Here is a 121,896-nt window from a genome sequence, read left to right on the forward strand (position 1 = left end):
GTGTGTGGACTAGGAGGAGAGGTCTCCAAATAAATTTTCTAGCCCTGTTTTTGCTCAGTGGTTAGAGAGTAGGCCTGTGAACCTAAGGGTCAAGGGTTTCATTCCCAGCCAATAGTATGTACCTCAGTTGCAGGTTTGTCCTCGGCCCCTGTCAGAGCATGTGCAGGAGGCAACCAATAGATGTGTCTCTCTCATGTTGATGTTTCTCTCTCCCCCTCCTCTTCCTCCCTTGCCAAAAAAAAAAAAAAAAAAAAACTATGGAAAAAATATCCTTGAGTGAGGATTTAAAAAAATTCCTAAATCTCCAATTCAAATGTTTTTCTCCTTTTCCATACATGGCCAACTTCCTCTAGTTTTGTACCTAAATAATCATTTTTCTGTGGCTGCAGGCTCCAAAGGATTTATTTCTTTGGTGAATGAATGAATCTGACTTAGCTTCATGAAGGTAGAAATTCATCTTAAATGTCTTCTTTGTATTTATCAAGAACTATGTAGTGCATTGGCCTTACTGGGTTTTTTTTGTTTGTTTGTTTGTCTGTTTCTTTTTCATCAGTTGATTCTGACTCCTCCATCCTGGCATAAGTTATTAGGAGGAAAGTTCACTATAACATAGCTTGTCTCCCACTGCCTCATTTTGCCCATCCATTCTTACTGGATGTTTTCCTTCTGCTTCATGGGATGGTGCTATGGTCTGAATGTTTGTGTCTCCTCCCTCCCCCAAATTCATGTTGAAATCCTAATCCCTCAGGGTGATAATATTAGGAAGTGGCAACTTGGCAGATGATTAGGTGATGAAGAAGGAGCACTCATGATTGGGATTCGTTTCCTTATTAAAGAGACTCCAGAGGGCTCCATTTCCCCTTCTCTATGTGACTACACAGCAAGAAGCTGGCCACCTCCAAACCAGAAGAAAGCCCTCATCAGACACTGAATCTCCCAGAACCTTGATCTTGGACTTCCCAGCCTCCAGACCTGTGAGAAGTAAATTTCTGTTATTTATAAGTCACCCAGTCTGTGGTATTTTGTTATGGCAGCCAGGATGAACTAAGGTGATTTTTTTTTTCTCTTTTCTCTAAGTTTTACACTTTACGTAAAGAGTTCAATATCTCCGGTTTATAAGACTTGGTTTCATGGAGACTCTAGAGTTTCTAGGCCCCATTCAGTAGTGAGAAGCCGGGCAGGGACTCTGACGACACAGCCACAAGGGGAAGGACTAACAACAGAGCTGGGAAATTCACCCCTTTTATTAGTCCTTTGCATCTGTCAAATGCCAATTCAGACTTCCATCAACAGGCGTATTTAAAAGGATACATGTTAGGGAAATTTGTTATCCATGCAATTTCAATAAGAGCCAATTCTATTAACTCCTCCAAAGCCCATGCATTATGGCTTGGCTTTCAGGAGTGAGCCTTGAATAAACTTTGCAGTGATTTCACAACACTCCCATTATGGCTGTTCCATTATGAAACAGATGAACATTTTCTTGAACAATTAGACAGGGTTGTGTAGAATAAAGAGTGAGGTTTGCCTGAGATCACGGAAACCTATCGGCTTAGGTGATTCATTTTCTTCCAACAAGGCAGCCCATAATACGCTTTTCTTCTGGAGCCTTGTCTTGCTTCCCATTTCAATTAGTGACAGTGGCTGGAGAATGGGAAGAATGTCTTCTTCATGTCCTTGTGCTGCAAACAGGACTGGCCAATGAAGAGCAGTGAGGGAGGGAAGAGGAAGCAGCTGCAAGGAAACCCAGTCTGCTTTCTCAGAGAGGCTCCAGCAGTGCAGGGATGGGGCCTGGGGGAACCACGTGGCAGAGCTAAGAGGGGGAAGAAAGACTTGGGTGCAATTCAGCAGGGAACTGGGTCACTGCAGGCTGAATGGCAGGCACCATGTGACACTAAGAAGCATCCACTGCTTCTCAAGACTGAGGCCAGCCAAAACCGGTTTGGCTCAGTGGATAGAGCGTCGGTCTGTGGACTGAAAGGTCCCAGGTTCGATTCCGGTCAAGGGCATGTACATTGGTTGCGGGCACGTCCCCAGTGGGGGATGTGCAGGAGGCAACTGGTCGATGTTTCTCTCTCATCGATGTTTCTAGCTTTCTATCCCTTTCCCTTCCTCTCTGTAAAAAATCAATAAAATATATTTAAAAAAAAAAAAAAAGACTGAGGCCAGTCTGATCCTCGGGCCTTGACCCCTGCTGGTTTGGGCATATTGAATTGTCACACTTTCTACAAGTCATTTGTACATGTATGTGTCTTGACATACTTCTGCCGTGTTGCTTTTTTTTTTTTAGACAGAGAGTGTCATTGTTTCCTGTCACCAGGTATATCAATTGCTCATTCTTTCAGATACAATGTGAAAATGAGAGAAATTCAATATCACCAGTTCGGTTGTTCATGTATTCATTCTCTCATTGAATTAGGACTTATTGGGCATACAGTGCATACATTGATTTCCAGGCATCCCAACTACTGGGCATGAGCTCTAGTTCAAGAGAGGCAAGCTTTTTATCTTTTGTGTCTGCCTTCTCCTCCATCAAATTACTCATCCTCTACATCCACATACAAGTCACCTTTGGCAAACATTAACAGACTGCCTCTCTATTCCAGACCCTGTTTTAGGCACTTGCAATCAACAGTGACCAGAATACAGGTCCTGTATTAGTTTCCTAGGTCCACCTCTAAGAAGTGCCACAAACTGAGTGACTTAAAACAACAGAAATGTATTCTCTCACAGGTCTGGAAGGTGAGAAGTCCAAATTCAAGGTGTCAGCAGAGCCATGCTCTTTCCAAAGGCCCTAGGCAAGGAAGGCAAGAAGGAAAGCAAGGCCTTCCTTGCAACTTACAGTCTAGAAGGGAAGAAATAAAAAGTAATTGTGGCCTTGAGTGATAGGTAATATGATAAAGTCTGCACGAAGCCCAAAGGAAGATGCAAATGAGACATCATCTGTGGCAATTGGTCTGGAAGTTGATATGCACTAAAGAAGAAAGGGATAGAGATGGCCAGATCCTAGTTCCCAATCGGCTGCCCATTAGCTCTATACACTATGAGGGTGCAATGCAGAAGACACAGTTGTTATTTTCATTTTATGGAACACCAAACCTGTGAGCTTGGGTCTTTGTGCCTCGGCCCCAGCTAGCCATATGGCCTGCCCCAGCGTCTCTCCCCGTGTACACTGCTAGGAATTTAACCCTCCACACTGGACCCCTTCACAATAAGGAGAATCCAAGCAAAGGAAGTACAAGGGAAAACAAGGGTTTCTAACCAAGGCCCATTCATTGCAGAGCTTCACAAAGAGGTAAACCAAAGCAAACACACCACACAATCATATGGGGGCTTAGCCTCTTCCTAATTCCCAGCCCCATTGTCTAGCAGTGCCCTTGGCCCCAGACTCCCCCAGTGTCCCTCTTCCTTCTCTGGGTTGCAAAGAAGATGATAGGAGCCATAGGGTTTTTTTCCTAAATATTAACAAAAATAATTTTTAAAGGAGCTGTTTGATGAGTTGTTTGAGTTCTTCTATGAAAATGAGAAGAGGATTGAGGGACAGGCTGGGAGAACCTAATAGGTAAAGGCTGAGTAGCAGCCTAAACACGACCATGATCACCAACATGTAAACATTCTGGTATTATAATTTTGGTTGGAAAACACTTCAGGCAGAAAGATGCCTTTGGACCTAAAGCCACCCCACTGTCTCTGGGACCCTATGCTACACAGACAGGAGCCTGGGTTCTTTAAAAGTCCTTTTGGCAACAATGTTTTATAACTGATGTGGGAACTGTTCTGATCTATCAAAAATGATATTAGAACCTGCACCTAAATGTTGAAAGGTCCCAGAACCATCCAGATGAATCATCAGGCATAAGCCTGATGAAGCATTTAATTAGTGCTAGTGTTGGTGAGCGGGATTCACCTAAGCAATCTGGATACATGGTGTTCAATCAAGTGCCACATGTCTCTCACTCACTGCAGGGCCATAGGTGTGTCTGCTCCCATTCCTTCCCCTCTGGGGCTATGGTCTAAACCAGTGGTCGGCAAACTCTTTAGTCAACAGAGCCAAATACCAACAGGACAACGATTGAAATTTCTTTTAAGAGCCGAAAACCGACTTCTGCGCATGGGCCACGAAGTTTCAATCGCACTGTACATGCGCGCCCGCACGTGGTATTTTGTGGAAGAGCCACACTCAAGGGACCAAAGAGCCGCATGTGGCTCGCGAGCCGTGGTTTGCCGACCACTGGTCTAAACCATATAAGATAGAAGAACATCACACCAAGGACTTGGGCAAGCCTGACCTGGGAGCAAAAGAAATGGACTGCAAGGTCTAGCCTGCGTGCACACCTCTGATAGACCGCTATCCAAAAGAGTATCTGACTTGATCCTCACCTTGAGTCGTGTTACAAAGGACCCCTTCCTATTACCTCACACTCCAGGAAAGGTGGGACACCTCAACGCCCCTTAGGAAACATATAATATCAATCTTCCCCCTGCCCAGGGGGAAAAGAGGACTGGGACATCCGAGATAACACTATTGTGTGTCACATACCAGCATCTTAGTCTCATGAGAGATGTCCTCCTCGGGCACACCCATTTAGAACATCCTGAGTTGATGAGCCAGTAGCTGTTTCTCAGTTCTGGAAACCCAGCTCTCCTCCCATCCTGAGCAAATCATCACCTCTTCCTCAGTGATACTGACTTTTCCCGATACAGATGCTCCATCCTGATCCCTGGGACTCAAATTCGTGGAGAGGGCTTGCTGCTTCTCCAAAATGAGGCAATAGATGTTCCACTTCTTTGCAAAGACAACTGTTCCACTCCACCCAAGAGGTAGCCATCTCTTCTCCTGTTCACCATCACCTCCCTCTTGCCAGGGGGGATGCTGGAACCCCTTCAGGTCCTTTTGGAGACCTGCCTGTTGCCCTTTGTCCTCTGAGTGAATGTCATGGTGCTGAGGGGGATCCCCCACCAAGTGGGGGTAGGCTGAGTGCTAATACAGCACTGAGACAGACCAACCCTGGTCTCCAAGAGCATTTCATAGCCTGGCAGGGGTCCCGAGTGCTGCACTTTAAATGCAGGTTCCCCAAATATTCTCAGCCCTCCCGTCTGGAAGGAGGCTCACCTCTGACCTGCATGTCCTAGAAGCACACATAGGGTCACAGGGAGTTTTGGGCCTCACCGGGTTATACTGAGGTGCCCCAATAACCTACCTAAAATACCCCTTGGAGGATATACCTCAGTTTAGCAATCTATTAGATGAGACTATACTTTCTGCCCCCTTGTCTGCAGCAAAACAGAAGACAGGCCCACGGTCAGCCTGGCTCTGGTCTGAAAGCAAGAATTGGGAGGAAGGGAGTGGTGTAATTCCTACATGTGGACCCACATATTGCCTTCATAGGATAATATATTTCTTTGGGATGATAGAGAATAATTGCAGACTGTTTGATCTTCATTAATTAAAACTCTTTTCATTATTATCAAGTCCCCAAGTCTCTCCTTTGATTGTAATGAATCTGGTCAGAGAATTTTCTCTTCGTATCTATGCAATGATAGAACTTTTCATCCCTGATAGGATGTGCCTAGGATTCATGACAAAAGTGGTTTGCTACTACAAAACCTAAGGTTTTGACTCTCATGTTGTGAGACAAAAAGTTGATGCATACTAGTTGTTATTCTTCACTGGTCTGAGTTTTCCTCTTCCTCCCTCTTCTCCTCCTTCTCCTCCTCCTTCTCCTCCCTCTCTTTCTCACTCTCCTATCTTGGAGAGTAGGTTTCTACTGCACATATGTTGAGTAGGGATATCATAATTCTTCCAAATGTTCCTTGGCCCACAGGAATGGACCCATATTTATAGCTTCTTCTGTTTCCCTTATGTCTGAGGTCACCATGCCCCACTCAGCACCATAAGGTGGCTTTTCCAGGATAGTAGAACCTAAATTTCAACCAACACCTGCACCCACCCCTGAGGATGAAAACCTGGGTATAATGTCCTTTTCTCAAGCATGAGCAGCTAAAACTCTTATCTTGGCCAGAAGTTGAAGGAGGACAAGTAGAAAGGAAGTGACAGCCCATGGTCATTTAAGACATTCCCTTTTCCATGAATATCCACTTGTGTACAGTACGTTATCTACCATCTTTACTTTTTGCTTTTCTGGCAATGTTGACTCACTGAAAAATACTGGTTTTTATTAAGCTCCCAATATTGTGTCTACTTGTGTTTTATAGGATTGAAAAATTAGAATCCACTTACTAAGTTACGGTGGAGTTTCTCTATAACAACTTTCATAGCCTATAGCTCTGTGATGCTGATATACCGCTCTACAAATTAGTCATCATTTAGACCATTTTGCAGTAGAGCTCATGAATTTTCCCCTTTCATGACTCTTACCTCTTAAAACTTTTCCATTGAACTTTCTCTAGAGCCTCAACCCCACCCTGCAGCTGTGAAGAGTGTTGTCCAGGCCCCATCTCAGACCAATCCTCAGGTTCTTTTTTTTTTTTTTAATTTAATAAATCTTTATTATTCAGATTATTACAGTTGTTCCTCTTTTTTCCCCTCATAGCTCCCCTCCACCTGGTTCCCATCCCACCCTCTTCCCTTACCTCCCCCCACTGTCCTCATCCATAGGTGTACGATTTTTGTCCAGTCTCTTCCCGCATCCCCCACACCCTTTTACCCCTGAGAGTTGTCAGTCCACTCCCTTTCTATGCCCCTGATTCTATTATATTCACCAGGTTATTCTGTACATCAGATTTTTAATTCACTTGATTTTTAGTTTCACTTGTTGATAGATATGTTTGTTGTTCATAATTTTTATCTTTACCTTTTTCTTCTTCTTCCTCTTCTTAGAGAATACCTTTCAGCATTTCATATAATACTGGTTTGGTGGTGATGAACTCCTTTAGCTTTTCCTTATCTGTGAAGCTCTTCCTTAACTCCTTCCACTGATAAAGAACGTGGAATTCATTGTCCACTAGACCTCCCATCCAACGCTGCCCTGCAGCATGCAATTCACTAATAATTCAATTCTGAATGTCAGCTTGGCTGGGTAGAGTAGTCTTGGTTGTAGGTTCTTGTTATTCATCACTTTGACTATTTCTTGCCACTCCTGTCTGGCCTGCATAGTTTCTGTTGAGAAATCAGCTGACAATCGTATGGGTGCTCCCTTGTAGGTAATTAACTGTTTTTCTCTTGCTGCTTTTAATATTCTCTCTTTGTCTTTTGCCCTTGGCATTTTAATTATGATGTGTCTTGGTGTGGTCCTCTTTGGATTCCTTTTGTTTGGGGTTCTCTGCACTTCCTGGACTTGTAAGTCTATTTCTTTCACCAGGTGGGGGAAGTTTTCAGTCATTATTTCTTCAAATAGGTTTTCAGTATCTTGCTCTCTCTCTTCTTCTGGCACCCCCATAATTCTGATGTTGGTACGCTTGAAGTTCTCCCAGAGGCTTCTTACACTATCTTCAAATTTTTGGACTCTTTTTCTTTTAGCTTTTCCAGTTGAGTGATTTTTGCTTCTTTGTATTTCAAATCTTTAACTTGATTCTTGCGTTCCTCTAGTTTGCTGTTGGGTGTCTGTATAATATTTTTTATTTCAGTCAGTGTATGTTTAATTTCTAGTTGGTCCTTTTCCATATCCTCGAGGGTCTCTCTCATATCTTCGAGGGTCTCACTAAATTTATTGGCCTTTTCTATGAAATTCTTGAAAAACCTTATAACCGTGGTTTTGAACTCTATCTCCAGTCGTTTGTTTTCCTCCATTTCTTTGGTTTGTGCTGTTTCTTTGTTTCCGCATTTTCGCTGCTTCCCTGAGTTGGTTAGGGTAGCTTGTGTGCTAGTTGTCCTATATGGGCCAGTGGCTTAGCCTCCCCAGTTACCTGAGGTGGACACTCTTGCTGAACCCCTTTGTGGACTGTGTGGACAGCCTTGTTGTAGTTAAGTCTTGATTGTTGTTGGTATCAGTGGGAGGAGTTGATCTCCAGGCCAATTGGCTGTGAAGATCAGCTGTGTCTACGCCGGGAGACTGCCTTATTTGACTAGACTTGCAAAATTGCAAAAGCCTCTGTGCTCAGCTTGGATGGGGCAGAGTTTCAGGGTGGAGCCTACAGCCTTGGCTTCTCGTCAGACCCGCCCTATGAGGTTCCTGGGTCTCAGTGTCCCTCGGTACTAGCTGCAAGCACCTCTGAGAGAAAGGCACCCTGGAGTTTCGCCGTTGCCAAACAGTCTAGTCTCTTCCCCAATGAATCTGGATTCCCAGATTCTCGCCTGGAACTGGGGTTCAGTGCAGTCGGAACTGGGGTTCAGCACAGTCCGGAGCTTTTGTCTCCTTCCCGCTAGGGCAATTCAGCAGCACAGTCAACAGTCCATACTCTGAGCGCATTCAAGTGAGCGCCTCCGGAGCTCTGCCTTTCGCCGCTCCCAAGTTTCCGCCTTACAGCCCAGATTCCCCCAGAATGAGCCTGGGTCCCCAGGGTCTCGCCCGGAACTGGGGTTCAGTGCAGTCGGAGCTGGGGTCCAGTGCAGTCTGGAGCTTTTATCTCCTTCCCGCTAGAGAACGCCAGCCAGGCACTCAGCCACCCCGTCCTCTCCAGCTCCGTCCTCTCCACACGCGCGCCCGTGTCTCTGTACCTCAGGCTTTTATGGCTCCTCTGATTTTCCTTGTGGTTTTCTCTTTCCTTCTAGTTGTAGGGTTTCCAGTCAGCCAGCTTTCCTGTGGTTCTGGATGATGTCCATTTTGTCTTTCAGTTGTATTTTTGAAATTGTTGTACGAGGCTGCAGTTTAGGTGTTTAACTATGCCGCCATCTTGGTTTCTCTCAATCCTCAGGTTCTTGACTTTCCTGAATCTCACTCCCTCTCTACAGCTAAGATGCCACTGATAAAGAACGTGGAATTCATTGTCCACTAGACCTCCCATCCAACGCTGCCCTGCAGCATGCAATTCACTAATAAGTGAGTAGCTGTTATCGGTCCACACTCAAACTGCTACTCCATATTTACTTCTTAAATGTATTCTTGACAGCCCACTTCAGCTTTAGAAACTGCAGATATGAATGGGGATGTGGAGAGGTATCAGGCCTTACTGTCAAAGAATGCAAGAGGTTTCTGCCATCTGCAGTTCTCTTGGTGCAACCTTCCACCCACAATCACCCACCAACCTTCCAAGCCAGCTGGTATATGATAAAAACGGCTACTGGGGTTAGCCAACAGTGGACAGGGGTTGGGTGGCCATTCCATTCAAGTTGGCATCCTGATCACCTCCCACCTAACAGCTCAGGGCCTGGGCCCAGCCCTCCTCTTTTGGTGCCCCTGGCTGCCTGATCCATCTGCCCTCTTGTCACCTTGCTTTACCTTCACTGTCCTAAGACACACTCCTTCTCTCTTACCCTTGCAACCTGTGCACTTGCTGGTCCCCTGCCTGGATATTTTTTAAGAGCTATCTGTTAGGTCACCGAAGGAGGAACGCAGGAGGCCAGAGTAGTGAGGGATTACGAATTTATTTGATCATCTGTACACCAGGTGGCTAAGCCCGGGGCAGGGGGGGTGAGGGAGGGCGGCTCCAACACCCAGTGACGGGAGTCAGCGGCTTTTAAAGGACTTTTGGCAGGCTTTTTTCTGGGCAGAGACTTTTTTATGCATAACCGGAGGGGAGATAATGGAATGTGGTCACCACAAGTGAAATGTGGTCTTCAGCAAAGGGACTGTCCATAGTGAAATGACCTGAAAAGCTATTTCCTGGGGTAGGGGTATCAATTCAATTGCTCAATCAAACCTAACATTATCTAAAGAAATTATATTTCTTTTAACACACTTTATTGTTTCCACCACTAAGTGTTACTTGGATATTAGTTCTATTATCAACTGATTTTTACTTTTCTTTATAGTGTTAGTTTTTGTCAGTTTGGTGACTCTTATCTTTATATTTGCAGAAACTGTCAGCCTGTCTGTGGATCCTGCATTCTACTTATAGCCACTTTCTTCTTTTGGAGGTTGGGTTGGGGGATGCTGGGAGTATTCTGGGAGGAATAGTCACAAGTTGCACTTGTGGGAAGCAGGCTCTGGGTTCTTCCTGGATGTATCCAGCCACCTCCAATGCCTGCCTGGCCCTCAGTCTGGAACTCTCTGCTCCTACCCAGGCATCACATCCTTCTATTCACTGCATGGCACCGGAAAGGAGGAGATGATGGAGGAGGGGCCAAACATCCCAGCTGCTCTTCCCCTAGACACTCCCTCCTATGACCTGGCAGTTGTTCCAAGACTCCCTTCTGCTCTTCTATCTGCTTCCTCTGAAGCCTCCCACCTCCTCTAATCATCCTTGTCTGAGTGTGTTTTGGGCTGTGATTTCTCAATAATTCCTTACAGTTTCTGGTCAATTTATATCATCTTTTATTGTTTTCCAGACCATTATGAATTTTAAAAAAAATTATTTTTTTTTCATTTCTAGGGCCTTAGGGTGAGAAAAGAAGGCTGAAACATGTGTTTAGTGTGTGATTTTCACCCACTCTCTTTTTTTTTTTTTTCATTTTACAGATGCAGCGAATGAGGTTTAGAGAGACTAAGTAGCTTTTCAAAGTCACACAGCCAGGAAGTGCAGTGGGACTGGTAGGTATCATGATGATAATAACTGTCTGTTGGGATTGGTGTAATAATGGTAGCACAGAGACAGAGAAGCCCTTGTTTTATGGACTTACTCTAGAGGCCTCCCTAACATCAAAATATTGGGTCTATTCAGATTTTCAGTCCAAAAATATTACATATGGCTTTAATCCTATATAATAAAGAGGTAATATGCAAATTGACCATCATGCCCTCACACGATGGCTGCCTATGACCAGGCCAGCAGGGGGGTTGATGAGGGATGACCAAACAACTAAACAAGCAGGCTGAATGGGGCAACCAGGCTGGCAGGGGGGTTAGTGAGGGATGACCAAATGACTAAACAGCAGGCTGCATGGGGCCACCCAGCCAGCAGGGGTGTTAGTGAGGGATGACCAAATGACTGAAGAGCAGGCTGCGTGGGGCAATCAGGCTGGTGGGGGGGGGGGGGGGGGCGGGGCGGGGGCAGTTAGGGGTGACCAAGCCAGTGGGGGAGGGTGCAGTTGGGGGCGACATGCCCAGCAGCATGGGGCAGTTAGGGGCAACCAGGCCAGCAGGGGGGGCAGTTAACCGGGACCATGCAGGCAGGCAGGTGAGTGATTAAGGAGCCACTGGGATCAGGACTAAACCAGCAGTCAGATATCCCCCAAGGGGTCCCAGATTGGAGAGGGTGCAGGCTGGGCTAAGGGGAATTTCATGCAGTGGGCCTCTAGTAGGTATATAAAAAGATTCACACCTCCAATATTTTTTTTACAGAATACTTAGCTATTTCATTAAAAATGGTGCCCCTAATGAGAATTAGTTTCTTATTTAAAGATCAGCTTTACACACATTGTGTGCTGTATGACAAGGCAGCACTGCTCATATTGTTGAATTCCAAAGGTAACTTACTGTAACTAAACATACCAATCTCTTCCCACCTCCCTGATCTTGGGTTTTGTAAAATGAGGATTCTAATTGCAGTTTTTTATGGTTATAAGTGGTATATGATAGACTGTCATTAATTAGTAGTTACTGTAAGCATTAAAGAGTGGTCTCTCAATAAAACAATACAATACACACTTTTAGTTTGAGCAAGATTTCTGACGATCCTCTATTTTATTTTGGAACTTTGATCTAAAAGACCTTTTTGCTTTCTTCATTTTTCCCACAAAACTTCTGCTTCAGTTAGCATTGCCCTTGGATCCACGCTCTGCTACTCTTAAAACTTTTTTTTTCTTAAAAATATTTTTATTGATTTCAGAGAGGAAGGGAAAAGGAGAGATAGAAACATCAATGATGAAAGAGAATCACCGATAGGCTGCCTCCTGCACGTCCCCCACTGGGGATCGAGCCTGCAACCCGGGCACGTGTCCTTGACCGGAATCAAACCTGGGACCCCTCAGTCCGCAGGCCAATGCTCTATCCATTGAGCCAAACCAGCTAGGGCTACCCTTAAAACTTTTATCTCTTGCTCCTGGAAAGCTGAGGACCCTATCCATGTAAGCGAGATGAGAACAGTTGGTTTCCAAAACCAGTTAATTAGTTTAATTCCTGCTGATTCTAAGGAGACAAGAAAAAAATATTTCCCCAAACAAAACCCACCATAAACAAGGCTTGCTTACATTCCAAACAGCAATGCATTAGGAGGAATTGAATACATGGGAGGTGCTGAAGAAAAGGAAGCTACGGAAATGTTTTCATGAGAAGAAATGGCAAAACTTATGGGGGATGTTGAGAATGTAAGTCCTTGAACTGAGACTGATTGGGAAAAAAATTTATGAAAAGATTGTCTGCCTGAATAATAGAGTAACTAGCGACCTTGAACACAGAGGAGTGTAGAATAGGAGTGAAACAATGAAATCTTTTTAGAACAGAGAATAATACTCATAAGAGGCAATTCTTAAATGAAAGACAGAATGTTCTATAATAGAAATATTGGGGGCCTGAACCACCTTGCAATTCATAGAGCAGGGAGCACCAGTGGCCTTGCCTACAAGCACATGACTAAGAGAAGGGAGAGCAGCTTGAAATAAGATTATTAATTTCTTTGGAATGAGGCCAGTATAACATCCCCTTGCAAAGCTTAGCCAGATTCTTAAGATCACTGTGAACAATGAAATCTAATGAATATGCAAAAACAAAAGCCAAGACACATCTGGTTACACCTACAAGATGTTGAGTTGTTTGCTCTTTGAAATAAAAACACCTTGTTTTCCTGCCTTCCAGAGACTTTGTAATATTTGCCCTGATTAATAAAGTAGTTTTCATCCAATTTCAGGCAAGAGCAATTGAACAGGAGATATTATAGGGCTTTGATGGTAAAAAAAAAAAAAAAAAAAAGATAAACATTAAGTGATATCAGAAAAATTGTGTAGGCCTTTATTCAAGTACAGCTTGGAAAACTATAGTAGACTTTCTTGTTACTGTCTACCCAGGATCCTGCCCCTCCTTTGGGGTACTGTATCCTTTTTCTGGGTACCCATTTCTCCCTTTGGGGAACTGTTCCTGCCCCTTTTCACAGGTGCTGGTGGGATTGCCAGGCAAAGATCCCGTGCTGTGGTTCGTTACTCTCCTCACGTTTCTGACTTGAAGGTGATGGGAATTTGTCTTTTTCTATTGGTACAGGCTTTAAGAAAGTGACTGCTAGTGGAAATTTTCAGTTTTTGTTGTCATTGTTGTTGAAAAATATTATTGGCAATTTTGCCTAATTAGTTTTCTAAAAATAAAAAAAAGAGCCTAATAAGTTTTTAAAAAGGAAACAAATGCATGCTTGAGTATTCATGTATGAATGACATGAAATTCAGAGGGATGATGAAAACATATAGCGAACAGGATTTTTAAAAGGTATCTTGGAAAACCCAAGAGAAGGAATACTGCTAACAAGATAAAATGAAATAGATTGTTCCTTCAAAAGAAGGGACTGGAGTTGTATGTCAAGAGGGAGATTATAATTCTTAGCTTCCAGTGTGTAAAGGGTGACCTTGTGGATTAGGTGCATCCCATGTTCCAGATGACTTTTAGGAGCAAACCTGTTATTGCATAAGTTAGCTCTCGGTAATTGTATCTACAGCCATTATCAGTGGCTGTTCTGGTTTTCAGTTGCTTTATAATAAACTATGCCAAATTCTATAATTTAAAACAACAACCGTTTTTATAGTTTCGTGGGTCAGGAATTCAAGCTGGACTTCGTTGGATCATTCTTATGCTGCACATGATGTTAGCATAACTCACATGCCTGGTGCCTTAGCGGGTATGACTTGAAGGCTAGGCTCAGCTGGATGCCTCTCACTCTCCATGTAGCACCAGAAATACAAAAATTTATCGATATGTAAATCATCTGGATTTTAAAGTTTTAGTTTAAACCTAGGTAATAATAAATCTGGTATAAGTCTATAATAGAGATATATTTTTTATTCCCTCTTCAGTTTCTTTTGTTTGTTTTCTGTCAGGATATTTTATATTTTATTAGGTAAACTTTGGTGATTTACATTTTTCTAAAATAGCATTTATATTATCCAATATGATATTCTATATTTATGAATTATTTATCTATATATATAAAAGCCTACGCGACCATTCGACCGTTCAACTGGTGGCTATGATGCGCACTGACCACCAAGGGGGCAGACGCTCAATGCACAGGCATGGAAACATGGAATAGACTGATGGATCTCAGAGGGAAGGGGGGAAGGGGGAGGGCAGGAAGAGATTAACCAAAGATCTTATATGCATACTAGAGGCCCAGTGCACAGATTCGTGCACCGGTGGGTTCCCTCAGCCTGGCCTGCAGGGATCAGGCTGAAACCACAAGTTCAGGCTTTGATGCAGTTCCCAAGGTCATTTCCTGTGTCCCCTTCTTGAAAATACCTCTAACTTTTTGCTGGGCATCTAAAACATGCCTGAGTCTTATTAAAGACCCATTGACAATAGATAGTTTTCTTAGCAACAGCCTTCAAACAATGCTCCTCTTGCAAGCTTTCTGGAACTCAGGGAAATTCATTGACTACTTTATTTGTGTTGATTTACAGACTTTGTAAGCATGGACTTTTCTGTTACTTTTGTACAATCTGTTTTCTAGTTTTCAGAATTTCTTCATGGTTTTTAGCCTATATATGGTACCCTGCATCTTCCTGCCACAGCATTTTTTTGTTTGTTTTGTTCTGTTTGTTTTTATACTTTAATATACTTAGGATTTTGATAGGAATGTGAGTTAACTGTAGTGATTCAATTTACCACCTTGAACCTGGAAGTTTGATATGAATACATTTCAAAACTAATCTAATAGGGCCCCCAAAACCAAATGCTCCATTAGGAGCAATTAGTTTAATATATTCAGACCTTTTCAGAAAATGCTTGGCTCTTGGTCCTTTTGAAGTAGGAAAAAGAATGAAATTGGATCTCATCTGATCAAAGTAGTTAACCAATTCTTAGAAAAAATATACTCCAAGAAATTTATCAATATTTCCCATACTTTGAAAATCTTTCAGAGCTCTCCAAAGGAAGGAGAGCTGGTTCAAACCTACATTTTCACCTCCAAAAACTCAACAAAGTAAGCAGTCTCTCACCTTGTATCAAGTTTCATGTTGTCCTTGATTTTCATACCACAAAAGATTAAAGATAATACCACTAATTATGATACTTAAAAAGAGCCCTTCCTGAGAATGATCTGCCACTGGTATTGTACTATATAAAGACTTTGAGAAATAGCTTTGATAATTTATACTCATTAACAGGAGAATGCAGGAGATTAAAGGTAGCAAGGGTGAATAGCCTCTCATTTTTGCAAAACTTGTGAAACCTTTTATTCACCTACTAAAGCCATTATTATGTAATAATAAAATAAGGAGGTGTGCTTCATCTATGAACTCAGAGAGGGAATAAAGACACAAGGAGCTATTTTCTCTCAAGAGAACTGTAGTGTTGTAGATTAAAGGTGGAAAGACAGCCATCATTTAAAGCAGCTCACATCTCCAAAGGATATTTATTCACAAACTGATTAGAGTTGGAAATGAAAATTATTCAGTTGGTGGGAACATTACAACTGCCCTTTAAAGTGTGATGGGAAAGATGAAAAGGAGGCTCACTTACCCTTTCCTTAGCATGCAGACCGAGATCAAAAAGACCCGTGTCCCATTGGTAGCCCTAATGAGCCTGTGCTTCTATTTAGCTCTTCAGCTATTTCCAGTGACTTGGAGGCATGTTGTCTGACAACCCTGACTCCCCCATTGCTGGAGACAGCATCACATTTTGTGTATCTTTTTTTTTTTTTTTTTTTGGGGGGGGGGGAGGGGGAGAAGTGGAGAAGAGGGGAGGAGTGTGATTTGATTGAGTTTTCCAAAATGGTAATGAAAATTAATGAAGCCACTCAACAGAACCCTTTATTTCTCCCCCAAAGACTTGCTTCTTTTCTATTGCTACTCATCCCAAAATCTTTAGTTATCTCCTACATCTTACTTCCTCTCTCATCTCCCATCAGATCTACTAGTAAATCCTGTTAGCTCTATTCCAAATCTGATCACTTCTCTCCCCTTCCACTTCTTCAACTCAAGTACAACTGATCTATTTCCATTGCTGTTAGACTTGGTGTCTGGCTCAGAACCCTGCTGCTGTCCAAGTCAAAGGGATAAAGCCAGTTAATGTGCTGGTCAACTGAGAGGCAAAGAGATTTTGGTTTTTGAAGATAATTAAAAGGAATAATAAATTCAGAAAAGTCAGTTCCAGAAAAAAAAAAAAAGTCAAAACTTCTTTAAAAATTGAAACGCTATTTCTCCTAAATCAAATTTGTTTCTTGTTATATTTCATCAAGAAAGGGAAAGACCGCCGAAACCGGTTTGGCTCAGTGGATAGAGCGTCGGCCTGCGGACTGAAGGGTCCCAGGTTCGATTCCGGTCAAGGGCATGTACCTTGGTTGTGGGTACATCCCCAGTGGGGGTTGTGCAGGAGGCAGCTGATCGATGTCTCTCTCTCATCGATGTTTCTAACTCTCTATCCCTCTCTCTTCCTCTCTGTAAAAAATCAATAAAATATAAAAAAAAAAAAAAAGAAAGGGAAAGACCAAACAACTCTTACTTTATTTATTTCAGACGCCAAGTTCATATTCAAAGTATCATGGAGCAAAAACCTCTGTACACAGGATGGCTCCTTAAAATCACTCTTTGAATCATTAAAATTACCTTTCATTAGAAAGACAGAATTAGTTGGTTCATTCTTATGAAAATTCCCACATTTATATCTGTGTCTTCTGTGGGCTCCACAGTTTCCAACACATACACCCTTGTTTTATGTACCATTACAAGAAGAAAAAAACACTAAGATGGTGTAAAAAATTGAGATATGAAAGGCCTATATGTTCCATGCAGGACTAAACAAGAAATACACTTGCATTTTTTAATCTTGGTCCAGAGTGAAGACAGAAAAAAAAAAAAATTTCTGGGAATCTGAACCCAAAAACTGCTCAAGCAAATTTGCATTCTAAATTCTCATTATCTATGCGGCCCCAACAATATCAAGCAGAGAATTTAAAATGATCTCAGTCTGGCGGTGCCCCCAGGTTCTCTCTGGAAGAGTTCTGCTTCCTTCTAGATTAAATGTCATCCTGATCTCAGAGACGTTAACTGTCTAAAGATGTGTATCTAAGACCAATGATTTTCAACCTTTTTCATCTCATGGCACACATAAACTAATTACTAAAATTCTGCAGCACGCCAAAAAATATTTTTTTGGTCAATTTGACAAAATATAGGTATAATTTGGATTCTTTCACACCAGATGGCTATTGTTGTGTTGATTGAAGTCATTTTTTTTTTTTAATTTGACAATTTAAGGGAAAAGAGGTCAGTGCCCTGACTAAAAAGTCAGGTATTGCCTATTTTCAAAATTCTTGTTGAAATGAAATCCTTCGCCATCTTGTTGATGTCTGGCCTAGCACAGCTTTTGAGTTCAGATCTGCTCCATCTTGTATCACTACAAAAATTTAGTGGTGTAGTACCTCAAAGACTGATCAATAAGAGGCATACAGCACACAAATGAATATTGAAATTTTTATAATAAAGAGCAAATTGGGCAGTGCCCTGGGTGGTCCCGGATCTGTCTCTTGCTTCAACAGTGTTTGGACGGAACAGACCCAGGGACGCCCCTTCTTCCAGCCTCCGGCCACTCTCCTGCATCTTATCCAGTCACCACCTTCAGAACCACCTTCAGGACCAGCCAACACACCGGGGTTTTTTCCTACCTTAACTCCTTATCGCCCAACAACCATGAGCTCCCACATTAGTCAGAATTATTCCACCGAGGTGGAGGCTGCGGCCAACCGCCTGGCCAGCCTGCATCTGCGGGCCTCCCACACCTACCTCTCTCTGGGCTTCCATTCCAACAGGGACGATGTGGCTCTCGAGGACGTGGGCCGCTTCTTCCTCGAGTTGGCGCAGAAGAAGAGCGAGGGCGCTGAGTGTCTCTTAAAGTTGCAAAACCAGCGTGGCGGCCACACTCTCTTCCAGGACGCACTGAAACTTTCCCCAGGTGAGTGGGCAAAACTCAGGACGCCATGGAGGCCGCCCTGGCCTTGGAGAGGAACCTGAACCAGGCCCTTTTGGAGCTGCAGGCCCTGGGTTCTACCCGCACAGACCCCACTCAGCTCTGTGACTTCCTGGAGAACCACTTCCTGGGTGAGGAGGTGAAGCTCATCAAGAAGATGGGCGACACCTGACTAACATCCACCCACAGACTGGCAGGTCCCAGGCTGGGCGGGGCGAGTATCTCTTCGAGAGGCTCACACTCAAGGACTTTGGAGCCCAGAGGCCTTTGAGGGGTCCCTCTGCATTTCCCTGGTGTCTGGCTTTTACCTGAGCCTCTCCCCGAAATTATTAGCCATTCGTTTAACCACCCTGGAGCCTTCTGCCATGCATTAGACCAAATGAAACAATAAAGCTTTTGCAGCAAAATAAAATAAAGAGCAAATTGAGCAAAAATTTCATCAGGACTTAACCTTCCTAAGTTCTCACTTCTCCTAGAGACCAAAAAGAGCAACAAGAAAAGTGGGGGAGAAAAACCTCACAAAACACATTTTTAGAGAAACCAAGAGACAGACGAATCCTGAAAATTCCCCTTGACATGTAAGTGGTATCAAAGGCAGAGTGAACTTGCACAAGCCTGTGCTGGAAGTTTCAGAGGTGTCACAAGGAAAAACAGAAGTATGGAGCCGGTAGGGGGGCTCATTGACCTTGGAAATCTCCTTCCAGAATGAGAGGCTCCCTCTAGAATAAACTCAAATGAACCAACGATTTGAATATGAAAAATGAGACTATACAAGCTCAGATAATAACATGAATTCCTTTATAAACCTGGGATACAGAAGATCTTTTAACTATGATGCGAAATTCAGAAGCCATTTAAAATTTTAGTAATTTGATTACATACAATAAAACAGTCTTTCATTAGATAAGTAAAAAGATCTCTGACACAGTAGAAGAAATAGTTGTAATTCATATTTCAGACAAAGAGTTAATTTCCCAAATACATAAAGAAGTTCTAGAAAAATTAGGATAAATGATAATCCAGAAGAAAAGTAAGCATAGAAATTATAGAGATTTTCCCTCATGCTCTAATTATCTGGATTTTATGTCCTGTTAATTTTTGGTTCTGGTTAATATCTCAAGGTCAATGTATGACATGGGTAAAGAGTTTCGTTCATGATAGTAGATATAATTCATATTTCTAATAGTCTTTAGAATTTGAAACCTGTGCTTCTCTTCCTTTTATACTTGATAAGATTTTCATTCTTTTTACCTCACATGGTGACTGATGAATCACTCATTCGAGGAAGCAGGAGAAGGGTCAGCTCAACCATTTTTGTGGATTTTTTTTTTTTTTCACTTGCAATAACATTTTCAACCAATATTTCTTATTTAATTAAAATCATATAGTATTATCTTTACATTACTTAACTGGGCACCCTTACACTGTAGTGTGTTGCAATAGCTTGAAAGTGAAGTAATGAGTGAGAGTTCATGCTCTAATTCCCACATTTCCCCCTCAAACCAGGCAGATTAAGGCATCAGGGCATCCCTAAGGCAGAGAGGACAGCCTGGCTTCATTGGAAACAAAACTAGAAACCAGAAAGCATCAGGATCTCAAGCCCTTTCTCTCTCTCTCTCTCTCTCTCTCTTTCGCTCTCTTCCTCCCTTTCCTCACCCAGTGTCTCTATTTCTCATTCCATGCCTTTTTCTCATCTTTAACTTTTATTCTGCTGATTTGTTTTTACTGCTCATGAGAAAATATGGTGACCTCAAGGCTAGTGACTTTTAGTAATTTCATGTCCTCAATATAAGGGGTCAGCTAAAACTATCTAAAATCACCATTCAAATTAGCAAGAGCCAAATTCCAAATAGCTGAACTTGGGTCAGCGGCCCTGTCCTGGTACAATCAACCCTGGCCAAGCCCGTGCTCATAGGTAGGTGAGATAGATTCTCAGAGAAGGAGATCTGGACATGGGAAGATTTTCTAAAAAGCAGCTTTCACAAATGGCCCTAGCCATGTATCCTGGTGTAGCCATCTCGCTGTAGGAATTGTCTCTTCCATCCTTTGGCTATATGATTTCTTCTCACATGGATGGGGCTGTGAATGGAAATGTGAACATTTGTTTCTGTGGTTTTCCTTTTTTTGCCATTCCTGTATCTGGCCGCCTAATTGACACATTTGCTCATCATTCATTGGTGAATACACTAAAACAGGTTGTAATTAATTCTGCTAGCCTCAGAGCCTTCTCCTTTTTATGGTTACCTTGTATATCTTTGTTCTTGTTCATCATGTGTTGACTTTACAATTTAATCTTCAAAAGGTAATATTATTCCCACACTTTCAAATTGACTGTGTACATAAATCCTCAAGAGGGGTCAGTGATATTGAAGTAAGAAAATGTCACAAAATGGTTAGGAAACAAATACAGTTAACCTGGGGAAAAAAAAACACACCATGTCATCTCTTGAGGGTACAAAACTAAGCAAAAGAAAAAAAAGGAAATGGAAAACTCACTTTAAATAATTATGATAACCCATATGCTATCTATACTCAATATTCAGGTATGTGATATATAGAACTAGATATGGAAATCACATTGGAGTTGGAGGTAGAACTGGACATAGGCATACAGCGTAAGCTCAGAAAGAGTAGGAGCCACTGTAGGCCAGTTCCCTTTACAGTGTCTAGACCACTCCACTCAGGATAACTTAACAACCACGAAAGCTAGATTTTGACCACGGCAGAGGCACTTGACAATCTAGAAAGAGCTAAAACCCACCAAAACTCCTGCTTTGGTTTTCTGTCTTGTATCAGAGCCAACAGACTCATGACCTTGTTCAAATGAAAGAGAAAGAAAGTGTTGTTTTTTCCCTCCTTGTCAGGGAATTAAATGGTAAATAAAAGTATTTAACTCTACTTAAAGCCTAAAACAGGGGAGCGGGGCGGGGGGGGGGGGGAGGGAGACAGAAAAACTATTTTGTCTGCAGACAAACAGGGAAGATGGGGAGAGACTTCAAGATTTTGGAGCATTAAAAGTGATGCAAAGCCCATTTAATGGGCACCCCCAGAGCTTTTTTTTCCATGCACCGCAATTGATTGCCATGAGATTATGATGCCATTAAAATTCACTCTGCCCATAAACTAATGCCGTAGAAAATGCTGACGTTTATAGCAGTTCCTACAAGGGACATATTTCAGTGTGAAAGTAAGTCCTAATGTAAGAACTTTATCTCAGTAAAGCAACATCTAGGAAGGGGGAGAGAAGGAGGAGGAAGAGAGGCCGTCCAAGAGTGCTGGGAGTTTTATTTCTCTCAATAATGGGTGTATGGATGCTAAATTTCAAAGACTTTTAAAAATAAATCTATTGGCCTTTGACAAAATCAATCCAAACCCCATAAACCAAGAAGTCATCCACTTGATATTAATGAGCCCACATTTGCATTTATTTGTCTCTTACACTAGACAAACCATTAATTTCGTGTTTATGCTTCCTTTGAAGTCTGAATGCTCATAGATAGATGGCCTCATCGAATCTCCTGCTGCTACATTAATATTTCGCTATAAATGATAAATTTTATCATTTTCCACAACACCCCTTTTTACTTTAAGAAAACTGTGAAAATACAGGCAATAAGTCTTAAGGCCTGAAAGCACAGCTTTTTTTATTTTTAATACTCTTCAGCAGGGATCATTAAAATAGTGATATCTTTAACATCAGGATACCTTTGATGGCCTCTAGAACTTAGAAGCCAAGATGATGTATATCATCAACGAATCAAGCTTTCTTGAGTAAAAGGTGGTTCAGCTGGCTAGAATTGACACACAGGCCCATTTTTGACCAACACTTGTGCCTAAAGTTTTTTCAGAATTTATCTGACAATAGATTCATTTCAAATATGAGCCTAATTCATTTGTTTTAAAAAGAAAAGTATTTTTGAAAGGTTTGAGGTGGAAATATTTACCTCCAGGAGCTGGTTCTTGCTTGGCAGGGCATAGGAATGGCAAAGTACGAGGTAAGAGGCAAGGAGTTCTACATTGAATAGATTGATGCTAAATGATATGCATTGTGTTATGTTATGGAGATGGTCACAATCAATTCAGTTATTCTATTAAATAATAATTGTGATGATGAAGATTGTGAAGATGATGATGATGACTACTTATTGGGCCCTTCTTACACATCAACAGCCTGAAAGGTAGTTACTACTGTTATTCTTAGCGTATAGATAAAGGAACTGAAGGGAGCAAAGAGGCAAATAGTCGGCAAAATGTTTAACCGCTGCATAGGATGATAGGTCTATTTGCCTCTTTGTCACTGGGCTCTTACAGTCAGATCCCCAAGGATCCCCCAAGAATGGTTGTATAAATGACTCAAACCTTTTATTTAGATCTATAAGACCCTCTTTTGCATCTGTAGTAGAGGTAAGAAGGATTTCATAGCCAGGAATTTCCAAGGGATTAACTTTGGTGACATCACCCTACAGTCACAGCCTGGATCGGGTGCATGGAAGAACTGGAACAGCTCTAAACCTTTGGTCCAGGTGTTTTCTTGGAACATTCTGTCCTTCAAGCAGCCTCTTTTTCCATGCTGACAGATTCACAAATTCAGTGGCCCCCACAGAAACTCACCACCTCTCTCAGATTCGTTCTATCGCTCTTTCTTACCTCCATCGCCTAAATCCGTGGTCGGCAAACTGCGGCTCGAGAGCCACATGCGGCTCTTTGGCCCCTTGAGTGTGGCTCTTCCACAAAATACCATGGCCTGGATGAGTCTATTTTGAAGAAGTGGCATTAGAAGAAGTTTAAGTTTTAAAAATTTGGCTCTCAAAAGAAATTTCAATCGTTGTACTGTAGGTATTTGGCTCTGTTGACTAATGAGTTTGCAAACCACTGGCCTAAATGTACTTGCCCTTTGCTTATATATAAAGTCTTTGCTACAATTCATGCTTTGCTTTGATGTTTCATTAAAATTAATGTTCATCTTTTTATATTTCTTATAAATATGTAATTATATCCAGTGTTGTTTTTTGTGTGTGTTTTTTTTTTTTTAGGTTAATGTTACACATTCCCTTTGGGGGGAGAATGGGCAAGAATTCTATCTTTGACCAGAATCCTCATGTTCAAATTGAGTCGATTAAAGAAACTATTCACAATAGCTAAAATACCATAATAAAAATGTTTGTAAATAATTATGGTGCCAGATATTTGATTTGACTTTTTTTAAAAACTTCTGAGCCAAATCTGTGTTTAAGGACTGCAGTCAAATGTTTCACATGCAATGTTTGTTATTGAAGTCATGTATTGACCAGGAATGAGAAAGGCAACTCATTAGAAAAGTGACCCAGAAATTCTCCTCTGTTTGGAAAAATGTGGTCATGCAAATAAGTAGTTCAGGTACTGGTGGATTAGACTGATCCACATGGAATGCAAAGCAAGAACATAAAAAGGTAGAGCCAGCCTTCCTGGCCAAAGGGTGGCTACAAGAGCAACTACATTGATTCTTTATGTAGTTAGCTAGTGATTGGTGATTAGGGTGAAGGAAGCCATCAACCGCAATAAGAAATACTTGAAAAACTCAGTTAGGGTCTTTGATGTCTAGCTAATCTGCATAGCAGCAGTTAGAGTGTATTGAGGCTTATTGGTGCAGGGCACTGCTTAAGTGCTTCACATTTGATACCACAACTACTCCTTACATGGACATTATCATTATCCCCATTTCACAAACAGGGGAAAAGATAACTGCCTGGGATAACTGCCTTGCCTGAGGTCACACAGCTACTAAGAGAGGGAACTGGGGTTAAAACCCAGATAGTCTGACTCCAGAAGTCTCCTCCTCGCTGCAACACTGATTTCTTTTTTTAATGGTCACAGAATAACCCAGAAAGGAAGCATGTTTTAATATACTACATAAAGTTGCTGTGATTACCTATTTTAATAAATTATATATTTTTTCCAGGTCTTTAATTAGATTAATTTATTTTTAAAAATAGCCTTCCTTGCCCTGGCTGCATGACTCAGTTGGTTGGAGCGTGGTCCCATACACTGTAAGATTGCAGGTTTGATTCCCAGTCAGGACACATGCCTGAGTTGTGGGTTAGATCCCCAATAAGGGTTTGTGCAGAAAGCAATTGGTTGATGTTTCTCACATCAATGTTTCTCTCTCTCTCTCTCTCTCTCTCTCTTGCTCACTCTCCCTTCCTCTCTCTCTAAAATTAATAAATATGTCCTCAGATGAGGATTTAAAAAATAATAATAACAAATAAAGTAAAATAAAAATAGCCTTCCTTGTCACCCTCTAATTTCTTTTTTTAATTAAATTTTGTGGTGACATTGGTTAATAAAATTATATGTTTCAGGTGTACAATTTCTAATACATCATCTGTATATTGTACTGTGTGTTTACCACCCCAGGTCAAGTCTCCTTTCATCACCATTTTTCCCTCTATATCCCCCCTTTCCCTCTGGTAATCATCATACTGTTGTCTGTGTCTATGGGGGTGTTTGTTTGTTTTTTTTGTTTTTGTTTTTTTTTGGGGGGGGTCTCTTAATCCAACTTTTCACCCAGTATTTTAGTTACTTATATTTTCTTTTTTAAGATAATTGAAGAGAAAATCAAGACAATCTCTTAGTTACTCGTGGCTACAGCTAAAGCCAGTCCTTTTATACCTATCACATAACTTCCCACTTCCCAGTAACACATCGAAGAGGAAATAACAGGCTTTTGAGTGCTGGACTTGCTCTCTCAAACTTGAGAATGGCACCCAAAATAACAAGACCTGGATGGAATTGGAGCAACTTAATCTTTAAAAATTGTTTAGTTATTTCCTTTCTGAGCAGTTACACTCAGACAAGGTGATCTGTCTGTGACCAGAATTAATCAGATGGGATCTAAGAGTTTTATCAATACAGATCTGAGGCTTTGGCAAAATCTCTTTGAGGCAATGAGGAGAATGAAGAATTCTGGTACTGACTAAACAGCTTTTACTTTAATTTCTTATTTTTATGACTCCTTCATATTTCTTCACTTTGGGGGATTAACAGTTTGCCATATTTTTATTACCTATGAGTAGAATCCTAAAGAAGATATCAGCACAACATAGGCTGAGGAAGTTAAGAAGTTTCCTTAAAACTTGGCCAGTGTGGCTTGGTGGATAAGTGTTGACCTATGAGCCAGGCAGTCATGCTTAGATTCCTAGTCAAGGCACATGCCCAGGTTTTAGTCTCGATCCCCAGTGGGGGGCATGCAGAAGGCAGCCAATCAATGATTCTTTCTCATCATTGATATTTCTATCTCCCTCTCTGAAATCAATAAAAATATATATTTTAAAAAGGTAAGATAGTAGCTTGAAAGATGGGGAGACCCACCAATTGAGCCAGTAATTGAAGAACCATAATGTTCGCTAGACTAGTTCCTAAGGTCTTGTTGCAATGCTTAGCTCCAGACATTGTTTTCTTGATGTTGGTTACATGGCCATAAATCAGTTGTGCCCAATAAACCAAAAACTACCCCAAATGATTCAACTTTCAGAAAGAAAAAAAAAATCTAGTTTCAAAGCATAGCAGGAGGTTTTGTACAGCTACCTGACTAAATACATCAGAAGTGAGACCATAATTTAAAATAAATGATTAAGGTTTGAAATAATAAATTTAATTAGGCACTAAGGCATTAAAATTTCCACAAATGCTGATACTTACACAGATTTGCCTTTGTCTCCACAGCAATGAATTATGAGAATTTAGGGGTTTAGATGCTGAATTAGGAGAGGAGCAATTCTTCTGGCGAGGGGCTGCCTTGAGCCGTTGACAATTCATTAGTGTTGATCTAGAAGCACAAGCTCTTCTTGGTCATCGCTCTTCATGGGATCCAAGCTTGAGACAGCACTTTGCCTACATTTCCCCCTCCCTTAGTAATAAGATGATGAAGGAGATACAGTAACTGAGAGCTTCTTTATTTTGCTACCTCCATCCACTCTCTTCTTTTCCTACCAACCATTTCAAGTTCTCCATTGGATGTCCTGATCCTGGCACCAAAGCTGACATTCACTTCAGCCCATTCACTTTGGAGAGAGGAATAAAGAAAAAAAGGGGGAAACAAAACTTAATTTATTTTTTTTTTAAGAAAGAAATGTTAACACGCAAGGCTCAGTGGATGCACAGGAGACAAAGTTCTTTCTGTTCAGTAACAATCACCTGGAGAAGAGAGTGCCATCATGTTGGGCAAGGTTACAGCGCAGGGCCCATTGTGTGGGATTGTGTGAATGTGTGTGTCAGCCCCTCCACTGCCAGAGCCTGTTCTGTGCTCAGAATGGTGTCCATTGTGCCTGTGCTGCTGGAAGGACTCAGGCGCACCAATGGAAAACGCTCCCTCTCACCTTCCCCCAATCTCTGCTTTGCTGTCCAAATCTACCATTATGGATATGATGTGGACCTCTGGCATCCGGGGCTGCTCTTGGCCTGTACTTCTGAAACAAAAGCTATTATACTGCACTATGAAAGCATGGACACAGAAATAAAACAGCCTGAAAGGCTAGACTGAGAGAGGGAGTGTGAGCTCCATTTAAAGTTAAAAACCCATGGAAAACAAAACACTTCCGATTAAAAATGGGCTTTCATGTCTTTGTGTGCACACACATGTGAGTGTTCGTCAGAACATTTCATCCAAATGCTCATGACAAAAGCGAGTGACCTGTCCTTGCTTTCAGAAGCCAAAGAGAAATGTCGCTGGAGAAGAGGCCGGAAAAGAAGGAATACTAAGCTTGCTAGATAAAGCTTGTTCTAATTAATGGGCTCCAGTACAGAGCGGGGATGGAGGAAAGGTGTGTTTTCACTGAGAAATGGCAGGCAGGGAATACAATGTGTATGATGTTCTGTACAAATGAAGGATGCAATCAAAGCATTTATGTACAGCCCGCCCCCGCCCTCCGCCCCCCACCCTTTTAGGAGAGAAGTAACAGAAAGCAGATGGAGTTTTTCTTTCATTGAGGGAAATTCGGTGTGCACCAAAGACGCTGAAGGCACTACCAAGTGGCTGATGTGTCTGTATATATCATTTAACTCCCTGAGAAGCCCAAGGTGCTTTGAAAATTTATGTGTTGGGGGGAGGGGGGAATGCTCCACATGCTTCTTGAGTCTGGAGCAACCTTGTGCAATTATCTGAGGCTTACCCGGACTTCAGACATCACCCATTCTACACACACATCTCAGGCATTTTAGATGTGGCTGTTCTTAAAGCTGTCCAGGGCAAACGACTCATGGCTTCCCCCAATTAACCATTTTGGTCCCAAACTCACCTCCATTGTTTCGCTCCTAGCTGCCCCCTCTGACTGCTATCCCTTGTTTCCTCTCTTCACTTATATAGCTCATGTCTTAATCTAGCTTCATACCTCAGTTTTAACCAACACTGTGCCCTCCAACTCCAAGGCTGAGTGAGGGGCCGCCTCTCCCTCAGGCCTCTGCCTTAGTCCTATTACAGAGCCTCCCAGGCTGTACTAAAAGTCTTCCCTCCTCCTTTGGGAGTTGCTGGCCTCGTTTCACCGCTGTAGGCCTAACAACATGCATAACACCTGACAAAAGCCCATGCTTAGCAAGCATTTTATGAGTGAACAACTGATGACCAAAAATTCTTTTTTATCCCAGTTCTAAATCTGTTTATGCTATCACTTAAAGTCAAGAAAATCTATTCAATGTCTCTTTTTCATTAGGACCGTAGAGTCCCCTTCCACAGAATGGAGAAGACTGAGGTCACCCTTTTGTAGCCACAAGCTAGGCATAGCTGTCATAAACAGGACCCAAATGCAGAGTCTATGAAGATGCCCAGGGAAGAGGGTGGGGAGAGATCCACTTTCTAATCACAAGAGCAAATCCAGAAGTCATTCACCCTGCTGGATTCATGTATGAATCAAAAAGAATCACTGAAACTATGGTTAATCCAGAGAAGTGAGTGCTGTAAACTGGATCCTTTGTGCATCGATGTTTCATTTTGTTCATTCCTAATCCTCAAAGCAACCACATATGATAATCTGAATTATAAACTGAAGCAGAGATGCAATATACTGGGGGTTAGCAGCATTATCTCCAACGCAGTATTCAAGAAACTGGGCCTATATCACAGCCATTCTCTTTTCCTTCTTGGATTTGGCACGCCACCAAAATCCTGCCCCTGAAGCTTCCTCACATGTGTACATGCGATGGCAAAGCACCAAATGAAAACACAAATAATTCAATCTAAAGCCAAAGCCAATTCTGAATTACTTGTCTCAGCAGAATTAACTGAATTTGCCAAATGCTCTGATGTTCTGTAACTATAATTACACTTCATAATTTGTTGCAATACAGTCACTTGGAGACAGGAGTGCTGAATTAATTGTACCATTTTTGTGACCTCTGGACTTTCTCCATTAAGACCAAGTTAATTTCTCAACATGGAAAGATTCATTTTTTTGTTCAGAATAATATCAGTAATAAAGCCAGAGCATAAGTGAGCAGTGTGCACAAATGACTGCTATCTAACAGCTATGTGATCACACCCCTGTTCCGCTTAAATGCAATTTATGTCAAATACATTAAGGGAGGATGTGATGAGTATTTGATTTGTTTTGGCTTTGTGGGCAAATAGCATAATTTCTCAAGGATTTGGATATGTGTTTGCGGCTAGGCAAAACTAACAAGTAGGAGCATGACTAGGAGGGTCGTTGATGGGGTCTTGAGGCATTTCTGGAAGGTAGGCTTCTCCAGGGAGACGCCGGAGGGCATCTTTCGTCAGAAGCACTCCAGATCATCAAGAAGCCATTGGGCATGTGCTGTTTTGGAGGAGATCTCTTTATCTCTCAGGCTTTCCCTGAATATGTGGATGGCAGTAGGACAATCCTGATATAGTCCAAGCCAACCCTTTAGGCCAATGCTTTGACTCCAGTGTGTCTGTGAAGCAGGCAGGACAGTGGCCCGGTGGTTTTCTCTGGAGAGTACGTTAGCTGAGAGTTTGAGCAAAAAGATTATTTCAGAGCATCATTCTATTGCAGACTGAGAAATGGCCCATGTCCTGGCCAGGTGCTAACTGAGCTGCCTTCATTTCCTTGTGTAAGATTCAGGCTGACAAAGATACTCATTTGTGGGCAATGCCAATAATCAACAGAATGGACAGAACTAATCAAGATAAATATTCATGAGTCAATGATATCTGAGGGACTTACTGTACTTTAAATGATGTGTTACTTTTCAAAAGCTAACATTAACCTGATTTGGTTTTAATGTAAGTGAGGAGTAGAGGATGTAAAACTTTGAACACAACTAAATTATTCATGGCATCTTCTAAGTCTCTTAGCACTAGTTTTTCAGATGCTGATTACTGTTTAGATATTTTTCCATTGATGATCTTGAGTATGAAAGCTACTTGATTCTAGCACATTACACTGTGATAGAAGCTGTTATTCCTACTTATAAATTCTACTTAGCTCTAACAGTAAAGAGTTAGTTTGCATTAACAAAATTATTGATGAAAATGATAAATAATAATATGGCTTTAAAAGTGATTTAAACATACATTATAAAGGATTCAGTCATTCAAATATTACCCTATCAGTCATTTATTTAAAAGAACTAGGAACTGGTTTGTAATCAGTATAGTGTTCTGTCTTTATTTCTCCTGAAAAAAAAGGGGAAATTAAACTAAATGTCTGATACATGGCAAAGGTCTGTCATTACCATAACCCAGAGGTTTCTGGGCAGCATCCAGCATACTAAAGATGAAAAATAAAGGAATCAAAAAAGATATGGCATATAAATATTACCAAACAGAAAAGTAGGCAAGCAATATTAATTGCATCAAAAATATTAACATTCAAACAAAAAAATACGTTATAATAAAGGCTGCAAATATGCACTTAACAACATGGACTCTGAGCAGATTGTATTTTCCAAAGCTGATTGTAAAAATATTGCCCATCCCACATGCTCTTCTGAAATGTGTGACCCTGCCACTCCCCATCCAGAGACTGAGTCTGATTTTCCTGCCCTTGAATCTGAGTTGGCCTTAGCTACTAGGTTGAAACCAATGAAATACAACAGAAGTGAAGTTACAAGACTTTTGAGGGGAAAGGTCAGCAGAAGCCTTGCAGCTTCCACCTTGGCCTCTTGGGATGATTGCTCTCCAGACACTCCCAGCTGAATGCCATGTTCTGAGAAGGCCAAGCCCATGGAGGGGCCACGGGTAGGTGTCCCAGACATTAGCCTCAGCCTTTAAGACACCCCCGCTCACGTCCTTAACATTTGAGTGAAGAAGTCTCCAGGTGAGTCCAGCACCCAGCCATTAGAGTCATTCCCACCTATTTGTGTCTTCACTACTGAGGTCCCACACATCGTGGAACAGAAACAAGCCTTCCTAGATGTTCCCTGCAAGATTACTTACTCAGAATCCATGAGCATAATAAAAATGGTGCTGTGTTATGACAGTAAGCTTGCTCTGTTTATAGTGATCCATGACCAGAATAGGCTCAAAAATAAATCAAGTAGAAATAAACTACATAGGCTCAATATATAAAGTAAAAAGTTATAAAGTTTCAAAGAAAATTAAATAATTTATAATCACAGTGGGAAATGTTACCATGTCTCTATAAAAAGAATAGATGAAGCAAATAAAAAGTTGTAAGAACAAAAAATAACACAATTAGCAAGTTGATATAATACATATAAGGAGGATTCTGAACCCACAAAATAAGTAATGCAGGTTCTTTACAAATTCAAAGGCAACACTTATTTTAAAGTTAATTTTTTAAAATTTACCTTGACCTTGTATTATGTCACAAGAGAAGTCTCAAATAATTTCAGAGATTAAAATTAATACAATACATACAACATTTGTTGATATAACAGAATTAAATTAGAAATGAACAATCACAAGTTGATAGTATATAAAACATAATATTAAAATATATAAAGCAAGCATAAATGTGTGTATATGTATATATGCATATGTATGTATATATGTACATAAATGCACCCATACATAATTCATTATTTAAAGAGAAAATCACAATGGAAACTGAAAAATGTTTAGAACTGAAAATTAATAAAAGCACTACCTAGGAGACTTGTAGGATGAAGCTGAAGTACTACTTAGAAGCAAATTTCAACATTTAGATGCATTATTTTTAATCCTGAAAAAATTCCAACAAAAGTAAAGAGGAGTGTAATGACCCTCTCTGTACCCATCTATCCAGCTTCAACCTTTATTAAACATTTGGCCATTTGGGATTATTTGGGAGCAAAATATGTCATATCATTCCATCAATAAATCCTTTAATATGTATCTCTAAAAGGTAAGCATCTTTATCATCATACCCAAAACAACTAATAATAATTCCTTAATAATATTTTAGCTAGCTAGTTAGTTAGTCAGAATCAGGACTCTAAACAACATATGGTCATTATTTGATTTATATATCTATAAGTTCCCCTCTCTCTCCTATTACTAATTGTTTGTTGAAGAAGCCTATTGTTTTTCTTGAAGAATTTCCCAGTCTGGATTTTATTGATTCCATCCCCATGAGGTCATTTAACATGTTCTTTGGTTCCCAGTAGTTAGATGTTGACAGCTAATTCAATCAAGATTTGGATTTTTAGCAAAAATACATAATAGGACCAGCACATCAACTCAGGAGCCTTTAGAGGCCATTTAGGATCATTGCCCACCTCCATTTGGTCATTAAGGGCTGCAAAGTGGTGATCTCCTGAGGATATTTTTCTTTATTTCTTAACTAAAGTTATTCTAAAAAGAACTTTCCTTCATCAACTATTTAGTTACTCTGAGGTATAGTTTGTATAAGAAAAGCAGAATAAGTGCTGACACTTCCCTTTCTAAAGGATTTTCAGAATAATGTGTTGATATTCTAACATCAGAAATTACCATAAAGGATATTTGTAGTATCATTATGAGTTCATGGACATATATATATATATATATATATATATATATATATATATATATATATATATTATATATCTCAATTCACAGAAGATAATATTTTGATGGCCATGTTGTCCCATTTTTGACCAATGAAAATGGACCCCTTTAATTAAGCGTCAGGGCCCTAGTGTTATGACCCTGGTAGTCTTTATTATCTATTGTGACAGATGTTCTGGGATCATTTTACCCATTTTCTGCTCCAGATCTGGACTCAGCCATTCTGCAAGAAACCCTGATTTCTTCCAGTGGTAATGATATTTAGAGAAGTGCATTTTTAAATTACAGATTAGAAATAAATTAGTGCTGTGGTCATTTCAAGAAGCTAGATGCAAACATTTATTTAAAAAGAAGTAGAATAAAATATTGAAGCTAAGGGCAGAAATTAGAAACTAAAAGTTGGTTCCTTGCAAAAACTAATACAATTAGTTTCATAATAATAAAATAGACAAACTTTTAACCAGACATTTAACCAAACTAAGCAAGAATGAAAAGGCAGGAATAAACAATATTTCTGGAAGGGGTGGGGGAGAGACAACTTTACATCTAAAATGATACTAAGAACATTATTTAATTAATACTATAAATAATTTTATCCAAATATATTGGTAACTGGGTATATTAGACAAGTTTCTAAGAAAAATTTAAAAAGCAAATTAAAGAAGAATAGGAAACCTGAATAAACCAAAAACTACCAAAGAAATTGAATTGGAAATTGAAAGACTTCCTCACTCTCAAAAACCTAGAGCCAAGGGAGTTTGGTGAAAATGTTAAGAAGTATGTAAGGTGAGACTTCTACTTGTCCATTACCATATCCCCAGGGACTAGAAGAGGAACTGGCACATAGTGAATATGCAATAAATATGTGCTAATTAAACAATCTCAACAACACATAAGAATGGAAAAACACAGAATGATGGAAATTAATTCATGGAGGAGGATAAGTATACTCTCAGTACTAAAACAAGACAAGGAAGGAAAAGGGAAGAAAGGAAGGAAATTATAGATTAATCTTATTTATAAAACTAAACTGAAAAATATTAGGTAAAATATCACTTACTTGAATACAACAATACATTAGAAGATAGGACATATCCCAAGAATGCAAGGAAATGTCTTAATATAATAAGTGACAATATCAGATTAAATGAGAAAAACTATGTGATCATTTCAACAAATACAGAAAAATCTTTAATGAAATTCAACACACTCAGGTTTTAAATAACTTCTAATAAATAGAAACAGAAAATATTTTTTAAATCTGGACAGAACATTTGTTAAAACCTAAAACAAATAATACACTTAATGGTGAAACATTAGAGGTGTCCCTTTAAAATCAAGATCAAGGCAAAAATGCCTACATCATTGCTTCTAACCACCATTGTACTGCATACAAGCAATTCAATTCTGAAACAAACATGAGAGTTGAGAAGAGGAAACAGCACTGTCTTTATTTGCAAATAAAAGAATTCAGCAAGCTTGCTAGAGACAAGATTTATACACAAAAATCAATTGAAATTCTGTATAATAGTAATAATCAAATAGGACAAATAATAGAAAAAGATCCATTCACAATACCAAAACATTAAAATCTACAAAGAGTCTTGTAATACACATGCTTTACGGGAAAAAATTATAAAACATTATTAAAGTACATGAAAGGAGACCTGAGTAAATAGAGATAGATACTCCACATTCATAGATAGGAAGACTTCATCTTATAAAGATGTCAAGTCTTCCCCAAAGTAACCTATAAATTTAATGTAATTCCAATCAATATCCCAACAGGGGTTTTATTTATGGAATGTGACAAGCTCATCCTTAAATTCACATGGAGGAGTAAAGGGCCAAGAAAATCAATGACTCTTTTGAAGAAGAGGAACAAGGTGGGTGGGCGCGTGGGTGGGTGGGGACAGTGTGGGACCATGGGATGGCAGGAAGGCAGGGGAGGAGGTCTGTGCCCCACCACCTGTTGGACTGTCTATACAGCCATTGTAATGAAGGAAGAGTGGTACTGGTGCCAAGATGGACAAGTAAATCCAACTCTGCCACTTATTAGCTATGTGACCTGGGGCAAAATTCTTAGCCTCTCTCAACATCTTCTTTAATCCTATCTGGAAATTTAGCTTTATAGCATCTACGTGTGTTATGCAAAATATATAAAATAACTGATGTAAATAGTAGGGACATGACATAGGGTATTTCGATACATATCTGAAAACCAAAAAGAGTAATTCAGCTGTAACAAGCTTTATTAAAATATTAATTCGGAAATTGCACTTCCAAATGTTTTGGTTTCTCCTGGTCTTCAGGGGGCCTCTTCACGTTACTGCCAGGACTGTGTGTCCTGTGTTTAAAAAAAAAAAAATCCAAAGGCTCTTGGCCAAGCTCCTTACTTGTTACTGGGTCTTGACTGTCTTTTTATTTCTGATGCTCACTTACCAAGCACAATTCCTCACTCTCTTCCGAACCTAGAAGTCCTCATAGGTTTCTTTGCCCTGAACACAAACAGGTAGCCCTCAGCAAATTCCTTGGTCCTTTCTGTAACCCGGACACGGCCCTCACAGGAGGGAGAGCACACAGCCTAACTTCCCTGTGTCTATGAGCCAATAAGATGCTCAAGGTAACAGGGATATTGCTATGTAACTTTAATTAGCACTAACTTTTTTAATACTAGAAGGTATTACCTGAAACCTTTAACAGTAGTTGTAGGTTATTTTATTTTATTTTTATTTTATTTTTGGCCTAGATTTGTTTCCCAAATTATCTCTTCTTAACATTATGTAATAAGCATAACTAAATAACATTGGAGGTATAAACAATATCAGATAATATACTTTATTTAATTTTTAAGGGGAAAAAATGTATTGCATTAGTACAGCTCTTCCTTGCAGGAAGGGGCCTTCAGTTTTGTCTGAGTTTCTTGAGCAGGGTCCGGTGCATGGTGCAGGCTCCAGGTTTCATTACTGACAATGCTTTCTATTGCTGTCGACATAATTTTCCTCACCAGAGCCAGAACTAGGTCAGAGAAACCAGGACTTACTAAGGAATAAGAATTATAAATAATTCCTTTTAATTGTGTGAGTTTAAAACTTATTATATGCGGCATGTGGGCCTCCCACAGCACAGAATAAACTGAGTTATTAACTCAGCACATCCAGTTAAAACAGGAAGCCAAGGTTAGCCGGTATCAGGATAACAACGAACACCTTACACTGCCTCTCTGAGGCCAAGAACGGCTTTGCACAGCTCTGGTCTTTACTAACGTTGGTGAGCAGGGGTCTGTGAAACAGTCCTGGTTGGAACCTCTAGACCCCAGACGTTCTCAACCCCTTTTTCTACTATGGCACACAGGACCCATGATGTCCCCATGAGGATCATACTCCATGTATGTGCTGTGATTATAGGCAGCAGCAAGATAAAACAGGCTACAGTTTATGTGTACTAGTAAGTCCTAGCAATTTCTTTCTCTCCTTAAGAAAGCACATTAAAGGCAAATACGAGGGATTGTAAGGGGAGAACCCCAAAATTGCTCTAATTTTTAATGAATTAAATTGCTCACAACTTCACATCTTTCTTACAACTGAGAGTACTGCTCTAAATACTTAATCTTGGGTATCAGCTCTCAGAGACACTATGTTCCAATGACAAGAACGCCCTTCTCTCTTCCGTAGTCACCAATTTCCAGAAAGAGCCTGGAACTGTCTCTCCCCCTCGGTGGTGGTGGTGGTGGTGGTGGTGGTGGTGGTGGTGGTGGTGGTGGTGGTGGTGGTCACCTCCAGCAGGCACTGCAAAATTTGTGCATCGCTCGGTAACGCTCATCACGATGCCTACACTTAATCAAACTAATTCTGAAGGTTGGAAATCAAAATCCTATCTGGGTTGAGTTTAGGGTTTCCTGGTAAAAGAGGAAACAGGAATCTTTTGGTTCAGTGGCACTTTTAAAAGGAAGTTTAATTGAAGTCTGAAATGTTGCATAAATGGAAGATATAAGTTTTAATTGAAAAATAATTATAACCACTTAATCATTTTTAAATGAGGGCTGTAATTGCAGTCAGTGCACAATAGCCACATACAGACACTGAGATTTCCGCAATAAAGCAGGGATGGTACAGCTTGATTTGCTAATAGCACTTCCACTTCTCCTCCCTTTTGTCTCAAAGATTAATTCAGGCAAGGGCTATTAGTGCTGTTAATTGGTTCTGCAATTTAGACCTTGTGCCTGTGAATGAATGACTGATGCAGTCGCTCAGCCAATAAATGGGAGCACTTCGTCAATGCTCCCCATTGTCCGGCAGGGCATCCTCCCTCCCGCCAGCCCTTGGGGACAAAAGGCTCTGCGCCTCTTCTAGGTAACAGCTTCAGTAGGACCTGAGATAGGTCGACCAGATGCCTTTGAAATGAGGCTGACTTATTGAATCTAATGATATTCAACTAGCGCTCTTCCCCTGTCGCCAGAAGGAAGGTTTCTTTTTGTTTTGAACAGTCCCCTCACTCTGTTATGAGGTTATGAAGGAATAGGAGATCTGGTTGTTATGACGCTTGGCAAAAGAAAGCACCAACTGTAACATTAGCTTGAAGATAAATATACCCCAGAGCTCAGGGAGAAAGCCTTCTTTAATTGCTGCAGAGCCTTCCTGGCATGGGCACCGCACCCCCAGGGACGCCTCGGAGAGTTATCAGGCCCGATGGGGAACCATACCGAATGTGCCTCCCCCAGAGGACTCTGGAGATAATTGCAAGCTGAATCACCACCGAAGAGACATCCTGATTGAAGACTCACTCACCAGTGGTCATTTGCAAAGCCACATCGGATTTCATTATTCAGACAAATTTCCATTGCTCCATGAAAGAGCCCCTCCTCCATGACTGCAGGCCTATCTATCCCTCTCCGCCATGGAAATGTAGACCAATACTTTTCAGAAGGAAGACATTAGGAATCAATGGCCTACCTGCCATTTTAGCTCCCTAGAACAGCCGCAGGCCTATCTATCCCTTGGCCAAGAAGATGAGGGCGTGAAATGCCCTTAAGGAGGGGAGGGAAGTGAAAATGGAAGGGTGCTCTGTGGCTGACTTGACTTTGAACATGGACATCCCTTGAATTCTGTGCAGATTGTGTACTGAGGTTACATATTCATGCTTCTGCCCGGGGGCCATCCGTGTTCAACTTGGATCACATTTGAGAAGTAATTCTTCTCTCCAAAATAAAAGTTTAAATCTCTTCTACTCATGCAATAGAAACCGTACCACACGGAAGGAGATCCAGAGTTCAGATGAGAGAGAGAGGGAAATGCCACAACACCAGGAAGCAGTTTCTGGAATAACAAATTTCTAGTACAAATTTCCAGCCACAAACTCAAATATTTAAGAAAATAACTTTGTTCATTCTTTAATAACAGCATAATTTTTACTTTCAGCCCAATTTCACCCAATGACAGAAACTCAGATCCTCTTCCTATGTTTTCCTAAAGGTTGAATCCAAATCTAGGTAGTAAGGCATCATGGAGGCATCATCTGTAGAGAATTTTATTTTATTTTTTAAAATATATTTTTATTTATTTCAGAGAGGAAGGGAGAGGAAGAGAGAGAGCAACATCAATGATGAGAGGTAATCATTGATCAGCTGTCTCCTGCACACCCTCTACTGGGGATCAAGCCCACAACCCGGGCATGTCCCCTGACCAGGAATTGAACCATGACCTCCTGATTCACAGGTCAACACTCAACCACTGAACCACACAGGCTGGGCTATAAAGAATTTTAAAACAATAATAAAATGTGTTCAAAGTCCATCTGCTTTTTAGTATCATCATGTGACAATTCCATATACTCTATCTATAATAATGAAAGCGTAATATGCTAATTAAACCGGATGGCTGAACAGCAGAACGACCTTCCGGATGACCATCCAGGCAACCATCCAGGACCACACTATGACACCCACTGGCGCCAGGCCAGCCAAGGCGGGTGCGATGTGATTGGTCAGGGGCCCGGCCATCGTCTCATGATCACCCCACAGAGGGAGGCCCAGGCCACCAGCTGGCAGGCTGCAGCGGGTGGGCAGAGCCTCCCTCTGCAAGGGAAGGGTACCTGCCAGCTGCCAGAGGGAAGTCTGAGTCCCAGGTACCAGAGGGAAGCCAGTGCCAGCAGCCGGGGGAAAGGAAGGCCTACTCTTGCATGAATTTCATGCATTGGGCCTCTAGTATATATATAAAAGCCTAAGTGACCAAACGACCGAACTACTGTCACTATGACTCACACTGACCACCAGATGCTCAACACAGGAGCTGCCCCCTGGTGGTCAGTGTGCTCCCACAGCCAACCTCCTGTGGCCCCTCCCCCAGTCAACCTCCTGAGGCTCCCATCAGCCTCCATCACTGGCCAGGTCGAGGGACCCCACCATGCATGAATCCGTGCCCGGGGCCTCTAATGTTAATAATAAAATTCTCCTCCTCCAAAATATCTTTTGTTGGTCTAAAAATCTAAACAGTTACTGTGGTTACTCTTAATTATTAATACTAATACATATGTAGTCTTCAAATTAGCACATTTTATTACTTCTTTTTTAATAAACATTTTCTGCATAGAAGTTAATTTAGAAAGTTCCCTGCAATCTACTTAGCCTGACACACTTGAACTTAGCTACACGCATTTGTTTCAAGAGTAAGCTCTTAAGGGTTCAAAATCATTGTGTTTGCTTCTGGCACAGTTTAAGGTCTCCGACTCCTATGCTACAACATATTCCTGCATTTAATGAGTAGATTTAAAATAAGCCAGAATAGCTTATTTATTTCAAAGACAAAGAATATGTGTTATTACAATTCTGTCATTCTATGAGTGCACTTGGAGTTTTTCTTGTATTTAAAATGTAAAAGAATACAAATTACAGTGTAATTTTTTTTCTTCTTAACAAAAAAAAAAAACTAACCCTGGCCAGGTAGCTCAGTTAGTTGGAGCACCATCCCATGTACCAAAAGGCTGCAAGTTCAATTCCCAGTTAGGGCACATACCTGCATACCTAGGTTTCTGGTTCAATCTTGGGGAGTCTGATGGGGGGCGGCGGGGGGGAGGGAGAGGGGAGAGCAGGTATGGGAGTCAGCTGATCAGTGTTTCTCCTTCACATTGATGTTTCTCTCTCCTCTCTCTCTCTCTCTCTCTCTCTCTCTCTCTCTCCCTCTCCTCCCCACCTTCCTCTCTCTCTAGAAATCAATGAAAAACATCCTCAGGTGAAGATTTTAAAAAAAATTCTAATGTCAGTAGAAAGTATTAAATCATGACTTTCCCCCTTTTCTGTATTATAATATTTTCATTTTTATTTATTTTTTTGCTCATATACGGAAATTTTATTTTTAAAATCCATGTTCTTCTTTGGACATTGTTATTGTTTCCTTTCATGATTATTGCTGAAATAAATTTGGTCATATAGATGGAGAAAATGCTAACGAATTATCTTCTGTGAATATCAAATGTACTGGACACACAATTGTGAGTGGACATACTGATTACTGAAATGTGACTATGTTTTGGTCACTCTGATTTGTGGATCTTTCGCAATCTGTGAGTAATCAGGAAAGCTATGGGACCTGCTTGGGAAGTCATCCACGATCAGGGAAAGAACTATTCCAAGCGTGGGTTTGAGAGGACACTGGGAAAGAAAGTGGTGTTGTGCTTACAACATATGGATTCTGTTTCTTCGCTGTTTTTTGCGAAGCATACTGGAGGGAAGCTTCCCTCTCATGATCACACTGGACCCCTACACTGAACTGAAACGCGATGGGAAGAGCAGAAAATGTCTGAGAACACCAAGTGCCGCCATTATACTCCATGTAAGGATGTGCCTGAGCACAGCCAGAGCTGCTGAGACACGCAGAGGGTGTCCCCAGAAACCTCGTCACTGCCAATGGGCCACAAATGGCCATTTTATTTATCATCCCAGGTGAAGACTTTCAACAAGCTCCTTAGTGAAGAATGCATTGAAATTGATCACATAATCTACCTGTATATGCTGTATATTTAATTGCCTGGGTTTTGTGTTTGTTTTTTTTTTAAATGAGTTCTATCTCATTTACAAACCCACTTTTAGATTTTATAAACATCCCCCAAAGATTGTTTCAAATAGATCTGGACAGCTGCAACTTTAGAACTAATGAGTGGATCCCACAAAGAGGTAAACTAAGAAAGCAGCTCCCTCCCCTACCAAAGGCCATGTTAACAACCTTATTTCTGTCTGAGTGAGTTTCATGCTACACTCACATTCTTCGGGGAAAAAATAGAAACACCATAAAACCTCGAGTTATACAGAAGATAAGAATCTGCAAAGTACTCTAATCTAAAACTGTAATTGGAGGCATTAATTTATATATAATTGGAGAGTAGAGACCTCTGCCCATCAATTTGACATTAATTTCACTAAAAGAAGATATTAAAACACAGCCTTGTAATGGAATTATTAATCTGATTAAAACTTTATTCACCAACATGAACAAGCAAATCAAAAGAGAAGAAATTAAAATGCCCACGAACATAGGAGAATGTACTTACTGGTGGATAATAATCAAAGAATTGCAGGTTAACCTAGACATCACTTCCATGTATTCTTTCTTGGAAGTAGTAAAAATATTGATAATCCTCAGTTTTTAAAGATGTGGAAAATTGTCATTTAAACATACTTTTTTAGAAGGAGTATAAGCTGACCTACTTTTTAAATATATATATATATATATATATATATATATATATATATATATATAATTGATGTCAGAGAGGAAGGGAGAGGGAGAGAAAGACAGAAACATCAATGATGAGAGAAAATCATTGATTGGCTGCTTCATGCACGTCCCAAACTGGGGGTCAAGGCCACAACCCAGGCATATGCCTCGACGGGGAATCGAACCATGACCTCCTGGCTTATAGGTTGATGCTCAACCACTAAGCCATGCCGGCCAGGCTGATCTATTTTTTGAGAGGACAATATGATCAAAATTTTAAATGTGAATCTTTTTAGGTTCATAGTAGATGTTTCAGTTTAGTTGGCTTATCCTAAGGAAATAATAAAACAAGTGGGAAAAGATTGAGGTTCTAAGATACCAATATCATTGTTCTTTATAGTAAAAAATTAGAAACATCTAAATATACACTCATAGGGAATTGACTAAATGAATTAAAATATAGTCACATGATGGAATACTATGCAGCTTTGTAAAAGATTGAGGTAAATTTTAATGTAATGGCATAAAAATTATTCCATGATATATTAAATTAAAAATAAAGAGGTTACAGAATACTGAGTGTGATCAGTATACTGAATATATACCACTGTTAATATAATAATAATGCAACTTTATTTTGGGGGTTTTAATGACACTTTAGAAATTTGGCCAGTGGGTATACATTTACTCTGCAATGAGATAAAATTCCAGCAGGCCCATGATTTCTCTGCTCACTCTTGGTTAGACAATTCCTCAGTCACTTTAAGTTACAATTACTGTCTCAGCCAAACCAACAGCCCAGCCACTTCAAAAATCAGAATGGTTGGTCCGTGATACCAATCAAAACTCCAAATTTGATTTAATATCATTTACATATGAGACCTGTTAAGATGTTAACCCTTTGTCATTTGTCTTTTAACTTTGTTTGTGCTATGTTTTGCTGTAGAGCAAACCTGTTTGGGGCCAGAAGGCTATAATTAAAAAGGAGAGTGGAGGTGTCTTCTGCATATAGAATGTCTCCTCCCCTCTCCTATGCACCCTTCCTCTCCCAGGAAGACCTGTCACTAAGTTTCCTTGAGGTGGGGTGGGGTGGGGTGGATGTGGGATGGGAGGGTCAGTCAGGGGATAGGAAAGGTCTTACTTGAACTGGTCCAACAGTAAACTCATTACTTGGTCAAACAAATTGAACCAGAAACCAGTGTGGAACAACAAGACACCAAAGACAGAATCTAATCTGAAGTCCAAGGGAAGTGGCTGGGGCTGTTTGTTGAGTGGGCTTATCTCTGACAGAGAAGGTACAAAGGAGGGGAGGCCATCCCAAGTGGCAGAAAAGGAATGGGCAGTGGTTGGGAGAAGAGTAAGAATGGCCTGTGCAAGTAACAATAGGGATTCCATGGAATTAGAAAAGAGGGAGCAAAGGGGAAGGAGGGAGTCATGGATACCCAGCACGTACATGAGTCTCCTTTAACTAAAGGCGTAGATGAGGCTCAGAGAAGCTGAACAAGCAGCAAAGCAAAACACTAACCTCAGGACCCCTATTCCAATCCCCTGTTCCTTCCACAAGTGGTGATTCCCAAACAACCCACAAAACCAGCATCTGACTGGCTGCTCGCATCACCTGAAGAACTTCTTTAAAATTCATCATCCATAATCCCTGGCCTTGTCCCAGACCCACTGAATCAGAATGGCTGGGAGAGGGCAAAATAAGATTTGTTCATAAGCTTTTAGGTGCTCCAGTTGTGCAGCGAGTTTGGAGCTAATATGTTAGATGTATCCCATTACCTCTAACATATCTGTAGGGCAGGAGGCAGATGAACTGTTATTTCCTGGGCACCTACTTTGCTTTACTTTATTAGAGCATCTCCCGGGGACTGCTCTGAGTATATCCCTACACATCGTCCTTCCTCAACATGCAGATGAGACTGGTATTATCGCCACACCAGTGAGGAAGCTGAGAGCGGTTATGTGATGCACTGAAGGGGCCCTCAGCCAGTAGCAGAGCGCTGGTTCAGACCCCAATCTGTAGGAGCCCTGCTGCCTGGTCTTTGTCCCTTTCCACACTGTGCAGGAGAAAGACCTTATGCTGGGAGGAGGGAGGAGAGATCAAGATACTGCAGACGAAAGGGATAATTATGGAGCAACTTAACAGAGGGATCTGGTGGTGGCCAGACTGTGGGAAACCTCGGCTGGGGAAAACCAGTGGGAGAACACCTAAAGAACGGGTTCAGGGTTTGCGTTTGTGGACTCTCCCCATTATTTCCTGAGTCCTGAGCCTAGTGAGGACCAGGTGTCTTGAGAAGCCTTTATCCTGAGCAGCTGGCTCCCTCTTGTGGCAGCTGCGGCTCATCCCTGAATGATCTGGGACGTGGCAACCTGGCTGCACGTTGGAATCACCTGGGAGCTATTAAAACGTACTCATTTCCCAGGCCAGGGAAATAAGAATATTTAGGGAGATTGAGGCCTTCGCTGTCCAATACAACAGCCACTAGCTACATGCGGCCATTGAGCACTTGCGATGTGGCTAGCTCAAACTGAGATGTAAGTGTAAAATACACACTGGATTTCAAAGACTTAGTACAAAACAGAGACTGTGAAATATCTCATTAATAATTTTTTTATGAATTATGTGTTGAAGTGGTATTTTGCACATATAGAGCTAAATAACATATATTGTTTAAATTAATTCACCTGCTTATCTTTTTACTTTTAAAAATGTAGCTACTAAAAAATTTAAAATTACATATGCGGCCCTCAGGTCATATGCAAGATTGCCAGATTTTGAAAATAAAAATACTGAATGCCCAGTTAAATTTGTATTTCTGATAAACACAAGTAAATTTCTTAATACATATATATATATATATATATATATATATATATATACACACACACACACACACACACACACACACACACACACACTAGAGGCCCGGTGCATGAAATTCTGCACTAGTAGGGTCCCTAGTGGCTGCCAGCCGGGTACTCCCTCCCTACCCCGCCCCCCCCTGGCTGGCCCCGCCCCCTGGTTGAACTCCGGGACAACTCCTGAGGGGACAATTTGCATACTATGCTTTTTTTATTTTTATTTATTTTTTTATTTATTTTTTTTAATAAATCTTTATTGTTCAGATTATTACAATTGTTTCTCCTTTTTTCCCCCCATATCTCCCCATCACCCGGTTCCTTCCCCCCCGTTGTCCTTATCCATAGGTGTATGATTTTTGTCCAGTCTCTTCCCATACCCCCTACACAGACACCCCTTTCCCCCTGAGAATTATCAATCCACTCCCATTCTATGCCTCTGATTCTATTATGTTCACCAGTTTATTCTGTTCCTCAGATTTTTAATTCACTTGATTTTTAGAATCACTTGTTGATAGATATTTGTTGTTCATAATTTTTATCTTTACTTTTTTCTTCTTTTTCCTCTTTTTAAAGAATACCTTTCAGCATTTCATATAATACTGGTTTGGTGGTGATGAACTCCTTTAGCTTTTTCTTATCTGTGAAGCTCTTTATCTGCCCTTCAATTCTGAATGATAACTTTGCTGGGTAGAGTAGTCTTGGTTGTAGGTTCTTGCTATTCATCACTTTGAATATTTCTTGCCATTCCCGTCTGGCCTGCATAGTTTCTGTTGAGAAATCAGCTGACAGTCGTATGGGTGCTCCCTTGTAGGTAACTAACTGTTTTTCTCTTGCTGCTTGTAAGATTCTCTCTTTGTCTTTTGCCCTTGGCATTTTAATTATGATGTGTCTTGGTGTGGTCCTCTTTGGATTCCTCTTGTTTGGAGTTCTGTTCGCTTCCTGAACTTGTAAGTCCATTTCTTTTACCAGGTGGGGGAAGTTTTCTGTCATTATTTCTTCAAATAGGTTTTCAGTATCTTGCTCTCTCTCTTCTGGCACCCCAAAAATTCGGATATTGGTACGCTTAAAGCCATCCTGGAGGCTCCTTATGCTATCCTCACACTTTTGGATTCTTCTTTCTTTCTGCCTCTCTGGTTGGGTGTGTTTTTCTTCCTCATATTCCAGCTCTTTGGTTTGACTCTTTGGGTGTGGTGGTCTACTCTGTATATTCTTTATTTCAGACAGTGTATGCATAATTTCTGACTGGTCCTTTTCCATTTGTTTGGTATTCTCATTAAGGTCCTTGAAGGTCTCTTCAAGTTTCTCAGCGGTTTTTAGAAGATTCTTGAGTAACCTTATAAATATGGTTCTGAACACTGTGTCGTCCATTAGTTGGCTTTCATCTATTTCTCCTACTTGTGACATACTTCGATGTCTCCACATTTTGGCTGCCTCCCTGTGTTGATGGAGTGGCTTTGTGTGGTCGGTGACCTATAGGGGCCGGTAGCTCAGCTTCCCCAATCACCCTAGGTGGTCGCTCTTGGTACTCCCCTTTGTGGGCTGAGTGGAAAGTCTTGGTGTAGTTAAAAGCCCTGATTGCTGTTGGTACACTGGGAGGAATTGACCTCCGGACCAATTGGCTGTGAGGGCCTGCTGTGTCTGTAACGGAAGAATTGCTGTGCTGGAGACACAGTAGGGCTTTGGTGCTCTACTGAGTCTGCCTCCTGAATGTGTCCCTTATGAGGTTGAAATCTGGTGTCGTCCACACCGACAGAAAAGTCACTCTCACTCTCCGACCGGCCGAGAGTCCCTCCCGTAGGCGTCTGGGTCCCCCGCGTGTCCCCAGAAACTAGTTCAGAATGGTTGGGATTGTTGGTATCACTGGCGGGAATTGATCTCCAAGCCAGTTGGCTGTGAGGATCAGCAGTGTCTCGGCTGGGAGAGCTTCTGTGCTCAGCTTGGATGGGGCGGAGTCTCAGGGTGGCGCAGACAAGCTTTGGTTTCCCGTCTGCTCCGCCCTAAGAGGGGCGGGTTCTCCGTGCCGGAATTAATGGCTGCGCGCCTCTGAGAGAAGGCAGCTTTCAAGCCTCTCCCGCTGCCTAACAGACCAGTTTCTCCCCAGCTGGGGCTTTGTTTTTCTCCCAAACGAGAAATGCAGTCACTGGGAGGGCTGTGCTCAGCTTGGATGGGGCGGAGTCTCAGGGTGGCGCAGACAAACTTGGTTCCCGTCCGCGCCGCCCTAAGAGGGCTGGTTCCTCCGTGCCTGAATTAATGGCTGCGCGCCTCTGAGATAAGGCCGCTCTCAAGCCTCGTCCGCTGCCAAACAGCCCAGTTTCTCCCCGACCGCAGCTGGACCTCAGTGCAGTCGGGCGGCCCTGCTTTTCTCCCAAACGAGAAAGCTCGCCACGCAGCGTCAGCTGCCCTCCCTCTCCGCGCGCTGCGAGCAAGCCTGCCGCGTATTCAGCCGCCCGCCCTTTCCGCACTCACGGGTCTCCGCACCTCCACAGCTCCTGAGGCTCAGCGTCCCCCTCTGTTTTTCTCTAGTTGTAGGTTTTCCACTCTGCCAGCTTTCTGGTGGTTTTGGACGGTGTGCGCTCTGTTTTCCAGTTGTAGTTTCAAAATTGTTGTGGTAGGCAACAGTTAGGTGTTTACCTTATGCCGCCATCTTGGTTTCTCTGCATACTATGCTTTTATTATATAGGATATATATAGTTGTTGTTAATCCTTGCCCTAGGATATTTTTCCATTGATTTTTAGGGAGAGTGTAAGAGAGAGGGAAAGACAAAGAGAAACATCAATGTAAGAGAAACACATGATTGGTTGCCTCCTGCACGAGCCCTGACCAGAGCCCGGGCTGGGGAGGAGCCTGCAACCAAAATCAAACCCAGAACTCTTTGGTGCACAGGCTGACGCTCTACCCAATGAGCCAAACCAGCTAGGGCTATTTATTATATTTCTAGTATAAATATGTCCCATGCAATATTTGGAACATACTTATGCTAAAAATAAAATTCATTGTTTATCTGAAATTACTTCATTCACTTCTCCTTACCAAAGAAGGGGAGAAAATTCTGCAGAGACACAATTCTGACTCAAGCATACACAACCCCTGCCTCCTCCCACCCCCAAATAATGCACCTTAGCCATCAGTATACTTGGATTCTCAGTCTACAAACATTTATATTTTGGTTGATGGCAACACCACACTTTCCCTAAGAATAGTAAGTAATTTATATTTGTGCAATTATAGTGTTAATTCTTTTGGTGCCCAGAACAATATGCAATCTATCTTGAAGGAGTATTACAACCTCTGTTTCTAGTGAAATAGAACATTACTTAGAGTTTAAATGCTAGTGTTTTCAACTTCTAACCATCAAGATTTCAAAAATCAGATGGTCTGTTATATAAAAAATCATATTACCCATAAAAAGTAAACAGTAAAATAACCTAAACGCTCAACAATAGGGGAATGGTTAAACAAATATGGTACCCCACATAATAGAATATTAAAAATTATGCTCACAATGAATTTTTGATAAAGAAAATATTTTTATAAATATAAATGAAAAAGTATGATAAAAAGTATATGTGTAGTATGATACTATGTTAAAAATATTGTATTCAAGGAAAGAAAACTAGAAAGAAATAGTCAAAATATTACCAATGGCACCTCTTAAAGGTAGAATCAGTTTATTGTTTTATTCTCTACTAGAGGCCCAGTACACAAATTCGTGCTTGGGTGGAGTCCAGCCAGCCCACCCCAATTGGGGCCCCGATCAGGCCAGGCCAGCCATGGGGAGGGGCCATGGGCAGTTGGCCGGCCAGCCCCGCCCCCTGGTCAAACTCCTGGTTGAGGGGACAATTTGCAGATTGGCCTTTTATTATATAAGATGCTTTTCTTATTTTTTTTTTAATTTTCTCCTTTGTTTTAAATTTTTTATTAGACTTTATTTTTAGAGCAATTTTAGATTCACATCGAAACTGAATAGAACTTACAGAAATTTCCCATATATCCACTGCTCGCCCCCCCACCCCCACCCCATGCACACACACACACACAGAGCCTCTGTTATTATCAACATCTTCCAGCCCAGTGGTACATTTGTTACAATTGATGAACTACATTAACATATCATTATCACCCAAAATCTACAGTTCACATTATGGGTCACTCTTAGCATTGTACATTCTACAGGTTTCGAGAAATATATCATGACATGTATCCACCATCATAGTATCATACAGTAGTTTCACTGCCCTAGAAATCCTATGCTCCACCTAGTCATCCCTGTTTTGGATTTTTAAATCTGTTTATCCTTTAACATCTTCTACCATTTTACAGCACTTTTACAATAAGAAAAAAATACTGTCATTTAAAGAAACCCTTTTGTGAAGGAAAATGCAGGTTGGAGCTTTCATTTTCCCGGGGACTGAGAAACTCTTCGGGTACATGTTCAGCCCCCCATGAATAAAAGCACCCTAAGGTGAACATGCAGTCTGTGTGTGGAGAATCAGGAGGAGGCAGGAGCCTCCTGCACCTACAGCTAGTCAAACAGAAACCAGCCCTCCCACTTGTTTGCTCTCTCGTCTCCTTCTCTTCCTGAGAGCGGGGTACACAGAGAACCACTTCCTGATCCTGAGTGTCAGCTCAGATAAGGTGTGTGCTGGTGGGTCAGTGAAAACCTCAGTGACCATCACCCCAACCACTGCCCATCCAATGGGCTTCTTCTCGTCTTGTTGCATAAATTAATTAACTAGAGGCGATTTGATCTTACATTTTACTTTTTTTATGTCAACTAATTAGAGGTCAGAAGGAAAACATCCTTCTCAGCTCGTGTGCATGAACTCTTTAGTTTGTAAAACACAGTCAGAGCACGGGACCTTTCTGGAGTGTTCTGAAGCATCATCACACTCCCTTTTACCCGCCCAACATACAGAAATCTTTCACCAAGGATAGCAGTATATTTTCCTTTAGCATACCTCCATTCTTCCAAGTGAAATTTTGATTTCAAATTCTTAAGTAAGATGATTTCTCACAGCACCCCATTCTGCTGCTTGTCCTTTTACTTTTTTGATGGTGTCTTTTGGCACACATAGCTTGGGCCACCTCTCTTTGAGCCCAAGTCTACTCCTCAGTATTCTAGTAATACTTGCTCTCCAAAGCCATCATCATTCCTAGTTGCCAGTCTCCCTCAACGTGCTCACAGCTGTTTTGGCTAATAATTTCCAAATAGGAAATACACACAACCCAGGTACAGACAAAACAATCCACTGGTATACAGGGAGATAATTTCAGAACTTCTATTTACAATTATTTTTGTATTATCTTCCTTTAATTTCCAAGGTAAGTTATGTTTTACAATGTAATACATAAATATAGTAGCACACATGATATCATGTATAAACAACTATGCATATCTGGGGACAAGGACTGTAGCTTATTCATTTCCGAATTCCCAGTGTTTAGTGCACTGCCTGGCTCAACAGTTGCTTTTTAAATAAATGCACCTATGAAATGAGTCAAATCAATTACATGAAATCAGTCAACCAATCAATCAATGATGACTCTTAGTCCCTGTCCACAAAACATTCTAGAGTCCCTTGTAAAGTCATAGTCTCTGACCTTAGGGATGGTTCATTGCTTCCTTTCTTTTCCATGCCTGATGTGAAAGATTTTTCACCAGGTACACCATGTCCATCCACTTCCACCCACCTCATTCCCTGCCCCCTCAACTAGATCATCCTGAGTCCTCAAGATCTCCTATCTTTGTTCATCTACATCCTCTCTCAAAGTCATCACCTCCCCTCAGAATCACCAAAATGTTCACTCTTACCTTCAGCTCAAGAGTCATGTTTCTGGTGCCTGTATCCTGGCATTGCTCCTCCTCAATGCACCTTAACGGTGAATATCTCACTGGATAAAGGCAGCTCCTAGGCCTCCAGCTCCAGGTTTCTGCACTCATGCTGGTCCATCATAACAGTCTTCTTATTTGAAAAGAAATGAGGGAAAAAATGGAGGACAATGCAGAACATAAATACAAATATGTATGTCCTAGCTGTCCATGACTGTTCTTTATTGAGATTGTACTTTTCTATATTAAAATATTCTTTCTCTTATGAATGACGGTGATTATGCTAATTAGTTATTATTCTTACTGGACAAAATGAAAAGTTGGCAGTCCTCTTTAGGTCCTGAAATCTTTTGTATACAAATTTACTCATTCATACAATCCAAAAGTCTGGGATCACCAAACCATCAGCAAACAGAAATTGTTCTGTTTGATTTGTTTTTAAGGTGGAGCCAGGAGACAATTCATGGAGTAAAATACAAATAGTCCACAAGAGGTTACAAACTAAAGCCTGCCATTTAATCATCATGCCTTAGGACATCTCTTTCCTAATAACAATAGCAGAGTTTAGATCTGAGAGGGCCTGTGAGGGGCCTGGGGCACTGAACTTCAGTGAGGAAGGCGATCTCAGAGAAACATACACAGGTGAGGTCAGAGGAGTAAGAGGATCATCTGAGATGTCATCACACCCATGCCAAGGTCTGATTCTGTCTCAGAAGTTTTGTCCTCAAAGGGCCGTCTATATTTCAGGGTTTACCTTGATATTGGCATATGTTGGAGAAACATGGACAAAGTGGATCGTGTCCATATTTCTGCTGCATCTTGCTCTATCACCAAAGGGAACAAGGTTTGGGTTTTCCAACTAAATTCTGTTTGGCAAACAAATAGGGACCTAATTTTTGTCCTGCCTGAGAGGATGTGTAATGTTCAATTATTTTCCAAATATACTAGGCATATTTTTTATTAAAAGTTTATACACTCAAACTGGGACTCAAAAACACATTCAGATCTACAAAGCCAATGGATGCTGGGTGGTATTTTGGTTGGCCATGCTTATTGGCTTTCGAATGAACTCCTGAGACTGAAATGGGGTGGGTACTTGAACCGTTTATACCCCTGGTGCACAGTCAAGGAAGCATTATCTTGTTCCTCCCACAAGCCAAACCAAATGGAAATGAGTCACTACATGGCTGAATCCTGTTCCTGGAACACCCATATTAGGCTGAAAATCAGGTTTCAGTGGTCATTTTTCTGAGTCATCTCTGACTTGGCAACATGAGCTCATGTCAAGAACATGTTGAGTTTCTCCTACAGAATCTGGGATGGACATTTCACCTGGAAGGAACAGGTTGGCTCTCTCACTTCCGGAAATCTGACTTTGTTTTTTTCAGAGCCTACATTCAGTGCTTGGAGACCTCTGGACATAGTGGTATTCAGTTTGTTGTTTCTCAAAATATTTTCTATACTGTAAATGAGAAATAGTCTTTATTTCTCTCAGAGACAGAGGGCCAATTTTGATTGAATGGCAAAAGTAAAATCTTACAACAATGCCAGAGTTAGGACATGAACACCTTCACGTGTTATGGTACATATATAAAATGCTGTTCCTCTGATTCCCAGATGGGTAAAAAATAAAATAAAATAAAAATTTCTACAAGTTTCCCAATAATGCTTGAACACTGACCATCTGGACAGAAGGTTAGACATGAGGAGTATTCCCCTGGCCACAGGGCTAAGGTGGACTTCTGGCAGCCAGAGGGGCAGAGGTACCAGGAGGAAGTCTCACAGTCACTGAAGGGCACTTTATGTCAGAATTCTCTCTTCTCATCTCAGGCTTCACAATTACCCCATTACTGGGGGTTTGAATGTGTGTTCTGACTTTAGACCGCCCCATGACTGAGCACATCACCAAGATATGACCTCTGCTCTCGCTTAGAGTTTGCTATAATTGTCTGAGTATATTGCTCCACATGCAATGCTTAGCATCTTGCATGCATAATCACATTTGACCTACAAAACAATCCAGGAAGATTAAAAATGGTTATCCTCTCTTTACAGATGAAGACAATGAGGCTCAGAGAGGTTAAGTGACTTAGCTGTTGTCCCACGCAGCCAGTCAGCAATGGAGTGAGGATTGAACCCGGGCTGCCTAGCCCCAGAGCCCAGGCCCTTCCTGCTGCTTGCCTTTGCTGCCTTCCGCCTCCATGGTCTCTCTGCTGGAGGCCGAGTCAACGCCACAGAAGCTGCAGACAGCTCGACTACGTTAACTACTCAATCCCATCAAACAACTACAGTTGATTATTTGAAGATTCACATTTGCAAATTTACCTACTCACTAAAATTTATACCCCAAAATCAATACTCCAAACACTTCCTCGGTCATTATTGGACACGTGCATTGAGCTGCTGGAAGTGCATGCGCTCAGCTGACCTGGAACAAGGCGAAGGTCTGCCCCCTCGTTTCAGCTCTCCTACTGTAATCAGGTGTCCTTCTCACATTTGGGCCATGTTTCCACATTTCTGTGAAATAAATTTCTCTATTTAAAACGGCCCCCAACCCTAGTGCTGAAGTTGCTGTCTAGTGTTTCCCAGTGCAAAAGGGCTATTTTGCGCCTTTCAGGGAAAAGCATGTGTTACATAAGCTTCGTTCAGGCGCGAGTTACAGTGCTGTTGGTCAACGTTAATGAATCAACAATAAATATTAAATTGGGTATCTTTAAACAGAAACACACACAAAACAAGATTACTTATGGATCAGTTGATGACACTGTGACCCTCAGAGGCTCGCAGGAACCTAACCCTGTATTTCTCAAGGGGCAACGGTTCAGTATTTGCTAATTTAGTGTTCCTGGTGACTCTAGAACTTAACTACCGTGATTAACGAGTACTTCATCCTGCCTCATCACCGGTGTTACCTAAGTTTTTAAATTAAAGTGGCAATGGCACCTTGGGAGGGCCACAGGGTGAAGCCAAGTATTTCGTGGCTTTAGCTCCTAGAGGCCCTGCCTGGCCAACCTGCCGGGCCCTCTTAAGAGTGCCCTCTGCACTTGCTTTACCCTCTACAGAAGGAAACCTGGCTAATCAGGAAAGAAACTCCCTCAAAAGGTAAACAGTGAGGAGAGTGTACATATGGTGGAAAACAAATGGGTCTTGGTACCATGTTGTGGAAATTATCTCACCGAGGCAGATAAAGGAGCAGGGTGAGCCCAGGTGGCACTGTTGAGTCCCCTCCTCCATTTCATGGCCCATTTGTGACGTCTGCACCAGCCTGTCCCAGAAAACTCTGTCCCTACACCCAACGCTCTCAGAACTGTGTTGTCCCTCTGGCGTGTAGTGCCCTGTGTCTACGCTGCACCCCACCATGGCCGTGACCGCCTGCCAGGGCTTGGGGTTTGTGGTTTCACTGATTGGGGTTGGGGGCATCATTGCTGCCACCTGCATGGACCAGTGGAGCACCCAGGATTTGTACAACAACCCGGTGACAGCTGTATTCAACTACCAAGGGCTGTGGCGATCCTGTGTCCGAGAGAGCTCTGGCTTCACTGAGTGCCGGGCCTACTTCACCATGCTGGGGCTGCCAGGTAAGGGCTGGTGGCTGGGAGGCTGGGAGGGGCCGCTGGGCCTCTGCCTGAGGCACCGTGGAGGGACTGCTGGGGAGGGAGGAGCAACAGCCCCCACCGCCAGGGAAAGAACAGGCCCGCAGACACCTTAGGGCGGGGAGCCTTCTGGAGCTGTCAGGGCTCCTGTTCCCCTCACTGGATGATGCCCAATTCTCCCCAAGGGGCACATTTTAAAAATAACTTCTATGTGAGCAATGGCACTGGGTCTCAATCACCCACAGTAACAGGACTCAGGAGGCCCAGACTTCAGCCCCAAGATTCTCCTTCCTGAATTGGGGACTGTGAATGTCTCTCCAGGCCCCCTTGTGCCTGGTCCCAGCTTCTAGGGAGATCACTTCGTAAGTCATGTAAATGTCTAACCGCTATGCTGTATTCCTGGAACTAATATAATATTGAAGGTCGACTATAACTGGAAAAAATAATTTAAAACAAAATAAATTTTAAAAGGAATAGATGATGTTTAGATAAATAATAGCACTTCTGTGAAATGGAATACTAATAGGCTCCTATTAAAATACTGTTTTACTCATATCAAACTAAACATTTAACATTAAATATATTAAATGGTGTTTATAAAGCTTTGATTGTACATATATGCAATTAAGTGAAAAGAGAAAAACATCAAATGGTATAATTTTTTAATCAGGTAAAAAATTATATACAGAGAATGGATAAAAAGGAAGTATTACAAATTTTGTCTAGGATTTAAAATTATAAGTGATTTGTTAAAATTATCACTACTTACAAATTTTCTATTATTAGCGCCAAAAGGTGGAATCAGAAATTAGAGATATTCAGGGTGCTACAAAAGTAGGTATACAGTTGTGAGTTTGTGCAACACAGAGTTTATTCGAATAGTATTATTATGTGTTAACTAATTATTGCATCATTTAATGAAGAACTATAAATCTAACTTTGCCCCACCCTGTACAATGTGATAATATATTTTTAAATTAATAGATGTATCAATTATTTTTATTAGTAGCTTACTAATTTTACTTCTCCCATATTTTATTTTATATTGCCATTAGACCACCATTTTTGCTTAACTACCACGCATAATTTATATTTATATTCCTAAAAAATGGTAAAGCAAAGGTGAGGGAAGTTTATTCTCCATTATCAGTAAAATAATATAAGCTCCTGGAAATTTATAACTTGAAATGGCACTGCCAGAACCATATTTAACCCTGAATATAGGGGTGGTTTTTTCCTAAGACGTCAGCAAAACATTTGCTCCATTTTAAAAATGATTAAACGAAGTAGTACCAACATTATTACATTATTGTTAGACAGAATCAGAACATGAATTATCATTATTATTACATATTATTATAATCAAGCCATGAATTATCAGTATGGTTAGGTCTACATTTAATTTAAAAAAACACACATAAAAAAAAAACACCTATTGCCATGAATGGGGAAGCCAGCTTTTCCCCTGCGGACCTTATTCACTCTTTGGAAATGGCAGCTCGGACAGTGGTCATCTCACTTCAAAGCACAGCTCCAGGAAATGGAAAATCCCATCTTCCAGATGTTTTAAAACATAGTAAATGTTTATTTCACATAAAAAAGCATGTAGACTTAAAATTTCTCTCTACTCATTCAGTATTCTGCCTAGGTAGGGGTGGCTTTAGCTTATTCTTTAAAATTAACCTTTCCTTCGTCCAAAAAATAAAGTTACTGTCACCATCTCAAACAAGAAAGAAAGCTTGATTCATTATACCTGCATAATATTTCCCTGTCTTGAAATTTTGCATAAAAACATTTGCATAGGGAAATGGGAGTGAGAATAGATAACTTATAATAACCTATTTTTTAATTTTTCCATTATCAGGTTATTATTTTAGTGATATTATAGTCAATGTGTTGGGGGTTGTTTGACAAAAGTCATAAAATGAACAACTTAAAACCAAACTCTTTAGGAATAAAAAGCCTGTGTCTTGGTTGAAATAAGTAAAATGAACTTTGCCCACAGAAACAATGACAGAATCATTCCTGAATTACTCCAACATTTTCCAAACTAATTGGTCAATCCCTGCCCACCAGCAGAGACCATAGTCACTTTTGCTAGTTGTCCCCTCCCTACCTTTTAGACTTGGCCTTGTAGCTCAGTTCAGGGGGTACAGAGACAACAACACTATTTATCACCTTAAGTCATATATGACTCTTACTCTCTTTTGGGGGGATTTCTGGCTCATACATCATTCTCTACTAACCCTGATCACAGAACCTAAAGCAAGGTGTGTGGTTGAGGGAAGTGTTGCCTCCATTCAAATTAGGAAGGAGACTTTCATATTTGCTTTCTGTGTTTGCTGGGAATAAAGTCCTGAGAGTGGTGGTTGGGTGCACCCAAGATAACATTGAAATGTCCAGTTGCTCAGGCTTGTTTCCTGGAGAACCTGTCCAGGTTAGAGATGTGTGTGTGTGTGTGTGTGTGTGTGTGTGTGTGTGTGTGTGTGTTTTGGGACCTTGAAATATAGATTTAGAGAAATTCTAATTAAAATGTGTCTAAATTCAGAGGCAAAATGCACAGCTCAATTAATTCTAAAAAAAAAAAATGGGTAGACAAAATGCAATGGTTGATCTCTGGCCAAGTCTCTCTTTTGCATGATTATACTGTACTAGAGGCCTGGTGCATGAAATTTGTGCATGGGAGGTGTCCCTCAGCCCAGCCTGCACCCTCTCCAATCTGGGACCCCTCGAGGGATGCCTGACTGCCCATTTAGGCCCGATCCTACCAGGACATCCCTCTCATAATCCAGGACTGCTGGCTCCCAACTGCTCGCCTGCCTGCCTTCCTGATTGCCCCTAACCACTTCTGCCTGCCAGCCTAATCACCCCCTAACCACTCCCCTGCCAACCTGATTGATGCCTAACTGCTCCCCTGCCAGCCTGATTGGCCCTAACTGCCCTCCCCTGCAGGCCTGGTCACCCCTAACTGCTCCCTGCCAGCCTGATTGGCCCTAACTGCCCTCCCCTGCAGGCCTGGTCACCCCCAACTTCCCTCTTCTGCATGCCTGGTCACCCCTATCTGCCCTCCCCTGCTGGCCTGATTGCCCACAACTGCCCTCCCTTGCAGACCTGGTCCCTCCCAACTGCCCTCCCCTTCTGGCCATCTTGTGGCAGCCATCTTGTGTCCACATGGAGGCAGCCATCTTGTATGTTGGAGTGATGGTCAATTTGCATATTACTCTTTTATTAGCTAGGATAGAGGCCTGGTGCACAGGTGGGAGCCGCTGGTTTGCCCTGAAGGGTGTCCCAGATCAGGGTGGGGGTTCCCTTGGGGCATGGGATGGCCTGGGAGAGGGGCCTGTGGTGGTTTGCAGGCCTGCCATGCCCCCCGGCGACCCAAGCGAAGGCCCTGGTATCTGGGATTTATTTATCTTCTATAATTGAAACTTTGTAGCCTTGAGCGGAGGCCAGGGCAGGCCAGGGCAGGCAGAAAGCTTGGCTTCCTCCATCGCCGGGGAAACCCAAGCCTCCTGCTCTCTCCAGCTCCGTGGCTCCCACCATTTTTGTTGGGATTTATTTATCTTCTATAATTGAAACTTTGTAGCCTTGAGTGGAGTCCAGGGCTGGCCAAGGTGTGTGGGAAGCTTGGCTTCCTCCATTGCCGGGGAAACCCAAGCCTCCTGCTCGCTCCATGGCCGCAACCATCTTGGTTGGTTTAATTTGCATACTCGCTCCTGATTGGCTTGTGGGCGTGGCTTGTGGGTGTAGCGGAGGTATGGTCAATTTGCATGTTACTCTTTTATTAGATAGGCTAATTCCTGATACTTTTATCAATTGCAGTGAAAATTTTTCAGCAAAATGTAGAAGACTGTATGTAAAATGTGAAAGGGCTTTGGAGTGTCCTAGTTTAGTCCCCATGTTACAAATGAAGACACTGTGACTTGCAGAAGCTCAGCAGTTTGCCCCAAATCACCCAGCACAGCATGTGTTAGTGATAGTGTCAGAAGCAGATCCTCAGCCTCTCAGTAACCCATCAGGGTCCAGCCAGCCAGAGTCCCTCCTCTGGCCTTTGTGGAACCTTCTGTGACTGCCATGTGGTCTTCATGTGCTTCTTGTGGCATGAGTGAAAGGGTGAGGTGGAGGTCAATAGGATTCTCATGTCTTTTCATCCCAATTCCAATACCTCTAGGATTTGGCTTCCTGTTCTCAAAAGTGGGGACAACTTAGTCTGACCCTCACTCTCTATATGGAAATAGAGAGAGCACCAGAGAGGAAGTTGAGCAGGGAGCTAGCTCCACCTTTGCTGACTTAAAGCATCTGTGGTTCACTAGGACAAGTTCCTTGAACTATTTGTACCTCACTTGACTCACCCCAAAAAAATATATGGGGGGAATAGTAACACTGCCCTGCCCATTTCTGTAAGATTAAAATGAAAAGATATAAAGGCAAAGTGGTTTATGAGTTGTGAGGAGAAAATATGAAACTCTGGTTTAAGATGGAGATTCCTGGGCCATTTTTCAAAAGTGAGGTCAGCCAGGTGGTTTCCTGAGATGAGCAGAGTCTAAAGGAAGGGCTTGGGGGGGTTCCCAGCGGTGGACACATCAGCTTTTCCCCCAGAGGGTGGCGTGCTGGGGGCAGAGCCAGAATCAGGAATGGGGCACGGCCTTGGGGGAGGGTGTCCACTCAGCCCGCCCTGCTCTTAAACCAGCTGGGCCTGCGCAGATCAGCAGGACAAGTGCCTCTTGGGGCTGCTTCCCTAACAAATGAGAAAATAATGCCCTTGAACCAAGAGTGAAACTGAACTATCTAAGGAAAACACTGTGAGCAAACACCAAGAGCTGAGGGAAACCATCTGATTAGAGCGGCTCCCCTCCGCAGCACAGAGCACGGTAGGCCCACACCTTCCACCGGAGGAAGGTGGCAGCTGGTCCTAAGGCGAAGGCCAGAGTGCCAGTGGCCCAAAGCCATGTCCACCACCACATGCCAAGTGGTGGGCTTCCTCCTGTCCATCCTGGGCCTGGCGGGCTGCATCACCGCCACGGGGATGGACATGTGGAGCACCCAGGACCTGTACGACAACCCGGTCACGTCCGTGTTCCAGTACGAAGGGCTCTGGCGGAGCTGTGTGAGGCAGAGCTCAGGGTTCACCGAATGCCGGCCCTTCTTCACCATCTTGGGCCTTCCAGGTAGGCACTGGGCAGGACCCGGGGGCCCCACCAGGTGAGGGCAGGAAGGGGCTGTGAGCTCCCACTGCAGCCGGGAGAAATCTTGGAACAGGTTTGGCTAAGAATAGAATGTGTGACTAGGAGGTGTTGGCCCCAAGTCAAAGAGGGCAATAGCATAGGGGAGAAAATCAGACAATTCACACTTGTCAAAGGAACTGGTAGTGAGGAAGCAGGTCAAGAAAAGGATGGGTCTGATGTAAGGGCATGCTCATGATACCAGAACAGACTAGAGTTCCTCAAGGCGGAAATTAACTGTGTGCATGTATGTGCGTGTGACTTGCTCCTGCCTGCACATACATAGGAATAAGGAAGGAGGATGGTGACTATTTTCTTACAGCCAAAAAGTTGGGTTAATTTTATTACATTTTTGATTCAATTAAATTTTTCTTTGAAAAGTTGGGTCTCTGTAGGTGCTAAAAATATATATATATTGCCATTAAATTATAGTCTTTTTCTGCATTTATGGTGAGAAGTTCTAGTATGCACTCTTAAAAAACAATATCTGTCAGAATATAACTATATAACTGTGTACTATAGCTTTGCCAAGTTGACACATTAAAAATAACTATCACAGGCATCAGGCATGCATATGTGTTAGGACAGTGAACAATGGATGAACACATACTTCACTGAATGAAACCCAGAAGGGCTCAATGTCCTGAGTTTCCCTCCTAACCCCATTCTGATCTCAACTCTCCTTCTGTTTTGATGGCCTGACCCACTTAGTTTGGTTCTTATTTGCTCTACCTTCTCCTTATCCTTCTGGATCAGGAGTAAGTGACAAGTATGTTGAACTGGAGGACAGACTTCACCATTCCTTGAATGCCTGCAGCATTCAAAGTCTATGTCCCGTAATTTTTCACTTGATTCTCATTTTTATGGCTTGGTTTCTATGGTTTAACTTGCCTCCCCATTTGGAGTATAGATTTCTTGTAAGGTAGATAATATTTCAAATTTTCTCAGTCAGGGTTCAGGTTTAAATTCTGAAAATACATTCAGAACTTTAGAGGTATACAGGATGAAGAAACTGGCAAAAATTATTCACTCATTCTTCAATGATTTGAAATTAATCAGTTATTCTAAATGATTAACTCATTCATCTATTTCAGTCCACCCATCCATCCATCTATAAAAAAATATATAATTATAGAACTATAATTATATTATAATAATGTCAGAATTTAAATATAATTATAAAAGTGACATTCTTTCACCCCTGAAGATGAACTAAATACACATCATAGGGTATTATGGGAGCTCTAGTTGTGTTAAAAAAAAAAAAAAGAAAGAAAGAAAAAGAAGAAGAAGAAAGAAAGAAAAGAGAAAATAAAAGGTCAGGCTAAACAGTGGCTCTGAGGAGTGTCCAGGATATGAGTTTGGTGAGGAAAGGAAAATGATATTGGGTTCTGCCTCTCTGAAACAAACACTTTGTGAATAGATAGATGGAAATAAATGTGCATGAAACTGTTAAATACCTGTGAAGCCCTTGAAACTGAATTGAGAAAAGCAATTTAACTAATTTGTCTTTATTTTTGGAAAGAAATAGAAGATGGGTGGCAGAGTAGAAGAATTGGGTTATTTATTCCATTTTTGGAAGCTACTTGTATTGCAGGATCAACAGGACCACACACTACATGGAAGACCTGCTTAGGGAAGCAGGGGAGGTCGAACCTGGCCAGAGGGAGGAAAGGAACCCTATGAAGGAGGGATATGCTGTAGTGTGAGGAGAGAGGTCAGAAGGGACTTGCAAGGCCATGGATTGTTGAACTGTTAAATGAAGAAAAATGACTGACCTCATATTCAAAACTAAGGCATGACTTTATACTCCATAACCTCTTCACAGAAACTCACCACACGTTATCAACCTTTTGCTCTTTCTTTATCTTTCCATGTGTGGAAATCCCAAATATTTCCACTCTTCTAATTGGCCAAACCCACTTTTCTTTCCGGTTTTACTGAGAGAAACTCTCCCCCTTGGCATTTCTACCTTCTGTGAAACAAGATCCCCTCTCTCTCCCGTGCAAGGCCGGCCTCTCCACCAGAGCTCTGTAGGCCCCACACCATCCTGTCTGGTCATCCAGCTGATCAGTCCCTCTCCTTCTTGCCTCTTTCATCTCTCCTCCTGACTTATGCTTATATCCTCCTTTCCTGGAAATCTTCTCTTAATTCTGGTCATTGTCAAGTTCTGTCTCTCCCTGTCCATTAATGATGCTTTGGGCTTGGTCCTGGATACCCATTGTTCCCACTGCCCAAATGCCCCCCCCCACCACCACCACCCCAAATGCCATTTCCACAAATCTTCCCATAGGCAAGGTCCAGCTCAAATACCACCTCTGCCCTGAAGCCTCTTCACGTCCTCATATTGACTAGGATCCCACAAACCTTTGTACCAAACCCAGTGCACTCTGATACCAATGAGCATATTCCCTCCCCGCACCCCGCCCCATGACTCTGCTCACAAATCTGAAAGCTGAGAAACCCAGGCAGCCATCAAAAATGAGTACCCCAGCCCTGCCCATCTGGGTCAGGGGAACAGGATTCCACCAAAAGCCAGGAAGGACATTTCGTGGGACTGAATTGGCAGAAAAGGAGATGGTTTAAATCTTTGATAAAATCTAAAGCAAAAATCCTTAAGGTAAAAAACTATGAAACTGCTCTTAGTATCCTTTCTAAAGGAGCTGCCTTGTTTGCCTCTTCATACAATTGGCTGTTTCACATAAAGTCTAATGCTCATCATCACGTAAAACCAACTTGTCTTTCCCCAATGTATGGTAGAAGAAACTGGCCCTAGGAGGTGAACTGATTATAAGTTAGTTATAAAGTTGAAATGAGATTTGTAGGAGCCTCCTAGGTTTTGGTCAAGCTGCATTTCCTTTCTTTAAAAAAAAGAAAAGAGATGTTTTAGCCTTTTTAAATATGTGGGCAAACATCTAAATGTGTACACACTATTGTACATGGAAGGAAATCCCACAGAGAACTGAGAACACATCTACAAAGTCCAAGAGAACCTGTATTTTGGGTATAAAAATGAGGCTGCTTGCCCTGATTTCTCATAATCAAAGTTATGTAAGAATCTGAATGCCTCCTCAGCTTGTGGTTGTGGAAGTAGCTGCTTGTTGATAGTAGGGCAGTCGCCCACAAAGCTTCAAGCCCAAGCATGGGCTAGTCACTGGAGGGGCATCGTTTTGTGGTGGGGCCACCCATTGTGAGAGTTATATAGTTGGACCCCATCTTAGAGGTGAAAAGAAAGGTCAATGAGGATATTAGCCGCTTACACTGACTCATCCATCACCCACCTCCCCTGTTCATTGCCAGCTGATCCTGAGCCCATTTTTCCTGATCTTCCCTCATTCCTTGGTCCAGGCCTTTCTCTTCCTTTTATTTTTCTCAAATCTTCTTCCCCTATTGCCCTTTATACTCCCTCACCCATGGCTTTTTCAAATCCTCAACCATATTTTGTCACCAGGAGAGAGGATTCAGGTTTGTACATAGTTAGTACAAGCCAAAGCCATGAGGAGTTGGAGAGAGGTAACTTCTTTTTAAAGAAGGGAAGGGAACTGATATCCACTGAGCCTGGCTTAGTTCTATGCTGGTGCCAAGTAGCATCTGATCCTCACAATATCTCCGTGCAAAAGACATCTCTATCCCACTCCAAGTTGAGGAAATTAGGTTTCAGTGAGGTTCAATTACTTGCCTAACAACTTACCTGGCATCACACATTCTGTAGTATTTCTCAAGATACAAAAGACCTCCCTATTGGTCCCCTGGGATCTATGGAAAATCTAGGCCTTTCACCTTGTTCTGAAGGGCCTTGCCTCTGAGGTCTGACCTCAGACTTCCCTCCTCCAGGCTCCCCTCCTCCACCAGCCCTATCAAGGGCCCCAGGCCCAGGCCTTTGGCTCCTGGTGACTTGCTGTGTCATCAGCCCCACCCTCACCCCTAGCCAGCTCAGTGATGTCAGCCACTCAGTTCCTCTCAACTCCCCACTCTGAGCACCTCCTCCTGAGCTCTCTTGAGATCAGTTTTCCCAAGTTAAACAATTGAAATTTTGTTAATAAACAACTAAATGAAAATCTCTAGGGGTAGGGCCAAAACATTAATATTTCTTTAAAAGTTTCCCCAGGAGATGCTAAGGTGCAGCCCAGGTTGGGAACCACGCCTGAAGGCACCTGGCCTATCAGTTCATTTTAGGGGAATAAGAAATTTTGCTACAGAGAGATAGCACTGAGTTTCCTTTTTTTTGTTTGCTTCTATCAGCCCTGAATTCTGCCCACCCTTCATGTTTGATAATGCCTCATTGTTCATTGGAAAGAATTCTATAATCACACCTTTGGTGCAGGGAATCAATCTATAGAAACCGTTGACTCACCTGTTATCAGCTGATAAGCCTATGCCTCTTGCTCAGAATATCAAATAAGAGGCAGAGTGGCTAAAAGAGAAACCTACCTCCTTCAAGAGCAGTTCCTCTTATCTGTCTGTGGAAAAGGGTTAGAATCCCAGTTGGTAGAATCTTCTAACTAGAAAGGAAGTTTGGGTCACAACCATGTATCACCATGGTCATTACTAGACATAGGGGGATTCTAGCAGAGAGTGATGGAGAACATTTCCTCCTACTTCCTGGCATCTGCCTCCATCACGGCTTCCACTCTCAGAAGGGGTCTCCAAAACATGGGGTCTCCAAAACATGGAAGACTTTGGTCTGTCCATCCAGGCTGAATTCTGGTTCTGACAAGATATAAAACAAAGTTGTGTCTTTTCCAACTACAGGCCAAAAGAAAGGGGTAGGAGTAAGCTAGAAGGAGATTCCAGATATGAAAAGGAGCTCATGGTCTGGGTGGACCCCTGGTTCAAAGCAGATTCCAGTGTTCATCAGAAATCCAAAGGTCAAGAAAGAGCAGGAAAGAAATGAGGACTTAACATGCAAACTGACCCCAGTAGAGGCAAGAGGGCATCTGAAAGCCTAAGCAAAGGTTGACTGGGACAAGCTGGCCAGGGCTCCAGTACCTAGGAACTCCTATAGCACACCAGCAGCAACTCTTCACATCACCCAAGCCCACAGTGCTTCCACCTCCCACCTGCCAGCATTGCCCTCCCTTCTCATCCAACAGTGTCAGGGAAGGTCACATACCTCAGCCATAACCACAGCGCACACACTATATGTTTTCAGGAACAAACATTAGAATCACTCAATCAAAAGAGATTTGATGACCCTATCCTTGCCAAGAGTGTGGGATAAGTGTAAGTTTTCATAGAATGAGAAAAAGACATCCTTTATCCTTCCTAGTTAATTATTTTTTGGTGGGTTAGCTAGTTGGATGGTTGATTGGTTGAGCATATGAATGTGTTGTTTGACTATGGGAGTACACCAACATGTGCTGGAAATATGTAAATGAATATACTAATAGGTGACACATGCTTGCATTTGCCAATGAGGAAATGAACAGGATGTTTGTTACCAAAATCCTTTGGGGCCAGCAAAGCCATCAGGCAAGGTTTGGGAGGTCACAGGTGACACCCTAGAGCCCTCCTGTTTTAGGAATGGATTCAAGGGCCACTCTCATGAGTTCTCTTTGCCTTAGTGGTGTTACCATGGCTCTAGCATCAGAATTCAGCTGAGAGTCCAAGAAGACACTGTGCTCAATTCTCCCAGGAATGAATGGTCAGATCACAGAGGATTGATCCACACCATAAACCAACACATCTACTTTGAAACTATAGTTGCTAATAGGACCAAGATTGATAATGGCTGCTTGTAGAATCCTCTTCCCAGGAGAGAAGCAAAGTTAAAATCAGAAGTTTCTTTATAGAGAAGAGAGTCAGAACCTAATAAATGGAGGTCAGCCCAGCCTGGTGTGGCTCAGGGTTGAGCATCCACCCAGGAACCAAGAGATCACCAGGTCCATTCCCAGTCAGGTCATATGCCCAGGTTGCGGGCGCGATCCCCAGTAGGGGGCATGCAGGAGGCAACAGATCGATGATTCTCTCTCATCATTGATGTTTCTATCTCTCCGTCTCCCTTCCTCTCTGAAATAAATAAAAATATATTTTTAAAACATAATAATAATAATTACTATTATTATTATTAAACGGAGGTCAGTGGCACAGAACTAGAGTAGCTGGATACCATTGTTTCTACACATGGAGTTAACTGATGAAAAAGGGCCTCCATTCCTCTGACACTGCGGAAGGCTCTTTAATGAATTCCGTATGATCTACCTGTCCTTTTTCAATATATTCATTGATTGCTATAACAGCTAGAATAGGATGGAGCTTTCTGCTTTGCTCCACACAGTTCTCCAGTCCTGTTCTAAGAACTCTCCAAGCTAGGGGCCTTTCCCTCTGGAAGACATCAAGCCTTCCTTTTGTAAGATTCATTATGCTTGCAATGGACATGTTTACTGACTGTCTTTCCCCACTTTGGTAGAACCTCCATGAGAGCAAAGACCATGTCTGCCCCGTTAATTGCTGCCATCTTGTGCCTACTCATGGGGCTCAGTAGAAAACTGTTGAGATTAATCACTGCACTTTAAGGACACCCTAGAAATTATTGAAGGTTTCTAGGGTGTCCTTAAAGGGAAGGTCACTGCAGGAGAGTCCCTGCAGGACTTACAGCTTCCACTCATCCTGAAAAGGAAACTGCTGGTAAAGTGTGGTCATGTTGAAAGGCCTGAGATTGAAATAGTATTTTTTTATAAGTACCCAAAACTTACAGTTCACCATGACCTTAGTTGCCCCCTTAGAAGGAGGCAAAAAATACAGTGCCCTTGTTATATCACTTAGTGACCTTACTTCATTATATACTACAAATTAATACTGGGTTTTGCTAAAGTGGACACAACTATATGAAACATTGAGCCCACATGGAAAGACTAGAGAAGACAGATGTTTGGGTTAGAAGTCAAAGCAACCCAGTTTTACTTTAAGCTCTATCAATAATTTTTAATGCCACCTTAGTCACACCACTTCACTTTCCTGGTCCCCAGAATATCAAGCTTTAAAATAAGGACACGAAATAGATAAATTCCATGGGCCCTCCCAGCTCCAACTGTCCATAATTTTCTCATTCTACAGATATTTGCATGCATGTCCTTCATCAATCAGAGGATTGTAAGTGATGGTTTTGCATTTCCCACACTTCCACATCCCTTGACAATAACAAGGTTCACATCATGGTTTATGGACTTGCTGTTCCCCAGAAACTCAGTGCTGGTTGGTTGTGGTTGCTGGGTTTTATTCAACCAGAGCCTGATCAGTCATGTTGGAATGATCTTGTCTGTCTGCTTGTGTCTTGCCCCTTGACCCACAGCCATGCTGCAGGCAGTGCGAGCCCTGATGATTGTGGGCATCGTCCTGGGTGCCATCGGCCTCCTGGTGTCCATCTTTGCCCTGAAGTGCATCCGCATTGGCAGCATGGAGGACTCTGCCAAAGCCAACATGACACTGACCTCTGGAATCATGTTCATTATCTCAGGTAAGCTAGGAGCCTGGGATTCCTGCTGTCAGACATGCTTCTGGGAATGTGAAAATCATTCTGGCAGAGGAAACTCCTGCTTCTTCCTGTTGAGCAGAGCTTGAGCACAATTCAGAGCTTTGCACACTAGGATTACAGCAAGGGTGAGGAACCTTTTTTCTGCCAAGGGCCATTTGGATATTTATAATATCATTCATGGGCCATACAAAATTATCAACTTAAAAATTACGTTATTATGAAAAAAGCTCCTAGGGGAACTTATTGAATTTCGAGTCCTGTCTGCTGTTGCCTTGGCAGGACCAGACCAAATTATATAGCTCTTGGGCCGAAAGTTCCCCACCTCTGTTCTGCAAAATTATCATGAGTCCCTCTTAGCTGCCACCCCAGTCCCATTGTAAGAGACTAGAAGCCTGATGCACGAAAATCATGCACAGGGGGATGGGGGGGGGGTCCTTCATCCCGGCCTATGCCCTCTCGCAGTCCTGGAGCCCTTGGGGGATGTCCGACTGAAGGCTTAGGCCCGCTCCCCACAAGGAGCGGGCCTAAGCCCTCAGTTAGACATCCTTGTCGCTGCCACGGAGGCGGAAAGAGGTTCCCACCATCGCTGCTGCACTCGCCAGCCATGAGCTCGGCTTCTGGCTGAGCAGCACTCCCCTGTGGGAGTGCACTGACCAACAGGGAGAAGCTTCTGCATTGAGCATCTTCCCCCTGGTGGTCAGTGCCATTATAGCAACCGGTCATTCTGCCATTCAGTCAATTTGCATATTAGCCCTTTATTATATAGGATTCCCAACCCTAAGGTAGTCATGTGACTCAACCCCTAAAGGCATTATTTTGATAAGATTCTAGAAAATGATTTTAAGAGAAGAGTTCTTGACATTGTCAAAGAACCAGGCCCCAAATGTTTGTACTATTAACCATTGGTTCTAAAATGCATGCAAAATCTCTTTCTGCACATATTCAAATCCTTCCATAATTAGAGAGATAAGAGAGTCCAAGCACCCAGCACAATGTCTAGGACATAGTGAGAATTCAATAATCAATGCTTGGATTAACTGTCTGTTATAGGAATGGAATGTTCTGAAGCCTATTCCTCTACACTCATTTAAGTATACATTGCCTCAGAAACATTGTGGTCACTTTAAAGCTAACTCCAGAGCTTTCTTGTTCTTTATCTACAGGTCTTTGTGCAATCGCTGGAGTGTCCGTGTTTGCCAACATGCTGGTTACTAACTTCTGGATGTCTACAGCTAACATGTACTCTGGCATGGGTGGGATGGTGCAGACTGTTCAAACCAGGTAACCTCCTAATCTAGGTCTCAGGATTCCATGGTGAATATTGTTGTAGAAATCCAATTAAACACATTGCCTAATGTGACTGTCAGTGCCTGAAATAGCAAAAATTTATCAGAGGCAACCAAGCCATATCGTAAATCAACAATGATCTGTAAATTCATAACCTTCATTTCAGTGAAATATCCTTGGTGATATGACTTGAGGCTGATCTGACATTTGCATTGAAATACAGTGACAGTTCACGATATTTATCTAACACTGTTACACAGACCCCATTGTGGTGGCCATGAAAGTGGCATCATTAACCAAGGCATGTAAATGAGCATCAACCCATATCTCTAGTCCATGATGGGAACCCGGCTAGGGACAGGCAAAAAGATTGAATAGAACTGAGCAAGATTGGGTGAGAAAAGTAATGTTTCATCCTCTTTCAGCTTGACTCTTTCTCTTGTTCATGAATTCATTCATTTTACAAATGCATTGAGCACCTACTGTGGGCCAGCCACTGTTCCGAGTGCTGGGGCAAAGACAAGTTCACAATTCTCATGGAGGTTATGGTATAGCAAAAGGACGTGAAACCCCACTGTATGTTGGTATCTGAAGGAGGGCAGAACTTTTAAAAGATGAAAAAGCAATTCTAATATGTGTATTCATTTAGCAACTTCAAAGGGCCATTTCTCATAGTAAGAAGCAGCAGCAAATCCCTGAAGGAGAAAGGCCTTGTTCTGAGAGAGCAATGCAAATATTATAGCTAAGTGACCAGTCATCTCTGGAGTAAATACACTTGGTATTTCTTCAGCCACACCATTATGGAATACAGACAGGGTGTAAGGACATGATAAAACCTTTTACTCTCTGGCTTCCCTGGAACTCCTATCCCCATCCATGTCCCTGCTTTGCTTCAAGAATGGGAAGGAAGCGTAGCTGCCCTTATCTGCCTCCATGGTCCCCCAGGTTCTCTTGGTTACAAGAGCAACTCAGAAGTAAGTTGACCGATTCATTCTGGTTTGCCTGGGACTTTCCCTGTTTTAGCATAGAAAGTCCCATGTCCTAGAAAGCTCCTCTGTCACAGGCAAATCAGAAGAGCCCACCTTGTCCACAGTTTCTATGTGCCTGGAGTCACTGCCCTGCCCAGAGGAGCCACCTACCACCCACCTGACGCCCAGCGCTAATGTGTTCCATCAACCTCTCACACCATCTCCTGGAACCTGACAGGCAACTTCAGCCCTGAAATTGAGATCAGAGGATGGCAGTTGGCCTCCTGAACTTTTTCCTCCTGGGTGCGCAGCATTTTTCCTCTTTCTGTCTTTTCATCTTCTCTATACAGATAGCACAGCTGCCAAGAAAAATCTTGGCAGTTTTGGGGGCTTTGGTTCCTGCCCTGCCCCTCCCTTCCCCGCCCCCCGCCCCCCGCCCCCCGCCTGACACTTGTAGAACCTGAACCCTGGATCAGAACTACAAAATGCCTGCCCTTGCCCTGTAGACAGCTTGCAAGGTGTTTTGTATTAGCCTAAACATCTCATTTTATAACCAACTTTTAAAAATTAGAAGTGTCTCAGAAACAGATCCTGAGGATCCCTGTGTGAGTGATGTATTAAGGACAGAGAGACAGATTAGGGCGTGGGGCAAGCAGAACAGGGAAGGGGTGATCTCAGGTGAAGTCTTGGGCTCAGCCTGATCCTAGGGAGCTATGGGGTCTTTCATATTTCAGCACCAGCCAGCCCCTTGTGCATGTGGGGAAAGTGACTCCAGTGGCTGAACCAAAGCCAGAACTCAAGGGAGAGCCACAGGGACCAGCAGGTTAAAGGCCAAATAACACATGAGCTGGGGGGAGAGGCACAGAAATGGATAAAGGGACAAAGGGGAACTGGGCAGAGCACCATTGTGCCTGCCACACAGAGATTTTCTAATGCAAACACACCTCACATACACACACAGGTCTATTTTTTCACCTTCTTATAGAAAAACCAGAGCTGGCAGCACTGGGCCCTCCTTCTCCGATGGCAACATCTCTGCGCTGAGAGGCAGCTGCCCTTTTAACTGGGGCTCACACCTCCAGGTTGCCACAGTCCCCACTACTCTCAAATGCCCAACTCTGAAATCATTTATCATCACGTTTATGGTTTTTCTCTCCGTATAATAGAGTTAGGAATGTGAAATATTTCCTTACACCTAGCCCACTTTGCTCATTTAAGTTTCTTACCTGTCCCAGATAGGTATATAAGTTTGCTCACCTTGATCAAGAGTGTCTAAGTTACCCTAGCTAGGTTTGGCTCAGTGGATCGAGTGTTGCAGGCTTGATCCCCGGCCCCAGGTCAGGGACAGTGCAAGTGCAGAGGCAACCAATTGATGTGTCTCTCCCACCTGGATGTTTCTCTTTCTCTGTCTTTCCCCCTCCCTTCCACTCTCTCTAAAAAAAAATCAATGGAGCCGAAACCGGTTTGGCTCAGTGGATAGAGCGTCGGCCTGCGGACTGAAAGGTCCCAGGTTCGATTCCGGTCAAGGGCATGTACCTTGGTTGCAGACACATCCCCAGTAGGGGGTGTGCAAGAGGCAGCTGGTCGATGTTTCTCTCTCATCGATGTTTCTAGCTCTCTATTCCCTCTCCCTTCCTCTCTGTAAAAAATCAATAAAATATATAAAAAAAAAATCAATGGAAAAATATCCTTGGGTGAGGATTAACAAAAAATTAATAAATAAAATGGGCAAATTAAAAAAATAAATAAAAGAGTGTCTAAGTTGAGGAAGGCAACCTCATTCCTCATGCACAGAGGATGGTGTAGTTTAATGATTAACAGTGAGGGCGAAGGAGGCAGAGTGACCTGCCTTTGAATCCTGGAAATGCCATGTTCTCCCTGGGTCTTTGGAAAAGTTCATTAGCCTCTCAGAGCCTCAATTTCCTCATCTATAAGATGGTCACATCAATGTAGTTCTTTATGAAGACGGTACTCCTCCCTACATGGACGGTTGCCAGGATTACTTGAGGTAGGTGAGATGAATGCTTCCAGAACCACAGTAAGAACTCAAGGGACCGAAATTCCTTCAGAAATTGAGACTGATTCTCTCGAACTTCTCTGGTTAAACTGTCAAGCCACTCCCCTTTAGGGATGCCTCAGTGACCTATGAGGTCCAAGAATCCTGCAGCTGTTCTGCCGGCTAGTTTAGTTCCAGTGCTCTGCTCCAGGGCACCTGTTCAGTTGGCTGTGACCCAAAGGCACATGTGTTCAGGGGCATGGGCAAGGATAGGTGTAGAATCCAAAGGGGAGACAGAGAGGACAGGCATGGCCAAACGCAGTGGGTGGAACCTGGAGAGTTGAGTCAATCACGTTCATTGCCATCATCTCCCCGCTCAGGTACACCTTTGGTTCGGCTCTGTTCGTGGGCTGGGTCGCTGGAGGCCTCACGCTTATTGGGGGAGTAATGATGTGCATCGCCTGCCGGGGTCTGGCACCCCAGGAAACCACGTGAGTTTCCCCATCCCAATGTAATCAGAGGTCTCATTGGATTCCATTTTATCATATAATTTCCAGCCAGAATGATCAGTCTAGGCATATGGAATAACATTGTTGAGACTGAACCTTCTCTTTTATGGGGAATAGAAAAAAAAACCCGAATAGGAATATTTCTACCTGAGCAAATTTAGGTGTGATCCTATTTGAAGGGGGAAAACCCATCCAGGGGTTCCCTCTGGCTCCAGTATTCTGTAACTCAATGGCTCTCAGCTTGGAGCAATTTTGCCCCCAGGGGATGTTTGGCAACATCTGAAGACACTTTGATTGTTACAACTTTGGTATGGGGGGATGGGTGATACTGGCATCTAGTGGGGGAAGGCCAGGGATGTTGCTAAACATCCCACAATGCACAGGCAAGCCCCACAGCAAAGAAGCATACAGTCCAAATGCCAATAGTGCTGCTGTTGAGAAACCTTGCTGTAACTCCATAAATGGGCCCAGAGTTGAAGACCTGGATCACAGTCTGGTCCTGCTGTTAACTAGCCCTGCGACTGCTAGCACATCATTTGCCCTCCTCTGGACCTCCGTTACCTCACCCATAAACCGAGCGGAGTAGAGGAGATGGGCTGCATGGAGGTACCTTCCAGCTCACAAATGCTATGATTCTTTGGCACAACCATGTTCCCCTGGACAGTGTTTCTGGTTCAGCTTCACTTTAATTCAGGGGTGGGGATATCCGGCCCTTGGGCTGTATAAGGTCCACAGAATCATTGGGTCTGGCCCTGCCAAGGCATTTAGGGGTGAATTAATTATATGTTTGACCAAATAAAGCAGGCTAGTTTTTAAGTTGGTTTTTCTGTATGGCCCGCAGATGATGTTATAAATATCCTAATGGCCCTTGGCAGAAAAAAGGTCCCCCACCCCTGCCTGAATTGATTAACAGAGGGAACTGGTAGTCAGTAACTACCAGCTCTAATACAAAGCGAGAAATTCTGCTCCACTGCAGAGGTCGAAAAACCAGTGCCCCAAAACCTAGAGTGACCAATTCGCTCAGTCTGCCCAGGTCTACGGGTTTCCTGGGACACTGGACTTTCGGTGCTAACACTGAGACATTCCAGCGTAAACGAGGTGCTTTGTCCTCCTCCCAAATACATCTATGATCCTGGAATGTTCCTTTGTCTTTCAGTTACAAAGCCGTGTCTTATCACGCCTCGGGCCCCAATGTCGCCTACAAGACCGGAGGTTTCAAGGCCAGCACCGGCTTTGAGCCCACCACCAAAAACAAGAAGATATACGATGGGGGTGCTCGCACAGAGGACGAGGTACAATCTCATCCTTCCAAGTATGACTACGTGTAGCACTCCAAGACACTCGGCATGGGCAGAAGAAAACCCCAATTAGAGCTCACCCCAAAAAAAACAAGGACATTTTACCTTGATTCCTGATGGCTTTTGACTCTCTGCTGGAAGTTAGAAAAGCGTTGATTTCACCTGTGGGGAGGCCAGTTGGTCTTAGCCACATGTCTCTGTCTCTAAATATTCCATCACAAAACAGCGAGTTATCAGATATGAATTAGAGCCTATAGCTCACATTTTCCAATCCTAAATTTCTTATTTTAAATATTATCTCCCTAATCTGATTATAGAATATGGTTTGAATTCCTATCTGACACTTGAATGATTTAGACAGACTCTCCCTCCTCCTTCTAGCCAATAGCCCATTGATGATCTATTTCTCAAACTCATCCCCCAGAACAATTCTGAAAGGGGAAAAAAAAGAGATTCTGTCAAAAGACATCATTTCCTGCTAATTTTGCCTCTAATAAACACTGATTGGAGAAGAGGAGAGAGGGGAAATGTATTTGTAATGTCTTAGTAAAACTCATAATCTGAGTTTTCTTACCCTGTGATCTTAAATGGACCAAAGTGATTTCAGTTTGAGGAAAGCAACCAAGCTTTTCCACCTCTTTCACCATCTGCTCATTCCAGCAAGACTCTCCCAAGGGTTTCCGGAGCCCCCCACTATGGGTCCCCCTCTGTCACAGGCCAGAAAGCATCCCTAAAAAAAATGAGAAGAGGATTTTTTTTTTTTGCTTCTCTAAATATATTTGATATTCTACATATAGTTAGAATAAATAATGTATTAGTAAAATTATACACTGTCTCTGTGAATTAGCCTCACTGCAATGCATAGATAGAAAAAAAATGAAAAACTAATTTCTTTGATGTTATCTATATTGTACTTTGTGAAAACCACACTTAAGTCCAAATTTCATAAAATGCTCACTGATCCTAATTCCCTTTGAAGTCTCCAGGACTCGGATGAAAATGATAGAATCAGTGTAACCCATGTAAAAACCAAATAATGGAACACAACAGGTCTAGGAAGTGAGTTGAACTAGTTTTGTTGTTGTTGTTGTTGTTTTAAGTGATGAGCCTGAATTTAATGTTATATTTCCAAGTGCTACATGTCCACATTTGCAGGGCTACAGGCCACTGTTGGCTGACAGTCGACTTACTTGGCACTGTGGTCAGCTTTGTTACCCAGAGAGCAGTTCCCGTCACTAAATTCACCTACAGTGTTTAGACCACTGAATGTTTAAGAGCCGAAAGCTCTTTGCAGCCACACACCTTCCCTGTGTTTACATCAGAGCTGCAGAAAGCCTACATTCCTTCCAGGCCACCAAGATTCCATCCCAGCACCAGAGCCAGAATAGGCCCCTCTGGAAAACGGAGGTATGGGTAAGGGTGGAGGGGGTCTGACCATTGAGTTTTTATTTGGCGGGGAGGGGTGCAGGAAGGGGAGAAATGTCCTAACACCAATAGTGCATATAAAAGTGACCTCCGAGAAGATGGGTGAATATTCAGAGGGATCTTTAGCTGGACAGACTGTATCTGGAGAAAGACCAGATCATGGCCCATTAAACAGAAGAGAATTGTGTTCACTAAGAGACCTTTCTCAGTGAAATGTCAATGGTTTTAGATCAAATTAAATAGAGTACTCATGGAATTTGTTGTCTAAGCTGGGGTAAATGATGAACACATAAATTAATTCAAGAATAAAAAGTGGGGGTGGGGGTGGGGGGGGGGTGGAGGAAGAGGAAGCTGAGCAATCTAGGGCATGGAGATTGTTAAGAGTCCTCAGGATTTGAGTTGAAAGCCTTGGGGCACAATGAGCTGTCTCCCTACTGCCACCAGAAAGTTCCTGGACAGTGTGAGACACTGGGGTGTGGCTCCGCTGGGTTTTAATTAGCATATTCTCTGTCTAACACTTAATTGTTTAATGTCTCCATGTAGTTAGACTGTGCTTTGTAATTTTGTTTTGTTGCTCTCTCATTGTATATGCATTGACTATTAACCTGCATGTTTTGTTACTTAAATATTAAAAACACTTATCTCACATTTGGACAGCTTCTGTTCTTTTTTTCTAAGCTCTGGGAAGTGGAGGTGGGAGTCTTGGCACCTCAAAGCTGAGGGCATCTTCCTGGAGTGTTTCTGCTGGCTCTGAAAGTCCTGCATTCCAGGGAACCCCTTGACCCCCAGCAACAGAAGGTCTGGTCACCCTACGCCAAGGCTACACAGCGAATAGAAAGATATTCCAACCAGGGTGGGTCTGGCTCCACACCTCACTCTCTTTCCACCATGTCAGAGTGAATCCCACTAAACAGGCAAAATACACACATACATATGAAGGAAAGAAGTAAAGAAGGAAGGAAGGAAGGAAGGAAGGGAAGGAAGGAAGGAAGGAAGGAAGGAAGGAAGGAAGGAAGCTACTTTAAACAAAAAAGATATTTGCTTATTAAGCCAAGAAGCATAATACTTAGAACAACATGGTACTGCCCTAGCCAGTTTGGCTCAGTGATTGGAAAGTGAGCCCATGGACTGAAGGGTCACTGGTTCAATTCTAGTCAAGGGTATGTACCTCCGTTACAGGGTCAATCTCTGGCCCTGGTCCTGGTCGGGGTGCGTGCAGGAGGCAACCAATTGATGTGTCTCTTTCACATTGATGTTTCTCTCTCTCTCCTTCCACTCTCTCTAAAAGTCATTGGGGGGAAAACATCTTCAGGTGAGGATTAACAAATAAAAACATAGTACTATAACATTTCTAATCATTAATTCTCAAGTTTAAAAAAAAAAGTAAAACAAGAGCAAATCTATTGTAAATGGTGGACAGACAGATGGCAGGGATGAGTGAAGACATCAGGCTAGCTGGTCCCTCTGAGCTGACACGTTCAGCCTCTGCAAAGCGCTCTGTATGCTGTGCAACGTGTGTGCACTTTTAAAGGCTTCTGGGCTAAAGAGGACTGTGGTGCGATGCCACCTGGAAGGACAGGGAACGGCCCAGGATCCCTAAAGTGTACTGTCTGCAAGTAAAACCCCTGACCCGTGCAGCAGTAGCAGCCCAAAGCCCCCCAGATATCACTGAGATTGGGTTTGGCCTGAGCTCATTTCATGTCAGCACTAATCTTAGGTGGGAGCTCCCAACACTGTCCGGGACCTGAGTCCGTTTCCCCCGCCACTGAGAGTGTTCCCATTCCTTTCTTGTCAAGTGGAGCTGGATGTGACCTGCTCACTCTGGTCTCAGGCTGTTCAGCAGTCCAGGCTTTCCCTGTTATCAAAGCTGCCGCCTTTAGCGTTTGTTGACAATAAAAAAAAAAAAAAAAAACTTATTTATTTTGTTCAACAAGCCAACTTGAATTTCCCCAAAGAATTTTTTGAAAAGTAAAACATCAAACATATTAAGCATGTGGGGTTTTGCCGCCCATACTTATTGCCCCAAGGAGGACTGTTGCCATGGGGATGGCTCTGTAAGGAGAACGGAGCTGGGCTGAAGGGTGAATAAAATACCACGATGGAGCCCAGGCCACCCAGCCAGCCAGCCCCTTATGATACTTGGAGTGTTTACCCAAGTCTTAGGAGTTAAATCATAATTAAGAGAGAGTGAGAGAAACAAAAATGTCCCGCTGCAACCAACACGTTGAGGGATGGGGGTGGGGATCAGAATGTGAGTGGAGATGTTTTGAAAGTCAACAGTGAGTATGACTCTATCTTTTCCTAAAGGCTGGCAGAACCCTCCAACCTGCAGCTTTTGTGGGGACAGACCAGTCCCATCCATCTGCAAAGGGGCACAGCCAATGGAGCAGACAGAACTCAATGAAGGGTTCACCAGAGAATTGGTGTCAGAATGACCCTCGTGGTCCCTGGCAACAGACTCTAAGACTACATGGTTCATGCTCTGTGACCCAGCGGTCTCATTCCTGGGAATCTGCCCAAAGGAAATCATTCTGGCTCTTAAAAAAAAAAAAGAAGAAGAACAAAGGTTGTGATTCCATGGCTAAGAAACTATCGGCGGAAGGATGGTATACGTGAAAAGAAACTTGGCACTGTTATCATTCTAGATACACGTTTTCCCTGGTGCAAGGAATCCCACAGAAAGTGGTGCACAAAAGCTGAACAAAGGTAAAGCTTTGACTTCTACAAAAGCAAAATTCAATCCGTACGGAACGAATAAGTTCTCCACTTGCAGAATTTGTAAAAGTTCTGTGCCCTGGCCAGGTTCTCATTACTGCCAAGGGCTTATGTGCAAGAATGTGTGGGGGAAAGGTTTTATCTTTTTTTGTTGTTGTTAATCCTCACCCGAGGACATGAAATGGAACCCACAACCCTTCAGTCTGCGGGACAATGCTCTATCCACTGAGCCAAACCAGCCAGGGTTGTGAGAAAGGTTTTAGACAGTAAAGACTACCAGCAAACATATTGCATTGATGATGTTTCTGGCTTTCTGTATAAATTTACTTTCTGACTGGGATTTTCAAGGCATTAACATAGGTGTTCAAGATACAAGGTAACATGTTTTAAGCCAAATAATTAACTTTAAGCCAAGGAAGTTGATGGGTACCGTATTTTCCGACGTATAAGACGACTTTTTAACCCAGGAAAATCTTCTATACGCCCAGTCGTCTTATATGCCAGAAAATACGGTATTCACTCTTTTGCTCTTAAGAAGTTCTGAATAGTACAATGTAACTAGTCCTCTGCCTGAAGTTGTTCTTTTCCTTATAATCATTTTATTGAACTGGAATAAGTGACAAATTTAACTTTTTCTTTAACATTACATAATTGTTATTATCCTCCCCATCTACTTTATTCATAGATATTGCAAATGTGAGGAGATTGATATTTTGCCTTGAACTTGGCATCCCGACTTAAAATTCTTCCCTCAATCCCTTGTTGGTTGCATAGTTCTTAGAATCAGCAGTCCCTTGATTAATTGCATGTTGCAAAGTATTTAAATATCTGATACCATTATTGCTGAATGGTTCCTAAGTAATTAGCCCCGACACAAATCCAACACAACTTGTATTTGTGATTCTTTATTTGTTCTTGAAGCCAAAATGCCAAAAACCTTGTTTATGAGTGCAAGAACACAAGGAGCATCCCACATGGGTCCAAAGAAATTCACTGGATTTCAGAAAAACACGTATTCCATGCATTACCTTGAATTCCAACTATCATGAGAGATAGAACAGTGTTCATCCACGATGATATGTAATGTAAATGAATCACCACTCGTTAGGAAAGCTCTTTGAAGCAGAAACCAAACCTTTTTTTAAATCTCCTTCCCTTCTCCACCAAATAAATAAATAAATAAATAAATAAATAAATAAATAAATAAATAAAACAAAGCAGGGGAAAGAAGTGCAACACAGGGTTGTTTTCAATTCTCTAAAACTGGTAAAGGTCGGGGGTTGGGGGGCAGATCTTAACCCTAACAGCAGGGGAGAAGTTACACTATGTTGCAGCAGCATAACAAAATATTCTGCAGACAGTAAGTGTTTAAAAAATGTTTCATAACAGATGGAGAATTTCTCATCCTTTCATGTTATAAGAAAACCATCATTGTAAATACAATATGATCTGAATCCTGGGGAAAACAAGCAAGAATCTGGAAGGAAATGCAGCAAACTGTTAAGAGTTCTTGGCTTTAAGTGCCGAGGCTGGGTTAAGTTTATTCTATTCTGTTTCTCTAAATTTTCTATAATGGGCATGTAATTTTTATGTTTGCAATAGCAAGCTTTTTAGAAGACCCAATACATGTTTTCTTACCTCATAGGCACTCCCAAACTTCCTTGTTCTTGTCTCCTTCTACTGTAGAATCTGGAAAAGCTCAAATAGCCACTTTTCTAGCCATCTTTGTCTCAGCACAATTCTAGCCAATGAGATGTGCGTGGACGTCAGAGCCCTGGCCTCTACTTACCCTTCCTCCATCTTTTTGTCTAGAATGTAGACGCAGTGAGTGATAGGGGCTGCAGGAAGCATCTGGGGACCAAAGTGGAAAGGCCTAGTGAATCAGAGATGCTGGCTGTAACACTGTCAGAATCAGAGGTGCTGGTTGAACCATTGTCAGCAGCTGACAGGTATTGAGACCAGAAATAGTGTTGGAGAAAGCTGTGTGACAGCAAGGCCAAAAGCAGAGTTTCTCAGCCATTATCATGTGGGGAGATGTTGTAAATACAAAAATTATAAAGCAAGTGAGAAAATAAAACATAATAAGAAAATCACCAGATGCAACAACCAAGAAATATCACGTCTCAGGATCGACAGCTAATTGGAAAATATAAGAGGCTGGAAAATAAGAATACTGTAAATGTTCCTCAACAAAGACTTGAAGAAAAAAGAATAGGTGGTATTTTTAAATTTTATTTTTATTGATTTCAGAGAGGAAGGGTGAGAGAGAGAGAGAGATAGAAACACCAATGATGAGAATCATTGATCAGCTGCCTCCTGCACGCCCCCTCACTGGGGATTGAGCCCACAACCCAGGCATGTGTCCTTAACCAGAATCGAACCCAGGACCCTTCACTCCACAGGCCAACACTCTGTCCACTGAGCCAAACCAGCTAGGGCAAGAATAGGTGGTATTTTAAAATGAGCCAACTAAAATGCTTAAAATTTAAAATATAGTCATTGATATAAGAATTATAATTAACATGTAAAACTTTAGACAATAAAAAAATTAATAAATAAATAAATAAAAAAGAATCATAATTAAGCTAAAATAGTGGACTAGACACAGCAACTAAAGAGCAACTAAAGAAAGTGACACAACGCAATCAGAGATAGAGATATAATACCTAAAAAAGATTTTAGCTACATGACACACATGATGAAGAGTTTTGACATGTACTTAATTCAAATTTTAAAAGAATAATAGAATGGAGGAAAGGAAACACCACTAGAACTGAAGAAAGACATATGTTTTAGTGTTGAAAACACAGTCTCCTGAACAGAATTGAGCTTATACTTACCTACATTGTTGTGAAAATGAAGAATATCAGCAATGAAAAGATCAACTTAAGATAAACAAAGAAGAAAAGTATTTATTACAAACCCTTGATAATGAGATCAGCACCAACAAATGCCAGAAAACTCTGTAATCATATATTCAAAGTTCAGAGGGAAAACAATTGTCAAACTAGAATTTTACACCCGGCTAAACTATCATTCTAAATTAAGGAGAAGATGAAGAGTAGCAACTATGATCAAGGCTTTCAAGGAACCAACATAAAAAGATACTGGCATTTTCAGCTGTCATTTTTATCAGGAGATCGTGTCAGCCCCTCCAGATTTTCCCAGTCAGAAAGAGTCAGGTCTGAGGAACTGGAGATTCTATTGACCCTTTTGAGTGGGGAATCCCAGGCAAATACCAGTGGGGATTTTATCTAGACATTCAAGAACAGGTGGACCTTGAAGAGCAATCATCAGCTTAGCATCAGTGCCCTTTATCCATCTGGAATTTCTTCAGTAGTTTAAAAACAGCAAAATACATATACGAGGCATGCAGAGGGCCCAGCTTAAACTTACACTGTGCTTACTCTGGATTGCAAGCATATATCTGGTTAAGTCTTTTTTTATGCAAAGGGCAGAAAACCCACTCCATGATTCTGGCTCTCTCTTCCTTCTGCATACTCATCAACTAAAAATGGTTTTCCTACCCAGACGCAACTCTGTATGATTTTTTAGTTCAATTTCTACTACCACCAAAGCATAATCCATGTTTCTCTCATTTAAATTCTTCTCAAGAGAGACTGACCACTAGCCAATGAGAAATTGTCATTCCTCTGTGAAGGGTCCACCTCTGATTCTCTCAGTTCTGCCCCTGTTGGCTTGCCTACTCAATAACTATTCTACTATTATCACCTTCACTTGCTAAAAAAGTGTATCCACCTCTCCCTCCTCTGACCCTATCCTCAGCTCAAAGGATATACATTCTGTTGCTGTAAGTCAATTATAGTGACTAAATCTCCTTTCCAGTGATTGGTATAGGGTAGTGGTCGGCAAACTCATTAGTCAACAGAGCCAAATATCAACAGTACAACGATTGAAATTTCTTTTGAGAGCCAAATTTTTTAAACTTAAACTTCTTCTAATGCCACTTCTTCAAAATAGACTCGCCCAGGCCATGGTATTATGTGGAAGAGCCACACTCAAGGGGCCAAAGAGCCGCATGTGGCTCGCAAGCCGCAGTTTGCCGACCACGGGTATAAGGGAAAGAGCATATGGCCTAGTTTTAACTAGTGATTCATTAAAGTCTGTTGGAGGATTCTTAGAAAGATTTCTTCATTCTTAATGAGAACACAGCAAAACATAGCCCTGTCTCCCAAAATATACACACACATGCACACAAACACACATTCTTCCTCCATCTAAGCATAATTGTGACTGGATGTGATGATTGAAAGTACTAACGCCAGGTTGCTACCAGCCTGAAAATAAAGCCAACTCATGGAGAAGGCTAGATAGAACAAGAGAAGCTTGGGGAAGTGGAGCCAGAGTTCTAATTTATGCTCCTCATCGGCAGACATCCCATCTCTGAACTTTTTGTAATGTATGATAATTAACTTCTTTATTACTTAACTCAATTTTGGTTGGGATTTGCTATTACTTAAAGCCAATGCATCCTAATCAAAACAAGCATAGACACACAGGCCAGGCTTTTATCAGAGACCATGGGTAGTACAACTCCCATACCATACAAATACCCACTGTGTCACATGGGTTTGATGGACTTGGGGAGCATGAAGACTGAAGAATATCGTAGGATATACCATCTCAAGGGAAGAAAAGTGATAAAGAACAAGTTTACTTCGAGGATGAGGAGGGATGATTCTAAATGCAATGTGATGGTTGTCAATTCGATTGTCCTCTAATCTAGTATACACCGACTTGTATCTGAGTTCTAGAGCAAGTGCACTGCAAAAAAAATAAAGTGAAAAATATCAACAACTGTTAGTGGTAGAAATGGGGTTCTTGTGGTGTCAGCCTGGGGACCCACACATGGGAGATTAAGGTGCTAAGGTTTATTTTTTTAATATATTTTATTGATTTTATTACAGAAAGGAAGAGAGAGAGATAGAGAGTCAGAAACATCAATGAGAGAGAAACATGGATCAGCTGCCTCCTGCACATCCCCCACTGGGGATGTGCCCGCAACCAAGGTACATGCCCTTGACCGGAATCGAACCCGGGACCTTTCAGTCTGCAGGCTGATGCTCTCTCCACTGAGCCAACCCGGTTTTGGCAGTGTGTTAAGGTTTATTGAAGCTGGAGCAAACACAAAGGACTGTCTGGGTTCAGCTCTGTCCCACTGTGGAAAAAATCCAGCCCTGTCTTTATCAGGCCCAGAAACAGGGCCAGTGTCCAGAAATTCTGTGCCATCCCAAGGCTTAGTCCAGTTCGGTCTCTGTCCCCACCCGGCTAACTTAGTCTGTTCCCGGCTGAGCTTTGGCTGGTGCTGAGTCCAGGCCTGTGCTTGGAGCCCACTTGGAGTCCATGCAGCTGCCAGACCCCAGATGGCTGCTAGGCCTGCATGATTACTATGGAGAGAGAATGCACACAGTACAGAGTCAAGCACATTACAGAGAAAATAGAGAGGGAGGGAGCACTTTGTTAAGCTTGAATTATATCATCTTGGGCTTAGGAAGGAGATAATATAATTTTTAAAATAACCAATCAATTTCCCAATTTTTCATAGGCTTGTGTTTGGGTCCTTCCCCTAACCAATCCATTTTCTAGATCTTCTGGGGTTCTGAGTCCCTTATCCTATCTGATCCTTTTCTCAGGCCAGACAGACAGGTCTTCATGGTCATCCCCCCTGTGCCATCTTGGCTTCTACTGCACATGTGCCCCGCAGAAGAATTTTCCCTTTATTTTTTATTCCTGCCCACCCCCACAGTCCAGGCAAATGGACCAGTTGCATCCTGGGGCAATTGAAAAGCTGGTCCTTCCTCCTTACATGAGGGAGGGAGGGGTGGCAGGGCAATGCTTCGACACCCTGGGGTACCTATGAATGCTGCAACTGCCTAGTGAAGCAGGCCCATCGTCCAATTCAGCTCCCCAGTCCTTCAGGCTCAATAATGTCAATTCCCTTTGCTCCCCGCTCTTCCACCAATATCTAGCTACCTACACTAGCACAACTACTTCACTAAAAGCTCCATGGCAGCCCTAGCCAGTTTGGCTCAGTGGATAGAGGGTCAGCCTGAGGACTGAAGGGTCCCAGGTTTGATTCCGGTCAAGGGCACAGGCTCAATTCCCAGTAGGGGGCTTGCAGGAGGCAGCCTATCAGTGATTCTCACTCATCATTAATCTCTTTCTCCCTTCTTCTCCCTCCCTCTCTCTTCCTCTCCGAAATCAATAAAAACATTTAAAAATAAAAATCAAAGCTCCGTGGCATGCTGAGAGGTGCTAGTAGCTTTGGTGCCATGGCCTGTCTGTGCTAGGGGACTAGTTTAAAATTTTCCGGGTGGGTGGAGGAGTTTTTTCAGTTTTAGGCACTAAATGGGCACAAAAGTCCCTGTTTAGAATCAGGATTCGATGTTTTTTGTTTAATGGCTTTTTCTTTTCTTTTATTTTTATTGTTTGCACTATTACAGATGCCCCCCCCCCCCCCCTCCACCGTTGGATCTTAAATGCCAGCTCAGAGTGATTCCAACTGACTGTGGTTAGAAGGACTCAGGCATGCGGGAATGCCATGGTCAGTAAGCAATGGCTGTGGAATTGGCTGGGGAAGGGCGGCACCCTGTCACACACTCACCCTCTGAATCCCTTCAGGGATGGACCTCAGCCAATCACTCCCCGCATCGGAGTGAGGATGCCCTCCCTTCAACACCCCATGTTATACATTTAAAAATCTTTTATATGTTATTTATTCATAAGCAAAGACACACTTACAAAAGTGCACTGTCTCCAACCATTCTCGTCACCGTCAAACAATCCACCAAACCCAGGAGCCATCTCATCATGTTTATTGTCCTTTGTGCTTTAAAGTACATGACAATCCTCAACTAGTGCTATTTCTTGAAGAACAACAGCACTTCACCTAGTGAATTTCACTTCAGAATTTTAGTACTTTCGTTGTTTTTAGTATTATTCTTGTTTTCCTTCTTCGTCCTAAAGATTTTTAACCATGAGTAGCCTTGACATGCTTCAAAACTTCTTTTGTTCTTTCAGGGAGCTTTTGGAGAGGGTCCAACTTCACGATGTCCCTGTGAAACAGGGCCATGGAGGATCCTTTGAATTTACTTCCACAAATATTTCTTGAGTACCTACTTTGTACCAGGTGCCATGACAGGTACAGAGATGAATAAAGAAGAAAGAGAAAGTATCATTTGTTGAGATTCTGCTGCGGTATGCAATGTGCCAATACCACGCTCGTTTGAAGTGTTTCAGCTCGTTTCATTCCCATAACAACCTCCCAAAGCATCGTTATTACAATTACAGCGGAGAAAACGGAGGCTTGGGGAGGTTACATGACCTGCCCAGCCACGCATCGAGTGATTAGTGGAGCTGGGATTTGGGTCTGTCTGACTCAGAGCCCAAGGTGTTTCAGCGCATCACGACATGGGACCAAATGACAAATATGGCTCATAAGGAAGTGGATGGGCATCTTGGGAAATTTGGAGTCATACCATTTCCTAGCCAGCTGTATGAAAGTGGGCCAGTTATCACTTTGTAAAGTATTTCATTGTCTAATCACTATGCTGTACACTTGAAACTAATATAAAGTAATATTGGCTGTCAATTGTATTTTAAAAAAATAAATAAATAAAAATAAAGGCTTCCACTAAGGGAAAATAAAAAGTGGGCCATTTACCAGTACTAACCTCTCGTAGCCTCAGAAGCCTAGTCAACAGGGTTTGCAAGGTTGTAAAGCACCTATTGTTATTCCAAGCTTTGTAAACTACCATTTCTCAAAGGGGCAGGAGCCATTTTCCTACACACCAATTCTCAGAACTTGCCATGGCTACGAATTATGAAACCTAGAAAGGAAGTTAACAAGATGTTGCTGTATGGCTTTGAAAAGGTATACCAGTTATTTGAAGACTCTCAAGAGAGTCTGCAATAAAAGAAAATCCCAAATCAGAGGCAAGTTCAGAGACTTGCACTCCTCCTCCCAAGTCTTCATTCAGTAGAGCTACTGGCCAGGAATGACAAGAGGACTCGCCATTGTTCAGCCTGCTCATGAATTTGCATGAACAGTGATAAACAACATGACCACCAGGTCTGGCCCCCTGGAATAGCCAGGTGTCTACAGTGAGAGGAAGGCCGTTATCTACACTGCCTGGAATCCTGCTGCAAATCTTGACAGAAAGGCACAAACTCACATTGGATCAGGCTTTGGCTGGCCTCCCGGGAATGCTGACTTTGTTTGTTAATGCCAGGACAAACGCGTCCCTGAATGAGGAAATTGACAGGACACCTGTCTCTGCATTGAAACCTGATTAAAAGGGAGTCCAGCCCCTTCTGTTCTCTCAGGAGTCTTCACCGTTCCTAAGCTGTTTAGTTCTTTGTGATTCAGTAATTTTTATGGCAGGAAGACTCCAGCCTTAGTTCTTCTAGTGCTAATCCATTCACAGTGCAGCATGAATGCTCAGGGAACAGGTTGTCTCCCCAGCAGAGAGAAGGATCATTGCCTAAGTGGCAGGACTTGAATAGGAAATGAAAACTCATCCCCAACACACTCAAAGCTCCCCCTTCAAATAAAGATTTTTCCCTATCTCCTGTTACTGATACTGTGAATTCTCAGTCTTCCCAAACTTTTTCATGAAAGAGTCCCCTTAAAAACAGAGAAACAGTGCCCGGCTGATGTGGCTCAGTGGTTGAGCATCGACCTATGAACCAGGAGGTCACAGTTCAATTCCCGGTCAGGGCACATGCCCGGATTATGTGCTTGATCCCCAGTAGAGGGCATGCAGGAGGCAACCAATCAATGATTCTCTCTCACTGATATTTCTATCTTTCCCTCTCCCTTCCTCTCTGAAATCAATAAAAATATATTTTAAAAGAAAAAAACAACATTGCGAATATACTAAAAAATACTGAATTATATATACACTTTAAAGTGGTGAACTTCATGCTATATAAATTAAATCTTGATAATAAAAATATTTTTTAAAACACACACAAGGGGTGGGGGTGGGGGCAATGCGGGGACAAGGACACATATGCAATACCTAATAAAGAAAAAAAAAGCACGCACACAAGGGAAACTCAGCCTTGGAAAACCTGTCCTTGGGAGGCCTGGAGGGCCACACTCAATTGGAGAGCTCTAGATAGAGACTTCTGTGCTTCTTGCATTCTGTTGCATTATATAACTATATTAATTGTTGTAATTTTTTTAGTTAAAGTTATTTACCAGTCAAAATGCTTCACTTGTATTCCTTCGTATTCAAATAAATTAAAACCCCAGAAATATGTACCTTAGTTTCCCAGGGGTTTGGAGAGCCTGTGGCAGCACCGCTGGCTTGTGGGCTTGAGATGCAGGAGAGGAGAGCCGGCTTAGCAGGGTGTGAGTCCCAGGGTGTGATCCCAGGGGCAAATCCTTGCTGTGGGACCCCTGTCTGGTGAGGTCACTAAGAGCATCCATGGTCTATTCTGTTAAATCAGGAATCCAGCACCTACTATACCATGAAACATACCCAAACAAAAAATACACTTTATGTCACAGTAATAATTGTCAAAAAACAAAACATTCACAACCCCAACAGCTTCAAAACACCACATGTACAGACGTTCCCACTCACTAGACAGTAGCTCCAGAGCTGAAAGAGCGTACCCAAGGCAGAAGAGCTCCGAGGTAAGCCAAGAACATTCCATGGAAGGTTTCCAGGTAAATCAAGAAAGAAACGTTCCATCCAGTAATGGAGACTTAGGGAGGCGAAAATTAGGACTATGATCGAGAACAAAATGAGTGTTTGTCTTCAGAACAATACTTACTTTAATACATAAATGGTAAAGCGGTGATCATATCAAACAGGAAACTTCAGTTGGAGGATCTACATCCATCCTAACCCATCAAAACAGCCTCACTTCTCTTTCTATGCCCGGTGTACAGAGGCCTGGAGCTCAACTCTACAAATGCAAATGTAGATGTGATCATCTTCGTGAGGAGACAGGAAGGAGCATCCATGGCTTAGCCCCTGGCAGGTAAGGGGCCCCAGGCCTCACGGGCTTTGTTCTTTTACTGCTTTCCTGGGAATTGTCTAAATCAGTGTAAGTTGCTATTATTGTTCGTGGATGGAAGTGGCCAACCATATACAGAAAAAATAAACCCTATATCTGCATCTAGGAATGCAGTTAATTATCCCACTTACCTTTACATTTAGCATACTTCAATTTTTAAAAATATGATTCCTCCAATTTAAAATCATATTATATTCCAGTAAGGATAAACAAAAACAAGTAAGACCATACTTAGAAACACTGTGGTGAAATTGTAGAATTGCAGAAATAAAGAGAACATTTTAAACTTAAATTAAGAAAAACGATAGATTGACTACAAAGCAAGAGCATTTGGGGTGATAATAGACTTTTCCAGAACACAATGGAATCATATCTTTGTGTAATGATGGAAAGCAATTATCATCCTAGCATTTTATACCTAAATATTCTATCATTTAAGAATGAGAGTGAAATCTTTTTATTTTCTATTTAATTTTTTATTTCACTTAACTCTAATGGCATACAATCCAAGTAAAAGCATAGAGTGTTCCTAAGTTCATGCCTTACCCCTCAATCAGGTTGTCACCCCCAAACCTTTTCAATATAGAAACTGGCAACCATCTATGACTAAAGACTGTATTAAGAGTACCTGAATCCACACTCTAAAATGAGAAAAATATACCAGTTTATAGGGTATTAAACCTAAGTATATTTGCCACCTAGCCTGCAACAGCTAATGAATAAAAATTATGTGATCAGTTATGTATTGCCACACTCAAAATATTGATGGTCCAAGCCCCTATACACTGGACTAATAGGAAGTTCATTCTTTGCTGCAGTACCTTCCCCAAACTTCTCAGATTTCTCATAATTTGCATTTGAAACCCAAATGTACCTACATCTACCCATGGGTGGGTTCTGGGTGAGGTCATGTTCCTCCCTAGAGAGTCCCAAGTGCCACATATACACAGAACTTCTGCTTGCACTCACCCTCAACTCTCACCCACCCTGTGATGTCCCACCCGCTTCCCAGCTCATGGATGCACCGCATCCTCTCCCCTCTGGAGTCCAGACTACCACTTTCTGGCTTCTTGGAGGCCATTATCAAACTACTGTCCACACCACTGCAGATCTGCCTCTGACCTCGGTTGCCCCTTTCTCCCCCCAGAATGTGGCTGGCTTCCCTACTGAGGTCCAGTTCTCTCAGAGCTGTGTGGGCCCCTCATGGTACCACTGTGAACCCCACACTTCCTAAATGGCTGTTTCAAAAGTCATTTTGTTTCTGCTATACATTAACCACAAAAGAACTAATTCTAAAACAAAAAGGAAAAAAAAGACAATTATGTGACAAATGGCTTAGAACCATGAAATAGATGCTGATTATAAATATAGGCTTTAAGCATTCTGAAATGAGGCAGTTCTAAATTTTCAAAGAACAAAGAAAAAGAAAAAGGATTTTTTTCGATATCAAAAGGACTTTCTAGTTCTAATTAATAAATTGACAAGCCTTTTTAAAGGTAAAAGTGAATTTCTAAAGCCTGAGGCATTCGTGGGATTCAAGAATACTATAAGTCCTGGAGATTGTCACTGCCAACCCACTCACTTCACACAGGAGAAGCAAGTTTACGTGACTCTCCCAAGGTCACAAAACAAGTGTAAGGCTGTCAGGATTTGAATCGGAGCTCCTGACTCCCTTCTTCAGGTCCTTCCCCCTCATTCTACAGTAAAAGTTGCTTTCACAAATGGGCAAGAATCCTCAGGATTATATTGATAAATATCCAGCAGTGGTTGTTGTGGAGGTGGCAGCGAGTGATGGTGTTATGTATATGTGCCGGAAAGTTAAGGAGTAGTGGACAGTTCAAGGGCAACTCAAGGGCACGTCAGCCAAAGCTGAGATTCACTTATGACTGGGTATAGCTAAGGGACAGGAATGGGGATCAAGATGCAGCAGGTATAGACGAGTCAATTAAATGTATCTATAAACAAACTAGTGCAGCAACTGAGGAAGCAACGAGGTTACAGGATTTTTCAGTGAGGAATGAGGCTTCTTGAGACCACAGGTTGTGGAAACCCATCGATACCTATTGATTGCCTTTTCCATGCAAGGCTCTCAGCTGTGCCTGGGTAACACAAAGGTAAGCAGGAAAGCAAGTCACGTCCCTGTTCTACACCCTGTCTTTAAAGGTTTTTTTAGTCATAAGAGAGTTGCGTGGCAGAATAAGACGATTTGCCAACTCCTGCCCCGCCTGTCCTGGAGTGGTGGTGCAGGCTGGAAGAACCCTGGTTATCTCTTCCAGAGAAGTTCATGTTATTTAAAAGGTCCTTGGGTAGCCATCTACTTTGTGGCCCACAGCGCCACCGTGTGGTAGGCACCAGTTGACTGATGGTGCACAAAAATGCAGCTGAAGCAGTAGTAGTCTTGAAGCCAACCTATCATTTCTGGTCCAGGAACTCGAAGTACTTTGTATGGATATTGTGCTGAGCCAACACAAAGAAAAGGCTTTTGAATCTTAAGGTGCGATGGACTCTTAGTGATCAGCCACCAGGCCCTGTTCTCACCCATCTCCTCTGTAAGATCTCACTGTGGTCAGAATCATGGAGTCACTGAGCAGTGGCAGCTCCCCACTCCTTCAGACCACCCATTGGATCTATCCTGCTGGTGGGCTCTGTTGAAATAAAGCTTCATTGTCCACCATGACCGGCTATTGGTAGTGGCAGGACAGTTCAGATCATTATCTTTTCCTTGGATCAGGTCCTTCGATTCCCCACCCTCTGACCTTTATTTTTGAGTCCTCTCTATGCCTTGGAAATATTTTTCTGTCTGCTCCTTGCTTAGGTTAGTTCTCTCTTGCCTTGTCATTAAAGGGATAATGTATGAAGACATTCCGGGCACAGTAACTGACTTGGAAGTGGCCCAGTTCGGCTTCTCTGATGGCGAGTGTCCGCTCTGTGCAGACACGAGTGATACAGGGTCATCAACACCTCCTCCTCCCCACAGAACCTAGCAAATGTTAGTGCCTGGCTGCTGCATTTTCTAAAACATTGTGCCCGCGCCATTACCTCCAGCAGGGAGACAGGCTTGAACCATCTGTAACAGAGACAGCGGGCCTCTCTCCAAAGTCCAGGAGAGAGTGCAGGAGCAGCAGGCCCCGGGCCTGAGGAGGGCTGGGTGAATGCAGCCCCTGCCCAGCCCTCCAGGGCCGTCCTCTGCTGGCCTCTGGACCCTTGTCCTGTACTAAGCAGGTCACCCTGGACTTTTATCTGCAGCCACCTCAACGAAAACCCCTTTGCTGCCTCCTGCTGAACTCCAGGCCCGGAGGGCACGGGGGAGGAACCAGAGATCCAATGAGTTTGTTTTTAAATCCTCTCATTACTAAAAGATCCCCCTTTACCTACAGAACTTAAAGCATTAAGCCACCCCAAATCGTTTTACTTTTTTCAAAAAGGAAAAATCCAAGGCTATTCTCTCTGGGAAGCCCACTCTTGGGATTCAGTCATTTCCACTCCCCGCTGGGGGTACCTTGGTTCAGAGCTGAGGATGAAGAGCCAGGCCAGGTTCAGGTCCCCAGCTCCGGGGCAGGACTCCTGCGGCTGTCTGCAGCAGCTGTTCAGCTTCCTGCCACCCCTGGCACCGATTATGGGGACTGCAAGGATTTTCCCTACTGCTTCGGGCATGGTTTTCCCATGCACCTTGGCTCATCTAAGGGTCCCAGGAGACAGGAGCGTGGGGAGAGTTCCCAGCTCTGTTTCTCAGCCTGGCCCCGCCTCCAAGTGCCGTGAACTGCCCCCAACAGCCCCAGGCCATTGCCGGGATCCTCTCGGGATGCTTCCCCAGCCTTGGGGAGGCTGGTGCTCTTGTGGCAGGAACAGAGCCACCTGGCCACCTCAGTGCTGCCAGTGTGCCAGGCCAGGGACAAGAGAACCTCTCTGCCCCAGCAGCTGGAGGCCTTGGGTCTCCAACAGATCAGGACCCCAGATCAGGACCCCCAGACAGGCACCCCACCCCATGGTAAAGAGCGAAACATCGATGAGAGAGAAACATCGATCAGCTGCCCCTTGCACGCCCCCTACTGGGGATGTGCCCGCAACCAAGGCACGTGCCCTTGACCGGAATCGAACCTGGGACCTTTCAGTCCGAAGGCCGACGCTCTATCCACTGAGCCAAACCGGTCTTGGCAGCCCCTCAGGTATTTTTAGATCTATAGGAGGGGGAAGGAGGGATTGCTGGGTTTAATCCCTTAGGAAAACCCAGGACCCATGTGAATGGCTCCCAGGCCTTGTTGCAAGGCCACCACCTGCAGCCCAAGGAGGCTGGATGTGCTGCTGCACACACACACACACACGCACAAACGCACACACACACACACACACACACACACACACACACGCACACACAGCTCACTGGTCCTAATCTAAAGGGATCTTCCTGGTTTCTACCTGTCCCACGCTGGTCCCTTGGGTGAGTCCCAGGCCTGGTCAGATGTCAACTACCCTGTCACCACCACCCCTAAGGCTGCCGGCTTGTCCTGTGCATCTAGCTGTGAAGCCCAGGACCAAAGAACTCCTTCTCTCCAGACATCAGTCCTGATCCCTTTCCAAAGCCAGCTCTTGCTTTACTGAGACTCAGATTTCGGGGAATTTTTTAAGGCCTTTCTCCCACCCCAGTGTCAATGTGCCAAGCTCTGTATCTTGGGGCAGCCAACGCAAAAGCCTGTGGGAACACGTGCTGGCGAGGATGTGGAGAAATTGGAAGCCCCAGCATTGCTGGTGGGAGAAAAAAATGGTACAGCTGCTGTAAAAAAAAAAAAAAGGGAATGGTGATTCCTTAAAAAATTACACATAGAATTACCATATGGCCCAGCCGTTCCATGTCTGGGTGTATACTCAAAAGAACTGAAAGCAGAAACTCAAATTTTGCACATACAAGTTCCTAACAGCATTATTCACAATAGCCAAAAGGTGAAAGCAACCCAAGTGCCCATCGGCATATGAATGGATTAAAAATGTGGTCCATGCATACCTACAATGGAATAGAATTTCCTTTAAAACAGAATGGAATTCTGATAGGCGTTACAACATGAACCTTGAAAATATTATGCTAAGAGAAATAAGCCAGGCACAAAAGGACAAATATTACATGATTTCACCTGTACATCATAACGAGAATAGTCACATTCATAAAGATATTCCAGAAAATATAATAGTGGTTACCAGGGTTGAGAGGGGGTGGGGGTAGATAAGGGATGGGGAGTTAGTCCTTCATGAGTACAGAATTTCACTTTGGGAAGATGAAAAAGTTCTGGAGATGGATGGTGGTGATGGTTGCACAACAATGTGAATATACTTAATGCCACTGAATTGTACACTTTAAAAATTGTTAAAATGGCAAATGTTATGGTATTGTGGACAAAAGGGGCCACATGCTGACCTGACAAGCTCGGGGAAGGCCTGCGTGGCAGTCTTGCAAACTCAGAGACCTAAAGTAACCACAAAGGATAGTCTGAAATTAAACTTTAACTAAAAGAGGTTATGGTGGGCAGTTACATCCTAGGCCGGTATCTTCACTGACAAGGTCAACCTTTACCTTAATTGAGCCTATCTGTCTTTTTGCATCTATGATAACATACCGTTGAAATGTCTGGGTAACTTGTAACTTCCTCTTTTTCTGGAGCCCCTGGGGCACAACCAAATGTGGTGGGCGCCAGGACAGATACCACAAATTCCTTCATTATCATGTTCATTGTTCCTGCACCCACCTAAGTATGTGTCCATCATTTTACTTTTTAACCAGTCCCAGGGGTCTTCCCTCCCCAACCCCACCCCATTTTGCTTTATCCCACCTCCTTAATCTATCACCAATGAATTTTATGTAAGCCACCTATGTCCCTCCTTTGATTGCAATGTATAAATACAAATGTAACCCACCATTCTCCGGAGCATTATCTCAATTCGTTGAGGTTCTGCTTCCTGGCATATGTCGATGGTTCGGCTCAAATAAACTCACAAAAATTCTTTACAGTTTTCAATGGTTTTTTTTCGTTAACATTACGTATATTTTATCACAATTTTTAAAATGCTAAAAACTTCAGTGGGGCAGGGACCAGGACCTAGGCATGCTTATCTCTCCAGGAGTTCCTACTACCCACAGCAGGGGAGGGGAGAGCCTAGGATTTGGAGTCAAAGATTCATTTACATTCCACATTCCCAAGCTGTGTGCCCCAGGGAAAGTCACTTCACCTGTCTGTAAAGCAGGGGTGGGGGTAGGGGGTGTGGGGAGGGAGGAAACTCTACTGAGCAGGGTCATTATGAGACACAACTTAGTGAAAGCATCTCTAGGCTCAGCCCGGGGCCTGGCAGTCAGTGTGTGTCCTCTGAGCACAGCCCAGTGGGAAACCTGGGGCTTAGAGCATTTGCTTTGCAGCTCTCTTCCCGGTGTATCCCTGGCGTGTGCAGAAATAGCTCTGAGGGTAGCTGTTTGTGATTGCCACTTCCACCAGCCTCGGTCCCCCCTGTGTAAATGGGTCGCCCTCTTTTGCAGGGCTGTTGTGAGAAAGTGGACTCGACATGCACCCTGGTCTACTTTGCCCGTAAGGCCAAACGCCAAAGACGGCCATCCTCAGCTGACCAAGACCTGCCATGCATGTAACCCTCACATCCCTCCCTTAGCTGGGCAGCGTTCGACATTCAATACAGCCAAGAGTTCTGGAGTGCCCGCCGTGTGCCAGGCTCTGTCCCAGGTCCAGAGGACACTGAGAGCGGGTAGAGGACTAGATCCCTAGCACTGGGAAGCTGTCACCTCTGCGGTGCCACATCCGCCACAGCGCACCCAAGATTTGGTGGCACCAGTGTGTCCCTGACACAGAAATAGGACAAAGGGCTTTGGGACTTCTCTACTATAGACAGAGGAAGCTAATGGTAACTGACGTGTGGGCAAGCCCCCACGCCCCTGGGGAAAGTGGAGGTCAGGGGGAAGTGTGTATCCAGTTCCACGATGGAGCAGCAACAAACGGGCGTTGGCTCTATTTGTTACCTGCGCCCGGCTCCCCAGTCACCAACCCCTCTGGGCCTCGAATCAGGTCCCTGTACGTCCTGGGACAGTGCTTACGGTAGAGGTTTTCCACCAGCGTGTTGCTGCCTCTCACCACCCCCTTCCCTTCCTGGTTCATGTAGTTCCACAGGTGCAGGGCGTAGGAGTCGTTGAAGCTCGGCTCTGGGGTCCACACTTCATAGTAGCGCCTCCACTCAGGGTAGGAGATGGGGTAAAACCTTCGGGGGTGCAGAAAGGACACGTTCAAACACCGGAGGTCGCTCACCTCCTGGAAGTCTTCGAGTCTGCACCACACTCTCAACATCCTCGTCATCAGCTCGGGGCCCTGGTTGCCCCAGACGTGGGAATTGTAGTGCTCCACAAAGTTTTCCATGCACTGCCACAGGAAGGCGTGGCGGGGCAGGAAGCCAAACACCCCGTTGCTAGAGTACCGAGAAGCCTGCGCCGCCAGGAAGTTCTCGGCAGGGATGGGCCTGATGGAGATGACGTCCGTGTCCATGTAGACGCCCCCGTACTTCCAGATGATGGCCAGGCGGGACGCGTCTGAGCTGACGTGGAGCCAGTTTCTCTCTGCACTGGCGTTGACCTGCAGGAGCAGGTGCAAATCAGACCCAGCAGCGGGGGGGGGATGGGGGAGGCCAGGGGGGATAGGGGCGTGGTTACAGCAGGAGGCCAGGCAAAATTGGGCTTTTGGCAAATAAATTATTGGGAAGCTGGCCTGCTGCCCCTCCCCAGCTGCCCTGGCACATTGGGTCATCCCTAATAGCTGGCCCCAGCTATCCTGAGGTGGTCTAACTGGGCCAGGACAAACCACATCAGCCCCCGCTTCCCCCCACAAGGGTCCCTGGTGTATGATTAGTTTGTGAAAAATGAATGTAGCATCTCCCAAAAGAATTTAAACTGAGATTTCTCTTCCCAAGGAGCAAAACGCAGCTTAGGTAGTGTTAGTTGAGCCCAGGTGTGGGGAGGCGGGGACCAGAGGGCTGCCTGGTCTTGTACAGTCCTGGAGCGCCCCCTAGCGGGAGAGCACTGAGAGCCGCAGGGACCCAGCCTGCATGTGCCCTTCACCTGGTCCCTCTCCACTCCCAGCCCCTGCCTGCTCTGCCGCTGCCCAGGGCCGCGCTAGTCGTCACCTATTTGTTAGAAACCCTGTGCTGGCGACTGCAGATGACATCTCAGTCTGGTGGGTCGCTCCACCTCCTGCTCACGGCTCCAACTTGAGATTTCCTGGCTCTTCAGGGGAAGAGATGGGAGCGCTGGGATCTACTAGTAAAGTCACATGGGGCAAGAGTGAAACTGACCAATTCCCTTGACCCCTTCCTCCCCCTACACACACACACACACACACACACACACACACACACACACACACACTCAGGCCTGTCGCTTAGTCTACAAAATCTCTCTAGCTGACAACTAGGGGCAGGTGTGTCCTTCACTCAGGAAATCCACCCAGGAAAGCCCCAGACTCCGAGAATGAGGCAGGTGGCACAGTTTTCCTCTTCTGTAAATGAGTACTGTAGTGGGCTGAATAACGGCCACACGAAGATATCAGGTCCTAAGTCCTGGGACCTATAGCTGTTACCTCCTGGAGAAAGGGGTCTTCGTAGATGTGATACATTGAGGATGTTGAGATGGAGAGATTATCCTGGAATATCTTGATGGACCCTAAATGCAATCATAAGTGTCCTTTATAGTAAGGTTGATGGAGAGTTCACACACACACACACACACACACGAAAGGGGATGTGAAGATGGAGGTAGAGGCTGGAGTGACCAGCTCCACAGGAAGGAGTGTTTTCTAGAGCCCCCCACACCCCTGGGGGAATGGGCCCTGCCAGCACCTTGATACCCACCCAGCGATACTGGTTTGGGATCTCTGGCCTCCACAACTGGAGGCAATACATTTCTATTCTCTTAAGTCACCAAGTTTGTGGCATTTTATTACACAGCCTTAGGAAATCAACACAAATACCTTCATAAATGGCCTCAATCCTGCCTCTTAACCTGCAAAACCTAAAGTACTGACTTTCTGATATTTGGTCTAGCCCAGTGGTCGGCAAACTCATTGGTCAACAGAGCCAAATATCAACAGTACAACAATTGAAATTTCTTTGGAGAGCCAAATTTTTTAAACTTAAACTTCTTCTAACGCCACTTCTTCAAAATAGACTCGCCCAGGCCATGGTATTTTGTGGAAGAGCCACACTCAAGGGGCCAAAGAGCCGCATGTGGCTCGCAAGCTGCAGTTTGCCGACCACGGGTCTAGCCTATGATTACAGCTTAGATAGGACTTTATATAGTAAGAAAATGTTATTATTTTTATGTCATATTTTAGTAACTTTTTAAAAAATAATTTTATAAAATTAACATATTCTCATTACTGAATTCACTCCCAATTCATACTAAAACACCTACTATTACTGTGTGTGTTGTTTTTTTTCTTCAGGTCTTTTTCTTCCAAATAGATTGGGGGAGGGGAGTTGCATAGCTAAAATAACCTTACATTATAATGCAAGAGTATTTAATTTTATGTTGTAGTCTTCATAAGGTGGCACAGTTTAAAGCTCCATAATGGAATCATTGAATGGTTCTACTATAAGTTCCTTAAACATTACTTGATTGTGGGTCCTCATGAGAGAAATACTTAATTGAAGTATTACTTCCTTATTCTGCTATTTTACTAAGATGAAGATTACAAAATTCTGAGATTTCCAGGAGTTTCTTGATTATCCTATATAATAAAAGCCTAATATGCAAATCTACGGAATGGCAGAACAACCGACAGAATGACCGGTCGCTATGATGCACACTGACCATCAGGGGGCAGATGCTCAGCACAGGAGCTGCCCCTAGCCTGCAGGCCCCAGGCCAGCCAAGGCAGGTACCAGCAGGGGCCCCCTGATTGCCCCGCCAGTCACCCCACAGATCGGCCCTGATCACCAGCCAGGCCTAGGGACCCTACCCATGCACAAATTTCATGCACCGGGCCTCTATTATCTTAATATAACCCAATCTTATACAGCAGTACCCAACCTGATCCCTTGTGAATTTTCTCTTTACATAATTTTCAAGTGAAATCTTGCCTAGTTTCCTCTTAAGGTGCAAAAATAGTTTAACATGGATGGGTTTAAAACTGGAGGGAAAAAAATAAGGAGTATACACAGCTAGAAAAAATACAGAAACTCATTCCGTCAAGAATAGTCTCAAACGGAACCTAGATACTAAGACAAAAAGCTAGGAACAAAAGACAGCAGGAAAAGGTAAGTAACTTATGGTCTCTCCCAATGACTTGAATCAGAGCTCAACCCAGGCAAGAGTTAAAGGATCTGCCCGACTGGTGTGGCTCAGTGGTTGAACGTCGACCCATGAACCAGGAGGTCACTGTTCTGTTCCGGTCAGAGCACATGCCTGGGTTATGGGCTCAATCCCCAGTAGGGGGCGTGCAGGAGGCAGCCGATCGACTATTCTCTCTCATCATTGAAGTCTCTCTCTCTCTCTCCCTCTTTTTCTCTCTAAAAATCAATAAAAACATATATTTTTTTAAATAATAAGAGTTAAAGGCTCTGGGCTCTAGTCCTGTCTCTCACACTGAGTCCTTACCCTCAGTTTACCCTTCTGTAGAATGAGTAGGTTGTCTGTGGTTCCTCCCAACATGGGCATTCTAAGATTCTCTGAACACTTACTTGAGTGTACCATGAAGACAATGGTGTGTCTTCAAACAGGCTTTTCATATCCAAAGGGATGAGGAAAACATTGTCTATTGCTGAGAGGAGGGAAAAGGCCGGGTGCGTGGAGTTTGGGGGCAGCTGCAGGGAACTGCTGAGACCCTTCATGAAGAACACCACCGGCTGCTCAGGATAAACCTTGGCAGCGGACTCCACGGCGCAGGAGACCAGCGGGGACGGCTCCATTCTCTCCGAGGTCTCGAGGAACACAATGCTGCGTCCCTTGCCCAGAAGGGCTTCCGGCCCCTGCTGGGACTTGTGGGGGGGCAGGCAGGAGAAGAGGCAGCTGGACTTCAGGGTGAGCTGGAAGAGGAAGCCACAGGAGAGCAGCAGGATGACCAACAGGGAGAGCTGGAGCTCCTTCAGCATGTCCACTTCTCCCTTCTGCCCGCTCCTTTAAGTCAACACAATTCATTAAAAATCACATCCACAAAACCGGACAAAGATAGCACCCGCAAAAACAATAAAAAAGAATGTCACTCCTAAGCTTAGATTTTTAAAATCCCAAATGAAATATAAACAAATCAAGTCATGCAGTATTCAAAAGAAAAATGCTTTAACTGGAGTTTAACTGAGGAATTTAGGGTGATTCAAAATAGGGGGCGGGGGGGGGATTCATTCATTAACAGAAAAACTATTAATCACGTGCACTAGCTAATAGATTAAAGAAGAAAAGCTGCATGATCATTTTGGTGAATAGATGCCAAGAACAGGATACAATTCTGTTCAACAGAAGGCGTGCAGGAGGCAGCCGATCAATGATCCTCTGCTAAGTCTAACCAAGGCAATAAAACAAGAGAAAAGAATGTCTGCTATGAATTCTAGAAAGGATGAGGCAAAGACATCACTAGTTGTAGAAACTATGATTGCCCACCTAAAAAATTCAAGAAAATTTACTAAGAAACTAATAGAACTAAGAAGAAAATTAACCAGGGAAGCAAACTGAAGTCTAGAGTTAAAGAACTTGCCAAGATCACACAGTTAGCTGAGCCATGCCTCTAACTTGGGGCTTGCCTGTCCCTGTAGGGCCCCCTTCTCCATAAACATTAGCTTTACCTCCAGGAGAGCAGAGATCTCAATTTTTCGCTGGTCTGTTTCTCGCATTCCATATGACTCTTTTAGAAAATACAAAGCCAATGGATCAGAGCTTACCTTCTAGCCTGGAACTTGCAGTTAGCCACTGTCTGAAGTCTTAGCAATGACCACAAGTTTTTCCTGCTGTACTTTTTGATAAATCACCACCTAATCTTCCAACTCAGCAACTGAGGGAAGTAAACCATTGGCCAAAGATTAACACTAAACACAAGTTCTCAGAAAGCTCCTCCCTTTAGTAAGTTCCCCCAAACACAGAGACTTGGAAACAACAAAGGGTTCACACCATTTTTCAGGTGACCCACACACTAATCCTGCCTATTTGTGGATTTATCGGTCGGGGGGCAGGGGGAGGGGGGATGTTTACAGGGTGACGACTTCATCTGAAGAAAGCTGAATACAATCCTGAAGCTAAAAGATACTGCACCTAAGCAGTGTAGTTTCAATCCAAATCATGAGCAGAGACTTGGGAAAGTTTCAACACCAGACAACCCTGTAATTTGGGCCAAACTTTGCAAACACAGATTTGAGTAGAAAAGAAAGTCCATCATCACCAATAAGCAATGGACAATCCGGGTAATCCAAGGTCCTGATGATTGGAACCAGAGTTTATTAGCCACAGTTACAGTGGCTTCAGGAAGGATCCTTTGCCCTGAGGTCCCCCTTGTGAGGTATAGCTTCCTCCAAGTCTCACAAGGTCAGGTTCATCGCCCTCCGATGATGTGTCGCCCACCTCTCTGAAGATAGTATCGCTCTCCTGTGGTCCGTGCCCCAATGCTCCTGACATGAGTACGTAGTTATCCTCAGTGAAACCATCCTCACTCAGGGAGTCGCCGATCTTCAACTCAGAGCCTTCTCTCAGCCACGAACAGCTACCCACAGTTCCCCCTGGATGTTCTGGTGTGAACCGGGGGGTCCCCTCCTGAGCAGACATTGGATCTGGACATAGCAGGTCCTGCATCAAGGGAGGTAAAGCTCTTTCCACTCATCAATAGCTTCTTGTCTTTTAGCACTTTTCAGGAACAGCTCTCTGAGTCTGCATACACGTCTTTTCCCTTTGGAGCTGAATTTCTTCTCTGGACCTCATCACTTCTAGGCTCAGGGTCACTTGGCATCTTTCCAAAGTCCCCTTGGCATTGGATTGGTGGGTTGTTTTTCCTTCTGGAGGGTGGGGGAGGGGAGAGCCGAGCTCCTGCTCCCCGCTCTGGCATAACTAGAGGGATCCCTTTGTAGAGTGATACATGCCTAGCACCTGCATTTCTGGTGGGTCAGGTATCCAGTGCCTCCCAGCCATCTGCACAATGGCCAAGACCATTGAAGAAGTGGTGAAGGCAGAGGTCAGTCAAGTAGTTGGTGGTGTTTGTCACAGGGGTGAAGGCGAGCATTAGCGATACAGTGAAATCCTAAACACGGAAAGTAGGACCTATCTGACCAAGAACCAAGCAGAGGGTCTGATGGAAAAAACACGGAGCTTAGAATCATGCCTCCACCCACCACAGGCTGAGGGCACCAGGGCAAGTCCCAAAACTGCTCAGAGCCTCAGCTCCTTTGTCCAGTGTGAGAAATAACTGACCGCAGGCACGTTGTGAGGGTGAAGGACTCTGTAAACCGAAGAAGCAACTCTCACTTTTAAAAAAATATTTGTTTTTATTAATTTCAGAGAGGAAGGGAGGGGGATAGATAGAAAGATCAATGATGAGAGAGAATCATTGATCAGCTGCCTCCTGCACGCCCCACACTGGGGATCAAGCCCACAACTCAGGTGTATGCCTTGACTGGGAATCAAAACTTAACCTCCTGATTCATAGGTTGACATTCAACCACTGAGCCACACCAGCCAGGCCAGCAACTCTCACTTTTCATCAAGGAAATCAGGAGAAAATGGAACACTATTACTGTAGATGGTATTTGACTCCCTGATGACAAACATTAAGTTGTTGTTGTTTTCAGATGAGTGAAAACTATTTCCCTGGGAACCTTTAAGAAGGAATCCTGAGCCCTGTGTGGGAGTTGATGAGACGTGCACAGAAGCCAGCAGTCAGTCACCTTTACCTGGGCCTTTTGGCGATCACAGCCTGATGTCCTTCCTGAGTGTTTCTGAAGAGGCCTCCTGTCACCTGAGCCACTCTGCCAGGAACTCCCAGGGCCCCCAGATCATCCCTTCAGCCTTCCCTCTGGTGGGAACAGAACTGCCTTCCCTTCCTTCTGCTCCCCTCTCCGCCTTATCTGGCCTGTATCACACGGACTTCCTGTCTGTGCGGGCAGATGCCACGGCAGCAGCTCCTAACCTGGACTCTACAGGTCCCCAGAGGCTCCCAGGATGGGCTTTGGGGACCCTGGAGCCATACCCTGCACCAGTCCCTTTGCCCTGAGTGCCACTGATGCACAGCTCCTACATAGTACCTGCCCGAAGGAATGTCCCTGCTCTTTGATGCTCCATGACATGAACTCTGTTCAAAATTCCTCCAACTGTCTTCCCCACACAATGGCAGGCTTGCTCCGACCAGCCAAGCAACCCCAGGGAGAGGTATCTGAGGAGAGATGTGCAATGGGTGGGTCTGGACACGCTGGTGTAAGCCACATATGCATCCCAATGTTGTCTACTTCCCGAAAAGTTTTGGCCTCCTGTGAGAGTTCCTGCTTCCTCCATTCTAATGTGAGCCAGACTTGGTCAGTACAGTGGACTATGGAGCCTGGGTAATTGCTCCTAACTGATGAGGCCTTAGGAATGGTCAAGTGATGTAGCCCAAAATAAATGGACAGGATGAGGGCAAAACCTCTGAATCCAGTGGGTTGTTTTTTTTACATTCAATATTATCCCAGTATTTTCTTTATTTTACAATACTCTTCTTTGGATGTTCGGAGCTAGTCTGAAGAAAAGTCGGTACAGGGAGGAAAACCTTAGAATCAGAGCTGAGATTTCCCCAACCCTCCAGCCCCATGGATAACCTCTGATAAACTCAGTTGGAGAAACTTCAGTGTTTGGACCCACACTCCCTCCGCTATAAAGGACTCACTGTATCAAGAAGGAAGTTAAAGGAATTTTAACACGAAATGTTTGTTAACTGAATTACACTTGAAAAGCGCACCACTAATTCTGTAGCTTCTTTGAACTCTGGTTTATTCTAAGAAGGAAAATATTAGAGCCAACAGCACTTGCCCTATTTATTTTGGAACCCTTGGAACCACAGTTCCGGTTTTTAACATATTTGTTAAGCAAGTGGGACTGATAAACTTGTTAAAGCATTCAGCTATTAACAGTGCAAAACCAATACAGAGTGATATCTTATCAACATTGTCAATTTCTGCCTTGGCCGGGTAGCTCAGATGGTTAGAGCATCCTTCCGATATACCAAGGTTGTAGGTTTAATCCCCGGTCAGGGTACATACAAGAATCCACCAATGAATGCATAAGTAAGTAAAACAACAAATAGATGTTTCTCTCTCCCCGCCCCCTTTCTCTCTCTCTCTAATCAATAAAAATGTTTAAGTTAAACAAAAAACTCGACTCCTGGTCGGGTGCATGCCTGGGTTGTGGGCTCCATCCCCAGTGGGGGGTGTGCAGGAGGCAGCTGATCTATGGTTCTCTCTCATCATTGATGTTTCTCTCTCTCTCCCTCTCCCTTCCTCTCTGAAATCAATAAAGGTATATTTAAAAAAAAAAAAACAACAAAAAAAACAAAACCACCGCCAATTCCTTTCATCACTGTTCTGAAGCTGGAACGAAGACTGGAGACCTGGGTTTAGGGGCATGAACAGAGACAGTTCACTGCGGAGTGAGAGAGAATCCACAGCCTCACACTTGGGAACCCCTGTGAGAATAACTGAAGGTTATGGACAAGTGACAGTATCAACATTAAATCCTGAAAAACAATTTTTTTTAATTGAAAATCGGTGAATTCATGCCAGCATAAAATCCCCTGGTCCCATGACAACATTTTAAACTGTTCTGCGTGTCTAATGGTTCTAGCCTCGCATTTCTGACAATAATGCTTTTGTTCTCCACTCTGCCTTACCAGTCAAACATGCTCCTGTGTACAAAACCTTGCATAGCGATCAGGAAGGTATTTCTGGGTTTGTTCTGGAAATTACCGTGCTCCCACGTGTCATTTTCCCCGTTTTTAAGTTTACTTGCAGATAAAGGACGGGATGGGGGTAAGGGCAGGGAGATAAGGGAAAACAGTTGTTCTCAGTGCAGCCGTTGTGCACAGACAACACCCTTTCAGGCTGAAGAACAGGGTCTGCAAGATGCACACACCAAACAGCGGCCCCAGTCGGGGAGCGGAGGGCTGTGTGAACAAGCTTTGCCTTCAAGCTCTGTAAGTCAGTGTGTAGTCTCTTTGTTCTGTAAGGAACTGGAAACATCTCAGAGCCGCCACCTGTGCCACGTGTCCACATGGCAGGGAACTTTGTAAAAACTGAGTGGCTGTGAGAATGAGCAGTATCCGATGTGGCTGAAAGAAACTGCTGTGGACTGAATGTTTGTGCCCCCACCACCATCACCACCACCAAAACTGGGAGGATGAAGCCCTGAACCCCAAGGTAATGGTATTTGGAGGGGTGGCCTTTCTGAGGTCATCAGGTTTAAATGAGGTCATGAAGGGGGCATTCTTACAAGAGGGGAAGACAAAGATCTTTCTCTCTCCACAAGCATTTACCACGGAAAGGCCAGGTGAGGACCCAGTAGGAAGGCAGCTATCTACAAACCAGGAAGAGCAGGAACCCCATCTTCACCTTGATCTTGGACTTCCCAGTTCCAGAACTACAAGCAATAGGTGTCTGTTGATTAAGCCGTCCATCTGTGGTATTTTGTTATAGCAGCCCCAGCTAAGACAGAAGCCCCCCAGTAAGCGTGTTCTCTTTAACCTCCTTCCATGTGTTTCCAAGTTTGTGTTGAAAACAATGAAAATGAGTATCTGTCTTCAAAATAAGGGTACTCAATCTAGTAAAGACATGAAATTTTAATATGTTTGTATATGAAATATACAAGGGCCTAAGGGCAAAGTCAATTCTCTATATAACTTCATTATTACAAAGTTTAGTCTTGAGTCAAAAAACCCAACTCTAAAAATATGGTCTTAAAAATCACATATCTGTATACACATTAAGACAAACACTCTCATGCTCCATCGTCATCATCCACTGCAGCATAGATGGCTTGATTCCTCCTCTTAATTTTCTTTCTTTGTTCGGGTACAGACTCATCACTCAGCCTTTTCCCTGGCGCTCTGGTTAAGTCCTTCCCATCTTCAGACTCCACAGCCTCGCCAGGTTTCCCCTCTCTGCTAACCGGGGAACCCGATGTATCATCCGAAGAAACAAACATGGAACCTGGCAGGATCCTGACATCAGAGAAGCTTGCAGAAAAGTCAGAGGCCTGGTCAGAAGAAGGTTCTAGGGATGTTGTATTCATGTCACTATGAGCACTTACAAAACTATCTTCCTCTTCCTCTTCCTCCTCTAACACTATTTCATCGGGATTAGCAGAGGACAGGGCAGAGGTGTCTGTGTTATATTCACTGGGCTCCTCTCCAGAGTCATTGCTGCCCCCTTCATCCTGCTCTTCATAGTCACCACTCAAGTGGTGTTCTTCCTTGGCCTTCTGAAGACTGACATTAATGTCTGTGATGCCAAGTTTGGCACAAAACTCAGTGGTCTGAGGGTTGATCCTGTGAACCAACTGCATTTGTGTCTGTGGCTTGCTTGGGTCATGACAAGCAGCCGTCACGCTAAAGTTAAATGGAACTTTGAGGTCACGATTCAATGTTTCCAATACTTCATTCATAGCTTCTTCTGTTGGACTGTAATCCCACCTATAAAAGTCCAAAACAATGGTCTTTTATACATCATTGGCCCCAGACAATAAATGATGAAATCTAACTATGAACTTCAGGTACAAGGATAAAAAATAAATGATAATCTAAATTCCACTTAGTAAAATTACAGTTAATTTAACAAATTACAGTTAATTTCAAAATAAAAATAATTCATAGAAAAAGCTGTCCGTACAACCTAAAGCAAGTATAAGTTGTTTTAATGTGAACCAAATCTCCACCGTATTAGTTTTGTGCACACTTAATCACTTATACAATTATTTGGGTTGGTACTCAACAATCCATTTTCTTGTAAGCCCTGAATTATTCTTACACTCATTAACAGGTGTGTTTTTTTTTGTGTTTTTTTTTTTTCTTAATAAAAACACCTTGCAAGCATGGTGAGAGCAAGTCCTAAATAAGGTCAGGCTTACCTTGTATGCAGGCCATTATTTTCAGGCATATTCCACAGGCGTGCAGTTACATTAATAAGGTTGTTTGTAGCCCTGAGAATAGTGAGCCATTCAATATCATACTCTAAGTAATCAGGAGCACTGGGGTCATGATCTATTTCTATTACCTATAGGAACAAATTGGTAATTTTAACAAATACATATCTATTTTTAATGTCTAAGGATTTCAATGTAACAATAAAAGTTAAAAGGAATTTAATTTAATAACCTAAAAATATTAATGTAAATATTCCCAAAGAATTCTCAGGCTATATAAATTACAAAATACACAAATTAATAATTTAGAAAACAAAAATTAAAATGTTTTCTTAATCACTGGGAGAGTAAAACTATATTGAAAAGTTATTTCATTGTCTTCTTACCTGAAGAAAGTCTCTATGTGGTAAGCATTTGTCCAAGGCTAAAAATTTGGTTGCTTTGGCAGTCTCTCCTTCATCCTTGGCCTAAACCATGATTTAAAAAGAATGTTAAAACATCACAGATAATTCATACATTGGATAGGATGGAAACAATCTTTGTTACACAAAGTTGTGGGTCAAAGGAACAACAGTTAAGATCTACACTCACTTGGGCAACAATGGGCACTTAAACTCTCTGGCTTTCATTTCTTACATTCGTACACAAGTCAAAGTAGAAACTAATGGTGATGATGATAATGTTAAATCAAAGCACTGAACACATATATTAAGGCATATAACAAAAGGACTCAAGATAACAGAAGAGCTTAAAAATAAATTGGCAGAGTTAAAAGTACACAATTTTTAGAAGAAATCATAGAGGAAAAACGTTACTACCTTGAGTTAGGCAAAGATTTCTTAGGTACAACATCAAAGGTAGATGCGATATACCCATAGAATGAAATACTATTCAACAATAAAAATGAATAAAACACAGATACATGCTATAACATAAATGAACCTCAAAAACAAGCAAATAATAGAAGCCAGATGCCAAAGACTATATATTTATGATTACATTTATATGAAAGGTTCAGAAAGAGCAAAGCCATAGAGACACAAAGCAGGTTAGTGATTGCCTGGGGTTGAGGATGAGAACAAGGACTGACATCAAACACACACAAAGGATCTTTCCAGATGATGGAAATATTCAAAAACTGGATTATGTGATGTGTGCGCACACACACACAAAATCACTGAATTATACACTTGAATGAATTTTACGTAAATTATACACCAATAAAGCTTTTTGTTGTTAATCCTCACCCCAAGGATATTTTTTTTCTTTTTTTTCTTTTTTTTCTTTTTTGAGAGAGAGAGAGAGAGAGAGAGAGAGAGAGAGAGAGAGAGAAACACCGATGTGAGAGAGACACATCGATTGGTTGCCTCCCACATGCCCTCAACCAGGGCCGGGAGCCTGCAACCAAGGTACGTGCCCCTGACCAGAAATGAACCCGGGACCCTTCAGTCCACAGGCTGACGCCCTATCCACTGAGCCAAACCAGCCAGGGCAAGGATATTTTTTCCATTGATTTTTAGAGAGTGGGAGGGAGGAAGGGAGGGGGAGGAGAGAAATATGGATGTAAGAGAGATACATTGATTGGTTGCTTCCTGCACTTGCCCCGACCGGGGCCGAGGATTGAACCTGCAACCCTTCTGTGCGCAGACCGACACTCTAACCACTGGGCACCACCGTCCAAAGCACCAATAAAGCTATTTTTTGAAAAGGGAATTGTCAGACAGAAATATGGAAGGGGTCACAAACAAGAAGGTCATATTAAAAACAGTAAAAAAGTGACTCACTGAAAACAGTAAGGCACCTGGAGGAAAAAATACAAGGAAACAAGCTATGGGATGTCCTGCTGCGGACCAGGTATCAAACTTCAGTGCTGAAGAGGGACTCAGAGAGGTGGAAGGCACAGAGGTTACAGACAGATCTGAAGGAAGGTGATCTTTGGGGCTGGTGAAGGGGCTATAAGAGAACACTGGCAAAGTCAGAGGAGGTTGAGGAGCCAAGAAAAAGGGATCGAATATGTTGTTAATACAGAGGTAAAAGTCCCTGGTTGACAACAGAAGATGCAGTGGGGAAAGGTAGCAAATCAGATACTTCAATAAAAATCCAAGCGTGTCAGGAGCCCTAAGAGACAGAAGAGAATAACACAGATGTGGAAAAGGCGACTGAACCCGACTGGCGAGGCTCAATGGTTGAGCTTTGACCTATGAACCAGGTCACAGTTTGAGTCCCAGGCAGGGCACATGCCCGGGTTGCGGGCTTGATCTCCAGTGGGGGACATACAGGAGGCAGCCAATCGATGATTATCTCTCATCATTGATGTTTCTATATCCTTCTCCCTTCCTCTCTGAAATAAATAAAAATAAATTGTAAAAAAAAAAAAAAAAAAGAAAGAAAAGGCGACTGATATAAAAACAGATGACTAGGACTTGGGAAAATGAAAGGAGTAACCTGGTCTCTTGAGGAACACAGCTAAAGTGGACCTCTACCACTGAAGAGTGTTTGGGCAAGCGAGTTTGGGAAGCACTGTAAACCACATCCCTCTCTTGGAGTAAGGCAATGCCCATTAATTAGTACGTTCAAGACTCAGAAATTCTACAGAAGCCTCCAAGGACTCCTAACTTTGTTAACCAAGCATCTTCTAAATGTTTTTCCCTCTGAAACACTTTATGGGAAAGTCAGAGTTTAGTCTGAATCGGAGGTGAAACAAAGAACCACATATTTCCATAAAAACCTAATCATAGGTATATATTTATTCTCTACCTTCTATCAAGCACTCCCACCATGCAATTACCCAAGGCAAACTTAGACTCATCCTAGATTCCCTCCTCCCTCCATCACCAAATCCTGATGATTCTACTTCCAAAATCTCTCTAGACTAGTGGTTCTCAACCTTTCTAATGCCGCGACCCTTTAATACAGTTCCTCATGTTGTGGTGACCCCCAACCATAAAATTATTTTCGTTGCTACTGCATAACTATAATTTTGCTACTGTTATGAATCGTAATATAAATATCTGTGTTTTCCGATGGTCTTAGGCGACCCTGCTAGCGGTTCTCAACCTGTAGGTCGCGACCCACAGGTTGAGAACCACTGCTGTAGAGCCTAAGACCATCGGAAAACACAGATATTTACATTACGATTCATAACAGTAGCAAAATTACAGTTATGCAGTAGCAATGAAAATAATTTTATGGTTGGGGGTCACCACAACATGAGGAACTGTATTAAAGGGTCGCGGCATTAGAAAGGTTGAGAACCACTGCTCTAGACTCTGCTTTACTCTGTGTTCCTTTTTTGCCTTAGGTTACCATCTGATCTTTTGCTTAAAGAACCTCTTGTGCCTCCTATTTTATATCACTCCAATCCATCTGCAAAACTGTAACCAAACTAATCTTTCAAAAATGAAAATCTGTATTTCATCACTCTCCAACTTTTCCCATTACCTCTGGTTAAAACCCAAACTCCAGAGCATGGCACTACGACCTTGCCCCAGCGTCTATCTTCCACCATGGGAACAAGCTGCAGTCCCCAAAAGCACCCTGTTCTCAGCCTCCGGCCTTCGCACATTGGTCCCTCCTCATAGATTACCCTCATAATCTACTTCTTCCTGCCCCATCAATTCCTTCAGAAAAGCTTCTCTTGCTTCATCTCTCTGTCCACATAGTCTGGCTTAGGTGCTCCCACAGTGCCCTAGGACTTTTTGTCACAAACTTATTACACTATTTTATCATTGCTTGCTTACTTATGTCTTCCTCCCATTGGATTCTGAAAGTTAACTTTCATTTCTTTCTCTAACTGTACAACTGTTTCAACAGTGGGTAGCCCACTGATGTTCAATAAGTGTTTGTTAAATGGAAGAATAAATACTATGGTTTCTACCTGATGCTGCATCAAGGCTGCAAACTTCACATGAAGGTGTGCGGAAAACCAGTAAGTTGGTTTTAAGTGCTCTAGAAGCTCTGAGGCAGCAGGACTTCCTAAGGTGTTATTTTCCACTTCTTGTCGGAAAAAAGATTTAGTCTTAAGAAGTTGCTTCTTATTTCCATAATGGTATATACTTCTTGGCCAATCATGAGATAAGAATATGTCCATAGGCTGCTTCAGCTTTAACAGAAAAAGAAAACTCTTAAAAACAGATTAACCACAAGCAAACTCTCCTTCCTTCTCTCCCCTGACACATACCATTTACCCACTTAGATCTCCGGATTTTTGTGTAAATCGTTCTAAGGATCTTTACGTAAGGGAGTCGCAGAAATACTAACCTATTCACTCACGTAGGCAAAAAGAAACAGCTTTCCCCCGCCTCACAAACCATTCTTATTTTCCAGCAAGGCATGTCAACAGAGACACACTTTGATTAGACTGCCAATCAGCTATGGTCTTCTGCATTGCGTTTCTAAAATATGTAATAACCATTGTGCTTTTCCCATCTTGGTAAAGAAACCACTGTTTTACGATCCAGAGACACCAGATTTCATAAGACATCTAATGTAAATGATACAGTAAACCTAAAGATATAGTCCACTTTTTTCCTAATGGACTCACATAGCATATACCAAAAATACTCTGTTTACTACATTAGTCATATTAGAAGTATTTAAGGTGGCTGTTGTCTTCATGGGGAACACAAAATATACTCCATATTTTACTCATACCATACTTGGAAAACTAAATTTAAATAACTTAAGTAAGTGTTCAAGACAATACAAACTATAAGAGAGATGTGACTGAATAACTGGTATGGGCAATACGTGCAATGAAAACTCAGTTAAGCCCTGGGCGGTGTGGCTCAGTTGGTTGGAGCATCGTCCCGTGCACGGAAAGGTTACTGGTTCAATTCCCCATCAGGGAACAAATCTAGGCGGCAGGTTCGATCCCGGGTCAGGGCGAATAGAGTAGGCCACCGATTGATGTTTCTCTCTCTAAAAAATAATCAGTAAACTATATCCTCGGGTGAGGATTAAAAATGTTTTTTCAGTGAAATATGATGACTTTAAACTAGAACATTGGTTGGGAAGTAGTATCTAACCTGGGTCAAGGACTGGTAGGATTTAGACTGGTGAAAAGGAAAAAGCATTCAAAGTAAGGAACTGCTATGAGTAGGACATTGAATGCCTGCGAGCATCCTTATGCTCCCATAGAGGCTGTGTGGTATGGTGGGAAGGGCCTGAGTTCTCTCAGACAGGCTCTGCCACTTAACTACTTCGAAGATCTCGGGCAGGTTGCTTATCTATCTGAGCCTTGGCCTCTCATTCTTAATCTGACAGAATTTGAGTGGCGATGATATGAAATATCTCGTGTGAAAACTGCTGAGCCCAGTGTCAGGCACTGAAATGTTCTCAAACAAAAACCTAGCTTCACCTATTCTCCAGCTGAGTCAGTGTTTTTAGACACCACTTTCATGATTTTCCCATATCTTCTGTCACCTTTACTATTATTTATTTTCTATTTAATACCATTCTTTAAAATAAAATATTTTAATATTTTCTTTAAAGTATCACTTTATTCCAATATATTTTAGCCTTACCATAATAATATCTGAAATCATGAGTTGAATGTTTTATTTTTACTCACTAAAATAAATTTATTACCATAAGAATTTTTTTAATGTTCATCTGTGAACCTCCTAAAAACAACTCAAATCCAAATTTTAGAAATACTAAATTATGCTCTTCTTGAAAGTAATATACCAAAATGATCAAACACATTTTGGTACAGAATTACTTTAACATTTTTTCAAGCCTGCCATATTGTACTTTTTACATACCTGTTTTAATTTATACACTTCAACATTTCTCACATGATATATACTCCTTATTGTAGCTGAATTATAAGGAGGGCACTCAAAATGACCTTAAATTGAAGGAGAGAAATAAGCTGTATTCAACACCTTTAAATACTGCAAATTATATAAATAGATACATATACTTCCCTAAAACTTGTGTCTGCTATCAATGCTTTTGGTTCTTAAAATTTTATAAAAAACACTGCTCTTTATATGTTGATATGTTCAATTACTAAGTGGTCACAAACTATGAATCTAAGTTTGGGGACTTGTAGTTTTTAAAATGAAATTATATCCAATTTTGAAGGACATTGTTTATTCACATAGTTTTAAAAAATACCTCCGGAAAGATATAGAAGACAGTGTTCCTCCTAGAGAGTAGACCAGTGGATGCCTAGGGCTGGTGGGAGCACGGATTAACTACAAATAGGCACAAAACTTTTAGGGGTGATAGAAATGCTCTAAATCTGGGTGGTGGTAAAATCTGGATGCATAACTCTATAAATTTACTAAAACCATTGACTGGTATACCTACAATGGCCTATAAATTCTATAGCAATAAAACTGCCAAAACAATGGGGGGGGGGCGGTCCCTCCAGCTCCTGTCCCCACCATCAGGAACACTACCTAGAGGCAGCTAGCATTAATCAGGTTTTAGAATTTCATTCTAGAGGTATCATCTATGCATACAACATGTCATCTATTTCTTTATCCTCCCTTTTTTTTACACAAATGGCTGTATACTTTATACATGCTCTGTGCCTTGTTTTTTCACTTCACTTATTTTGGAGTTCTTTTCATATTAGTTACATATAGAACTACTTCTTTTTCCTTTTCTTTACTTTTTTAATGGCGTCATAGCATTAAACTGCATAGTTATATCATGATATATTTAACTAGTTCCTAACTTTTGCTACTACAAACAAAACTGAAATAAATAAACTTGCATATATCATTTTGCACATGCAAAATATAACTAGAGACACGTTACTGGGAGTAGAACTGCTGGTTAGAGTACTTTTATAATTTTCACAGATATTACCAATTGTCCCTCTGAAGAGTGGTTCCAATTTGCACGCACATCTGCCATGTAGCAGATGGCTTACTTTTATATGTCCATGCCAATAGTTTATAATCATAGAGAGCAGAGCACAGGGCATAAACTTGTGACTTAAAGGTTACATTGAGGATAGTTTTAGCTGCCCAACTTAATACAAGAAATTTTAAAATCAAATGTGAATACAAGCTATTCCTTTAATTTTAAAATCAAGGTATAATTCATTCAGATATTGTAGGGTGAATAAGTGCAGTGTGGTATATAGTTGATCCTTGAACAACACAAGTTTGAACTGCTTGTATGTCCACTTACAGATGATTTTATTTTCAATAAATACCTGTACTGTTTCTGATATGCAGTTGGGAGTATGCAGATGTGGAGGATCAACTGTATGCATTGATATACACCATTTTACACAGGGGAGTAGAACGTCCATGGATTTGGTATCCACAACAGTGTGTGTGTGCGGGGGCGCGGAGAAGGGGTTGTCCTTGAACCAATCCCTCACAAATACCAAGGGACAACTTAAGTTTTGAGGAAGTCAAACTTATATGTGGATTTTTTTTACCATGCAGGAGTTAGAGCCTCTAACATCTGCGTTGTTCAAGGATCAACTATACTTATGCAATGGAATACTATTCATAAACTAAAGTGAATATATTAGAGTTACATGTATCAACATGAATTTCAAAAACATATTAAAGAAGCAAGTTGCAGAAAGATACATGCAAAATGATACATTCATATGAAGTTTAAAACATGTTATATAATACACTGTTTAAAGCTGTTACACATACGGTAATGATATAAAATAATTAAGTGAATGATAAACACCAAATTCAGAACAGTGACTACCTGATGAGAAAAGGGAGGGATAAAAAGTGAGGAATGGGACTGAGGACTGACAATAATGAGTTTCAATTGTATCTGTACTGTTTTATTTCTTAAAAAATCAAAATGAAAAGTGGCAAGAATACTGCCAAAACCGGTTTGGCTCAGTGGATAGAGCGTCGGCATGCGGACTGAAAGGTCCCAGGTTCGATTCCGGTCAAGGGCATGTACCTTGTTTGCGGGCACATGCCCAGTAGGGGGTGTGCAAGAGGCAGCTGATCGATGTTTCTCTCTCATCGATGTTTCTAACTCTATCCCTCTCTCTTCCTCTCTGTAAAAAATCAATAAAAAATATATTTTAAAAAAAAAAGTGGCAAGAATACTAAGTCTTGATGAAACTTGATGGTGAATACACAGATAATACATTCTATGTCCTCTATATTTCCATAGGCATAAAATATTTTATAATATAAACTTAAGAATAAATTAGTCAGTTCATAGAAGAAATCCAATGAAAAAGGCAAACTGTATATTACGCTTAAGTTATTCTGGGGCATGCAAGTTTTAAAGTTTAAAAACAGTCAGGACAACAATACCTTTTCGATAGTCATGAGATTTGAAGATACCAGAGATTCCACCAATCCTTACACCTCGGTATTTTACTACACCTGCCAAACCTGAGAAATTACAGTTAAATAAGATTACTACAGGCAAAAGCAATCTCTTTACTAAGTGACTAAACAGTTTCCAGGCCTAAAATTCCATGCAGTCCTAAAATTATTTGAAAATAAAGTATCATGATAAGGTTACTCTTTTACATAGTAATATGCCAACAATATACAAGGTAAACTAGGGAGGCAAGGCCTAAAAGCAGATCAGTCAAGAAACTAAGCAGAAAGAAAAAAAAGCACAAATGAGATAGATGTGCTTAGAGGACATTGACATAATTTGGTACCTAATGGAATACGAGGGTGTGGTGTGGGAATAGGCAAAAAGTGTCCTATGATGGATTTATATGTCATATATCTGAAAGTCAGCACATATAAGGTATAAAGAACCTGCAGTTTCTATGTTTCATTTCTAAACTGACCATCTTCAAAAAATTTCACTTTTTCATAATGTTGCACTTGTCAAAAGCTGATCAATCAGTAATGAACTAGAGAAATTAAATTTCTGTAGTTTTCAGAAACACCTATAAACATTTTAGTAAAGAGAAAAAAGGACTATAGGGTTTAAAGGGGCTAACATTGAACCCGAATCTAATCAGGTCTGTAAATCTAAATGCAGGTTACAGGCAATGCAGAGGACAAAAGGAACATGTTAAATAACTCAGTGAATTCCAATAGCTAAATCCAGAATGCAGGAAATTCTACAAGAAAATTTCCCATTTTCTTCAACAAATAAATGGCATTGGGGTGGGAAGGAGAGAGATGAAAGGACAGCTAGAGCCTAAAAGACTTTAGCATCATGACAATGAAATGCATGGACCTTGTTTGGATCCTATTGAGCAAGTCAGTTGTAAAACAGACAGCTTTGTGATGATCAGGGAAATCTAAACATGAACTAGGCAACAGAGAATAAAGAATTACTGTTACTTTAGTTAGGTTTAACAATGGTACTGCAGTTGTGGGTATTTTTTAAAATCCTTATCACTTAAAAAATATGTACTGAGTGTTTACAGGTGAAATAATATCATGGCTTGAATTTGCTTTAAAATAACTCCAGTCACCTTCTTCCACCAAAAAAGTTTAGCGGAGGATGGGTTGAAATAAGGATGGCAGAATAATTGTGGTTGAAACTAGTTAATAGGTATGGAGATTCGTTATACAGAAATATTCCAGCTTTTCCAAAGTTTGTGTCACACAATTTCACTTTTATGGGAGACCTACAGAACTGGAGCCTTTTTCTCTCCAGAGTGCCTGTTTTCACTAACTGAAAGAAATCCAAAGAGGATTTTTGCTTTAATGAAAATAGGTGCAAAGCCAAAATAGCTTCAGCATTTGTTTTGTAGCCTGCATCCAGAGCAGGGACCGTGGCCTCACCAAGCCCCTTCCCCAGGAACTACCACCATAGCTTTGAACTGTGTCTGAGCATCTGTGCTTTATCTCCATTTATTTTGAGCATCTATTAGCTAGATGTGTCCGAAGGTAGCACAAAAGCCTAACAGAGCTTGTAAAGGAGTTATACTTAGCAAAAAACTGGATGTAATTAAACCTATTGGTATGATTTAGTAGGTTATTTCCTGGGTCTGGGAATACTCAAAATTCTTGCATGTAAATTAATGGTAATTGGTAGGACCCTGGCCAGTTAGCTCAGTTGGTTAGAGCCCTGGTCAGCAAACTGCGGCTCGCGAGCCACATGCGGCTCTTTGGCCCCTTGAGTATGGCTCTTCCACAAAATACCACATGCAGGCGCGCACGTACAGTGCGATTGAAACTTTGTGGCCCATGTGCAGAAGTCGGTTTTCGGCTCTCAAAAGAAATGTCAATCGTTGTACTGTTGATATTTGGCTCTGTTGACTAATGAGTTTGCCGACCACTGGGTTAGAGCATTGGCCCAATAAGCCATGGTTGCAGGTTCAATCCCCAGTCGGGGCACATACAAGAACTAATGAATGCATAAATAAGTAAAACGAGAAATCTCTCTCTCTCTCTCCCTCTCCCTCTCTCTAAAATCAACAACTAAAAAAAATTTTTTTTCTAATGTGACCACAGCATTGGTGATTTTTAAATTACTGGTAATTGCTTATTTGCTTTACACAAATTCCCCTTATGAAAGTGTTCATAGGAATGCTCTACATTCCAATACTGAGGAAAACCCGTACTATTCTCTAGTTTTGTGTATGTTTAACAATTTCCAATAAAAAGTTCACATTTTTTTCATTTAATAAAAAGAGTGGGGGAAAATAAAGGAATTACAAGTAGTATGTAAGTTCTTTGCAGTTTTACTATCTATTGCTTAAAACACTAGATGAAGCATGGACATATTTTCATGATTACCTATTCAAATTAAGAGACATTCCCAAAACACCATATACCTGAAGATGCTGCCCAACTGGTATACAAATTTTAAAAGGCTTTTCCATCCCATCAAACCAAGAACTTACCCACAAACACATACCTAAATAATAAATGTTTGGTGCTACCCAGCCACCATAGGGTAACTCTTGCAAATGATTTGAGGCTTCATGGTTTCCCCCAATGAAGACTGTGAGAACTGGGGCCTTTTTCTCTCCAGAGTAATACCTGGAACATAAGAGCAAAGCTGTCCGTTGGCATAGCAGAAATGAGGCACAGAGAAAAGCAGTTAGGTGCGCCCTCACAATTAGACACGGCAGAAGCGCAAAACAAGGTCTTAAGGAAAAATCTGAGCTCATCCCTTAAAGTTAAAAAGCACTTTCTAAACAAACTGCCCATACTCTTGTAAAGTGTATCATGCTGTACACCTGAAACTAATACAAAATACTACTTAACGTGAACTGTAATTGAAAAATAAAATAAAGAATTGTTTAAAGTGCCTCTCCTTGTCCTTAAGAACGAAGGGCTGCACCTAGTGGTTCAGGCCAGAGAGGTCAAAAACGTTGTCAGTTCTCAGCTTCCAGAACCGGGATTAGCGCGGCGCAGGCGCCCAATGAAAACTCCAGGATCACGGCGTCCACTAGTCCCGGAATCCCATCCAGTACAAGTAGATTGACCTTTCAGCCTCTCCCTTCCGGTTTTACCCTCAGGCTGCGACCCCTCCCGAAACAGATCGCACCGGGGAAGAGAGAGAAGTGACATTTACTGAACGCCCGCCGGTTCCTAGAGACACACGGCGTGAACGAAGACGGAAACTAGGACAGAGGAACTCAAACCCAGCCCGGGCTCCTCCCACGGCTGGCGAGCCACCCCTCGCCGCGGGTGCCAGGGCCGTGCCGCGCCTCACCGGTAGAAGGTCTGCATGTGGCGGTACTTGGGGGGCACCGCCATGCAGCGCAGGTCCGCCTCGTTGCGCACCGCCTGGAAGTCGCCGCAGCACAGCAGCAGGTCGATGGGCCCCGCGCCGCGCCGCTCCGCCAGCGCCAGCGTCTCGTAGATCTTGTCCAGCTCCCCGTGGCAGCAGCCGGCCACGGCCACCCGCATCCTGCCGGCCCCGGGCGGGGGGCGCTGCCCGCAACCCCCTAGAGCAGAGCGAGCCCGGTGCGGAGAGCCAAAGCCAGACGGATCGCTCAGCTCCCGCCAACGTGAACTGAGCCGCCACCTCGTCCGGTCGCCTGAAATATATTTCACTTCCGGTTTCAAATCTCGCGAGAGATAAGGCGGAATTAACCCCAGAATTCCCAAGAGTTTTCGGAGAGGATTTGGGTCTTTAAGTCTGAGCGGTCTGACGGATAATAAAAATCACAACCACAATACTGAGGAAATAAAAACAAAAGTCCCCAGATAAATAAGTGCGCGGTGCAATTGGCTAACTAATTCCCTAGGATGAAGCTCTCACGGCAAAGATGCATTCCTGGAAGCAAATTAGAAATTAAAAAAGATTTTAAAGAATCAAAAACTAAAAATAGTCTTACCTAATCTTATCTAATAATAATAGACAAACATGTAAATTGACCACACCTCTCTACGCCCACAGCCAATCAGAGTGAGTATGCAAATTAACCCAACAAAGTTGGTGGATTAATTGGGGCGGGACTTCTGCTATGAGGAGGAGGGGGAGGGGAGTGGGAGGGGAGAGGGAGGGGGCGGTGGAGGGAGCTAAGGCTGAGGTGCTCTGACAGAAGCCAGACTTGCCGGCTCCGCCAGGGGAAGGAAGGCCTATTCTTGCATGAATATCAGGCAACGGGCCTCTAGTTTTAAAATAAACGTAAAGTCTCACTGAGGTTTTAAAATGATCTCCCCAAAAATTTCCTAAAATTATCAGGATTTATTTTTTTTTAACCTTGAACAAAAAAACATACTTACTTCAGTGGCTATAAAAGACACCATAAAATATAATATCCAGTATGTATCCTCATGATGAACAACAGATTTTGCAAATTATTCTCTCAGGCCCCTGGGCACATCCAACTAGTCACTAAGAACAGTTAATTCTTTCTGAAAATAAAGGGATTGCGACTCATCTGTGGTCAGTGGGAAACCTGCTTGTTGTATTATGAATAATGGGAACAGAAAATAAGACTCAAATTTGGTAATTTTCTGCCCCATAAGTGGGGTGAATTAAATCACAGAGACTCATATACAATTACTGTCCTTGAGCAAAGGTGCTCAGTAAGAGCTAGGACCTACTGAATCTGTGTGTGACCCTGTGGACAGTGACAGGGCAAAGGGAGGGAACCTGTCTCCAGCCAGCTCAGAGACCCTGCTCCCCTCCAGCAAAGTCAAACTTCCTACAAGTTCATGCGCCCTCTGTGGGATTCATGGGCCACCCCGACACAGGTAGGGCTAATGGAAGTGGGGGGGACATCCCACCCACCAGCACATGCCGGGAATCAGAAAACAAGACTGTGTGCCCTCTCCCTGGATAAGGAGAGAAACTACTGCATGGTCAGCTTGTGGTTCAGACAGGGCTATGGTGGGACAGGAATTCCAGACAGTGACCTCGGGACTCCAGGCCACCATGTGGCAGAAACAGGGCAACTGGTAGAGACATGCCCACCATAGAGTCACACCGAAAAAGGGAAGGGGATAGAAAGGCCACTCGACTCGGTGCGGAGCAGGCAACAGCCAGCAAAGCAGGGCCAAGACCCAGCTGGCCAGCCTCAGCCCCTTCGCAGGCAGAACGAGTTCATGAAGGCTGATCTGCCACAGGCTGAAGGTCTCACTGAAGGAGATCTGGGTCCTTCTGAAGAATGAACAGGTGTTCTTCTTGTGCGTGGCCAGCGCTCTGACGCAGCAACGTGACATGTTGAGGAAGGAGCTGGCGCTGGCGCAGGTGCCCACGGTGGCCTTGATGCCTCGCAGTAGGCCATTGGTCTTGAAGATGAGCAGCATCTGGCGTGGCAGGAACTGGCTGATCTGGGGGAGGTAGGTGACCGCATTGTTGCAGATCTCAGTGTTCTCAGTGGCGGTGACTGGAGCTTGGCTGATGCCGCAGTTGACCGAGTTCCACGAGCGGGCCGTCAGCATGCAGGCAAGCAAGGGGTAGAAGTCGCCAGCTCCCACACGCTGGCAATACTTCTTCACCTTCTCCATATCCGTCCAGATCAGCGACTGCCGGAGGTGGCAGTAGTCCGGGTTGAACGCTTCCGTCAGCACCTGGTAGAGCCCCTGATCCAACAGGACAATCTCCACCTTTCCCGAGTCAGGGCCCTTGCGCACCAGCATGCTGCCCGGGTGGGGGTCTCAGTGCAGGAAGCCGTCGACAAAGATCATTTCACTGTCGCCCTAACTGGTTTGGCTCAGTGGATAGAGCCTCAGCCTGTGGTCTGAAAGGTCCCAGGTTCGATTCCGGTCAAGGGCATGTACCTTGGTTGCAGGCACATCCCCAGTAGGGGGTGTGCAGGAGGCAGCTGATCAATGTTTCTCTCCCATCGATGTTTCTAACTCTCTATCCCTCTCCCTTCTTCTCTGTAAAAAGTCAATAAAAAAATTTTTTTAAAAAAAGATCATTTCACTGTGTACCTTGCCCAAGTGGCGCGAGATCTCGTTGACATCAATCTTGTTCCTCTCCATGTAATCTCTGTCGTTGACCTGCCCGCCATCCAAAAACTCCATCAGAAGGACCCGCTTGGTGGACAGCTCCCAGTGGATTTGGGGGACCTTTAAGGAGTCAAAGTGCTTGAGCATTTGGGCCACTTTCTCCACGTTCCTCCCTTCGCTGAGGAAATCCAGCTCCAAAGGCAGGTTCTTCTTGGCTTCATCCACCAGCCACATGAATTCAAACTCTGGGAACAGCTGCTTGGCAGCCAGGACGAGCACCCCCATCAGGAGAATGTCCTTTGAGCTCTGCACCTGCACCTTCGGTTGCTCGACCTTCACAGCCACCGTCCGCCCGTCACGCAGCACTGCCTTATGGACCTGGGCCAGGGAGGCGGCCTCCATAGGGGTGTCATCAAAGCTCACAAACAAATCATGGAAACCCGGCTGAGGTGCAGGTGGAGGTGCGAACTTGTAGAGTCTGGGGAGAGGCTGGGGAGAGGCGAGGGTCAGGGGACAGGATTTTTTTTTTAATATATTTTATTGATTTTTTCACAGAGAGGAAGGGAGAGGGATAGAGAGCCAGAAACATCGATGAGAGAGAGACATCGACCAGCTGCGTCCTGCACACCCCCCACCGGGGGATGTGCCCGCAACCACTGCACATGCCCTTGACCGGAATCGAACCTGGAACCCTCCAGTCCGCAGACCGACGCTCCATCCACTGAGCCAAACCGGTTTCGGCGATTTTTTGTTTTTGTTTTTTTTTTCTAGCAAGTAGTTGTTTGCATAACTAGACAGCAAGCTCAGCGAAAGCACATGAGTGTCTCCAAAACGTCCAGGAGGAAAAGACCACACTGTCAATTGACGAGTGAGTGGCCAAGACGGAAACAAGCAAATAAAACACCTTTGACAACATCTAATCAAGAACATAAGGAGAATAGTAAATCCATCTCTGCTCTTTTTTTTTTTTTATCGCCACTATACCCTCCTCCACCCCACCACCTCCATCCTGTCCCGCAATCACCACACTGTTGTCACTTTACATGAGCTTTTCGTTTTCTCTTTTTTTCTTTTTTGCTCAATTCCTCCACCCCGCCCCGACAGCTGTCAGCCAGCTCTCTATGAGTCTGTCATTGTTTTGCTTGTTAGTTCATTTTGTTCATTAAATTCCCCAAATGAGTGAAATCATATGGTACTTGTCTTTCTCTGACTGGTTTCACTTAGCGTGATGCTCTCCAAATTCATCCAGGTTATCGCAAAGGGTAAGATTTCCTTCTTTTTTACAGCCGAATAGTAGTCCATTGTGTAAATGTGCCACTGCCTTTTTATACACTCATCTACTGAGGGACACTTGGGCTGCTTCCAAATCTTGGCTATCATAAGTAACATTGCAATGAATATAGGGGTGCATATATTGTTTCAATTTAGTGTTTCGGATTTCTTCTGATAAGTTCCTAGAAGTGGAATCGCTGTGTCATAAGGCAGTTCCATTTTTAATTTTGGGGCGTAACTCCATACTCCTTCCCACAGAGGCTGCACCAATCTGCGTTCCCACTAACAGTTCCCACTAAAAGTTCCCTTTTCAGTATATACCTAGCAACATATATAATTTTCATGATATTTAAATTGATCAAAAGCGTAGAAAAGATAGAAATTTAATATTTTCTATTATTTTTAATATTTTATTCTCCTTTTGTACTGAATTTTAAAAATATATAACATTGCTAAATTAACTTTTTTCATTTGATATTTAATCTATAAGAATTGTCTTTTTCTGGATTTTTTCCTCTATGTAAAACATTTTAAATGAGGGCTAACTTAAAATAACATGAACAAATCCAATCTTAAGTGCATATTTTGGTGCCTTTTTGCAAATGTAATAACACATAACTACCACCCATCTCAAAATATAAATTGTTTCCAGCATTTCAAAAAATTCCCTTGTGCTTCCTCTCAAGTCCCTTACTCCGAAAGGAAAGCACTATTCTAACCTCTATCACGATCGATCAGCTTTGCTTGTTTTTAAACTTCCTATAGATGACAATACAGCCATGCACTCCTTAACAGGGAGGGATACATTCTGAGAAACACATTGTTAGGCAATTTTTGTCTGGGTGAACTTCACAGATGTTTCACAAACCTAAATGGTATCGCCCAGCAATTTTCAAACTATGTATTTCTTAAACACCCTTTGCCAGCTGAGGTCTGCATTAGGTTTTGCAAATGAGAAACACTTTTGTAAGATGTTAAACAACAACAAAAATTAGTTTCCAAGACTGAAAGTCATTTTAAAAGAAAGGGTTTATTAGACCATTGCTAGAAAAAAAAAAATTCATCTTGGAGCATAAGGTCTAAACTACCCATAAAATGGTTAGGCAGGAAAGACATGCCTTTTGTCCCAGAATTATGCAAGTGCTTTAATACATGAAGTAGGGGCAGAGAGATGTAAGCCTTTCTGAAAGGAGTTACATTAGCTATAGACAGAAGGGATGGGGGAAAGTGAAGTGGAGCTAGTTCTGGGATAGGTGCAACAGGGTCCTCAAAGAAGTGTCCACGCCTGTGGATTCACTGTGGGCAGCAGATTGGAAAGGTCAAGTGTAAATAGGAAGCGGGGGCTCCTGGGATTACAGGAATTATCAGAGCTGCTCCACAGCTATTAACAGGCTAACTAGTCACTCTCAGGCAACTGTGTGTTGTTGTTTTTTACACTCAGGCAACTGTGTGGTGGTGTTTTTTTTGTGTGGTTTTTTTTTTCATATATTTTATTGATTTTTTTACAGAGACTAAGGGAGAGGGACAGAGAGTTAGAAACATCGAGAGAAACACCGACCAGCTGCCTCCTGCACACCCCCCACTGGGGACGTGCCCGCAACTAAGGTACATGCCCTTGACGGGAACCAAACCCAGGACCCTTCAGTCCTCAGGCCGACGCTCTATCCACTGAGCCAAACCGGTTTCGGCTGTGGTGGTGTTTTTTAATTTAGAATATCTCATAATTTTTTTCTCGCCAGAGAGTAGAAGGTAGAAGAAAGATTTCTTTTCTCTTTTGGCAATGATTGTGGCAGCTCAGCACCCCAGGCTCCCTCAGTGTTGTGAACTTCCTGTTTTTCCTGATCTCAAGTAAAATTCTCCCTCCCAATTTGCATCTTTAGTTCTTCCAACTATTTTCGAATCTTTTTGCTTAAAATACCTAGAATGTGTCCTGTTTTCCTGTATGTGGTATTAGCCAAGATATGTTCAAGAAAAAGTGAACAAGCAGCTGTTTTCAACCATTAAAAAAATAATAATCTAGGGATACAATACCCACGGGCCATTTTTTGGAAAAAAGAAGATGGAGGAGGAGGAGGAGGAGGAGGAGACTTGACAGTAAAATCTAGCCAAACAATAGTTGAAGAAAAATAAATGACACAGAGAGTAAGAACTGTGTTTAAAAGATAGATGTTTGAAAATAGCGCAGATTAAGTGGGTAGGAAATGTCATGGTGAGGGTAGTAGGGTACTTAAAGAATAAATATA

The 121,896-nt window shown here is 42.8% G+C and overlaps 4 protein-coding genes and 1 pseudogene across 5 annotated transcripts; 2 read left to right on the forward strand and 3 right to left on the reverse strand.

Annotated features, from left to right (window-relative positions):
• The first annotated feature begins 17,821 nt into the window (after positions 1 to 17,821).
• LOC129147160 (ferritin light chain-like) lies at positions 17,822 to 26,616 on the forward strand (annotated as a pseudogene).
• Positions 26,617 to 52,799: 26,183 nt separating this feature from the next.
• On the forward strand, positions 52,800 to 71,818 carry CLDN18 (claudin 18). 2 transcript variants are annotated; one of them, XM_008152808.3, is made up of 5 exons: positions 52,800 to 53,019; positions 65,548 to 65,712; positions 66,894 to 67,011; positions 70,362 to 70,472; positions 71,647 to 71,818. In XM_008152808.3, exons 1-5 carry the CDS (start codon positions 52,800 to 52,802, stop codon positions 71,816 to 71,818), a joined length of 786 nt encoding a protein of 261 aa, XP_008151030.1. The 2 variants fall into 2 exon arrangements, with proteins under 2 accessions (XP_008151030.1, XP_008151021.1); XM_008152799.3 differs by lacking the exon at positions 52,800 to 53,019 and adding an exon at positions 57,983 to 58,202.
• Positions 71,819 to 92,932: 21,114 nt separating this feature from the next.
• Positions 92,933 to 97,105, reverse strand: A4GNT (alpha-1,4-N-acetylglucosaminyltransferase). Its single transcript, XM_054708071.1, has 2 exons — positions 96,695 to 97,105; positions 92,933 to 93,594 (listed from the first exon to the last, which is right to left on the reverse strand). The coding sequence occupies exons 1-2, from the start codon at positions 97,103 to 97,105 to the stop codon at positions 92,980 to 92,982; spliced, it is 1,026 nt and encodes a 341-aa protein (XP_054564046.1). The 3' UTR covers positions 92,933 to 92,979.
• A 5,666-nt stretch (positions 97,106 to 102,771) lies between these two features.
• DBR1 (debranching RNA lariats 1) lies at positions 102,772 to 116,015 on the reverse strand. Its single transcript, XM_008152776.3, has 8 exons — positions 115,686 to 116,015; positions 114,882 to 115,006; positions 112,358 to 112,438; positions 109,856 to 109,941; positions 107,968 to 108,192; positions 104,477 to 104,557; positions 104,076 to 104,221; positions 102,772 to 103,641 (listed from the first exon to the last, which is right to left on the reverse strand). Exons 1-8 carry the CDS (start codon positions 115,880 to 115,882, stop codon positions 102,948 to 102,950), a joined length of 1,635 nt encoding a protein of 544 aa, XP_008150998.2. The 5' UTR covers positions 115,883 to 116,015; the 3' UTR covers positions 102,772 to 102,947.
• Positions 116,016 to 116,233: 218 nt separating this feature from the next.
• On the reverse strand, positions 116,234 to 121,695 carry LOC129147161 (aarF domain-containing protein kinase 1-like). Its single transcript, XM_054708148.1, is given in 4 exon segments — positions 116,234 to 116,252; positions 117,399 to 118,126; positions 118,364 to 118,859; positions 121,685 to 121,695. Coding segments are annotated over 4 exon segments (1,254 nt in total).
• Positions 121,696 to 121,896: the final 201 nt, after the last annotated feature.

This window comes from Eptesicus fuscus, chromosome 18 (assembly GCF_027574615.1).
Source record: "Eptesicus fuscus isolate TK198812 chromosome 18, DD_ASM_mEF_20220401, whole genome shotgun sequence".
NCBI classification, from domain to species: Eukaryota; Metazoa; Chordata; class Mammalia; order Chiroptera; family Vespertilionidae; genus Eptesicus; species Eptesicus fuscus.

What these genes read in the sequence shown, in the direction of transcription:
- CLDN18 (XM_008152808.3), top strand. Translation starts at nt 52,800, where the DNA reads ATGGCCGTGACCGCCTGCCAGGGCTTGGGGTTTGTGGTTTCACTGATT. An exon ending in AATCATGTTCATTATCTCAG is followed by an intron (nt 65,713 to 66,893) that starts GTAAGCTAGGAG and finishes CTTTATCTACAG; the next exon opens with GTCTTTGTGCAATCGCTGGA. An exon ending in GTGCAGACTGTTCAAACCAG is followed by an intron (nt 67,012 to 70,361) that starts GTAACCTCCTAA and finishes CTCCCCGCTCAG; the next exon opens with GTACACCTTTGGTTCGGCTC.
- A4GNT (XM_054708071.1), bottom strand. Translation starts at nt 97,105, where the DNA reads ATGCTGAAGGAGCTCCAGCTCTCCCTGTTGGTCATCCTGCTGCTCTCC. An exon ending in TGTCTTCATGGTACACTCAA is followed by an intron (nt 93,595 to 96,694) that starts GTAAGTGTTCAG and finishes CTGCTCCTGCAG; the next exon opens with GTCAACGCCAGTGCAGAGAG.
- DBR1 (XM_008152776.3), bottom strand. Translation starts at nt 115,882, where the DNA reads ATGCGGGTGGCCGTGGCCGGCTGCTGCCACGGGGAGCTGGACAAGATC. An exon ending in CAGCCTTGATGCAGCATCAG is followed by an intron (nt 104,558 to 107,967) that starts GTAGAAACCATA and finishes ATCATGGTTTAG; the next exon opens with GCCAAGGATGAAGGAGAGAC. An exon ending in AATAATGGCCTGCATACAAG is followed by an intron (nt 103,642 to 104,075) that starts GTAAGCCTGACC and finishes GGACTTTTATAG; the next exon opens with GTGGGATTACAGTCCAACAG.